The sequence below is a fragment of the Diadema setosum genome, chromosome 5 (genome assembly GCF_964275005.1).
Source record: "Diadema setosum chromosome 5, eeDiaSeto1, whole genome shotgun sequence".
NCBI lineage: Eukaryota > Metazoa > Echinodermata > Echinoidea > Diadematoida > Diadematidae > Diadema > Diadema setosum.
Genome location: NC_092689.1, coordinates 41807969 through 41929864, shown reverse-complemented (window position 1 = coordinate 41929864; position 121896 = coordinate 41807969). Strand labels below are relative to the sequence as shown.

General features: G+C 37.8%; 6 protein-coding genes across 6 annotated transcripts in view; 3 read left to right on the top strand and 3 right to left on the bottom strand.

The window, feature by feature from the left end:
* The first annotated feature begins 4806 nt into the window (after window positions 1–4806).
* Window positions 4807–15028, top strand: LOC140228302 (uncharacterized). Its single transcript, XM_072308528.1, has 5 exons — window positions 4807–5143; window positions 7426–7649; window positions 10405–10463; window positions 11930–12409; window positions 14044–15028. The coding sequence occupies exons 1-5, from the start codon at window positions 4993–4995 to the stop codon at window positions 14069–14071; spliced, it is 942 nt and encodes a 313-aa protein (XP_072164629.1). The 5' UTR covers window positions 4807–4992; the 3' UTR covers window positions 14072–15028.
* Window positions 15029–22160: 7132 nt separating this feature from the next.
* Window positions 22161–64073, bottom strand: LOC140228300 (annexin-B12-like). The gene is made up of 15 exons (XM_072308527.1): window positions 63966–64073; window positions 62883–63083; window positions 58258–58406; window positions 53984–54073; window positions 49972–49989; window positions 44425–44598; window positions 40300–40386; window positions 39521–39602; window positions 39128–39336; window positions 37902–37992; window positions 29085–29221; window positions 28152–28341; window positions 25953–26011; window positions 23862–23984; window positions 22161–22380 (listed from the first exon to the last, which is right to left on the bottom strand). The coding sequence occupies exons 2-15, from the start codon at window positions 63007–63009 to the stop codon at window positions 22324–22326; spliced, it is 1593 nt and encodes a 530-aa protein (XP_072164628.1). The 5' UTR covers window positions 63010–63083; window positions 63966–64073; the 3' UTR covers window positions 22161–22323.
* A 14806-nt stretch (window positions 64074–78879) lies between these two features.
* Window positions 78880–81182, bottom strand: LOC140228299 (uncharacterized). The gene is made up of 2 exons (XM_072308526.1): window positions 80610–81182; window positions 78880–79755 (listed from the first exon to the last, which is right to left on the bottom strand). Exons 1-2 carry the CDS (start codon window positions 80885–80887, stop codon window positions 79110–79112), a joined length of 924 nt encoding a protein of 307 aa, XP_072164627.1. The 5' UTR covers window positions 80888–81182; the 3' UTR covers window positions 78880–79109.
* Window positions 81183–86072: 4890 nt separating this feature from the next.
* On the top strand, window positions 86073–90073 carry LOC140228298 (uncharacterized). The gene is made up of 2 exons (XM_072308525.1): window positions 86073–86174; window positions 88593–90073. The coding sequence occupies exons 1-2, from the start codon at window positions 86112–86114 to the stop codon at window positions 89376–89378; spliced, it is 849 nt and encodes a 282-aa protein (XP_072164626.1). The 5' UTR covers window positions 86073–86111; the 3' UTR covers window positions 89379–90073.
* An 8375-nt stretch (window positions 90074–98448) lies between these two features.
* On the top strand, window positions 98449–116710 carry LOC140228297 (RPE-retinal G protein-coupled receptor-like). Its single transcript, XM_072308523.1, has 6 exons — window positions 98449–98576; window positions 104904–105070; window positions 111799–111912; window positions 113538–113717; window positions 114708–114973; window positions 116328–116710. The coding sequence occupies exons 2-6, from the start codon at window positions 104995–104997 to the stop codon at window positions 116541–116543; spliced, it is 852 nt and encodes a 283-aa protein (XP_072164624.1). The 5' UTR covers window positions 98449–98576; window positions 104904–104994; the 3' UTR covers window positions 116544–116710.
* Window positions 116711–121508: 4798 nt separating this feature from the next.
* Window positions 121509–121896, bottom strand: part of LOC140228926 (endosomal/lysosomal proton channel TMEM175-like) — a 25686-nt gene continuing 25298 nt past the window's right edge. The window contains exon 21 of the mRNA XM_072309192.1: window positions 121509–121651. Within this exon, the coding sequence (XP_072165293.1) occupies window positions 121509–121651 (143 nt within the window). The remainder of the gene's footprint in view (window positions 121652–121896) is intronic.

Here is a 121896-nt window from a genome sequence, read left to right as displayed (position 1 = left end):
AAAGGTCAAGGTCAACTCCTCAAAATGTTACTATTTCCCTCATATACTAGTTTATGCAATGATTGCATTATTAGTTTTAAAATTCAATATATGTACATGTATTACTTAATGGAGATTCTCTTGGAAATTTCCAGCCAGAAGGTCAAAGGTCAAAGGTTAAGGGTCAAAGGTCAGGTTTAAATTTTAAAAAAGATTTATTTTGTACTGTAATTACTCTCTTTCTTCATACCTTGGAAATTATACTCAATGCTTAAACTTGTAATAAGGTCGGTCAGAAGTCAAGTAAAAATGTTCAATTCCCCAAATATGTGTACCTGCACTCTTTAATAGACAATTATAGCAAACCCAGATCATGGAAAGTGAACATTCAAGATATTTTGACAAACCTGTCATTTCGATATTTTGCCAGTTATGTGAAACTGTCATCACACATTGTGAAGACATTGTACTATACACCTATTGGGAGAATCATGCATTATGGCGGAGGCATCAGTCGCCATAGCGACATTTCTAGTTTTTTATTATTCATTTAGAGTCAAGCAGATATTTTATCCACCCATTTTCCTTAGGGGAACTTCTTTGCTTGTTACATACTGGGTAGGTGTGCTGTAATTATCTGTGTAAGCGTATCAGGAATTTGTGTCCACTTCATGTATGGCAAGTAGCCCTGGTAGGAAAATCACACAGCTTTTTTGAATTATACACATTCCTACATTTTGTATTGCAAACAGTTAATTGTTCTTGAAATTTGATTCAATGTTCATTATCACTTTGTTTGTATAACTTGTTATTGATTGCTTCAATCAAACTTTTTTTTCTAGTGTAAAAGTACTGATATGCCTTTGCAATCACTTTTTTATTTCTTTTTTTACACTGAACAATGTGCTGTAAAGCAGATCTTTCATTTTTGTTCCCTCTTTTTGTGTGTTGAAAGTTGTTAATATGAAGAAGTTGTATATTTCTTTGTGTTTTGCATATTACAGACCACTGGTATCCAATAATTGTATCCAATGTTTTCTGTACAGTACTTGTTAAACTTGGGTTTGCTGATTTGTGTACACAGTTTATGGTAATGTGTGTATTGTGCATGTCAATGAGTTAGTGCCATCATGATCGTAGAATAGCTTTTTTACGCGATAGCAACAACAACAATGACACTCAAGAAAGGCCAATAAGGAAGTTTTATAGTGCATTCAAAGTTTATGCACACTTTCTGTGCAAGAGTTTTCATGATAGCTGCAGAGTTTTTCTTATGTTTTGTCAGAGACTTGCCCAACTCGGGCATTTTGTAATGTATTGAAGTTCATGGATGCTTCTTTCAGGTTATGCAAGTAATACCAGTTTCCTCTACTTGCTTCTTCCCATTTCATTTTGATAAAACTGAACTCCTGTATCTGATCTTATACGTTGTCATGAGTTGTAGCTAGGTAGGACATGAAAGCACAAGCCCCCATACCAAGGATAATCATTTGTTTCAGGTTTTCCATGAGATTTGAATACATAAACAGAAATATCAACAACATAACAGAAATCAAATTTTCACTTTTGTGCTTGTGATTTTTTACTCCTTCTTTGCAGGCCAGCTTTTAGCTGGTCCAGAATTTCTCTTTAAGTAGCAACAATTGGAAAATGCAAGTCAAATTTTATCCATGGCAGTGAAATTCTGAATAAGAGGCAATACAATCCCTGAGTTTCAAAGCATATTCAAATGTGTGCATACACCATCTTTATAAACTAGCCAGCTGTACTATGTAACTGCTCCAAGTTCCGTGGGAGTGCATGTTGCTTGTCATATACAATAGCTGTTGCTCGGTCAGGGCTCCATTGTATAAAATGTTGATATGATAGTAACACTTACTGGAATGGCAATTGTCATGGTAATGACAAGAATCCAGTTTCCTGATTGGCTGTTGCTATGGGAAGCTGCCATTCCAGCAAGAGTTGCTATGCTAACATCTTAATACTAGTACTGAGTATATGAAATGGGGCCCTGGTCAGCCTATAACGCATGCTGTAGGATTATCATGGGTACAGTAACCTCTCACAGAAACTGCACAAGGTTCATATATGAAGAGTTTTATCGCAAAATGAGTTAACTCCATTCTTGTTAAATTGAGATATCTGTGATTAAAGCACCAAAAAAAAAGAGAAAATAATAAGAAAATACAGGATGTTTTTAATCATAACTTCTAAGATATTTCTTGTTATGTTACAAGTGAAGTATTACTGGAGAGGTTTTGTTTTGCTCTATCTGATGATGGACTTACTTTGAAATGTTAAAAAATGGCACTCGGCTCATTTTGCAATAAAACTCTTCACATGTTATGAAAGTGTCTGACATTTCACTCTTGCCTGCCTGCCATAGCAACAATTTTCACGAAAAATGTTCATTCTACCCATTACATTGCATTTGTTAATGATGTAACATGTGACTGAAACATCTATGTCCATGCAATCAGGAGAGAACTCGCATAATAACGATGAATAAATCGGAGTACACTGTGAAACTTGCATTAGTACTGTATGAGAACTTAATCATCTTGTTTTGAGTGTGTGTGTGTGTGTGTGTGTGTGTGTGTGTGTGTGTGTGATGTGTGTGTTTTACCCTTAAGTTAAGATAACTTTACCAAGGGGTACAGGGTTTGCCTGTTTCATGTCTGTGGTAATGAGTATGTGTGTGTGTGTGTGTGTGTGTGTGTATGGGAGTGTATGTAGGGCCTATGCTTTTGCCAATACAATTCTTAAGTTTTCTAGAAAAGCAGTTAAATTTACCTCATAAGTGATTGTAATGTCAGCCCTGCCATTACGTGTGGAGATGTTCTGATGTCGGTTCCGTATGGAAGCATGAGAACATATATGTGTGAAGGTAATATTCACTCATGAATTTTCCTATCTATTAAATGAAACATACTAGAAAAATTGTTATCAATCTCCTAAATGTCACACATGTTTTTCAAAAAAGTATCCTTATAAAACAATTAAAGCAATATTTTAAATAAAGTAAGTTTCCCAATTAACAATAAATCATTATCGGACCCTGCAAACCCTTCCTCAACAAATCACTTATCTTTGGGTAATTTTACTGCAGAGAATAGCATTATCATCTTGCATGGCATTCTTGAATTGGCCACTCTGAGCTTTACCGCAGGCTCAAAATACCACCTTCTTTTTTTTTTCCACATACAGTAGTTACTTCTGAAAGGGTCTGACTGTTGTTTATGTGTTATCATTGAGGAAAACATCATTTCATTTAATGAATACAACAAGCAACATACACCTGATATTAATGTTGCAGCTAGTCCAATATAAATCTTCATCAGAGTACTCAGAAAAGTGGTGGCACCAAACCCTGATCATCAAAGGCACTGACAAAATATACACCTGGGGATTAGATGTTGGATATGTCCATGTTGCAGTATTGGAAAACTGACAGCTGTTTGATTTATGATAATCAGTTGGAACTCCTGCTTTTGAACCTCTATGTTTTACCCTGCCTTCCTGAAATGTTATCTATGTAGTCAAAATATTAAAAAAATTGTACAAAGCACCCAACCACAGAAATCTGGTTTCTGGAGCTTGGTGAGTTGATAGTGCTGTGTGTTCAAATGGTGTTGAAAACGGGGATATCATCTTTAAAAAAAAAAATAATTTATTAAAAATTGATGATTACCTGATAAATACAAAGTATCTATTTTTCTAGTTTACCCCCTCCCCTGTGTCTTATGTAATTGTTCTTTTCTATAGCACTGATGTATACCCCATTCACTCCCTTTTACTTATTTTAATTGCTTGTTTAATTGACGACATTGATGAAAGGTCATGGCTTTGCATGTGTGAGCTCTAATCTTTTCTCAATTTTCCATAAATGATATTCATTTCTGTTCATTTTTATGTTTGCTTTGGTTACATACTCAAAAAACTGCATCACTTCGGTGATCCCTCGCATTTATTCCCAAGTTGAATTATCCTTCGGGTTTATGCCAGGTTCAAGTGTGTACGTGTGTGTCACACACAAACACACTGCTATGGCTTCTGACCATTGAGAATTTAGGGTTTCTGGGACTATAACACTGAACTAGGGCTTTCTATAGATCAGTCGGTAGAGCACCGGGCTAGCAATCCGGAGGTCTCGGGTTCGAATACCGATGGAATCCCATTAGCTTTGTTCAATTTTCCACTAGTTCTATAATCTGTTTGTGCTTCACAGACAGCGGTAACTCAGCTGCCTGCCATTTTGTGGATGTACTATACTAGTAGTATAGTTATTTATTAGGTTACACATGTATTCATTTATCTCCATCCGTCATCTTTTTCACTTGAATTCAATTTTTCCCTTTCCTCCTTGCTTCAACAACGGAGCTACTACTTGTAGTTTCACGCATCAGTAGGAGACTTTTCGCATCTTGCGCGATTTATTATAGTCTTCAAAGTAAACACTTACTGTATACAAGAGGAGCACCACTTCTTAAATTCAATCAAACATGCAATTTAATTATGATTGCGTGTTGAAAATTATACATTTAAATCTAACAAAAATGCAGGTGTTGGGTTTGGTTTGCTCTCCTTTTGGCATGATAATTATGTACGTGACTGATATTGCTGAAATGAAAGACTGAGTCTGCGAGCGGTGTATGATCGAGACTACTGCACAGCCGCCTCTATTTTTGCGTGACGTAACGTAGCAACGAGACAAGCGCCCGCCCCTCCAACGCACGTTGTTGCATTGATGAAACAAGCACAGTGCATGCAGTGTACTGTAATCATGCTATTGTTATACATCTCCATTCACACTCACGCCTAGACTTTCACTGTGGGAGCCGCGAAATTGACACCTGGTAGTAGCATCATATGAACCAAAAACAGTGAATTTCTTTCCAAAATTCTGCCGGAACTGATAAGAATGAGTCGGAAATAGCGGAATCGGCGCAATACGTACGGAAATCTAGCGACTTGGATTGAAGAGATATTTTAGAAGTCATTAAATAACTGGACATGGCAGCACCTCTTTCTATTTCACGCCGAAGCTCCGAGGCGGCCCGCAGTGCGGTTGCGGAGTCGCAGCTCAGCCGCCCCTATTCCGATGCGACGTGGATGACTCGTAGCGGAACACACCCCATGGGCAAGGGCCAAATCCTTTTTACTGGTGAGTGTTCACACAAATTTCCTCATAACCATAAAAACAAACAAATAAATAGAGGGGATACGTATGGACTGCAAATTGAATTCATCCCAAAGCAGTCATGGTGTAGAGACGCTAGGATACTCGACCAGTCTTCAGTTAAAATTCTTTAGATCTAGCCTTTTTTTTTTTCTTTTTTTGTGCGGAAGCTGTCGAGGCAACATCAGTTACAAGTCTAATGTTAAACTCAGTGTTCACTGGAAACAGAAACATAGCAAATGTAATCCAGATTGAATGAATTGACCACCCCGTGGCCGTGTAGACTATACATATCATGGAAGTAGAATTTCTACTCGACACAGCTGTATAATTTGGCTTTGACCGAAAGATCGGTCTGTATCTGTCCGTCGGGGAATGTTCCGCGGAGACTGCGTCTGGCTTCACGGGAGGACAGCGTCAATGGCAAAATATAAGAGTCCTCCGGACAGACGGATCTTTCTGTCTATATTTGGCTTGAATGGCGTCATCTAATACTAATTCAGGTACCAAGTACAGTATTCATCGCATAATCGGGCATCTGATAATCGGGAACCTCGCTTAAATGACATACGCTTCCCAGAAACATTTCCAATGCACGTTATTTTCACTGGATAATCGGGCGGGGACCTCTGATAAACGGGACAATTTTTCTTCAAGCGATCTTTGATTTTGTTGACATTTTACACAAAAAATCTACCAAAATGCCACAACAATATTTCAAAGATTCCCTAACAGTTGTCGTTTACATCGAACTTACAAAGCAAGCTTCGGACTGGTGTGTTTTGACCTCCGTCCATCCAGTACATGTACATTTCAGCTCGCTGCCCGCCTTCGCTTTTCTGTACATGTGTATATATGGCGAGCTAGATCGCTACATATTGACAACACATGTACAGTGCAGTGATCGCGGCAAGTAAACAATCAAGCCGTGATGACTGAATGATTGAAGGACTTTTCATTGACATTCCCACATCAGTTCTGGGCAATCATTTCCCATGGTTGTGGATATGTATTTATACGGAACGTCCTACGTGTCCAAGAATTCTACGAATGTTTAAGAAAGTGCTAGCTTTTAATCCACATATTTTGTGTTCGAAGAGAGGTGACAGAAGAAGAACCCGGTTGCGATTACTCTACATCATTGCGAGAATGCAGGGAGAGCTAGAGGGTCGCGCCGAGGGGTAGCGCGGCTGTGTATTCATGTACATGTACAGTACGTCACTATGCATGTGTGTGTGTGTGTGTGTGTGTGTATGTGTGCACTACATGTACATGTCATATGCCGTTAGTGTATAGTGAGTGCTCATCGCGAAATCGGGCACCCCGCTTAAAGGGGCCATATTTGCTACTCCCAACCTGTCCCGATTATGCGATGAATACTGTATTACAAATTAACATTGATTAAAGTAGAATCTAGGAGTCATGTGGATAGGCTCGCGTAGGGCGCTATAGGTCTGTAAACTTTCAACGACTTAATGAAAAATCCAAGATGAATCTGTGATATGGCGATATCGTCTAATCTTGACTCACAAACTTTGCAAACATTCCTTGTTTTACAGTATGTGTTGTGCAGAGACAGGGTTGTGTATATAGTATAGTTAAGCTATTTTCAAGCGTTAATTGTCTATGTAATATACCCCTCTTGATCAAAACTATCTAAATTACATACATGTATCCAGTACAAGTTAAAACTCTCCATTCCCTAGACCTATGTAGAAATAAAATACATGGTAAGGAGAAAAAAAAAAAAACACACACACACACACACACACAAACATGCCTGTGCTCTGTGTGTAAACCCAAAACATCACTTTATCTACGTGTGTTTGTTAAAACTGCGGATATATTGCTGTAAACATATGAATTATTTAGCACACCCCACATCTGATGTTATTGATAACGATCACTCTGCACGTTTCAGCTGCATCAGGACCCAGTCAATGTTATAATGAAATGCACCTGACAGGCATTAAAACTTAATGATCTTAACAATGTGTTGAGAGACTAGCAAGGATGCAATGGTTTGTTGTTGTTGTCTTTTTTTTTGTCATTAACTACATTTGTAGTACTTCCACAGTTGCCTCCCCCTACTTTTCTCTCTGTCTGTCTGTCTCTGTCTGTCTGTCTGTCTGTCTGTCCCTCTCTGGCTTAATATGCTCCTGAGCTGTCATATATGTTTTAGGAGTGCAAGATTAATGAAACATTTGCATCAATCCATATTTGTTTTGTTTTGTGTTTTGTTTTTTTGTTTTTTGTTTTTTGTTTAGGTCCAAGTGGCATCAGGGATTACAAAGTAAATGTTGTCACCGATGATAGAATGGTTGGCATTGGCACCATGTCACCGGAGGGTACCAGTGCCCTACAGTACATATGGAGGGGGGCACCAGGATCGGCCCCGCCCCAGAGAAGAGCCACCTGGGTGGGGGAGATTGGCTGGTTCATCCCACCTTTCCATGACTACAAGAACACCACATCAGGCAATCAAATACAGGTATGTATGAATAAGATTATTCTAAAAGATTACTTAATGGTTTTGTATTTTATTAGTGTACAAATTTAAACCTCTTCAAAAAAGGCTTAGTTGGCAAAAGGGTAAAGGTTATCTTTATGTATATAACCATGACCTGCGTATACTGTGCATGGACGATGGTATGGCAAACAAAGCTGATAGATATCCTCACTCAATACTTAGTGTGTGTCAGAGGGACAGTTATCATCTATCGCTAGTTGTTGTGAGTGTTTGAAAAAGAGATACCCTCTGATAAGAGGTAAAACTCCATGTAGTACTAACTAGGCATATTAATTGTGACAGCATATAGTGGACAGCCATAGTGCAGCACAATTTATCATCAATCAGAATCATTTCTCTTTACGGTATAACTCATTGCTCAATATCTATATAGGGAAAATGGAAAAAAAAAAAGTGGCAGGTGCGCTTTGTACTTGCACACCACATTAGAATTTATTTAGAGCAACTTTCCAATACATTTGATGAACTGTGACTATAGAGTTCCAATAAATTGTAATTTTATACATTTTGCAGAGCATTCTGATATAAAAAAATTTGTACCAGAGTTTAACTAAGATATCAGGCAATAATATGGTTATTTTGTAAACTTTTTTAAAAATTTGTTTAAATGATTTCAATGAGAACCAAGTTGTCGTGGATTTAATCATATTCAGATATAACCTCCATAGTCAACTGAAATTTTTTTTTATGATAGTCGTTTTTAAATGAGAACACCCATAGTGAGATGCTACATTAAGCATGACGGTACACTGAACATACATGTAGTGGCATATTGTTGTGTTCAGAGTGTGTCCTGTTCTTTGCCGTTGCAAGCTTTAGTAGATAGCACAGCGAGGAGTGACCTTGTGCCGAAGGGTTTGTTCTTTCTCACGGATATGGCTGTTTCCATGGTATCATCCTAAACAATCCTTGACTCATTTGGATAGTAACGGCTGAATAATTTAAGGAGACCGCTTTCATGCATGCCATAGCCAAGTAGAAGGGCGCTGTATTTGCATTATTTATATGGAACATATATACACAAATTTGCTTTATCAAGCAATCTAGTATAGTAGTGGTGGTATCATTCAGTTGACTTGCTCTCTCATAGTAGGTATGTGTAGGATTTCTTCGTGTGATGTAATTCAGTTTCCATCTGGATGCAAGGGTTGTCATCACAAATTGTATTGAACATTCGTGAATGAATATCAGCCTCTTTTGTAACAATGGCAGCAACATGAATGCATTGTCCACATTGGTGTAGATCGATGACTGTTATTTAATATGATGCAGAACGTCTCCCCCCCCCCCCCCCCCCCCCCCGTCTTGTCACAGTGTTGACATGTGTTTTGTATTTAGCTGTCGACATCATTGATTGTGTTGTTTCTGTTTGAAGTGCTCGCTGCAAAACAAGCTCACGCTCTGTAATCTCAGAGAATGCCGATTCATTCCTCTGCAATCGTGCTATTGATTCTCTCTTTCTATCTCCCTCTCTTGTCTTGAGGAATAAATGAGGAACATCATTGATTTCTGGCATATTCTTGTTGCAATACTGCATCATGGTCATTAGGACATTGATTTTGTCCAAAGAGAAGTTGGGGGAGGGGGGAGGTACATGTTGCACACCCTTAACTGTCTTGGTAGGGGCCAGTAATTTAAGCATTAACTGGCAGGTAGCAGACATGCACGAATGTAAAATATCATTGTAGATCTGTACTGATAGATCCTACTTATTTCATGACTGTGACCACACATGATATCCAACCAACTATCTTTACATATGCTTTCATTGATTGTTTTTTTAATGCTAACTTGACCCCCTCCCCTCCCCAATAAAAAAAAGAAGAAAAAAAAAGAAAAAGAATAAAAAGAATGACTGAAGGCAAAATGTAAATAAATACACAGAAACAAAGTTACTTGATGAAATGAAGAATATGATACAAATATTAAAACATTTTTAAAATCAATTCATATCATATTTTGTTAGAGTTTTGTAATGTGCAAAAATGTAACAGGTTTTGTGCACAACCTGCCACAATTTAACTCCCTGTATCAAACTGTATCAAAAGGAGAATGTACCGTAAGGATGTTATTCATGTAAACGAGATAGCTGATTTAAGAGCAGTTGATCAAGCATACAAGCAAAATTGGGCCACCACTAACAAAAACAGAATGCAAGTACACAAAGCAGCTGTTAAATCTGACATAATTGTATATCGTGTGTATCATGACACATCATGACACATAACATATGACACATTCAAATTTTTCTGATATGATTGTTTGTTTGTTTTTTACTGTATTCTTGCCACATATTAATCAATATCATGCATATTTCTTCTTAGTATAAAGACAAATAAGTATGGAAAGAAGAAGCATGATTTCTGCCACATCACAGATTGATCATATTTTAGTTTGTATCAGTAGTGTTTGTGCTTGCACATAATGTGTCATCTACAGTGTGCAAGGGTTCACTGGATCAAGCTCAATATTATATTAACATACCTGTATACATTGTACATTTATTGACTAGACTAGACAGGCTTGATGGTTCAGCTGCAGTCTGCTCCCACTGGAGTCATAAACAAGTGGACTTGTGATGTACAGTATACATTACAAATATTTACAATGTATATATTTGGTACATATATTGATGTATCTCTTCTTTCCAGATTTTGTTTTTCATTGAAAAGTTAGCATCAAAATGTCTCCCTACTGTTATATCTCCTGTACACAGCTCAGAGTATTCAGAAAGGCACAAGAAGAGAAGTACACTCACAGATTCCAGGAACCATGGTGAGTTGACATTTTATCTCACATTTGTGCCTTGAGCATTTCATGAATGGAAATGACGCAATATAAATTGTAATTATTATTATTTTCAATTTGGTGACATTCAGATTGCGTTTATTGGATGCTAAAGAAGATTTACCCTAGTCATCTGATATTAAAGGACAAGTTCACCTTCATAGACACGTGGGTTGAGTGAATGCAGCGATATTAGTAGAACACATCAGTGAGAGTTTGAGCAAAATCGGACAATCTGTGAAAAAGTTATGAATTTTCTGCTCAGTCACGGCTGGATGAAAAGACTACTATAGCTTGTGATGTCACATGAGTACACCGATATAAAGAAAGAATAAAGAAAATTCAGCATATTTCCATTTTTCTCGAATAACAAAAGAACACTACTCTTCTCTCTTTCAGAAGGCAGGGGGAATAATATTACCCTTAACATACGTCAGTAGCAAGTCGAAGAACTGTGCACTTTATTCAAAAAGTAAAGTTTTGTGAAATTCTCTTTTTATTTTCCTTATATAGTTGTACGCATGTGACATCATACACTGTAGTAGTCCTCTCTTCCAGCAGTGACTGTGCAGATACTTAAAATATTCGTAACTTTTGAACGGATTGTCCAATTTTCCTCAAACTTTCACTGATGTGTTCTACTAATATTGACTGCATTCTCTCAATCCTTATGTATATAAAGGTGGACTTGTCCTTTAATATCAAAGTTAGGTCAGAGTTCCTTTAAAGCATATACAGCCTGTGTCTACCACTAGAGTACAAGGATAAATTTCAGAAGGCGCGGTCAGACTGGCAAAAGATCGCGAAGTTTAAGATCGCGATCTTTAAGATCTCGAAGTTTTGTCAGTGTGACCGCAAACTTCCCGCGAAACTTACCGCGAAACTTCTCGATCTTTTTGCTGGCGGTGCCTCCGAAGCACGAGGCCATTGTCATGTACAGATGTGCATTGTTACGTCACAATCACTAGCCATCGGACGGCGCACTCTAACTTGCGCGCATACCAATGGCCGAATCTTCGCGATCTTAAACTTCTCGATCTTTTGCCAGTCTGACCGCGCCTAGAGAGTGGTATTTAGTGATGTCCTACAATGACATCCTTGGCAACACTAAAATTTTCAGGCTTTCTCCAACTGAACAACTTGTTTTCATAAAATCTTCTGAAACTTCTGCCTGTTGTTGCATTTTAGTAAAATGCATTTTTTTTTTCTGTTGTCACATAATCTTTCAGTATATGTGCACATTAACATGTGAATCTGGCTGTTGATAATCAATGATGTCACCTTTATAAGATAATTGTGCGAACAAGTTTTGGAATGAGCTGTTTAGGACTTGTGATATTTTGCAAGTAAAGGATTCAGGTCAACTTGCTACTGGTGTTTAATCTTAACTCAGTTATGTTGCAGTCTCTAAAACTCAACTACAACTGATGCACTGTATATCTCGTCTCCTCCAGGTATCCTAACCCAAATGATTCCTCCTACAAGACGATGTTCCCATTCACTCAGGGCTCTAAGGCAACATGGCGGCCCTCTGGCACCCAGCAACCCATGTCCCGCCCCCATACTGTGGCTAGTTTCCATAGAAATAGCCAATTGCCGAACCTAGCCAACAGCAACAACAATGCCACAACAGAGCGACCCACTAGTGCACACCCCTCCTCCGCAAATAGTGACTCTGCCCCTAGCCGGCCTGTGAGTGGCCATTTACATCGGGGCTACTCTGAGCCGCAACATCGGCCACCATCCCTTTCTAGTACCAACTACACACCACCGGGCAGTCGCCCAGGCAGTGGCCAGTACAACACAGTGCAATACAATAACCGCAGTCCATCAGCACACTCAAGAACATCCGTCCATAGTAGCCAATCAAGAGGTAGTTCAACATCGCATTTCCGAAGAGCTCCAGCAGCTACGAGAGTCAGCTCGGGTTACAGGTAGGTCTTGTGCCTTTGATTGGCACTTTAATTGTTTAAAAGTTCCTTGTGAAGGTCACTTAGTTTATCTCTTGTAGAGTTCACATGCATTTAGTCTACTAGCTTACAACACTATCAGTTTCTTTCATAGTATTGAGTTACATCAGTCTATAAAAGATTATGTGTGTTTGATATAATTCTCTAAGTGAATTATCAGAGTTATAAAGGAAACATCTCATTCCCATCAAAAGGATGGGATGCAAAAATATGTATTTATGTTTTTGAGTCATAACTTTGTAGGCTGAAATTCAGCACAAGAGAGTAAAAGCATGCAGTCAATGAATTAAGACACAATTTGTGTCTATAGGTAATATCATGCAGACATCCTCAGTCAGTCCGCAGCACCCGATAATTCGCTCGTATTTATTCAACTCGTATGCAAGCCCGCTCTAGGCTTGCATACGTAATGAGCTGCGTAAGGGGATTTTGTCCTTGGGCTTTCGGCAACAAAAATACACCTTATGTTCACAAATTTGGTATCAAATTCAAGGAAAATATGTAAACTATCGTCACATGTTACTCAAATTATTGTAAATGAAAAATATCATAGCGTAATTTGAGCTTGAAAAATGATGAAAAAAGTAATTCGTGCAGTACACGTTCAAGACGTCAAAAAAATACCAAATTCACCTTGCGTCTCAATGAAAATGCTTTATTTGGTAGTCCATCTCCTAATCTTTGTATCCATGTAAATATCTTGACAATTTGTTGCTTAATCTGGTCAGGAACCAGTAAAATATACATCGATGTCAGTGCTGATCAGCTTGAAACCGTGCAATCTCAAGAGTAAGCTCTCTCATTGGACAGCGCTTGCATTCAGCACTTGCATTACGTCATTACGCTGCTACATAACGGTTTCATGCCACTTGCGGTTTCTTGGCACGCGTGTAGTTCAAGCGCTGAATGCAAGCACTGTCCAATGAGAGAGCTCTTTCGCGCTACTGTACACTTTGTGTGGAGCATACTTCCGACTTAAGAGTGAATTTTACAGACATTTCAAAACGGAAAAGCTAGTATAAATCATGCTTGCGTCTCCTTGACTCCAATATATGATGAGCATCTAAGTTTCCTCTCTACGAAAAAGCCAAAATCAGAAACAACAGTTTCTTAATCCGGTCAGGAACCAAAAAAGAACTTTAGACGACAAAATCTTCCGTGAAAAGCAGGTAAAATTTATGCAAATTCAACTGATTATATGGTCATGATAAGATCTGATGTTATACGCAAATTTAGTATCAAAATAAAGATCAAAGTCTGGAGAACAATTTACTGTGACTTGTAGCCATGACGAATGTATGTACAGGTCGCTACACTGTGAAAACCATAGCCCTATCAAAGTCTCGCAAAATCTCGCACGATGGGACACCTTTTGAACGCAAAGATCGTCAACAAGAGTGCTGAATAAATCTTGCCGGATCGGCTCATTAGCATATGTGCTGCAGACTGACTGTCCTGCTCTCTGTCATTTGCACACAAACCAAGGAGCATATCGATATAGCATTGTAAGGTCGCAATTGGTGTACATCCATATAAAGTGTCATAAGTAATATTTTGACAGTAGTTTTCCATCTTCCTTTTCTTTCTGTATCTTGCAGGGCACCTATGTCGGATCCAGAGTACTGAAGCTGAGCAAAGACCTCTGCATACTTACGTGCACATTTCAAATTGCAATATTGATTTCCATCCAATGGTCGACACACTTTACCATTGGCATTCTACTCACCTGTTTAAAATTTCAGAGAGTGTAGACTCCAGGGTGTTAAACAGCAAGGGGCACGTACAGTTCACAATGCACACAGTTCACATCACCTACACATTATTGCTTCATGTGAAATATATAATCTAGCCAGGGGTGTTATGAATGTATGCTGAATGTCTAAACTATGCAATTTTTTTAAGTCTTTCCAATCCGATAGTCATAGATTTCACACTATGAGATATGACTACAGACTGAACTGAAAAGATGTAATAGTAGTGGGAATTTTTTTCTGATGGAGTATGATTTGTATTTGTTCATGAGTAGAGTTTAGAATCACAGGATATTGGTAAAAAAGCATATAGTTTCTTTATTTTTATATTCATTAATCTCTTCCTGCATGCTAACACTGCTCACACTGTTGCCTTTTGTGCCACCTGTTTTTACTCGTCCAAACAATTTCTTAGAGTCAAATTTTGTAGCAGAGTAAGAGTATCAAGCACAAGTCCCCATGTGCGATCAGCTGAAGAGATCTAGTGTTCCATTCTACCTCAATACAATGTAACACAATGAACTGATTAAAGAACTTAATTATATACTTTAAGTCACGAAGCTAGCTAACACTAGCATCTATATTAGTTTATTCGATCCTAAATTGTAGTGAAGTCTATGGAGGATGTCTTGCATTTCTTATTCTCATACAAGATGTCATTTTCGCTGGCTACAGGAATCTGAAGTATTAAAGGCCTTGTCAAAAGTGCTGGTGCATTCTCCAGGATTATTGCACTAAAATGTGTACAGTAACAGAGTATTGCAAATCTTCACAGCACAGTTCTTCATTCTTATAGCTCTGATAAAAGCATGTGCAATGAACTCTTACCAAATATTGGGCATGGTTGTTCTTTTTCTTAATGTTTGATGTGTGCATTAATGATTGCTTCTTGTTTATTTTTGTGCTGATGCAAATAATTTTCAAGGCATTTGTCAAAAGGCTGAGTACATGAGTGTTTTAAGTGATGCAATTATGAAAAGGGGGAGATCAAGGTTTATGCAGTATGTCTTTGCAGTGCAATTAATGTTCAGTGAGCAAGCTGTATAAATCTCTATGTGCAGTGAAGAATCTTTTGAAATTTGTGACATTTTTGTTTTGAGCATTGCAAATTTAAGAATCAAAATCGTTTGTTTTCATTGCCTAATTGTTCATCATGTGATTGGCTGGCATATTTGCTGGCAAAGTTTAGAGTGTCAGGAGCATGTATAGCTTTGTGATTACATAGATTTTGAGCAGTGGTGTTTGCAGATGGCTATAAGTGTAATTTTCTTGCAAGATATGGCGCAACCAGTCAAGTGTGGGCTTTCTCTGCTTTTACTTAATCTCTCAGCATTACATGGCCCTGTTGTAAACTCACTCCTTTCTTTACACCCTTGCTTCTGACTTGCATGTGCAATCTCAATTCTATGACAGGTTTTATGCACCAACTTCACATCTGATATTTCATTATCATTCCATAGATATCTGCAATTTCTATGTGTCAAGTATGCAACTTAACACTGGTATACCTACCTACATTTTATGTATGTATGTATGTATGGGTATTCTTATTTCACTCTGCAACTCTACTTTAAGATGATTTTGTTTTTAGTCTTTAGTTTATTACTTTAATTGTGAATGACATTCACTAGTTTGAAGCTGTGAAATATCTGTTTTCCAACTCATCTGTGGAATGTTAAGTGTATTTCTGAGAAGAAGATTGGGGGAGGGGGAGGAGAGAGGGGGTGAGGGGGGGGGAGAGAGAGAGAGAGAAGAGAGAGAGACAGACAGACTGGCAGCTACTGGCAGAGAGACAAAGAGTTGTAAAGCGAATGCTTAGAACTTCCTTGATATGTCTACGTATCATTTCATGCAGAGACAAATCACGTATATGTGCCAGTCAGCTAATAAACATATAATTTGGGGGATTTACAACTTGGTGCAATGGTGCCAGCAGCAAGCTGCCAAACACTAAACTACGCAGTGCATTGTGGGAATACTTGATTACGCAAATCTGCAGCCCCTTCATAAAAACTTGTTATCAGTGACAACTGCCACATATCTATGACAAATTTGCTCTCAGCCAATCAGATGCAAGGATTTCAGTAGCTTGTCACATCTATGACAACTTGTCACTGATGTCAAGTTTTATGAAACGGTCCCTATTAGCCTGTATGATCCACCTGTCTAGCAACCATCATGTCCAAGACAGTGAATAGCTATATCTTGGGAGTTTTCATAAAGTTCATGTTTGATGCATATTCGCCTATATACTAACTGCTCATGCATGTTGATGTGCATGCGGTCACTTTGTTGTGAATCCACAGAATTATGTTAGGCTTGCAAAATCTACTCTAGTGTAAAATCTTTTCTCATACAATGGCTGTTTTGTGTGGCTGCTACAAAAAGAAATATTGTCATTTACTAACATGCATAAATGTAAGCTTTAATTGGACCTCAAATATCAAATAACTTTTCATCCTATTAAGAGTTGTTATGAAAAGAGAGAAGTTAACAGGTCCACATTAACATACACAGCCTCAGAATTTTTAGACCAATCTGCCACTAGAAATGTACAGCATAATTTCTTCTTTGTTTAACTGCTGTGTACCGTGCAAACAATTAAACTGTCTCAAACGTAACAAGTCATACACAATGATAGAACAGTGTGCTGTAGAGCTGCAAGTTTTTATTTGATGCACAGCCATTATCTGAGACTTTTTTTTCTTTCTGCTGTGTAATTTTATAATTTATTTTATTTGATCTGTTACTAAAATGGATAAAAGTTGAAGAAAGAAAAAACTTTATTATCTATCGTGTCATTGCTTTCTGTTTAGTGCATCTGAGTGGTCAAATACCATCATGATAAATTGAGATTTGTAGATCATGAACTGCAGTACTGAAGCATTTTTGTGTTAATAGAAATAACAAAGACTTTACCTTGTATGCATGTGTGTGATTGAAAGTGTGAGTGTTTGTGTGTGTGTGTGATTTACATTTTTTTTTTTTAAAGAAAACAGAGGTAACAAATTGCTAGACACTTTAAGAGGAACATATCTGACCTAATCAAGCCCACAACGCTACACGATTACCATTATACTTTAGGCACCTTCACACACACACACACACACACACTCTCTCTCTCTCTCTCTCTCTCTCTCTCTCTCTTTCACACACACTCATCATTATAATAAACATTCAATGAGAACAATGATTACATGTATCATTCTTTAAATAGTATATTTCAAAGTAATTTCGTATTCTGTATCAAATATACCAGAAATAAATGTATCCCAAAAGAGTAGAAATGTCAAAGGCCGTAGGGAAGTATGAGATGATATGAGTGAGAATCGATCCATTCATTCTCAAGGTTACATTTACAGATGATAATTATTTGTTTGACATGATTCTCTTATCAACCTACATACAATGTACTTCTAGATAACAACCTCTCTTCATGAATCCAAACTGAACTCTGTGAGAAAGATAAGCTTTGTAGTCACTTACAGTCGTGTGAACTCGTTACCTATGGCACACATGAAGCTAATGGGGAAATAAATCTCAGTATTTTGAAAACACTGCTGCGTAATCAGTAAAATGAATGACTGACTCTACCCTTAAACAATATTCGCACATGGGGACTGCATATAATAAATGAATGACAAAGATTACTGATAATCAGCGGTAGACATAATTTCATAAGCCCTGTTACACATGACATCGACTAATATATACTACATGTAGTGTTCATTCTGTACATTTCCATGGGCTCTTACCGAGTATGGTACACAATTATACTAGTTTCAACCAATGATTCTTGATGTTGCATTTGGTAAAGATACAAAGGCAGTTTACAATATTCAAACCTGAACTGATGTGATTGCAGGTGCATTATTACCAAGTTCATGAAAACATGAAAAACCATGATTAAAAAAAGGCAAAAACTTGACCACTCTGAGGAGACCAATAATTCCTTCCTGCAGGCCCCTCCTGCCTCTTCCTATTTTTCTTTTCTTCAGTATTATCAAAACTGGAACATGAAGATATGAGTCATTATCTTTCCAATCATTCATTTTCATGCTGAAATACTGAAGGAGATATGTGCACAAATGTTTGTTCTACACTCATAGTTAGTATGTCATTATATGGTATCAAAATGGATGTAACAACACCTGCAAATCCTTTTGGTCATTGGAAGCAATGTGCACAAATCATACCATACTGATAACTCGATAGGTGATTACACTTGAGTATTAAGAGCAACCATTAATTTCCCTTGATAGAACATCCACATTTTAAATATATCACATATATAATACTATCTTGAATTCTTCAATAAAGTCTCAGCATACCACAAGCTATAGGTGAATATTCAGATATACTGCTGAATGAGTACCTAGTAGAGTAACTAATGCAACATGCTTCATCTAGTGAATGGTACACATCAGCATTAAAATTGTCTCTAAGTACTATGAATTTCTGTTTAAAGCATATCATCTACTATTAACACACACACACCAGTATCACACATTTATAAATCACAATGAAAGAACCTTAACTCATGCAATGACCTCAGACTTGACTACTCTTGTCCAATTCTATGATATTCTGGCTTTTTTTCCAGCTTCTATTAAAGCCTCAGCATAACACTGTGGGATAACTATGCTACGTAATCCCAACATGACACGAAAAAATTCATCCATGCTGCATCAGATCGAGACTGAGCCGAATGCAAGGCTTATAGCACTGTTCACCACAAGAAGAAAAACATGCAGAAGAAATCCCATTGTTTAAACTAAATACACTGAAGCTTTAGGATAATAGAAATCCTTTACAGAGACTCTCTGAATTTGAGTTAGGTCCTTTTTTGAAACTAGCATATTTCGGCTCCTCGGGTACATTTGCCTGTATGCATGATACACACTGCATTCTAGCAACTGACATATACACGCTCTGAATGTCACAAGTATCCTCACTCCTACACAAAACACTCACCTGCTGATGAGCTTGAGTGGGTGGGGGGGGGGGGGAGATTTACAAATGGGACTGCGCTATTCATTTAATAGCAAAGTGCAAAAAGTAGGTATGAATTCAGCGCTACCTGAGCCTGATGAGGAATTGTCTATATCCTCACAGAGTCGCATATGACTAAAGTACTAAAACACATTGATGATATGAGTCAGAAATAAAAGTAACTAGAAATGTCGCTATGGTGACTGATGCCTCCGCCATAATGTATGATTCTCCCAATAGGTGTATAGTACAATGTCTTCACAATGTGTGATGACAGTTTCATTTAACTGGCAAAATATTGAAATGACAGGTTTGTCAGAAATATCTTGAATGTTCACTTTCCTTGAACTAGGTTTGCTGTAATTGTCTATGAAAGAGTTCAGGTACATGTATTTGGGGAATTGAGGATTTTTACTTAACTTGTAACTGACCCTTTTATAAGTTTATGCATTGAGTAATTTTAAAGGTATGAAGAAAGAGTACTAAAACACATCGATGATACGAGTCAGAAATAAAAGTAATAAAACATTAAAATAAAAATAAATCTGCAGCAAGTCATGGTATCATCCTTTGGGTATGGATGGGTGAGCAGAATGCACATACATCATGATGACGATACTAGTAATAAACTAGAAATGTCGCTTTGGCGACTGGTATGCCTCCGCCATAATGCATGATTTTCCCAATAGGTCTAGATAGTACATGTGGACACTGTGTGATTACATTTTCACAAAATTGGCAAAATATTGGAATGACAAGTTTGTCACAAATGTGTTGAATGTTCACCTTCCTTGACGTAGGTTTAATTGGATGAATAAGAGAGCATGTATCTAGGGATTTAAGGACTTTAACTTGACTTTGACCCATTCATACATTTAGGCATTGAGTAATTTTCAAGGTACAGGTGTGGAGAAAAAGTGCAATTTCTGAATTGAATAGTAAATTGTTACCATTTTCATCTGGCCCTTGACCCTAAAATTCATAAGATAATTACTTTCATGCAGGTAGAACATGCATAATATGTACTAAGTTTCAAGGTAACTTGAGCCACTTCCGAGATATGGAGGAAAAAGTTAGTTCAGCACTTTCACTTGATCTTTGACCTTTTGACCTTTGAGGCAAAAAGAAAAAAAAAAAACTTTCCAGAGAATTTTATTAGGTTACACACGCATACACCAAGTGTAAAAAAATAACCCTGCTGGCATTGCATAAATATGAGGGTAATAGTAAAATTTTGAAGTCTTGCACTTGACCTTTGACCCCTGACCTTTGACCCCATGAACCCTACATTCTCTAGATAATCACTTCCAGTCAGTACATGTATATACTATGTTCCATGAAGATACCTTGAACAATTTTCCAAGGTACGGAGAAAAAAAAAGAAGTTTTAATATTTTTACTTGACCTTTTGACCTTTGACCTTTGACCTCATGACCCAAACTTTCACCAGAGAATCGTAATTGGGTAATACATGTATACACTAAGTTTCAAGAAAATATCTTCAGGCATTCAATATATATGGTGGAAATAGTGAAATTTTATGTATTTGACCCCGACCTTTTGACCTTTGACCTTTGACCTCATGAACCAAACTTTCACCAGAGAATCTTAATTGGGTAATACATGTATACACTAAGTTTCAAGAAAACATCTTCAGGCATTCAATAGATATGTTGGAAATAGTGAAATTTTATGTATTTGACCTTGACCTTTTGACCTTTGACCTTGAGCATGTGCACTCAAAAGTTGATAGGCACAACTTCACCCCCTAATACACATACATGCCAAGTTTCATTAGGATACCTCAACAGGTTTCGATAGTTACCTTGTCCACAAAATTCATTACGGACGGACGGAAGGACGGACGGACGGACGGACGGACGGAAGGACGGACGGACGGACGGATGGACGGAAGGACGGACGGACGGACAACCCGAAAACATAATGCCTCCGGCACCACTTCGTGGCGGAGGCATAAAGATTATTCAAAATCTGACCAGAAAACAGTAACCACAATGATAGCAATGATAACAACAATAATGATAGTAAAATAATCAACACTATCATGTCAATACAAATGAAAGTGAAGAATGTGGACAAGTTTGTAACATGCTATGATTATATTACAATTCACTTTGATTGCACACAGCAAATTTCATTCAAAACACATCCACTCAGACCTTATTCTTGAGCATGTAAGGGGAAAGGTTATTGAAAAACACAGAGTAACTTAATATATAAAAAGGCTTTCAGAATTTTGCAATATCCTAGAATATGTACAGTTACAAATGGCAAAATTCCATAAACATGATAACTCTCTATAGTTTTCATCACCTGTAATGCTGGTTACTTCAAAATACTTCAAAAGGTATGGAAGGATAATTCTTTCATCGCAAGTAATATTTGTTGTTGTTGTTTTTATTTATCTTTCCATTATCACTCTGAATATTCAACAAGTCTCAAAATGGCCACATCATCTACATTGTATTGATTAATGTGCAACACCATTTTGCCTACTCTATGTGCTATGTTGTACCTCAGGCAGCTAAACATGCTTTTCTCCTAGTCTACGTAGATAATGTGTTTTTTTATTCTCTCTTTTTTGGCTCCTCATTTTTATACATACATAAATGTATACATATATTTTTTAATGCTAGCTCATTCCATTTTAGTGCTTTGACCTACACGCTTCTATTTCATTTGATCTACAAGTTGCAGAAGAAATATTCTGCCACACTGTTACACTAAAAGCCTGCAACTGATGACATAGACATGGTGTGAATAATTTCAGCTCGTTTTGACCACCTGCAAGTGACTACTAGCCGATCATGGAGACACACTCCCTTTGTGCCTATTGGACAAGGTCAGAAGAAAGCATACCAACATGGAGTCTACAAAGCCACTAATGCAGGACAAAGCTGTATGCTAAACAAGATTTGGTCATATCTACAGGAGGTAATAACACAGTGTCCACACTCAAAAAAGAAATGACTACGATGTGATAAAGTTTCTGTGATTCAGCAGACATCTTTTCATTCTAGAAATTGACACAGAATAATGAAGTCATATATACATATTCCATCAGAAAAGGAGAGAGATATAGGTTGAGCTGTTTTTGATGGGGAACAGACTTCTTTATTCCCCTCCCACCAAGGCCAGTAAGATCTTTCTGTAGTCTCCTGATGTGTCACCCTGCATGGCAAAAGAACACAAAACAAAGAAAAAAGTAAATACTGGTACTCCATTGTTAGATGAATATCAATATCATATTCAGGCTCATTCATATGTCACCAAATGTTAACATAGGATGCAAGTGTAAACGTGTTAACTTCTGACAATATACAGTGCACTATTATATAGTGCTATACGGCTGCACGAGTAAAAGATGACATTCTAGCTCCGCAAAACAGGCAAACACATAATCTGCTAATCACAACAGGCATCTGTAAACTCGAGCTGAGATACAAATGAGGATCACATATATAAATTTTTACAAGCAAAGACTAAGTTAATGTCTCTAAATATTTGAATGGTAATTTCCTGAAATTCATCAAGTGCAATATTGTGGATGCACTATAAAGTGTTACTTTAGTGGGCCCTATTCCATTTCTTGGAAAAAAAAAATTCACGTAACATTTATTGAAAAACATACAAAACATGTATTTAAGTGCCCAAGAAAGTACCTTAAAGGTAGGGGATACCTTTTACAGACCTCCCAAAATGCAGCAAAACATTAAATATGAACCTCAGGGGACTTGTTTAGGCCACTGCTGAGAAATTTGGAAGTCAACAGTTATCTACAATTCGAATAATGCACAAAACTCAACTACTCAGTAGTTCTGTTTGTCAGCCACACTTAACCCGTTGAGGACGAGTCCCGAGTATACTCGGGCAGGTGTCTATGGGAAATGCGTGTTGTAGCAAAATCAAACCGTCCTAAACGGGTTAAGCCTTTTTGTTGCAGTCTTCTGTATTTTTTTATCTATAAACACAAATCTAAAAGTATAAGAGCTGATGTAATAACATATAGAGTGTGTGGCAAGAATGTATATAGAAATGTTTGTAAGTTTTGATGAACTTTCTTCACAAAATATACATGATGGACACACATGCAGTGCATGGGTCTGCAAAGGTAGCCTAGTAGTGTACTGGAATTTACGGTGAGCCCCGAAAAAAATTCAATTCAAAATCTAACGGTCAAAAAATTTACTAAATGTTACCTTCCACTTTCAATACTTTATGGGAGTTTCTAAAATGATACTCTCTTCAACATACCACTGTATTTATACAACTCTTCATTTAAGGCATGCAAATGGGATTCCCTACCTTTAACTGTATTAATAAATAAGAAAATTTCTTCTTTAAAAATGATTAAAAGATGATAATGACTGGCATTCATAGTGAAGCTGAGCAAGTGGGATCCAGTGCAGAATATTTGATAAGCTTCCAGATAACCACTTCAGCATGCCATATCACTTCAAAGAGTTCATTTTTTATTGGCAAAATGGCCTTTGGAAAGAACGACTGAAATTTGCAGCATTACAACACATTTCATCAAAAAGATACCAACCCGCCAATACTTCAATCAATGAAATATCAAAATCTAGGCTGCAAAGCATGAAGCGACTCGCATCTTAATAGATAGGAGGTAATGTTGGAATGTCTGTGCTTACCTTGATGAACCTGCCGAGGCTCTGGTTGTACTGACGCTGGAACTCCTGCTTAATCTCCACCATGTCTACCTCACAGCGAGAGATGATGATCCTCATGAGGGTGTCGTCATCTGTTCCAAGACCCTATACAAAGGAGGGGGGGGGGGTTAAAGGGATAGTTTAGTATTGGTGGAGATGAGAATTTGGCTTTTAACTTTTTTCAAGATACCAGAAAACCACTTATCATTCTAAGAGGAATTCAAAGTTTATTTGATGAAAATCGGTTTTGGTATTGCTGAGGCACCCAAAAACAAAGTAAAACATATCGATCGTAGTAAAAGCTGGGTCCCATCTTTTCCTAGAATCGCTCTTTTCTGGATATCTCAGCCATTTCAAAACCAATTTTCATCAAATAAATGCTGAATTCCTCTTAAAATTACATGCTCTTTCATATTTCATTAAAAAGTTTCTCATTATCTCACAAAAAAATGTTAGAAATCAGAAGTTAGGTCTCCATCGAAACTGTACAATCTCTCCAAGGTTGGTGTAAGTGCATGTTGAGTTACTTCAAAGATTAAAGGAGACCTCCGGATGATTTTCAAATTTTTACATTTGAACATATATAAATTAGTTATACTGGGTACAGAGTTTGAGGATTTATAATGATTGGGATGAAAAATAAGAATGTTTTCGAAGTTTATAACAAATTGCGATGAACAAGGATGATGACATGGCAGCCTCACCATAAGAATGCATGAGATGTGGCTCAAGGAAGCAGCAAAACAGAAGAACGCATGCATAGATTACACACAGGTGAGCTTGCAAGCATGCGGTATTGTAATAGAATGACACTGCTACATTTCTGAGATATGTGAGGCTCCTATGTCATTATCTTTGTTCAGTGTAATTTGTTTAAGGTTTTTGAAAGTATTGTTTCTCTGCTCAAGAACCACAATAAATTCTACAAATCTATACATGAAGCTGTTGATTTATGTACTACATGATGTGAAATTATGAAAATCGTCCGGAATGCCCCTTTAACCCCCTCACGACTGCCATCTCAAAATGCCATTGACTTCCTGTATTAACTGGTTGCCAATGGTAATCGCAAAGTTAAAGTGCTTGTAATGTTGGTAGGATGGTGCATACAGAGGAGATGCTTGGTATGAGGTTGTGTGGTTTTGGGTCTAATTCTTCTTCCTGTGGGTTGCGGGTTCACATCCCAGCCAGTATAACACAACTTTTGGACCAATCAATCTTTCACATGACATTAATCTTCAATCAGGAATTCATGGAAGCCCCACCCTTAATATGAGACAAAACTTATAAACAGTGAATTACCTAATAAATGACTACAAACTGTAGATAAACTGACATGATTAAAATGTTGATTAGTATGCCCCTGCTCAACAGAGCAGCTGAGCAAAGTGCTATCCGAGCATGATGTGGAAACAGTAATACTTCATTAATCAACATATCATCACAAAATTGACAGTATTACTCATTGCAATTATTGAAACTTGGATATTAACAGGCAGCCTACATAGCAGCTCAGCCTAATTTCAGGAATGGTATACTGGTATCATATCACAGTCATGCAGTTAAGCACTTACTTGTACTTTCATAATTCCGGCCGAAACAGAAATTTTATGTAAGCCTTGTCAAGGCCTCATTGGTTCATCATAAGATTTTGACAGTCCTTACACATGGCACTGTCACTCTTTAATATCACAAAGCATGAATACAATTATTTGTTTCCTAAATTTAGCTCTGCACTCCACTTATGCCTCTCAGTAGCATACAAAAGCTGGGTTGAAAGTGGGAAAAGACATTGATGGAGCATTTGATTTCGGTTAAGGAGAGTAAAATGATGCAGAAGTACTCTACCAAAGACCAACCATTAATTTTCATAACAATAACGGCAATTAGGAATTAACTAACACTAAAACAGGAATATGGATTTCAAAGATTACTTTCAGCTCAAGCTATTATCATCTTCGTGGTCAACCCCCCTGTTATCCAACACACCTCAATTCTATCAGTAATTCTTATTCTCCTCTTCATAATTGTCCTGAAATTATGAATTTGCCAAAAATTGCAAAGAACTCTTACCTTCATGGACTTGTACAGTTTCTCTGCAAAGTATAATGGTGTGTTGCGCACACATCGCACTGTAAAATAAAGAATATGAATGAAAACAGATGAGTGACAGGTCACACAATAAGAAATATTGTTTGTTTTTTGTCAGTGAAGAATGCAACAAAAGCAATGAAAGGACCTCATATTTTGTGATAAAGTTTAGTAATGCTTTCAACTTTGTCTGCTGTTCTTGGGTGGTAAAATTAAAACAACAACAAAAATTAACTCTTTTTTAGTTGGGACACTCTAGTCATTTTCATAAGGTTAAGTGATGGCTACCACTGAAAGCCAGGAAAAGCAATATCCACAATAAAATGCACAATGAAAGATGTGCTTAGTATGATCTCTTGCATGCAATAGCATTAAAAAGCTACAAGAACAAACAAACAACAACTACAATGGTCCAAATATTGCATATTGTCTTAGGAAAGGATAGACAACATCTCAACTCACACTTCTGTGTGAAGAGATGAAAGTATAAAACTTGTTTGTTTGTATTTTTAAGCATAACTTCCTCAAGACACTTTTTCTAACATCCTAACTCCAACTTTCAGCAGTCCTAGGATAATACACTGATCATGCCTTGAATGCTTTGAGCCGCGTTCCTTAAAATGTCGCTAATATCAGCCATAACTGTTGTCTCTAATCATAACAATAACCTCACTACTGTGTTTCCACAAAATTGTACTTAATATGAAGGGAAATAATGGCTGACTGTTAACCCTAACTAGGCCGGGGGGGGGGGGGGCCTCCGAGGCCCCCCCCCCTCGACGTTTTGCGTGATTTATTGCTACCGCGAGAATCTATCGCCGCGACGTTTCATGACTTTTTTCTTTCGAGTCTCCCGCATCTTTTGACACCAAATTTGCGATGCCCGGGTGTGCGGTTCCGAAGTTGCGCACAAATATGCACGTGCATGTCAGACCAAAAATTGCTCAAAAACGTGAATTTGTGTACAATTTCAATGCAAACTGTGTTTACAGGCAAATTTCATAAAAGCATGATTATTTTTGGGTTTTATTGATTAAAATCAATTAATAACGCATTTTCTTGTTGAGAACAATGTCATGGACAAATTTCATTGAAAAAACAATGAAAAACATAAAGTGGAAAAAACAAAGAAATACATAAGAAATTCAAAAAAACAATAAAATACTTAGGAAATTTTTTCTGATTGCACAATTTTTTTCTCTTACATTTGCTAAGGACACTAAAAAGAATATTTACACAAAAAATGTGCCTGTTTTGAGCTTTATTTAGCGATTTATACCAAATTGTCTGATTTCATGCATCATTATGCATAAATTAGCATAATTTAGTGTAAATGATCATTTTTGAAAAAATGAACTTCATGGTACTTTAGATTACATCATAGGCAATGTGTGTGCCAATTTTCGTCGCGATCGTGCGGTCGACGGCCGAGTAGCCCGGCCTAGTTAGGGTTAAACCAACAGTGAAGTAAAAGGTATGGCAATTTTTGATGAGAAGCAGTTTACTCTGAAAGGGATTGTATAGTTTTGGTTGAGACCTAATTTCAGGTTTCTAACATTTTTTGGTGAGATAATGAAAACCCTCTTATCAAATATGAAAGAGCATGTAATTCCACAAGGAATTCAACGTTTATTTGATGAAAATTGGTTTTGAAATGGCTGAGATATCCAAAACAGAGTGATTCTTATACTTATAAAGTGTGGGACCCACATTTTACTACAATCGCTTTGTTTTACTTTGTGTTTGGATGTTTCAGTTACATACCTGCCAACATTTCAAGATGAAATATCTTACTCGTGGATTGCAAAAATCTTATTTTATATGCAAACTGAAGTTAAAAATCTTACTTTCGGTCAAATCTTCAGAAAATACACATAGCAGGTATATCTAAATATTTTTTAAAAATCTGATTTCTCTGACGGAAAATCTGATTTTGCTATTTTTAACGTAAAAAATCTTACTGAATCTGATAAAATCTTACTAGTTGGCAAGTATGCAGTTATTCAAAACCTGATTTTCATCAAATAAACTTTGAATTCCTCTTAAAATGGTATGCTCTATACTATTTCATAAGTGTTTTCTTGGTATCTCGCAAAAAGTTAAAAGCCCACTTCTCATCTCCAATACTATACCATCCCTTTAACTCCTGAAGATTAAGCCATCCACTATGTTCCCACTCACCAATGGTCAGCATGCCGTCCTCGAGATCACCGGACATCTCCCTCTTGATGGACTGCTCCATGGTGTACTTGACCATCTTGTTGTACTCTTCAAACGTCGCCCTCAGCTGGGGGTAGCTGCGGGATGCAAGCACCGAGTTGAAGGTGGATTCGTCTGTCCCCCATCGGGCCTCGCCTGCTGTCACGAGGGCCTGCCATCAACAAACATTACACCAACATCTATATCTATTTTTCAACTCACTTTGACATTTCATAAATAGAGGTTGCAATCATTAGTACCAGACTCCAACAGGTAATAGCTGTAAATTGCATGTGTATTCTACAATGGTATGGTGATAAAAATATTTTACAAAGTACTATACCCCTGTCAATGGCATCAAATTTAAACCAACAGTACTCCGTCCCTCTCCAATTGCTGGATAGGAATCTAGTCAGGCTGCCACTGTACAGTGCATATGTGCCTCAATCTAACCATGTTAAATCTTTAGCTCCCTACCACGTACCCACTCATATCAATGAGTAATACAGAAGAGCATTGTGGATAAAGTGCATTGCTCGAGACTAGTGCCATGAATTGAACTCTGAAAATCTTCTAATCAAAAGCATAGCATAAAATCCAGTAGACCAAAACATCTCCACTTCATACCGTGTTAGGGACCAGGAGAGAAATTCAAGCAGCAGAAATCAACAGTTAAAGATCTTTAACACAACATAAAACAAAAATGCTCTTTTGCTTCTGGTGTCTTTGCTCTCTCAGTTTTCAAAAGTAATGACATCCAAGATTAACTTCACAGCTATCAAAACTCACTCTTCAGAGAAAAACTGAGCAGTGAAAGTCCGGGTTATTTTGCAGGGTCTATTGAAATGAATGACAGGTTGGCTGTCTTAATGCAAGTCATGAATGTCTGAATGGCAACAAGATGACATCACTTACCTTAGCATCAGCCTTGGCCTTTGCATGGTCTACGCTCTGAACCTCTGAGCGCGCCCCTTGGAGCATGGACACAAGGAGTCGTTTGAAGTGACCCGACGTCTCCGAAACGACATCCTTCTCCAGGTCACGAGAGAACTCTGGCAGAGGGAAAAGATATGGAATGTGCATGAAAATCTCCAAATACCACTGCAGGTATGGGATGAATTAGAGCACTGTTCTACAAAAAGAACAAACAAACTAGAAATGTCCCTACGGCGACTGGTGTATGCCTCCGCCATAATGCATGGTTCTCCTAATAGGTCTATAGTACAATGTCTTGACAATGTGTGATGACAGTTTCACACAATTGGCAAAATATCAAAATGACAGGTTTGCCACAAATGTGCTGAATGTTCACTTTCCTAGAACTAGGTTCAATTGGATGAATGATTAAAAATGTCAGAGTGCAGGTATTTGGGGAACTGATGATTTTTACTGGACTTTTGACCCTTTTATAAGTTTATGCATTGAGTAATTTTCAAGGTATTGAGAAAAAGTATAATTTCAATATCAAATGGGAAAATAGCATTATCTAAACCTGGCCTTTGACCTTTGACCTCACAGTTCCAAAGAGAATCACTGTTAGGTTGAACATGCATAAATATGTAAGTTTCATGATGATACCTTGAGTTACTTTTGAGATATGGAGGAAAAAGTGCAATTCAACACTTTCACTTGACCTTTGACCTTTTGGCAAGAAACTTACCACAGAATATATGTGACCCTGCACCTCAAAACAAACAAAAAGTTGCCAGACATGAATTTTTAGCTAAGACCATATTCTGAAAGAGCAGACTTTAAGCTTTAAAATGATGTATAACTCACATCAAATGGACTCTCCTTACCTATCTAAATATTGGAAAGAAAGCACAAACTCAGGAAAAGTGTGAACTGAGAAAAGAGGCTCTGAAGTACAGTGTCTATTCAAGCGCTTAATCTTTACCAAACCGTGCTGGCTGTGCGATGAATGGGACAATAAACAGGAAGTAAACCACCAGAGTAACAACAATGAAGGGATTATCAGATTAAATTGAAATTAAGCATGCCTCATTAACACATTCTGTCCATAATTAATGCCAACTTTCAAAGCAGTGGCACTATCCTTTCAAAAGTTATTAGAGTGGAAAGTGAAGAGTGTGGACAAGGTTTTTCAGAAATGAAAAATGGATTCTAAAGACACACCTAATCACACTATTCTACCAAAAATGTTCGAGATAAACTGCTAAAAAAACACACTTTCCTGCCCGTTTTATGATACCAAATTTTAGCATAATGTAAAAGAAGACCCGCTCTTTTAGAAAATATGAAAAAGTCAAATTCGGCTGGGTTGACCCATTTCACTTATTTTCAGTCCTCACGCAAAATCAGTGTGTGCGACTTTATGTTCGTTTTGAGGTGCACAGTCACATGTATCGGGTAATACATGCATACATCAAGTTAAAAAAAACAAACCTTCAGGCATTGCATAAATATAAGGAAAGTAGTGATATTTTGAGGAGTTGACCTTGACCTTTGACCCCCTGACCTTTGAACCATGACCCCCAACTTCCCTAGATAATCACTGCCCATTGGAACAAGCATATATACTAAGTTCCATGAAGATACCTTGAACCATTTGCGAGATATGGAGAAAAACGTGAATTTTCAACCTTTTTTTCACAAAATAACCTGTGACCTTTGACCTTCGACCCCGTGACCCTAAAATCCAAATAAAGTATTATCCCCCCAGGATATACCCTCATACCAAGTTTGATGTAAAACCATCACACGGTTCTTGAGATATCGACAAAAACAAAATGGGACTGACGTACGTACGGACGGACGGACGACCCGAAAACATAATGCCTCCGGCCACTTCGTTGGCGGAGGCATAAAAAAAAATTGGTCACGAAGCAAGGCCAGCGTCGCACACACAAACAGTCCCTTTTAAATTTACTTTTTCATGTATAAAGACGGAACAAGCGAGGGCACCATCACCAAAAACAATAGGCGTCTTCGTTTTACCATAACACACCTTCATGCCAAATTTGAAGATGATCTAAGAAGAACTGCAGCCAGTAGAGTGCTCACAAGAAAATCTCTGCGGCGGACGCGGCGCAACGAGGCCAAATCCATAGTATCCTCCGAACTCTGTTCGGGGGATACAATGAGCGGATGACCTATATGTCAACACTCAGCATACTTTCACACCCCATGATAGGCAATACTATGCAAATGATATGCAAATGAGTCCATTATGCCCATTGCATATGGATATGAAAGATTGAAAATACTGAAAAATGTGAAATACATACACTTTGTATGACTACGTTCCTCTTTAACTGGAACATTTTCTCTGTGTGTACAGCTATAATTGTCATCTACAGAAACATTCAAATCCAAACTTCAAAACTTTACCTATTCCTCTCACACTGAGGACTATAATTGCAGTCTATAATGTTCGGAACAATTGTATTCTTTATCTGGTATGTGTTTGTTGTTGTTTGCCATTTTCTTCTCTGCTGTCATGTTTGAACATGTGTTATATCTATCTTTTCATTTATGAAGCGCCATGAGCACTAAAAAGCGGACCTGTGCGCTATACAAGTAGCCACTATTATCATTATTATTATCATTGCTACTTCTACTACTATTACTACTACTACTACTTCTACTACTACTACTACTACTACTACTAATACTACTACTAATTGAACTCTGCAATACATCTTGTAAAATTATGTCTGCTGATTCTTTAACTCCTTTACATGTATCAGTGTTTTTTTTTTGTGAGTGGATATATGCTACTGTCATACTGTACATTGTATAGTACATGTGTGAATAATGTGCCCAGCTATTAATATTTACCAGGTACCATATTTTTTCCTTTCATTGACTTCACATTTTTCACAGAGGAAGACATTCAAAACTACAGAAGCACTCTGAGAGCGCAGACCTCCACCAAGCATGCAGCTCATTTCCACCACTGATCCTGTTCTTCCATAGAAGTGATTTCCACCCATACATACTTATAGCATTGTGTGCTGAAAGTCGCCCAATTTCCCAATATAGAAGCCTTTGTTAGGTCATAAACCCTCAGCTGCATGGCGCGCCTCGCCCTAGCAGAAACTAGAGCACGCACTTTAGTGCGCGCATGCAAACCTCAAATACGCGCAGCCTGAACTCCCAAATTCATTGACCCTACCTGCCAAAATATCAAAAATCCTTCATAAATTCCTCCAAAATTCTCAGATCACTACCAAAATTTGATCATCTGTTACTTGTATCAATCTAAACCTTTCCTGCAAGTTTCATCCAAATTCATTACCTACTTTTTGAGTTATTTTGCACACAGACAAACTAACTAACTAACAAACAAACAAACAAACAAACCAACGGTCACGAAAACATAACCTTCCCCCTTGGCGGAGGTAATAACACAGTAACAGCAGATTTGTGACAGAAAAAATCTACTTTGTCTGCAGATTATCCAGTCATTGTTTTGATAGCAGAAATTCTAAAGAATTTGATAGGGTTGGGGTTTTAGGCGGTATGGAATTGTTAAATGGTATTGTTAAATTCAAGTATCAGAATGGCTAATCACTTTCAACATCCAGCTGAATCCCTGCTTGGCAAACTGCTTGGCACACTCTTATTGCCACAAACTAGCATTAGACTAACATGAAAACATGTGAGTGGGACTGCAAGGACAGCAGCAATTCTGCTTAACCCACCACCTAGGCTTCAGTTTCTGTACCCGTTCACATGGGTGAACCAACATTTAAGAATTTTTAGCTGGCAGAAATGTATCAATACATTGCTTTGAAAGTGATTGCTATACAGAATCAGAGCATATGTGAGTTTTGTCCTGGCAGCTCATATTACAGGATATAACAGTAGTTGTTGAATTCATGTTCATGGAATACAGCAGTGAACACAGAAATGTACACATGCACGTTACATGATCAGGAGTTGATATTTTCACATGTTGTTAGATTTGCGAATAGTACCCAGATCGCAGAATTCCCACAAATAACCCCAGGAAAACAGGTACGGTATGAAGTCTCATTAATAAAGATTGTCTTTGATGCGTTTGAGGTGACAAAAAATGATGTCAAGTATCAAAACTAAATGCAATCGTAAAATTTGCTTTGTGTTTGCTCTGTGTTGTGGGCTGCTCAGGTACAGCCCTGTCGCGATTTATACAGCGACAGGGCTGTGTACAGTTAGTGTACAGTGTATTTACATAATATGTGTATGCACAGGCCTGTCACATCATTATCACAGCAAGTCATCACTGTGTATAGTTAGTGTACAGTGTATTTACATAATATGCACAGCCCTGTACAGTGTATTTACATAATATGTGTATGCACAGGCCTGTCACATCATTATCACAGCAAGTCATGACTGGTACTCTTAGTGGTCTCAGTCTGGTGGCCCCTGGCTGGGCCCCCTGCCTTGGGCCAGCACTTAGGCTCCTGGCCTCGGCCCGGCCTTGGGCCCCGTGAGCCCCTGGGCCCCTGGGCCACTGGGGCCCCTGGGCCTGGCCCTGAGCCCCTGGGCCTGGGCCCACTTGGGCTCTGGGCCCCTGGTTCCGGGCTAAGGCCCGTGGCCTTGGGTCCGGCCTTAGGCCCCGCCTTTGGCTCGGCTGTATTTTGTACATGGTCTATGTGAAATCAGGCTTGTCTGTAACTGTATAATTACAAATAATTACAAATAATCACAAATGATCATCAGGTCCATACTACATATTATAGGACTATATGAATATATGAATATATGATTATATGAATATATGAATATATGAATATATACAATGTATGTGATTATATATATTATTATATATGAATATATAAATGTGATCAGCCATTCTGTTACAGTGTCAGATCTGCAGTCATTCATATATAGCAAATTTTATGCATATGTATAAATGGCATACATTCTTGTGTACAGTATGCTACTTGATTGAACCAGCCAATGGAGAAAGAGCACACCATTGAACAATACTTGAAAGACATGTACAGTTCAATGACTCAATGCTTGTTATTATGAACTCTGTAGAGGTATGCAGCCCTCTTCAGATGGAAAACATACAGTTGGCTATCAAACAGAGCTTGCAAAACCATCAACAATTTATTGAGTTGGATTTGTGTGTGTGTGTGTGTGATAGAGCTATTTGGCTTGTTTCCTTTGCATGCATCATCACAAATTCCCGAAGTCTGAATAAAGTGAAACCAAGACCTTCATATAGATGTGCTGCATTGTAAGGTGCTGGATCAGATGGATCAGATGAATACAAATGAATACAAAAGAACAGTTCAATCTTCACCCAATGTTATTCATGTTGTAACATTCTATCTTGTTTATCTAACAAAAGTAATACTTTCAGGGAAAACATCAGAGGTGTAAAGAGCTGGCATGGTTCTACAGTTCATAAGAGATCACCTGGTCAAAATCCTCACATTGAATTTAACATATTACTGTGGAATACATTACATTAGTAAACACCCATCACCACTGATCCAGAAAAACCATCACAAACATCATTATGTGAAAGTTGAAAAAAATTTTTGGTTGGTTTTATACAACTTGTAGACATGTTGATTACTGGCAACTTTCCCACAATGATAATATCAACAAAAAAAAATCTTAAACACAGACATTGCAGAGAATCAGGTGCAAACACAAACACAGACACAGACACAGACACTGACAGAGACACAGACACAAATGCACACACACACATGCATGCACACATGCACATACATACACACACATTGCCATCAAACACTTTCCTTACATACACTTCAAAGTAGCCTGATATTCAGCTGAATTGCCACTTCCTCAACTAATGTGCATCTTCGGTAATACATTAATTCGTGGTACATGAGGCTAGACTAGCCTTAACCTAAGGCTACATTCTAACCCCAATTATAACACTGCTTCCCACCATGAAAACCTCAATACAGTTGCTGAAAATTGATACATACAGGTTTTGATATCATTAGATCTGCCAGACTCCATGGAAACCATCCAATGATACATAATTTGTCACAACACATTGGGATCAAAATCTGCCACGAAAATGATACCTAAGCTAACAAACATATAAACACAATTTCCAGAAAATTAGCTTTGAGGTTTACATACATTCAAACATGCAGGATATTGTGTAATTGAATGTAATAGGCCAATGTAAGTCACCATGATAACATGCTTCTTTAAAAAAAAATGCAAGTGTTGATTTCAACATATTCTTGGACTTGACATTCAGGACAGTAGCATTTAACATAATTATAAAACTTACTTGATTTTTGAATGGATATGAGATTAGTTTTATTGTCACCCAGACCACCTTCATTTGCCTTTTCTGGGGTTTAACCCTAACTTACCTGGGGGGGGGGGGGCCATAATGGCCCCCCCCTCGACAAATTCCGCGACCATTCCGCCGCGCAAAATTTTTTGACCGCGCCGCTCACTGACTTTTTACTTTCAAGTCTCGCGCAACTTTTGAGACCAAATTTGTCGCGACCGGGCATACCGTTCCGAAGCCACGCCCCTTCAAAAAATGTTCGTCCACCCCAAAATTGCTCAAAAACGTGATTTTGTGTACAAAGTCAATACAAATTGTGTTTTTTCAATTAATTCATATAAAGATTCATATTTTTAATTTTAATGGCTGAAATAAATGTATTTTAGTATAGCTATGCTTCTAAAGATGTGTATGACAAATTCTGCTGAAAAAAACAACAAAAACAAAAGTTTGAAAAAACAAAGAAATACATTAAAAAATGATAAAACAATAGAAAACATAGGAAATTAATTTTGATACTGATTTTCTTTTTACGTACAAATGTTCGGAATGTCACTAGGAAAATTTAAAACAAAAATCAGCATTCCATAAGCTTTTATAAGCCAATTATAGACGAAAATGAGTTTTTTTGCATATATTTGCATAATTAATTAATTTAAAATAAAAACTGCAAATTTTTTGAAAATTGAACTTAACAGTCTTGTAGATTACATCCGGCTTTATGTTCATGCAAAATTTTGCGGCGATCGCGCGATCAACGGCCGAGATCTGAAGGGGGGGCCATAATGGCCCCCCCCCCAGGAATTCAAGCTTGCTAAATAGCCCAGGTAAGTTAGGGTTAATGTCTCTATACCTTTATCAAGACATAGTCACACTTGAAATCAAAGACTAAGTGCGCAACTAGAAATGTCGCTATGGCGACTGGTATGCCTCCGCCATAATGCATGATTCTCCTAATAGGTCTAAATAGTACATGTGGACAATGTGTGATTACATTTTCACAAAATTGGCAAAATGTTAAAATGACAAGTTTGTCACTAATGTGATGAATGCTCACCTTCCTTGACCTAGGTTTAACTGGTTAAATAGGAGAGCATGTATTTGGGATTTACAGACTTTAACTTGACTTTGACCCATTCATATGTTTATGCATTGAGAAATTTTCAAGGTATGGAGAAAAAGTGCAATTTCTGTATTGAATAGTAAATTGTTACCATTTTCATCTGGCCTTTGACCCTAAAATTCATAAGCTAATCACTGTCATTTTCATTTTTTTTTTCATTCATTTATTTTTCATTTCCAACAAAAACATATAAATATATTACACAAATTGAATACAGTACGTGTACTTACATAAATTTCAGTATACAAAGTAAAGGATAAGTTTACAGAAAACTTGTAAGTATACGAAAATGTTGGAAATGGGGAGGAATGCTAAAAAGCAGAAGCAGGCAGAAGATGCATAAATATGTAGTACGTTTCAAGATAACTTGAGCCACTTCCTAGATATGGAGGAAAAACTTAGTTCAGCACTTTCACTTGATCTTTGACCTTTTGACCTTTGAGGCAAAAACAAAAGAAAAAAAAAACTTCCCAGAGAATCTCTATTAGGTTAAACATGCATACACCTAGTGTAAAAAAAAAAATAATAATAATCCTGCTGGTATGGCATAAACATGAGGGAAATATTTAGTAAAATTTTGAAGTGTTGCCCTTGACCTTTGACCCCTGACCTTTGACCCCATGAACCATAAATTCTCTAGATAATCACTGCCAGTCAGTACATGTATGTTCCATGAAGAGACCTTGAACAATTTCCAAGGTACAGAGAAAAAAGGTGAAGTTTTAATATTTTTACTTGACCTTTTGACCTTTGACCTTTGACCTCATGACTCAAACTTTCACCAGAGAATCTTAATTGAGTAATACATGTATACACTAAGTTTCAAGAAAATATCTTCAGGCATTCCATTGATATGATGGAAATAGTAAAATCTTATGTATTTGATCTTGACCTTTTGACCTTTGACCTTGAGCATGTGCGCCCAAAAGTTGACAGGCACAACTTCACCCCCTAATACACATACATGCCAAGTTTCATTAGGATACCTCAAAAGGTTTTGATAGTTACTTTGTCCACAAAATTCATTACGGACGGAAGGACGGACGGAAGGACGGATGGACGGACGGACGGACGGACAACCCGAAAACATAATGCCTCCGGCACCACTTCGTGGCGGAGGCATAAAAAGTGAGGATAATTCTGTTATTAATTCGATGACATGAATACCAGGTAAGTCTCAACTGTCATAAAACATGCATTATACCCTTAACTGATCACCAGTTATCTACAACATGGCGTGCATTGATTATTTCCCACTATTTTTTTTTTTAATCAATGGTACTGTCATATAAGAAGGGACATCAGTTTTCCACAATAAACATTGCGCTGGCAATCTATGGTATCTTCAAAGAGCACCCACCTTTCTTGTAAGCCTCCTTGATAGCCCTGATCTCGTCATTTGTCCTGGTGCACAGAATTTCAATCAGTACAGACTCATCGGTTCCTAGTCCCTGAGGACAAAACCATATTGTCAGCAAGTTAATCTTCCATGGATGCTTTAGTGTACCAAAGGAGCCATCAATTACTAGTATCTGACGTATCCATTTACGAGTTAAATTAGTGAAACTGCACAGGTGACTATTTGCTATTACACACACTTGATGTAAAAACAAGGGACATATGTGGTGGATGTTGACAGTCATATTCCACTCATATCATACGCAGAGAATGGAAAACTTTGATAAGAATGAGTATCAACAAAACATTATGGTTGTGTTGGACTGAAAAGTTGAATGGCTAAAGACAACCTGAGAAATAAAAGAAGGTTGTTTTTTGTTTTACACTTCTGACAAAGCTTCACATTGAAATTTGCTTTAGCTCTAGACAGTCACTTTACATACCGTCATTGTTGTAAGATTATAATTATCTTGTAAAGGTAAGGTGCAGTGGGCAAGGAAGCATTTTTCTACATTGCGAGCAGTATTTGCATGAAACTTAAATCATATTCTCATACATTGAGACAGCCACAAAAATACTGGCAGATATATTAATTGCTTTGAAGTCGCCCTGTACGATATAATAAGCCATTTAGGAGGAAAAAGATAAATTTGTTTACACTTGCAGTCAACATTTTGATTGAGAGTTTGATAAAATCTTCACATGATGCGGCCATGTGAGGGCTGTGGGCAGCATTATGTTTCGAGTGAGAGTTTGATATTAAATGCCATTTGGGATCAACAAGGTGGCTAAAGTCGTTAGCACACTTGCCTTTCAATCGAATGGCTCAGGTTCCGATGCGGGTTCGAACCAAAGTGATTCTCATTGAGCGATGTTGTGTGTTTTGATGTTGTCCCCTCTAGTTCAAGCAAAACACTATGATAGGACATAATATGGAGAAACTGTGCGTGAGAGTGTCACAACCCACACACGTAGAATGATCTCGCTTCATTCATTCATCACTTCGAGCAGGGTCCATACACCTGGTGAGTGATCCACTCCAAGTACTCACAACTGGACCCCATGGAAGATCAGTTAATAAATGCAGCTGAATATGGGCAATCCAACAATCTTGTGAGATGGAAAATGAAAACAAGCAAACAAACAAACAAACAAACAAACAGGTCACGATGCGATCACTCCACCCACCTTCATCGCCTTTCGGAGCATGTGAGCGTCAAATTCAGCCGGAAGCATGAAAAGGTGGAGGACAATGGTCTCCAGCTTTCCCTTCAGCTCTCCCTTCAGGTTCTTCTCCAGGTCCTTGCCGTACATCGTCTTGAAGTCCTTGGAGATCTGTCGCCTCTGGACCGCATTGCATGTCGTTGCCACGGAGATCACCGCCGTTTCGTCGCATCCTTGATAACAGGAGGGGCAGAAAGGATTGATAATTTTCACATCTCATGTCAACTTTCTGATAATACATCTACTACTCACTTGTCTGCTTTTACTTTATATGTGCAAGTCAATTGGACACAGTAAACATTCACATTCTTAACTGACATACAAAAATGTTTTGAAAAATGGATCATGCATATTTACCAAGTCCCTTCATTGCTTTACGCAAGATTTCTGCTTCTTTCTGTCCATTGAAGTTTGCCTTTGGCTTTACCGTCCCTGTACCCTGCAGGAAACAGACAATGAAATAAAACATGAAGAAAGTGAATGTACAATTGTACATGCCTCCCTCTAAATGATTCAGTCATTAATTTCCATTTGGCGACATATTGTTTATCTGACGGTTGCACACTTGTGCATCATGAGAATGCGTACGAAAAGGATGCTACAGTTTCAATTGGGATGGGGCTTCAGGTTTCCAGTGTTTTTTGATGATGATTTTTCCAGATAATGAGAAACCTCTCATGAAATATGAAAGAGCATAAGTTTATAATTCGTAGAGGAATTCATAGTTTATTTGATGAAAATTGGTTTTGAAATGGCTGATATATCCAAAACAAAGTGATCCCAATAAAAGGTGGGACCTACCTTATGTTAGGATCACTTTGTTTAATTTTGTTTTTAGACATCTTGGCCATTTCAAAAACGATTTTCTTCAAATGAACCTTGAATTCCTCTTAGAACTGTATGCTCCTCAACATTTCATGAAGTGGTTTTTAAGTATCTCTCAAAGTTTAAAGCTGAATCCTCATCTCAACCAACACTATGCCATCCCTTTAAAAGAAGCTCATTACAAACATAAAATGCATCTCTGCCAAGCTTCATGAAAAAAAAAAAAAAGAAGAAGAAGAAGAAAACGAGACAGCAGCAGGAGAGTAACTTTATCAAATTCTCCCTGACATGGTGTGAATGTAATTACCTACCCTAACAATGGCTCCTGCTGCGAGAGACATGCCTGCCATTTGCTGGGTGGGAGGAGTGGCTGTCTTGGTGACTGCTGGTTGCTGAACCTGAACCAAATGAGAAGAAAAAGCAAGCAATGCACAAAATATATTCATATCATTATTGACTGCAGCAGAAATAAAATGCACAATACGTAATTTTTGCTCATGAAAATTTCAAACCTGACACAAAATCTCAAAGTTATGAACATATGGACAGTAATGATACCATGTGCCACTGATGACACAGTGATGACACAAGAGTAACACTACACTAACAACGTTCACTGAATTATATGACAGGCTAATTATTACATCTAATACCTGTGGAGGCCTGATCCATTAGGACAGTAATACACTGCTACACCAGGTGTGATTTGCAGTACAGACAGAAGATGAACTTGTGACCAAACCAAAATGTCACAGAAAGTTGACTGGAAATGTCAAAATCTTGTCTTTTCTTTTTCTTTTTTTCTTTTTTTTTTGGGGGGGATGGCCGTACTGTTTGCAGTATCCATAGAGCACTGCTACAGTCATTACAAGCCACTGTCAGACATGTACATGCATGAAACCATTCTCAAAACCATGACAATTTTTCTAACAATATGAGCTATTTGTTTCACTGCTGAAATCCTCAAAAACAAAACTTTTGAGTCAAATAATCCCACTGACAAGACAGCTGAAAGTCTGATTAAAAATTCAAAGCTAAAACCATTCCCAACTAGTGGACTGATATACAATGTATGTACAATCTCTCATTAATCTTTTTGACTGGCTGACAGAAATTCCAAAATATTCTCAAATGATATTGCAAACAATCAATCCAGTTAAGAAAATGCATATTTGTTTGTTTGTTTTTTTAAGACAAAACACATAACAATGAAAAGTAATGCTGTAAGGCACATCTTCTTTTTTTTTTCAGGTTTGGAAAATGCTTGGAAAAGTAAGATCATCAACATTCTAAAACCTTCACACAGCAGCATGTGTACTACATTGTATACCACCACCAAACTGTACTCCTATTCTACCTGATATCTGAATGTGCACCAGCCACAATACACACAGACATCAAAATATTGTGTACAGGGCAAGCCACTCTTGTTATAATGAAGTCCTCGGGTCCAGCACTTTTCTTCGGTTAAATCGAAATTTCATTATATCCAAACAGTCAAGTACATAAAGATGTATCCCAATGATAATTTTGGGACCTGACTTTTTACTTCCTTGTAACAAAAATTTTGTTGTAACTGTGTTCGCTATAATGGGAGTGCACTATTGTATCCAATGTGTGGAAAATGTTTTTTTTTTTTTAATTATTATTATTATTATGAAACTCTATATACAGTATGTTCACTCACCTCTGAACTTTCAGGTTCCATTAGGACTATGTGTTTATATTTGCACAAACTTGACTTGACAATTAATCAGATCACTGATGTTCACAAGCTCTTTCCTTCAGACAGCAAGGCAGTCATTAGAAATAAAAACCCAATGCAAATATATCCTCTGACACCTCACACGAACAAGAGTTTTGCTGATAAGCAACTTCCCGATCACATTAAAGGTCAAAAAGTTGACAAAATTTCTCCACTTAAATCTCCAGAGAGTGGTGGCTGATGCAAACAAACTCTATCGTCGGAACTCTCCAAGAATCAGGATACAAACTTTCTTGACTGAAACACAGTAGAACGATATGTCAACAACAAATGGAATTAATCAGGCTGGCAAGTTCCAGCAGAGCTCCCCATCAAGACTGCACACGGCAGCATGCAGGATCAGACTTATAACTTTGGACATCTGGACTAGCCAAAATCCTTGAGTAGCCGATTGCGTCAAGTCCCAGAGAGGAGCAGAATTTGCGTCAGCTGCTCGACGTCTTCGTCAGAGCGTTGCGCACGGGCCGTCCGGAGAGGACGAATTTGATTTCCTACCCTTGGTGGGTGACTCACTGTACCCAGTGAGGCACCAAAACAAGGGGGATACCCTTTCACTGAAACATGACATCACTTTCCCTGAAAGCCTCGCACCACGACATCATGACGTCACGTAAAGCTTTCCACACTTAATTGAGGGACAATCGGTCATAACCTCATGCACCTGTGGCAAATTGGCTGGCTTCCTGGGATCATGGTGATCGACATTTGCATTACCCACAGGGCTTTGAACTAAAGTCACTATTTGAATCATTCTGGCATCAGAACAGTTGTTTGGCATTGAGTGCAGTAATTAATTGGAAAGGAGAGGGTTATTTCAAAATCCACACATGCATCACAGCCAAGAATGTATTTCTGATTTGTAGGTGACACTATCTTCCCCAGAAACTGCCCATGTGATTATTTTTCCAAGTCATTCCCCCTCTTCAGCAGAAAACACTGGAAATACTCTCATTGAGCATCACATTGGCTATGCCAATGAAATGTCACTGGAGAAGCTGGCATCGGGAGGGAAACATTTTCCACACAACATTACATCCAAAACTTTGTGACCCTAGTTTGATCGTTACAATGTCACTGCTTTATTTGCATGTTTCTACTATATGTACATGTACATGATATATAAAAGTGTACATATGAGTTTGCATTGCCAGTATGTGCACTCTGTGTAATCTACTTACTTATCTTTTGCATGTTAATGTGTTTCTATGAGTCTAGTTTATGGTTGATTACACATAATGAATATTGCAGTAATTTTGACAGGTCAAAACTGAAGTGAATGTTCACATCCATGCATAAATTTGAGAAATTTTCCAGGAAAAGATTAAACATTCTTGATACACTTGAAATACAGCATAATTTCTGTTTTGAATTTTTTTTTTTGCATTACTCTCAAGAAAAATATCACATATCCTGCTTGCTCAAAAAGCTTCAACTACACAAATTCCACATACTTACGATCTTATGACCAAACAATATTGAAAACTGAACAAACACAAACAAAAAATCTGCTTGAGAATATTAAACAGATATGTGTTGACACAGACATGCTTATGTAAGACTTGTATAATCAGTCATTCAGCAGACACAATGCTGTCTTGGTTGGATTTTCTTATTTGAAGTTTACCTGCTTGCATGATATTTGATGTCCTTTCTTTTTTGTATAATTGTGAATGACAGGCAAAGCACAGTCAAACCTGTTGCAATGGTGATGACCACCTGCTTTATACACCTGCTACTACCCCCCCCCCCCAAAGAAATTTTGTGCTAAAGACCTTGTCTAATACTGGTGCACCTGTTTCACACGGCCAGCAGGAACTTAATTTGACTTCCCTGAGCAATACTTCACGAGGTGTTGTGGCCACATTCTCCATATTGAACCTATTCTGTCATTATTCTTTCTGCCAAAGTTTCTGCAAAGGGGTAATGCCCCAGTCACATATAAACACGGATGCTCAAGGATCTACACGGTGATCCAGGGATGTCCGGGGATATCCGGGGAGATCCGGGATTTTGGTATGACTGTACACACGGTACACAACACGGTATCAACACGGCAGCTACACGGATAAGGCCGGAAGAGCGCGACGTCTACACGGACAAACACGGAATCTACACGGATCAACACAGCAGCTACACGGCAGCCACACGGACCACCCCCATGGACCAACACGGCAATCCCCGGACGACGCCCGATGTTTTTGACCTCCAAAAGTTGCCGTGTTGGCCTCCCGGCGTCAACACGGATCTCTCCCCGGATCAGATCCGGGGTGGTCCGGGGTGATCCGGGATGTCTATGTGACTGGGGCATAAAGCCAGTTTCTGCACCCCGCATAACGGATTTTCAGTACACAATCCAAATGAAGAGCAAAAATTATTGGAAACTAGACATGATACACTATTTTCTTCTTCTCTTTGCCAATTATCACTTCTGATACAAGAAACTACATATAAGTAATGCCCTGTGACCACTTAATACATGTACGCATGCATATGCCTATTGGGGAAATATTTGTGATATGTAGCATAGATATTATGTGATATCAAATGTCATGTTGGCTGTCAACCTGCCTAACCTAGCAATCCATCTGTTGGACCATTTTTCAGATATTTCTCCATGTGGCCCACTATAGACAGTTTTGACTGTATCATGATCACTTTTATTGTTACTTACAGGTGCCGGCCTTGGCTGCTGCTGCTGCTGCTGAGGTGGAGGGGCTTGTGCAGGAGCTGCAGCCATCGGAGCTGGGGCAGCCTGGGGCATGGGCATGCCTGGGCCCCCGGGAACGGGAGCTGGGCCAGGGGCTGGAGCAGGTGCCCGGAAAGCTGTTGCTGCCATGGCCGCTCCCTGCAAAGCAAGCAACAAGATGGTACAATGTTACAGAACCCGAACAGTGATGCATGATGCTATTTGCAGAATATTAAATAATTTCACTCTTTTTCCCCTCTTCCTCCATATTAAGTGGTCTTGGTCTGCACCAAGTTCAGATACTCAGTAATAACAAGTTTTAGATCTGCCATGTGAACGCTAAGACGACGCTTCCTCCTGGGTTGGGCAATGGAAACAGCAGTGTCGCGCATGTGCAGAACACCGTTTTTGGCCTACATGATTAGCATCATCTTAGCATTCACATTGCAGGTGCTATCTAAAGCTTTATTTTCAAACAAGGCTTCTGCATGCACAAACATCCTGTACACACAAATGCAGCAGGTAAAATGAAGGAGGAACTTTTTTTTTTTTAACATACAGTGTGCATACATAATATGTACCCCCCTCCCCCCCCCCCCCCCCCCAATCTCATGACCAAGCATGGCATGTTCTTCTCATGTAACTGTTTGGATTACATCATACAACTTGAAGTTTCTGCATGGGTAGAAAGAAAGAAGTTTTCCTTTTATGGCCTTGCTCAGCAGCAATGCAGTGTTTTACAGTTTGTTGGTTTGTTGTGGTGTATTTCAGCCTTTATGCACATGTTTACTGACATTTTGGGAGTCAATGCATCGGGATAGTCATTTTCATCAAAATGGACATCACACATGCATGAAGAAAAGAGCAATACTGCCACAGTGATAGTTACTACACCTTGCCTAAATTTTACCAATGATGGAAGTCACTGTCAATATGCTATATGATTCTGTTTACTGGTAATCACAGCCATACTCTGCCACATCAGTATTTCTTTCTCATCTCGGCTGCCTACAGCTAATATTCTTGTTGATCTGTTCTGCGTCGGCTTTGAAGTACAGTGTCAACATATTCCTGTCGGTACTTGTTACGATATGGGGGATAAACACAACCAATAATTGTCTTGTGTCTCATGCAGCCATAAAACGATCACTACTTATCACCAAAGCCTAATGATGACTGCCCAAAAGACCAAAAAATGACAATAAAACAATCATCGATGTCCTCACATAAAATAATAATGCCTCCAGCTTCCTCTAAGTAGCCTGTGCATAAAAATGCACTAACTATGTATCCAGTAATAACATAAAGTAACTTCATGTTTCATAAAATGTTTACTCCTACAGCTTCTCACTGCACAGAGATAATGGCAAAATTGAGCCTGCCAATAAATTAAAAGCCTGCCACAAAATTTAAAAAAAAAATACCTAAGTGTGTGAAACAATAATTTTCTTGAGGCAACCCTTGCAGTCCTGACTACCTCTATTGTATACATTTGTAAACAAAGAAGGAAATCAACTATACTCCTTATGTCTTGACAGCTAGAGCAAATCACCACGATAAATCAAGACATGGTGATGTACATTCCATTTGGATATTTGTCTCCTATAAAAGGTCCTTAGATGTGTATTTGAAATATGGCATTTGGCAGTATGATTCTTGGTTTTAGAAATAATCTTGACTCTTTATTTTTGCTACTTTTGCATGTCTTAACATATAGCAGATGTTACCATAGATACTTTCCAATCCTAATCAAAAGCAAAACTTTTGACATACACACTTGTAGTAAAACAACTACCATGAAACTGAAACTTGGGTGACAGAATTGGTGTGCAACTTGCTACCTTCAAATCATTAAAAAAAAAATAATAATCCATATCTTTCAAACAAAACATAACAAGATCCATGTGTGTCAAGAAAATTCAACTCGTTTCTGTACAAAGACCAAGCTGTTTTTAAGTTGGGAGTAAAAACAATTTCCAAATCAAACACTGCATGTTATTAAACGATTAAACAACAAAATGTGTGAGTATGAAAATCAGCAGGGTGCCATTAACTCCTTGCACATTGTATAGCAATAATGGCCTTCTTCCTCTCTTAAGATGATTAAGATAAACATCTACACAAACATGTCACTGCATGCACATCCATGGTGAAAGGGGCCATTCTCATGTACAGATACCACATTCTCATGTGCAGATACCACAAAAACTATAGTTGCATAAATGAATTCACATTCACTGTGGTAATCAAGTATGTCACATGAAAATTAATTCCATTTTTTTTTCAGCCATGCACAGCATTTATGAAAGTACCTCATTTTTGCCTTTCCAGGCCACGTGTGTGGTACAAAACTTATACAGCCTGCTTCAGAACTTGGGAGTAGAATTTGTGGCCAAGTACAGGCATGTGTGCACCTCAATAGTTACGTTCAGACGGCAGGCCCTAACCTCGAGGTTAGGAAACCTCGAGGTTTAGCTCTTGCCCCCTAACTACGACATGTGTCCACACGACCTTAAACCTCGAGGTTTCGTAACCTCGAGGTTAAGCTCCTGCCCCCTCCCCCGTAACTACGAGTGGGTCCCACTCGATGTTAAAACCACAAAACCGGAAGTTTCAGCCCACACTGCTAACAATTAAAGGCGTCTATTTATTCTTTAGTCCAACCCTGTCGGACTCGCTTACAGGTACTCTTTTTCTCTGTCATGGTATGCAGAGATAGCACTGCACTGATGACTTTATGCCTTTATGAAGACATTCGTCGAAAACATTTTTTTAGCGTCGGAGAAGAATATAGAATACAGTAGCGAGTTCGACGTGTTCAGTTTCAGAGATCAAGCGTATGGGAAGAAAAGATGATGTTGTTGTGTCGTGCGTCATAGGTTTTTCACGTGTAGTGTATTTGTGGTGTACGTTTGGGAGGTTGACCTGGAAGCAGAGGGAAATTATTGTGGGGGATGGAGTTTACGGCGAGGTCACTCTTAACTTCAAGTTCGTTGTTTTTTGTGTCCACACGGTGCTTAACTACGAGTGGGGACCCCCCGCGGCTCGTGGTTAGAGCGCTAACCATAAGATTTCTCATGGCTCGAAACATCGAGCAAACCTCGAGGTTTGCTAAATACGAGTGCGTCTTCACGGTCCCTAACTACAAGCTCTAACCTCAAAGTTTCCTAACTTTGAGGTTAAGGGCTCCCGTCTGAACGTAACTATTATATGCAGATTACATAAGGAAGTGCTGGGTTGTCTCATGATGCAAACAGCTAAATATTTTGTTTCACTCCCAAACTCATAGTTCAAATTTCACCATGAGTTCAGTCACATAAACTGAACAAATTACACGATGTTGCTACTTTACATTTATGTACCCACACTGGTTTGAGTCTCCACTGAAAAAAAATCTTGTATCATTTTGCTTCCAGTGAGAATGGCCCTGGAGATTAGATTCACCAAACAGAGGCAGGGTATACACAGGGATGCAAACAAGAGGAAACAGGCATTTCGGGCAACGGTGAGTATTTGGGGAAAATAATCCACACACCTCAGTGCAAAAACAGAGAAGGGTAAAAAAATAAAACATCACATCCAAGTAACACATATCAAATAACTGACGTGAAATGCAAAGACAAAAAAATGCTGTGTAAAATGATATACTGTATATGCCATATATCTCGTAAGTCTTATCTTTCAGCAAAGCAGGACTTCCCCGACAATTTTGCTCGTGGTCAAATTTGCGATTGAGGAGTACAGTAATAAAAATGTAAAATGTATACATACAACATGCATTCATTTCAAGATTAGTGTTCATCATTTTGTGTGCTGCTAAATTTGCACAATTCAAGGAAATAAAAACCTCACAAAATATATGGCATATACAGTACTTCTCAAAGATTCAGCGTGCACATATTTACACATGACTTCTGTATAACAGATTTTGTAAGAAGGTGTACTCATATTACATGATATGTGATTGCTCAGATTGTTGTCATGTGATCTGTTTTCGTCATCGTGCATGGTCATGGAATATTTATGAACATAACAAGGTATCAATGCTATGGATACTTCAGTATATTTCATTTCCTTTGGAATAAATACTTCAGTATATTTCATTTTCTTTGGATAGCCAGTAGTACATGCTCTATAATTCATATCTCATATATTCCAAATGCACAAAATCTAAAGCCTTCATATAGTTCTACAGGCAACTCTGCATGTAAAGTAATCTTGAAGGGGCTGAGGAAAACGCATCTACTTTATACGCAACATTTGATTTCTGTGTGTACAGAGGAATGAGGAATAACACAAGTAATGCTATGAATGTAAATTAGGACTTTTTATTTTCATCCACTAAGCCGATTACTTGTCAGAGATATGCGCCGTCGACTTATGCGGAGTTGACTGCATTTGGGCTAATCATGCATAATTATGTTGAGCATGTAATCTAGGACCCCGTTTACAGTGCCGGGCTGTGCCGAGCCGCGGCCGAGCCCAGCCTCAATTGCGGGGCCGAGCCCCGCAGTTTTGTCAGTTTACACTGCCGGGCTCAGCCGCGCTTTTAATTAAAACCTTTCAATATTTTGTTGTAGTGGCGCTCTGCTTGTAAACAAACACAATTTGGTATAGTCTGGTTTTCAGACCCTTTGCCAACTGGATTCCGTGGCGACAAAGTCGCCGTTCGGGCAAAGACCTTTGCCGAAGGAAAAATCCTTTGCAGGACAAAACCACCTTAAACTGTACTAGTTTTCGACGTTGAGGGGGTCAATATCCTGAATAGCGAAATAGTACGGGCAGAGGGTTTGGAAGCCAGACTAAAATTGGCCGCGCATTTGGCCAAGTTTGCATTTACACTGAGAAAAGGCCGGGCTCGGCCACGGCCGAGAACACCTCCAGAGCGTGGCCAAATGCGTGGCCAATTTTGGCCCCGCATTTGGCCTTTTGCGTGTTTACACTGAAATGAAGGCGCGGCCAAGCCTCGCACTGTAAACGGGGTCCAATAGAGTGTGCCATTGAGATTGTCTACTTTTACTGTGTGTGTATGTGTGTGTGTATGGGTGTGTGTGTGTGTATGCAACAAGGCAAAGCAGAGTGGGGCATAGGGGAGGGGCATAGGAGAGGGGCAGAGGGGAGGGTCAAAGGGGAAGGCAGAGGGGAGGGGCAGAGGGGAGGGCAGAGGAGAAGGGCAAAAGGGGAGGGGCAGAGGGGGAGGGGCAGAGGGGAAGGGGCAGAGGGGAGGGGCAGAGGGGAGGGGCAGAGGGGAGGGGCAGACAAGAAGGGGCAGAGGGGAGGGGCAGAGGGGAGGAGGAAGAAGAGGAAAGGGGTCCAATATTTGCTGGTGATACTATAGTGCTTTTGCTTGCACATGTGTGTTTGTATGTGTGTGTCTCTGAATCTGTGTGTATGATACACTGTTTATGGGTATACAATATATGTGTGTGTGTGTAATTGATTAGAACTCTGTTGTTAGTCTGAAATGCAGACACACAAATCACACTGCATGCAAACCATGACAGCTGCATCAGGAGAAGAATGGATACAAACCGTTGGATATGGCGCATCCTAGATTGGTGGAAAAGAGGTGAAAGAAGAAAAGAACTCTACCATGAACACTGGTGCAAAGTCACTCATATTTACAGCTAATACAAGGTCTATAGGGAGGAAATGGTGACACATATCTCTGACTACACAGCCATGCAGGGATTGCCAATGTTGAATGGAAATACAATGACATATGGCACGAATCTTTCTGCTCATCCATGTACATAATATGTTGAAGTCACGGGATAAGGAAAAACTTCCATTAGATTTGAATAGAGAATGACAAAGTGTATGAGTTGTCCACAAGGCACATGAAAGGGCAAGAAATAGAGTACTGCAAAACGAGGAATGTTCGTGTGCATTGTAATTTCACGAATTTCGCGAGTGCCAAGATTCGCGAAATTAAAATGCACATGAAATTTCTTGTTGACACTATAAGTAATTGAATGCCAGTGGCAATTTGTGAAAATTTCACGCCTCGTAAAAGGCCGTCGGCTCCAATTCGCGAAAATATATGTTTTACAGTATAAAGTGAACACAGAAACACAGACTGACACTAGACATTTCAAAAGTAATGGTGTGTATTACACATCTGATACGAGTATAATACTGTTCATGCATGCAAGGCAAACCACACTAACCACAAACCAATAACTTCTATCATTATCATTTACAATTTCAAGTACATGAACCAGAAAGGATCCAGAGGGTAATCAGTGATTTTTTTTTTTTTCAAAACGGCAGTTTTACCACGAACCTATGCATGTAACTATGGTTGTGTACACATAACTTGATAGCAGCAACAAGAGGCAAATTTTCTTATTGCAAATATATGTTCTTATTGCAAATATTCCATACTGATTTCAATTTTTGATTTATCTCTCTTCTTACTTTAGCACATTATCTCCTACAAAATGTACAACGTAAATTACCTTACATATAGAAGTCAATCTGAATGAGAGCAACGACTTGTTAATTTTCATGATTACATGGAGGTCTAGACAATAAATTACTTAGCAGGAAAACAATGACATAACCCACTACTTGCAGAAAATGAGAAGTTCCTGTACATTTCAAGCCATCAATCAGGGAAGAATAGAGGTAATATTAGAAAGAGTAAACAATACAGAATTGCATTTAAGTCCTATAGTACGTAATAAGTAATACTGTAACAAAACAAAACAAAAATAGGCCCTCCACACAGCCTTGGTATGTTAATAAAGAAGTGCTCATCTATTCTTGTTATCTTACATTTTCCGGTAGTGCCCTATTCCAGTACTGAAAGCTACATGTGTTCACATATGAAAATAACATAGAATCCTTTGAACTTTGTCTTCTACAATATAAACCTATGTCTTCCTGCAACTCGTATCCTCAAAAAGAAGAAGCACTAACTCACAAAACAGTGGAACATTGCGGTTGCAAGGGAAGGAAGTCTTTTTGTTTTTGTTTTTTTTTTTCATCACCACCGAGGTGGTCTTGTTTTACAGCTCTGTTGTGGACATATATTTTCTTCGTCCTTCCTCCTAAATGTGTACAAAGATGAACCAGCTCTTCATAGCACTACAAATTTCCCTCCCTCCCTCCACAGTATTTCTATATAACACTCGTTCATGGTGTGGGGACTGCCAGTGAATGGCTATTTAAACACAGTTCAAGCGATGTGCTCATAAGATACCAAATATCGTTACCTGAAACAATACTATCAAACATTTGCTTTTATGCATTTATAATAGATTTACATCAACAACTTATATCAATGATAGAAATACAACAATGTTGTGGGCTACAGATTGGATGAAATTATTAATTTTCTGGTAATTTGAAGGGGAAAAAAGGAGAGAGTAAGGTAGCAAACACTAATAGCAAGGGATTATACAATGTACATCAATTTGGATCAGATTAACACCAAGTTACATTATGTCCTAAAAACACTAGTTTTACCAATACACAAACCCCATCAATAGCTATCAAGTATGAACAGAGTACAGCTTTAATACTTGCCTCACACATATCCACATCACATTTCATTTTCACAAGCCCTGTCATAGCTAGCAGTTACAATGGATGTGGCCCCTTTCTCCATGTATTGTTACCATGATGATCATAATGAGCTAAGATGCTCAACTGTGTATGTTCACAAAGCATGCTGGAAAATTAATTGCGAGCTATGTTCAATTAAATGGATGATTACCACTGCAAGGACACAATGGCACAAAACTTTGCAATTCCCTGTTAAATAGCATGGGGCAGTTGAGTATGCCTTTTTATGAGGCACCAGTATTACAGTGAAATGCACACTTCTATTCAAACAGATTTCTGTGACAGATTCATAGCTTCTTCCTGGTTTCTCACAGGCTTGCCTGGTATAGTGACAATTGATATGCACTGTGCATTCTTCACACATACACTTGCTATTGCTGGTTAGATTGCATTGTAAAACATCTAAACAGAAGAGCAATATTGGACTAAGAAGGAAAGAAGAAACATTTGAGCAGTGACTGCTTCGTTACTAGTACCGTTGATGAAATTTTTGACTATTTAAAAAAATTTCTTCCATGCTATTTAACCATTTTTTCTAAATTATCTCCCAAACTAATGACACATCATTTATGTATACATTTAGGTACAAAAATTGCTCCGTGTTGTCAAAAAGAACAGGCATTATCCTCATACATAAGCCTGTGTTTGCAATGCAGGCACAGGTTTAAGATATTGAAAATTCAACTTCAAAAAAATAGAAATTGGATTTCATATCTAAAAATTAAGATACTAACATATACAGCTTCTACATTCTACATATTTTCATGAAATCAAGGCTTTTATAGGATAAATAATTTTGTGGCAGAATTCTCAGCTCTTTAAATTCTTGAGAGAGTGACATATATTTTGCAATCCATCAAAAAGTGAATCTTAACCTTGCCACTCTTCTCAAACTCGAGATCCTAAGCAACTTTCTCAACAATGAATATGATAAAGAACAAGGATAACTAAAACAACAACAAAAAAAGAGAGTTCAAGTTCATATATAATATGTGTAAAGAGAAGCATAATCATCTTTGAGTTTCTGTGATTTCCAAAGCTCAATAGTGCTCAGTTAACTTCCAGGAATACATCACGAATACCAGGTATGTGCAGTCACGGGGCAAGGTAGTGATTATATTGGCCACACTGAAAGATGTACATGGGCCTGTGCTAATTATGCGAGCAGGTAGCTGTGAACACCACAGAAGCATGCGGTGCGATGACAGCACTGCATCTGGGAAGGTCATTTCAGTGAAAAACCTTTACTGTATCCTCTATGCAGCACACAGAAGCTCAATGGAGTTACTCTGGTATTCTTGGGATCAGTAGACAGTTGTGAATACAAAAGACTAAGTTTGTCTAAATGTTCTTGTCTTTTTTGTACAAATTCCAACAACGAACACACAAGTGCTTGTTGTTATTAATTAATTTCTGTAACATTTCACATAAATTTCTAGTTGCAAGAATGAAAATGAAATAATATGCTAATTGAGGATTTTCAATTTTCCTTTTATACTCACTGTGCCTTCCATTTTTGTGAGAATAGAAAAGAGGATTTATTAGTAATGGCACCTGGTAACCTTCAACAAACATACACACACACACACAAACAAATTAGTTTGGAGAAATAAGAGCACTTAAAGACAAAGTAAGATATTGTAGTGACAACAACAACAAACTCCTACACAAGTTTTAAAATACAATTTTTTCTCTTTGTGGCATGCTTGATTCTATTCGCATGTCTCTCTCTCTCTCTCTCACAGACACACACACACACACACACACACACACACACACATACACATAAACACTGAATGCATTATTACATACCATACACACAAATTGCATGATACCCATTGTGAATCCACTTGCCATATCAATATGCTTCCTCATGCATATCATGAGGATTGATTCTTGTAGCTCCAACTGTCTAACACTTTACATACACAGAGGAGAGGTAAGCCTGCTATAACGTGTTTCAGTTACTCACTGCAAAGCCAACATTTGGCTGGGGTGCATAGGGCAAACCTCCTGCCGCTGGCATGGACCCATAGTCGGCACTCGGCATGGGCATTTGTCCCTGCAGACAAAAAATGAAAGGAATGAACCAATGAATGAATTTTTGTCCTTTTTTGTTCTCATTCCATGACATTCTTGGCATTCCAAGCTATGCATCCATTCTGGAAAGCTGCAAACACATAATAAAATCTCTGTCTTGGAAATTCAATGTTCTCCTTGCATAATGTCATAGAACATAATCATGTCTACATGTGCATATTAATAAAGATTGGAAGACATACAGTATGGGGAAATGTTTTGATTTTTTAGCAAAATGTGTTAAAAATGCAAGCTTTTGAAAAGTTGTTAAATTTTCACTGAAAAAAAATAAACACAGACCACAACAAATTAACAAATTAACAAAAGTGAAAGAAACACACACACACACGCACACACACACACACACACACACACACACACTTTTTTCTTGCCAGCGGCTGAGACTTTGATCCAAGTAATGCATAATTCGTGTTTGTGCATAAACAGAGGACAGGTATTGTATTATGCCAACATCACATACTGCAGCTAGTGCACACAATCGTAGGAACTAGAGGCTAATAGCAGAATGATGGTTGCAATTATCCGAGGTGAAACGACTGCAAGTGTTACCATATCAACAACTATCATACTCATAACTGATTTGTTGTTTCTTGGCTGCTGCATTACGATAACTGAAAACCTCTGCACAATATGGGATTCACAAGTCTTCATCTATCTATTTATCTTTTTAGTTGTAATTTGAAGATCCCCCTTCCCCCGGTAAAACTTGCTTCACGGAATTATATCTAAAGGCAGTGAAATAAAACTACTGGGTCAGCATCAAGCAGAGCAATGTTAGACAAATGATATCATTATAAGAATATAAATGTTTGGAGAGAAATGTCTGATGGGACTTCCAGTGGACATCTTCCATGGCAGCCTCTGAAGAACAACCATGGTATGCTGTGATTTATAGGACAATTCCTTTGATTCACATGGCCACAGTGGTCAAACTTGTAAAACACATTTGAATTTCCCCTCTAGTTTGCTGCTTCTGTTTTACTGCTTGTATTTGCAAGAATGATGACAAATTATCCTGTCAGTCTTGAGCAAGTGTGTGCATGTTGAACTGCAGTATAGTGTACCATTCCTTGGGCATACAGCGTATGCTTACAAAAATGCTCCAAGACCTCATGCATTGCATTCATTGTGCTGGTGCGTATACACATTTTTATCACAAATCTTTCAAGATCAGTTGCTATTAGAACAATGTACATGCTGAATGTATGTGTGTATGTATGTATGCATGTATGTATAAATACTATGTATATGGGCATGTGTTTGTATTATGCATAAGTGTGTGCATAAGTTTAAGTGCTCGTATGCACAAAGCTTACGCACATTGTTGAGTCACACTGTTCAAACATAAAGGAAAGCGAGCAATAGTCATTAGTGGAAACTCACAGTGCAGCATTTATCAATGTTTGTCTTCAATATGACACTATCATGTTTAAATTATAGTAAATGTGTAATTGTTTGCCATCTTTGGAGATGCAAATTAGCCCCTTCTAAAATTCAACAATCAATGCCACACAGTGACAAAAATCAGGAAATGATTAATCATACACTGTACCTTGTCCATTCCAATTAAAATTTTAGCAAGAAAACCTACTAAGTAATTGTACAGTGTGTGAGTATGGTTGGGTGTTCATAATACCGGCCATCTAATGTTTTTCTATCAATAGAAACGTGAAAAATCTCACAATTTACCTGAAATTTTACTCACGTGTGGAGAAAATACTCCGGATTCACAAGCGCGCACTGAAAATGCGATCTGAGGTACACGCTCTAGATGGCGGCTTCGAACGCGTTGGGTGTCATTTTTCCGCACTCAGTTGCCCTGTTCATTTCAACCGACCACCCTGGCAACACGTACTATAAAGGGCACTTAAATGCGTTTTTTCGACTGGCCGCTGTTTTTTTCCAGCCTCATTTTTTCCCCAATAATATTTGAATATATTTTGAATCCTTCGATACAGTATTCACCGCATAATCGGGCATCTGATAATCGGGAACCTCGCTTAAATGACATACGCTTCCCAGAAACATTTCCAATGCACGTTATTTTCACTGGATAATCGGGCGGGGACCTCTGATAAACGGGACAATTTTTCTTCAAGCGACCTTTGATTTTGTTGATATTTTACACAAAAAATCTACCAAAATACCACAACAATATTTCAAAGATTCCCTGTCAGTTGTCGTTTACATCAAACTTACAAAGCAAGCTTCGGACTGGTGTGTTTTGACCTCCGTCCATCCAGTACACATACATTTCAGCTCGCTGCCCGCCTTCGCTTTTCTGTACATGTGTATATATGGCGAGCTAGATCGCTATACAACAACACATGTACAGTGCAGTGATCGCGGCAAGTAAACAATCAAGCCGTGATGATTGAATGATTGTAGGACTTTTCATTGACGTTCCCACATCAGTTCTGGGTAATCATTTCCCATGGTTGTGGATATGTATTTATACAGAACGCCCTACGTGTCCAAGAATTCTACGAATGTTCAAGAAAGTGCTAGCTTTTAATCCACATATTTTGTGTTCGAAGAGAGGTGACAGAAGAAGAACCCGGTTGCGATGACTGCATCATTGCGAGAATGCAGGGACAGCTAGAGGGTCGCGCCGAGGGGTAGCGTGGTTGTGTATTCATGTACATGTACAGTACGTCAGTATGCATGTGTGTGTGTGTGTGTGTGTGTGTGTGTGTGTGCACTGTACATAATGTACATGTCGTATGCCGTTAGTGTATGGTGAGTGCTCATCGCGAAATCGGGCACCCCGCTTAAAGGGGCCATGTTTGCTACTCCCAACCTGTCCCGATTATGCGATGAATACTGTATTACTTTTGAAAGACTGTTTGATGAATTTGAATTGATTTTCATTGGGAAACTTTTCATTGTAATTGAAATAAATTAGATGAGTCGGTTTGTTTTTTCACATTCATTTCTCGTTTCTGCTTCAACTCGTACTGTCGTAGCGGGCGACAAAATAATTCTGTCATGTGTATGTGTAACGTGTGTGCATGATCGTACAAGCGGCGGTGACAATTTTGCGGTCAAAATCGTCAAATTTATTACGGAAGGATACTCTACATCTAACAACGAGTCAGCAAAGGTAGGCCTAGTTATATGTAGTTACACGATAAATCTTATTCGATTTTGCTAAATTTCGTTAATTTAGAGTGAATACTTATTTGTTTTCGCCTCATTTTACTTGGTAGCGTAGCCCAGTGAAGAATCGAACACCGTTGCGCGTAGTCCCATGCGTACATTTTCTTTCTGTACGCGCAATGCCATTATAGCGCGCAGTCGGTTGATATGGACCCGGTCGGTGTGTTGAACACCTACCATACTACTGGGTACTTGGATTTGGAATGATGTATTGCCATTCTGGGTTTTTACTAGGATCAGGGATGCCAACCGGGTAAATAGCAGTGCAATATTTTGAGGATTGAAAAGGTGAATCTCTGATGGTCAAATGGTACAATCATGATAATAATAATAATAATAATAATAATAATAATAATAATAATAATAATAATAATAATAATAATAATAATAATAATAATAATAATAATAATAATAATAATAATAATAATAATAATAATATTAATAATAATCGGGGAAATCAAAAGTTACTCTTGGTGACAGGGCATATTTGTACGCTGCACCAAAATTATGGAATAATCTCCCTTTGTTTGTAAGACAAGCAGTTACAATTAATGAGTCTAAGGCCAGGTTAAAAAGTCATCTCTTGAAGTAGTGTATTTTCTGTTTGAATTTCTTGTATGCATGTCATTTTGTAATGCACAGTAGAGTATATCATTATAGTAGCTGCGCAATATAAATGTCCTTTTATTATTATTATTATTATTATTATTATTATTATTATTAATAATAACAATAATAATAATAATAATAATAATAATAATAATAATAATAATAATAATAATAATAATAATAATAATAATAATAATAATAATAATATATTTACCTCTCCTGCCATACACACGTGTAATCACACAATTTGGAAAGGCAGTATTTCAATTAAACCTGTAGTATATAAGGAAAAAAAAGTATAAAAATATTGGAAAAAAGTAACAGCTGACATCTCTGCAGGATGGTTGAAATTAAAAACACTAGGCCAAAAACTCTTACCTGAGGTGGGTATCCGGGCTGAGGTGGGTAACCAGGCTGGGCTGGGGGATATGATGGCTGCTGAGGTGCTGGGTAGCCCCCAGGGCCTGGTGGGTACTGCCCTGCTGGCTGGGGTTGAGGGTAGCCACCAACTTGGGGAGGGTATCCTCCTTGAAAGTTTCATGTTTTGGGAAAGATTTCACAATGAGTCATCTTAAATGGCCAACATCTCCACAGTTTACTTGTTCATGAGTCATGACATTTGAAAACATTCATGTGTGTTTTAATTTGTACATGTATAATATGTAATAATGCATGCATGTACATTGTATGTTTGTATGTGTGTACATCTACAGTACATGTATCTATCTATCTATTTACCTACCAACCGAACCTACCCATCTACATGTATCTACCTATACATCGTATGTATGAAGTCTAAGAGTTACAAGAGGAGCACTTCTACGCAAGGATAAAAATACACTTAGCTGGAGTTGCTCTTTTTTAGGACTAGCCATGATATAATACTGAAAAATGCCTTTATTGAAGAAAAAAAATCATATGGGATACATATTCATTATGTCAGTGCCAAAAAGTACTGACACCAAAACTATAGACTAGCATAGAGTTTGCCATCATTCTGGATTAACTGTTTCACTGAAAGATTACTACTGGTAGTTTAATTTCCAGTTCATCTGGAGTTCATTAAGTTTACGATGCCATGTTATTGACTGAGGTAAAAAAAAATCAAAACAACAAACTCTGGCAGTACCATACACACAATAATGTTGATATTTTGGTTACACACTGTTGAATACTCCGTATATACATGTGCACTTATCACTCAATATATGGTTAACAAGCATTGCTCTGTATAAACACAGTCTGTTCTTCCTGTTGATCAAATGCATTAAAGGGACTGTACAGTACTGGTTGAGGTGAGGATTCAGGTTTATAACATTTATAAGTGAGGTAAAGAGAAACCTTTTATGAAATATGAGAGAGCATGTAATTTTAAGAAGGATTCAACGTTTATTTGATGAAAATCGGTTTTCAAATGGCTGAGATATCAAAAAAAAAAAATGATAATAGTAAAAGGCGACAAGCCACGCATTTTATTAGGATCTCTTTGTGATACCTTGTTTTTGAATATCTCAGCCATTCCACAACCGATTTTCATCAAATTAACTTTTGATACCCCTTAGAATTTTATGCTCTTTGACATCTCATAGAGTGGTTTCTGAATATCTCGCAAAACATTAAAAGCTAAATCCTCACCTCAACCAGAACTGTACACCCCTTTTAATGTAAAACCAGAAATTTTCCTGTGATGAAACTTTCATGAAATGCGAGGAGCAAAGATTTGCAAAAGCAAAGTGCACAAAGGTTAGACAATGCACTGAATGCCACTGGCAATTTGCAAAAGTTTCATGCCGTGAATGTTTTTGGTTTTACAGTAACACCCCTTGGCTTACACAGTATAACATGTTCATATTCATGTTGTTGATCTGCATTTTACTGTTCCCTTTTATCACATACATGTATCATATCGAATCATGTCATATATGACCTTGCATCACATAACCACCGAAAAGTCACCAGATGTTAATTCTCAGTACGGTAAAAGAGTAGACTCTAAGCTTTGAAACAAATTATGTACATGTATAACTCAATCTAAATAATGGGGAGAAGGACATATTGAAAAGTATTTATCTACTGAGAAAAGAAGCTTTGAAGTTTAGGGTCTGTTTAAGTGCTTAATCTCACCAAGCTGTGCTCTGTGCAATGAATGGGACAAAAAGGGGTATAACTCTACAGAACTCAAAATGAAGGAAATATACAATTAAGCTGAATTTTGAATACTCTATTAGCACATTCTATTCAAGACTAAAAAACAATATTGCAATTGCTTTATGATACAAAACTTTAGAATTATGTAAAAGAAAAATTGCACTTTCAGAAAATGCAAATAAAATAATAATAATAATAACATTAATAATAATAATGATGATGATGATACTACTACTACTACTACTACTACTACTACTACTACTAATAATAATAATAATAATAATAATAAAGATTGACTAAACAGACCCATTTCACCTACTTCGAGTCCTCACATAAAATGAGGCCGTGAGAATATTTGCTGGTTTTGTAAAGCACAGTGACATATGTGCAGACATGTAATCATGATCATGCAGATTATGAAAAGTGCATTCACCTTCAACCCATGTATCATTACATGTATTACTTTTCAAATTATTAAAAAACAACAACAAAACACAGCCAATTTTCATGAGATATTCTGAGGTCAGATACAAGGTCTAAGGTCATTGTGGTTTATCCAATACCCACATATGAAAACCAGTAATAAGCCATCGCAGTGTTTGTTATACCATAATCCATTCTACCTTAGTCTTCCTTCCAGACACTAGCTCTTTTTACTACTGGGAACATTTGACAACATGGAATATGGCATCTGGATTTTCCATTTACTACAAGAGGAGAGATTCTGAAAACCATTTTGTCATATTCATTTCTTACTTATGTTGGTAGGGTAAATTCATTTCATGTTGGTGGGATTAAACCAGGTTAAAGAACAAGTCCACCTTCATACATGTGTAGACATATGGATTGAGTGAACGCAGCAATATTAGTAGAACACACCAGTGAGTGTTTGAGGAAAATTGGACAACCCATTCAAAAGTTATGAATTTTTGAAGTTTCTGCTCAGTCTCTGCTGGATGAGAAGACTACTACAGCTTGTGATGTCACATGTGTACAACGATAATAAAGAAAACATAAAGACAATTCAACATATTTTCACTTTTCTTGCATAATAAAAAAACGCTTGGCTTGCCTCTTTCAGAAGGCAGGGGGAATGATATTACCCTTAACTTGCGTCAGGGACAAGTTGAGGAAATGTGCACTTTTGTCAAAAAATAAAAGTTTGTGAAATTCTCTATATATTTTTCTTATATTGTTGTACGCACGTGACATCATACACTCTAGCAGTCTTCTCATCCAGTAGTCACTGTGCAGACACTTAAAAAATTCAAAACTTTTGAATGGATGGTCCGATTTTCTCCAAACTTTCACTGAAATATCGCGGCATTCACTCATTCCACATGTATATGAAGGTGAACTTGTCCTTTAAGTCAGTATGATGTTGAAATTTATTTCTACAGTGCCCACATGAATCCCATGGCAAGTGAGAAAAAACAAAGCAACAGTCTTTTACTAAATCATACTGCTTTCAGTTTGAATGACTGTACAAGATTCACAGGGGAGTGACATGGAACATTTCATGCACGTACATGGAAATTTCAATCTTGTTTGGCACACTAACAAATCAAGAATCATTTTTTCCCCCCTTTTTTTGAAAGATATTTGGCATTGAAGTGGCACACAACATGTTTTGATGCGAAACATAAGAAAAGTTTTGGTCTGCCACAAAATTCCTTCATACGCTACATTTCATGTTGCTTACAAACTATAGTCTTGTTTTATTTTTCTTCTCATTTCTATGTCTTTCTTCATTCTCTTTCCTTCCATTTTTCACTTTCTTCCTGCACAGCAGGATATATATATCAATGACTCAGAATTAAAAAACAATCCTCATGCACATTTGAAGAGTAAAACTAAAACAGCTTCAGTCATTGGTGTGCATGATAGTACAGATCAAGCATACAATCTTATTCATAGAGAGTCACAGTGTAAACAAATTCCTACCTATGTTTTGAATTATATTATTCTACAAAACATGACATATAACTGCATGCTTATAGCACAAAGAAATTAAAAGAAAAGAAAAAAAAAACATTAAAATAGAAGATGGCTTATCCATAACGACTTATTTCTGAATACTAAAACTGCTTAGAGGAAAACCAAAAATCTGAAACCAAAATCCAGAAATAAAACATGTAGGATATGCCAATGAACTAAAAAGTTACCAATAATTTCAGAGAAGACTACAGATCCAATGGAATCAAGAAAATAATTATCAGACGCAGTGCAATGTATTCCTAAATCTGGACACACACAATGAATGTTACTTATCACAACATATGCCTGATACCACTCATCAATTTTCTGATTTTGGATTATCTAATTCCTTACACTCTCAGGTTTCAAATGATGTGCATTCCTCCTCCCTCCCCCCCCCCCCCCTCAATTTGATTTCCAAAGAGAATACCACCTATTCGACAACAAAGGCAGCTACAATGCAGCACAGTTTTTATGCAATCTGCTTTGAAGTTTACATACAGTTACGGATGAAGAAGATTAGACATTACTGTTTTGATAAAAACACAACATGTGATTTCAAGACACTAGATATAATATAACTTCATTATACTGAACATCATTTTTTTTCTTACTTCAGAATACAGTCAGAAGGTAGTTAAGTCACTAAATATTTGGATTTTTGAAATTCTTGAATTTCAGTGTTTTGCAGCCAGAATTATAACACCTTACTTTGTAGTTTTTTTCTTTGCCGTTTTGTTGTTGGCGGTGTTTTCTTCTTCTTCTTCTTCTTCTTTTTTTTTTTTTTTTGTCTTTTAATAGTGTTTGCAGCAGAAAGTGTCTGTGATATTATCATGGTCACTACATAATGGTAATGGTCACATGATACAATAGAGTACCTGGGGCTGGTGGGTAGCCTCCGCCTTGCGGCGGATAACCTCCTGGTGCTGGCGGGTATCCACTCTGCTGTGGATACGGGGCTCCTGCATTCGGATACCCTCCACCAGATGGGTATGGATAGCTCATCTTCTTTCTTAAGTGTTCTGGCTGCTTCTTCTTTCTCACACTGGCTGGTAAAATCAGATGACCAGACCTTCACTCTGTCAGAATGAAATTAATAAAGGTAATCGATAAAACACTGCACTGAACCATGACGAAAGTCATCATACACTTGTACTAATCATGTTTATTTAATTAGGAACAACAAAATAAGCTTTCTATTTAATTCTGCATGTACAATGTATTTTTAATGGTATTTGCATTGATCATGTATGGCTGACTGTTATTACTGTGGTTTCTTTTTGGCTCTTTTACAATTGAAAAATGAATACCACTGCTCAGTGCTAGATAGTAGATGCACACTGCTGCAATCTATTTTATTATGTATAATTTTCCACGAATAGAATCAATGTTTAGTTAATTGCATATTTTGTGATTAAGTTTCCTTCGGAATATAATTTGTTTTCAGTACTTTATCACAAATTGAATATCAAGGTTATCATATTGCAATTTGCACATCGAATCAGATTTTGTTTTTGTTGTTTTAAGAATGCTATATGCGATGATATCAACAATATTTCATACATTCTTCTGGTGATACCGGTAAACAATTGGTAAAGTTTAATTCAAATCTTCAAACATGAACATGACAACACTAATCTGAATTAAATTCGGCAAACATTTCAACAAGTATTGGACAAATGTTTGACAATTACATAATTATCATGTATGGAAATGGGAAAATACAAAACACCTCTAAAACAACAAACAAACATCACGAAAAGTGGAACATGCACAATTTCACATCAGAAGTGGCGCGGCGCGTAGCGCAGCTGCAGGGTAGGGTCTATCTTACACTAAACCTTACAAGTGGGACTACACATAATTTCCTATAAAACAGAAAACGGAATCAAACTCTGGTCTTATGCATGAAACCACCGACAATATGAAACCTCTTCAAGAAGTCACACTCTACTACTTACATTATCTTATGTTGCTTACAACTTGCAATGAAATCAAAAGAAACACCAGTTTATTGAGGTGGGTCTTGCACGGCACACGCCCTGCCCTGCCTGCCTGGTTGGTTCGCAAGGCGTAGAAACGGTGTTGCGATCTGCAGTTTATGCCTCCCTGTATTGTGTGTTACAGATAGGGCTAGAGGTACGGGGTTGACTGACGGCCAAGCTATTCGCTCAAATTATTTCCACTGTCAAGTTTGTCAGCTGTAATGTTTGTTTGAGAAGCGGCTTAGAATTAATATGGAGCTCTTATACGGGTTATACAATACTGCCAAGTTTAAAATGACCTGCTAGATGATTTCGGTTGCGACATGATATTGCTTCTATATTTTATCACACGCCATCATATCATGGATAAAAGTAGCCATAATGACTCATTTCTACCACTTAGAGTTATGGGACTTCATTGATTCCAGTTTGACGTCACAGGTTGTGTGTATTATGTTAGGAGGACAGGAACAGCCTTCACAGGGTAAATTGACGTCATCCATGGCCAGGGTGCACTCAGCAGGTCAAACAAAAATCTCTGTGGAGTGAAAATGACGTACAGGTTCGGATCATGATATGATTTATTTGTTAAAAGATTGACCTAGGCGATTCAGACATCAGAGTTATGTTGCAATATGATCTACGTAAGGAAGGAAATGTGACATGCTATACGTGCGTATTCAGCAAGTTGTTTGTTTTCGCGATTCTTCCTAAAAGTAACGAGAGCTCGAGAGTGGAGAGAAGAGATGGGGGGGGGGGGACATATTCAGGTATCATAATTTATTTCACGTCGGAAAATGCTATAACAGTGATTTAAGTATTTCCATTTTGCAAGTATCCAGGTTAATGACGAACAAAAGGACGCGATGAGTACCGACTTTGACAAAGTAAACAGGTTAGGATTCAATTTAAATTTCTTCATTTTCTTTTTTACGAAGAATATGATATATATAAAAAAATCACAAATTATCGAAATTGCTGTATTATAGAACCTTAAAGGGTGTGTACAGTTCTGGTCGAGGTGTAGATTTAGCTTTTAGCGTTTTGCGAGATATTCAGAAACCACTTTATGAGATGTCAAAGAGCATGCAGTTCTAAGGGGTATTAAAAGTTTATTCGATGAAAATCGGTTTTGAAATGGCTGAGATATCCAAAAACAAGGTGAAACAAGGAAATCCTAATAAAGTTGTGGCATGTCGCCTTTTATCATTATCACTTTTTTTGGATATCTCAGCCATTTGAAAACCAATTTTCATTAAAAAAAAAACAACAACGTTGAATCCTTCTTAAAATTACATGCTCTTTCATATTTCATAATGAGGCATTTCATTATCTCACTTAGGAATGTTCAAAACATGAATCCCTACCTCAACCAGTACTGTACAATCCCTTTAACATATATAGCGGTCACCTGCCTAACGCAGCTACCAGCCATTCATTTTGTATCCCGTTGTGAATATCTTATAACTGCGTATAAACATATAGGGCCTAATTATGTAATAGCGGCCACAAAAGTTGAGCTCAACTGTTGAAATCAGCCATGAATACGTTATCTTTTACGTTCACTGCGTAAATTCTACTATATATGTCCTATCAAAAGAACAGAAGTAGGCTAAAAGAAACTTTAAAATGAAGTAAATTGTACACACACACAAAAAAAACCCCCCAAAAAAACATGTTATAGCTGCTCAGGCAAACTAATTTGCTGGTTTTTGTGTTTGTTTGTTTTTTTAAAGAATAACATGCGGTAACATTTTATGCTATCATACATTGCAAGTGTTGACCTTCAAAATGTCCACCGACCTGTCTATAGTGGCCACTTTTGTCGTTTCCATTGGGTGGCCGCTATAGACAAGTTTGACTGTACTTATAAATCAACCGTGTTACATGTTGCGGATCTAACTTTTTGTTGCTAAGGGGGGGGGGGGGGGGGGGAGGCAATCCAATGACGATGCAAGAGCCGCGTAGCGGCGAGTGCACTAGTGGGTCGACAATGCTTGTTTTGTTTGTTTGTTTGTTTGTTTGTTTGTTTGTTTGTTTACTTGCTTGTTTGCTATTTTGACCCAAGTAAGTGATGTTTTCCTGACATCTACTAACACAATGGAGACCATATAAAGCAATGCATGATAAACAGTTTAATACAATGTATATAGGCCCTATATCCAACCGTGATGGCGTTTTTCTATGCACATCACGTACTTTATCTGGCGGGGGGGGGGGGGGGTGGTTAAATTCCCTAAAGGCCCGCAGATCTGCCTCTGATACATATTCCATGCTCTGAGATAATGGATTGACTGCCTATTACAAGATAATTCAACATTAATGATGATTGACAATGACAGTGACAATAGTAGACCTTATGATTGTTGTTTGTTTGTTTGTTCATTTCCATCTGAGAAGATGGCTGGATAGCCCATATTCAGCTACATTAAAGGCATAATTTACCATTTGCAGATGAAACAAAAACCACCATTAGTGCTTTGAAATAGTGCTAAAATGTGAGTTAGGGAGAGAAACAACCATTGTAAAAATTTGAATCCATATAATTGCTGTTAAGTATTGTTAGATACACAAAATGTGAACAATAATTATAATAAGAATGCTTCCAGACTGAACCGTCTACAGTTATGGTTTATTGAGGAAAATACCGGATATCTCCTCATATTTTATGCTTTATTGCGAAAATTTTACATGGAAAGATGTTTTGTGATACAACAGACCTACACGTATGCATCAAATGTGATATCTTGAACATTTTTAAAATCACTGCTCCCAAAGGTAAACTGGACCTTTAAGCTGGTCTTCCATGGGGTCCAGTTGGATGTGAGGTGCGACCACTTCACCGGGTTAAACACCCTGCACTTTGCGATGAATGAATGAAGCGGGATCTTTTACGTGCATGAGTTGTTACTCTCTCACACACGGGACCTCCATTTTATGTCCTATCCGAGGGACAGAGTGTTTTGCCTCTTGCTAGAGGGGACGGTATGCTTACACACAACATTTCTCAGTCCAGACTCGGGTTCGAACCACAGAACTTTTACACAGAGTTCTGTGGTTCGAACCCGGGCCGCGTGATCGTGAGGCAGACGCGCTACCGACTGAGCCAACTCATCGCCCTGATGATGACAATAAACAATTATATCTCTTATTAAAGATTGTACAATGTATTATTCTGTCATCCAACAATTTGACTACTCATATCTTTTAAAAAGATTTAAAAATTAAGGAAAATATATATATTTTTTAAAAGTAAGTACGGGGTAAACTCTTTCGGGAATCTGTTCTTATATTGCAAATAGAACACTTGTAAGTCAAACTGGTGATGCACTGGCGTGGAATGCATTATATATATTCCTTCCAATAAATACAATGGAAAACAAAATGTATTTGAAAAAAAAATGGAATCACACAACACCTGAACATAACTATTTACAACATGCACGCTTACATGTCAGGTTAACATGCTATATCATATACGGAGAGTTCAGGATATCACAGTTTGTGTGTGACAACTCAATTCATGCCGGAAATACTGACACTTAGCTTGTGGTTTTTGATGAGAATGGAAACTAATAATTGCCACTTAAAGCAATCCACAATGCCAGTATAGAAATCTGCCAACCCGAATGGCCTTAAAGTGTAAACCAGGAAAACCCCAACTGTATTGTTGTTAAGATGAAGACTTCAAACACATATTTTGTTTCATTTAACTGTTCACCTTTGTCAAACATGATACTTATCAGGAGCTCTTGCCATGTTAAAGAACAAAAATATGTACATTGGTGCTGCGCCTTTTACATTGATTCCTACACGTGTATTATCATCATTGTCGTTAACAGTGGCGTACCGTGGGTCAAGACATTGGGGGGGCACCTCATGGCAGCAACATCAGAATTGCATAACGGTATAAATAAATGCGAGCGAGCGGAGCGAGCGAGCTTGAAAATTTTAACATTTTACAGTCCCCAAACTGCCGTTTGTAGCTATATATAATAATATAGATTATTTGCTTTTGAAATTAAGGGCGTTGCACTGGGCGCAACTGCTGGCAGTTGCTGGCAGTAACATGAATGGCATAACGATTAAATGCGAGCGAGCGAAGCGAGCGAGCTTGAAAATTTTGTCATTTTACAGTCCCCAAACTGCCGTTTGTAGCTATATATTTTCGCTTTGGAAATTATTGGGAGGGGGCGCACCGGGCGCAACTGCTGGCAATTACTAGTACTGACAGCAACATCAGGAGAATTGCATAACGATTAAATGCGAGCGAGCTTGAAAAATTTGACATTTTACAATCCAAAAACTGCCGTTTGTAGCTATATATTTTTGCTTTGGAAGTTATGGGGAGGGGGCGCACCGGGTGCAACTGCTGGCAATTACTGACAGCAACATCAGGAGAATTGCATAACGATTAAATGCGAGCGAGCGAAGCGAGCGAGCTTGAAAATTTTGACATTTTACGCTACAGTCCCCAAACTGCCGTTTGTATCTATATTTTTTCGCTTTGGAAATTCGGGGCAGGGGGGGGGGGGGGCGCACCGGGCGCAACTGCTGGCAATTACTGGCAGTAACATCAGGAGAATGGCAAATAACGGTTGAATGCGAGCGAGCGAAGCGAGCGAGCTTGAAATTTTTGACATTTTACAGTCCCAAAAATGGCGTTTGTAGCTATATTTTTTCGCTTTGGAAATTAAGGGGAGGGGGTGCACCGGGCGCAACTGCTGGCAATTACTGACAGCAACATCAGGAGAACTGCATAACGATTAAATGCGAGCGAGCGAAGCGAGCGAGCTTGAAGATTTTGATATTTTACAGTCCCAAAACTGCCGTTTGTAGCTTTATTTTTTCGCTTTGGAAATTAAGGAGAAGGGGCGCATCGGGCGCAACTACTGGCAATTGCTGGCAGTAACATCAGGATAATGGCATAACGATTAAATGCGAGCGAGCGAAGCGAGCGAGCTTGAAAATTTTGACATTTTACAGTCCCAAAACTGCCGTTTGTAGCTATATTTTTTTCGCTTTGGAAATTCGGGGGGGGGGGGGGCGCACCGGGCGCAACTGCTGGCAATTACTAGCAGTAACATCAGGAGAATGGCATATAACGGTTGAATGCGAGCGAGCGAAGTGAGCGAGCTTGAAATTTTTGACATTATACAGTCCCAAAAATGCCGTTTGTAGCTATATTTTTTCGCTTTGGAAATTAAGGAGAAGGGGCGCACCGGGCGCAACTGCTGGCAATTGCTGGCAGTAACATCAGGAGAATGGCATAACGATTAAATGCGAGCGAGCGAAGCGAGCGAGCTTGAAGATTTTGACATTAATATGTTTTACACTCCCAAAACTGCCGTTTGTAGCTATATTTTTTCGCTTTCGAAATTAAGGAGAAGGGGCGCACCGGGCGCAACTGCTGGCAATTGCTGGCAGTAACATCAGGAGAATGGCATAACGATTAAATGCGAGCGAGCGAAGCGAGCGAGTTTGAAAATTTTGACATTTTACAGTCCCAAAACTGCCGTTTGTAGCTATATTTTTCGCTTTGGAAACTCAGGAGGGGGGGGGGGGGGCGCACCGGGCGCAACTGCTGGCAATTATTGGCAGTAACATTAGGAGAATGGCATATAACGGTTAAATGCGAGCGAGCGAAGCGAGCGAGCTTGAAAATGTTGACATTTTACAGTCCAAAAACTGTCGTTTGTAGCTACATGTATTTTTTTTTTTCGCTTTGAAGGGAGGGGGCGCCCGGTGCTCCCCCTGGATCCGCCACTGGTAGTCAAGGGTGTTGGTTTATGTTCATGATTGGGGGAGTATGACCAGCGAGGGGGCGTCGAAGTGACCAAGCGGGAGAAGGAATGTCCAAAATCTGCACTTTATATAGAGCATCCCCTAATTTGTTTGCGTTTGTGAGTGTGTCTTTTTCATATAGATGGAAAAGTTAGGAAATAGCCAAGGTCAAGTCTTATTATTGGCAATGCAAGGCATTTTAATATAGACTAGTATGTAAAGCAACACTGCAAAATCAATGATCAAGCTTTGATAGCAAATGCGCACAACCTATCGAACATCACATTGCGTAACATTGCAGCGACTCTTTTTGCCATTCCGATGTTCTGAGTACACTGCGCACATCCTGCTTATATTCAAAATGCCAACCAGGAATCACGCTGAATCACAATCTTTTGTCGTCTCCGGGCTTTTTGAACAATGTTTCACTATAATACCTCTTTAGTTATATGGTTAAAAGAAATCTTAGAAAAATATCTTTTTTTCTTGATCATCCTTTCATGTCGATTTCAAAATCAGTTTACTAACCCTTGAATTACCATTTTGGTAGTTTTTTTTTTCCTTTTTTTTCTTTTTTTTTTACCAGCGGATTGGGGGGGCACGTGCCCCCCCATGCCCCCCCCCCCCCCGTAGTTACGCCACTGGTCGTTAAAGTGCAATAATCGCATTGTAACAATGTTAGATTCTAATGATTTGACTGAGTAAGATGTGACATACGGAATGAAAGAAATTTACATGTTTTGTATGTGTGAAACTAAGAATCATGACTTCAGTCTTTCAGTTCTGATTCTTATGAAACTTCAAACATTATGGTGCTGGTTGGTCTCACTTTACTCTGTTTAAAGTCTACTTGAACATGATGTGTAATTCCACTTTAAGTCCTTACTAAATGACTATTATGGGCAATGACAATAATGTGAAGTGTCTATTGTGTGATTGTCTAATGTATATACCACTCCTGCTAAAGCACTCGAGATTGAAAGTCTGCAGTCGTATTCTCTAAACTGCAACAGCCCGCATCATAGTTAATTTTCAAAGACAGATTTTCTTCGACAAGGGGTATTAGAGCGATCCGTGCTCTCCGCTTGCTGAATTATTGTCGTTCGCAAGTGTAAAAGAGCCAAAAACTTCCGAACTTCATAACACTCTGTATAGTGTCGACCAAGAGAATGTCATCTTTCAAAATCTAAACTTGAAGCCAATCAAGACAAGAAAGACAGACAGACGGGAGAGAGAGTCAGAGAGGAAGAGACATAGGAATGTATTAGAGATATGCTCGTTGTTTCTAATATCATACATTGCGCTGTATAACCACAAATTTTAATTGTTTTTATTTTCATCATAATCTACCGCAATATATGGTTCAACGTTTAAAGGGTATGTACAGTTCTGGTCGAGGTGCTGGATTTAGCTTTTAACGTTTTGCGAGAAATTCAGAAACCACTCTATGAAATGTCAAAGAGCATGCAATTCTAAGGGTATCAAAAGTTTACTTGATGAAAATCGGTTTTGAAATGGCTGAGATATCCAAAAACAACGTGAAACAAAGAGATCCTAATAAAAGGCGTGGCCTGTAGTCTTTTATTATATCACTTTTTTTTGGATATCTCGGTCATTTGAAAACCAATTTTCATCAAATGAAGAGCTTGCTTCCAAAAGGCACTAAATCCATTATTTTTCAATGGATTTAGTGCCTTTTGGAAGCAAGCTCTTCAAATAAACGTTGAATCCTTTTTAAAATTACATGCTCTTTCATATTTCATTTTATCTCACTTATCAGGAATGTTCAAAACATGAATCCCCACCTCAGCCAGTACTGTACAGTCCCTTTAAAGGAAGAGTAAGGCATAAACCTTCCTAATGCTGCATTGATCATTGTTTATTGCTTTTCTTTTCATTGATTTTAAGATTTATTTATCTTATTAGCATATCTGTGTCGTGATTCATTTTTACTAATAAAGGTGAATAACCCATGAAAGAGTGTAATCTGGTGGAGCTCCTGTCATTCCTAGCTCATTAATTATTCTCTATAAGAGAAAGTTACTGCTGCCTTAAGTTACATGAAATTAATTGATCAAAACGTATAGGAAATAAATCATTCCATCGGAAAAAAATGTGAGGTGGTTATTATAACGCAGCGCATTACTTTGCTTCTCAGTATAAAGGGCGAGACCAAGTTTAGATTACTATAAAACAGATAATGAACATCCACTCAGCGCTCAATTCTGGGCTTCGGTTAAATGAAGGAATCATCCTGGAAACTGAAAGAAACCAATTTCAATGTGCGTGTCATTATCTTTTGATCAACATCTACTTCTACTTGGCTATTTAATCCCGGTGCACGAATAGAAACGGAAAGAAGAATTAATGTTTTATGTACCTGATAAAATGCGGGAAAAACAACCATTGTCACAGGGCACCCACACTATGGTTTAGACACCAAAACAAGATAAACGTTTATTACAACACGTACGAATTAATGTCAATAAATATGGCGCCAAGAGTAGAATGCGTATGATCTGTACAAAATGTTCGAAGAAAAAAACAAAACACATGACATATTTAAATGAGTGATGCTTAATTTTGTGTAACACGAAGTCAAAACTGTCGATATTCACAGAATATATTTTCGTGACAGAAATGGAGAGACAGTGTCAGTTGTAACGTCATGCTTTTGATATCAATATGATTTGCATAAGAAAATAATGGAGAGCATCCCTGACATGTCCTATAAGCACCTGATAAACTTTTACAGGACATACTAAGTGTTGAAAAGAAAATGAAATTTGATTTTCGTCTATTCATCATCAGCATTAATGTTATCATCGTTGACATTGTCGTTACAGTCAGTCTCGTTCTTGGTATTATATTGTTTTGGGAAACATGGAAACTTTAGAATTTCATAACTTTCTTATCTTCTTATTTTTATCCAATTTGATGAAAACTTGAACGTTCAGGATATTATTAATATACATGCATGTTTTTCGAGTGAAACTGTGTTATCACATGGTGGCAAATTATCCGTACTCAGGGGCCACGAAATGTTTTTTTTTTTTTCATTTTTTTTTACGTATTGGTGCATGAGCTGCAGACTGATGAAGGGGGGGGGGGTCAACTTCCACACGAAAGACTTCACATAAGTTTATTATGTATACAGAACTAAGTTCTTGATTCCTTGCATATTGGATAAACCCATATTATGCAAAGTCGTCATTGCACACATCATATGCGCACCAAACCAGAAAGTGTCTGTCATCATTTTAAACAACTGCAAATAGTCGAAGAAGTGCATTTAAAACTGAAAGTCTCAAGCTTTAAGATAAAGAAAGACAAAAAACAACACAATTTTACAGCGAAAAATTCGCTGGACACCCGATGAAAGCATGTCCACGCGGTCATCAAACAAGAGAGTGAAGAATAGGTATTGATCATTGACACAACAAGAACGTAGAAGATCCTTAAGGCATCTATTGAGCCTCCGAGAGGATCATTAATGAGTTTGTATATTATGATGGGTACAATTGAGATGAGTTACAAAACATTGCATAATATTATTATTGAGCAAGACTTGTGGTTATAATCTCCATTCAAATCTGGTAGCACATAGCCATTCTTTGCTTGTTAGGAGACTCTCACCTATGTTTATACTCTGAATGAGGAACTTGGACAACCTTCACCCGTGTTTGGGATATCATGTGAGAAAGTCTCAGTGTCCCCAAATACTTTAAATAGTTTTTCTGACCCGTTGACTTGTCAGTGTATATTCCAGGAACCACCGCAAAGTTTGGGGGAAAAGGGAGAGTAAAGCAAGGAAGATGCCGGAAGGCGCCCTCTATCACTGTTATGCAGATTAATGGCCAGTGGAACGACAGTAAGAATGTTAGGAGAGTTCAGACTTGGACGAAAGCTGCGTATGTAATAGGGGTTGCCTTTGGCCCTCGTTTGGTCATCATGATCTTTATTCCTCCCTTCGCCCTTCTGTGACTATAGTCTTGCTTGTCATTTCAGAATTATTTGTGATAATGAGAACTAAAAGAAAATACATATCAATGAACAGAAAACTACATATACTTGTAGTTAAGAAAATACATAGATTACTATGCCGTTCTAATTACTTTGTTACAAATGATAACACTGGGGTTTTTTCTGTGGTAATTTTGACGCAATATTAACAAATAATGTCTGAGCACAGTTGCCTTTAATAAAAAAAATCATGCATAACATTGAAAAGTTTCTTGAAATAATATCCAAGTTTTTCTTACGTGCAAGGTTCATGACAATAATGCGCAGTTTTCATGGTCGGGATCTAAGTTATCAACGTTAATTATGGCTTTATTTTCTGACATTGAACTGACAATGTGTAAGATCATCTGATGAAATGCGCCAAACCATGATGGATGCACCTGCATACTGCAAAGTCTGGGCTTATAGCCTCCTCCCACCCCACTTCCAAGAGAAAGAGGCGGTGATCTTCTTGGAGATGTAAGGGAGCGTGTGACGAGTCTCGCCTCCTTGGGATGCATGTTCGGCATCCCGGTCGTCATGGTAATGGAAAATGTTCACTTTGATCTTTTTCCTACAGGTCAGATATGTTCTAAAATCATAATGGTCTTGCGACGGAGCTCTAGAAGTCCGTGGCCTAAATGAGAGGTACTGTTTAAAGTTGATAATACACTGCTCTTGACTATTGAGAATGACGAAACTTTCCATAGCCCTTTTCGTATCTCCAAGCCTGTCGTGCAACCGCACGTCAAACATAATTAGCACATTCAATTTCTTATTGCAGCATACAGACTTTTGTCAGCATTCGTTTAGCCCATCGAAATCAGACAGCGGCTCAGAATTTGTGGAAGATCTGAATAACGATGGAGAAACATTAGATTTGGCTTGTCTCTCTGTTTATCATTTTTTTTTAATGAATTCTTTAAAAATGCATTTATGAATGAAGAGGATCAAGATGCATTTTGTTGTCATTGTTTATTGATAGTAGCTGGTGAGAGAGTCTGTAGAAATATGTAGGCCCTATATCAAACTGTGTTTCCCTTTTACATGTGCATTGTGGAAAGTGACATCATACATGTACGTCGTTCTATTGTTTGCATTACGTATACATGTAGTACCATAAGTGCGCTTTTGTCTTGTCCCGAGAGATGTGGAGTGCACTGATGATGTATTTCGTCACATAGTCGGTGGAAGCCATTGAGGATAAACCAGTGATGAGCATCTTTAAACGAACTTACTCTAATTCATGTTAAGGAGTCCTTTTATGAATTTTCAGACTCCGTGTGTAAGAGAGAGAGAGAGAGAGAGAGGGTAGGATATACTTCCGGAGACAAATGTACATTTCGTGTGGGGTTCATAATCACGACATAAAGTAATTTGTTACGATAAACACGGACAAGCAAGATGAATTTCCTCACCGAGAATGAGGCTGAAATCACTATTACATATCTGGCATACTAGTAAAGGCCCTTAGAACTGTGCGTGTGTGTCTCTGTGTGTGTGGAGTGGGGGGGGGGGGGGGAGGGGGGAGCTGTTCTAGTTACTTGTACCCCTCTGTGTAGTATAATGCTATGTCTGCGGCTCCGTCGATTGACTCTTCCGGAGCGGCCCATCACCACTCGCCCTTCGTGAGCTCTTCCAGTTGAGATTCCTTTGTTTTTTAGTTACTCGCACTTTAGTTTTTTTTTTTTAGTTCTTTTTATACCCAATGGCATGTACTCTCGTGGTTGCGACCTCGTCAATTCATGTACGACAATACTCTACAAACAGGACTGTAATTAACGGATACGGGAAGAAGAAGTAAGAAGACGTCTGTTTGTACCCATTAGGCGGTTATGTCACTGTACCACAAGTCTTGTTCTATTGGACAAAAATATACACAGGCGTCATTAACCACAACAAGTGAATCTACGAGACTCTGCCAAGTTTCGCGTTGTTGTTTTTGTTGTTTTTAATGATAACTTACAAGCGCAGTCGGTAATATTCACAATACACACTCTTCCGACACAGAATGTTCTTGTGAAAACTATTACTTTTAGTGTCTTTTTTTTTACCTACTATTAATTCTAGGCATTTCTTTCTGTTCTTGTTTGTTTGTTTGTTTGTTTTTTGTTAGTGTGTATGTATTTGTATGTTTGTATGTATGTATGTATATATATATATATATATATATATATATATATATATATATATGTGTGTGTGTGTGTGTGTGTGTGTGTGTCTGCGCGCACGCTCTGTCAGTACAATGTATTCGAATGTAATCACAATGTATAGGTTGAGTTTTCCGGTGCAGGAATGCAAATAGAAACTACATGTATGAGTGAAATGCATCTATATAAACTATGAATGCCAGACATAATCTGACTTAATGTTGGCAAACATTTCGGTTTTTCATATAAATTTGTTAACAGATCAGTCTAACAGCCGTAGTAAACTCATGTAAGCACGTGCATTTTAGGAGTGTTTGTGGCATTACTTGCGTCGCAATTATTCGGTAATAGACCTTTACATTAACAGGTTTTTATTGTTCTGAGAAATTTGTTTTGTCAAAAAATTATCTATTTGCCCCGACCTTTAAACAATCTTTTCAAATTCCCGCATTGTTATTTTCTGGTCCAAAACAATGAGAGAAAAAGTCTGTAGAACTGGGAAATTGAGTTGTGGACTAAATTCATGAACGTTCCTTGATAAAAGATAACCAAATCATACAGATATTGACCACGGCAACATATAATATGAGCGATAATCTTTGTGTGTGTTTGTACGTTTGTGTTTGGTGTGTGGCACTGGTCTCACGGAGCCCCTAAACTTTGTGTTTGACTCATACTCTGTTTGACTTACATTATCTGTTTTCAGCACTTACACCGTAGAGGGAGGGTTTTTAAGTTAGCACATCTTGCAAATGTTTGTTAAAAGTACATGCTCAAGCTTTGTAAATAAATACAGCAATTTTAACAGGTCAAATCTCGTAGTAAGTCATGTCATTAGGCATAACTAAAACACATTATTTGTGACGTGATGGCCGCATGTCCTAAATAAAGTACACATCCTCTCAGGATAATTAATACAATGTGGGGGATAATGTCTTATCCAATATATAGTTCACGACAAGGTTTAATTCATATAATTAGGCACGTTGATAGAGCACTTCTGCAAGTTAATTGGCATTCATCATGCCTGGGATATGCGAGTTAGCAATCGACTTCTGCAGGTGTCTGTTTCAGCTATTTTAGTAGAGTCTTTGTAGCAATTTGCAACACTGGACCGGAAAAGGAATAAATGAGAACACTTCAACGTTTATTAGGCGCGACGTGCCCTCAATAAAGAAAGAGTGCATGGGATTTGTAACTCGCTTGGATTGAAGCTCTGATAATGCGTGATTGTTTCATAGGAGATACATCACACCCCGACTCAGGAAGTTCCTATGAGAAGACCCGAGGCTGCAAATTTGGCCAAGTTTCCCAACTACATTTACTCAATCGTTTGTAAAAAAAAAAAAAAAAAAAAAACAACAACAACAACAACAACAACAAAACAAAATAAAACAAAAAACAAAAAAAAAGAAAAAAAAAGAAGAAATACGCAGTTGGAAACTGCTTGAAAACGCATGCACGGATTATATTATGTTGAAAGCAAAGTACATTAACTCCCGTGGTTGAAAGTACATGCGGTATATACAAAGAAGGTGATATACCTTTCAGTTTGTATGTCATATTTATTAAGACAATGTGGTGAAATATACAGACATCATATAAAAAAAAAATCCTAACGACTTCAGTGCAAAGCCACGATAAAATAGCATTTGATGAGTCTTAATGACCTGAATAGATATATCTCCAGGTTTCTCTTTATTTCTATATATGGCATCATCTCATGCTTCATTCTTTCCTTTTCTCCAGCTTTTTGATTTGATTTGATTTGATTTTGATTTCATCTTATTTCTGCATTCCATTTTCGTACAAGAATATAAGAGACAGCCAATTGAACAAAGGGTCCTGAGTAATATTTCAACCGTGAATTACATGAATATTTGGTTGGTGGTTAACACAAATGAATAACAGTGTTTTTCTTAATACATGTAACACAAAATGATTTAGAATAGGTGTGTCTATGCGTTAAATGAAAAAAAGAAGAGAAGAGATTCCACGTGCCTGCTGTTCAAAGTACAAATTAAACAAATTTAGGAGCAATAGGAAATCAAGAGATCGTTTTCGTAAGCACATGCTTGACGATGTTCTCTAGTGCTCTATAATCAGAAGAAGAGTAAATATATGTACATGTATGCACATGTCTTGAGATCATTTGCATAGAAACGGGCTAAATATTTCTTTAATCAAGGAAAAATTATGAACATTTCAAAAATGCCAAGGTACAAAAAGAAATGGAGCATCATGATAGTGGATTCTGATGAAATCATTGATAAGAACACAAATTGTACGAAAATGAGAGTAAGAAATATATGATTATCATACTGATACATGAATTACGCCTTACACAGACCACCAAAAATCATGTAAACATTCTTGATCTCTCTCAGTCTAAACATTAATATTTCAGATGACATTTTTCTTTCAGAGAAAAAAAAAAACGCTTATTCTTTCAATCAGGCCGTTTGCATATTTCTTGACAATTAAGCAAGCGTCATGAGTAGGTAACCTTTTTTCTGAATTAATTACACACTCTAAATTCGTTGGATTAAAAATGAATCTAATAAGACCATGAGGAGGGACTTTTAACTATAATTCATTATCATATTCTTTTGAAGGCAATGACTGCAGTACTCATTCTTTTAAAGAATAATTTTGCGGTACTCGTATAAATATACTTATTAAAAATATATTATGAAAGATATTTTATACATGTACATGACGATTACAGTGTAATCTTGACGAAAGATAGCAAAAAATAACAATTACCAAGATTGCAATATCACGATAATTTTCCTGCCAATCTTGGTATCTTGACCTGACACAATGCAGCACTTAACAGGTTGGCACATTTTTGTAGTTATTGCTCACACAAAATAACACTCAATCATGATCAATTAAGTTATTCGAATTCATAAGACTCAATCAATACAGAAGTCTCGAGGAATACAAAATATGTACACATTGTACAAGTGAGATAAAACAGTGTCGAATTATGATTTGAATGCTGTGCTAAGATATAAACAATATATTTCGTTCGATTAGATAACATAACGTGTTCAGCATAGTTTTTACCCTATTATACAGCTTCTGAGTATATGAAATCAGATGGAAGAAATACATTGATCGAAGACACACTGGGGGTAACGTAAAGGTTACATGTGAATCAAGAGGCCATTTGTCGGCATTACATAATCCTTGTGGCGTACATCTCTTCATAAGCTGACATGACTGAGTCGGAAACAGCCGCCACATCATCGGTCAGTTCGTCGCGCAAAGGCAATTCCGACGGCGGCGAGAATCCCGTCGACTTTATCAGAGTCCCGACGAAGTTCTTGGCTTGCTCCATGATGCGATCTCCGGCGAGTATCCAAGAACGATAGGATTCTGGAGAGGAGTCCCACGACAGCAACGAGTCCGAGTACGGGAGACCGACAGCGTCGCAGAACTTGGGGAGGATCTTCGCCGGATTCGCCAAGAGGTCGCTGGAATCCACCACCACAGGATTCGGATCGACGTTGTCCCGAATGTACTTCCACAGCTCGTGATTCTTGAGGAAGAAGTCCGCCACTTTGGGTCCTTTCTCTAAGTAGCGGATATCGAACTTCGAGTCCGCGTCGGCCTGGCTGATTTCTCCCACCGCAGTCAGTTGGCGACACAAGAGATTACGAAACGATCGGTAGGCCAGCGTTGGGTGGCGAATGAGGAAGGCATGTTTAAAACCAGCTGGTATATACTCGCGAAGAGAGTCTGAGTGCATCGCAATACCCATGTCCTTCACGAATACATATTTGCTGGAAGATTTTTCCAACGAGCGTTTCACGGCGTCATACCTGAAGAGAAGAGTCCGAAATGCGTTAGACTTAAAAACTTTTGGCTTTGTATATAAAAATCAGCGTATTTACAAATACCAATTCAGACTGAATCGTAAGTTTAGCAAGGGGCAGAGAACCATGAGCTTGCATGAGTAAACGTACACTATGTAGTTGGACACTTTCTCCAGAAACAAAAAAAAAAAAAAGAATAAACCCAACAAAAACAAAACAAAATATTTTCTTCAATTCACATAACATTCTTTACCGTACACTCATGAATGCAGTGAAGAAGAGAGAGAGAGGGAAAAGGAGAAAGAATAAGAGAGGAGAGGAAAAGAGATATCGAAAGACATGGAGGGTGAGAAGAGGCATTTTGTTATTTGTTCCATGCTTATAATTATCAAAGCACTGTAATGAGCTGGTACCATCAGTGCCATGATGATTCATGGATAAAGTGTCAAACCCGAATTTAGTACAGATATGTAGTCAAAGGGATGTGCTGCCAGTAATCAGGAGAATTGATTCCAATTTCCAAGCAATTGTCGACACCGAGACTGCATCGACCGGCATCGACGTTTTCCTGCCACCAAATTTGACGAGCTATAATCATGATAATGAAGCGTCTAGGATCGGACGTGAAATCGTCCTTGGAATTTAAATCAGTAAGTACAGATGCAATGATTTGATTTTATGAGCTTTTTTTGTTATCTTGATGAATCAGAACTTGGAATACAAACATAATTGTGGTCATACCTTTCTTTTCTATCTTTTTTAGACAACTATAGAGGATAAAATAAAATAAAACAACAATGTCCTTATCTCATTTCATGACTATATTAACATTTTTTTTTTCACAAATTCGAGGTTCTTACGGTAATCTTTCCGGAATGATCTCTGACCCGAAGAAACGGCTCATTCCACTTGCTGCCTTTTGGAACAACGCCTCATTGCCTCTGTATTGTATCGGCCTGTCTGTAGAACCTTCGCCAGTCTCCTGGATCTCGGTGAGTGCATGCTGGGCGAATTGAAAGGGTTCGATCCACACTTCGATGCCGGGTATGGCCGTAAGACTCTTGGCGAACACGTTGGAAGTCGTGCGCGGAGCACACCACAGGAAAATCCTAGCAGACGACATCTCAGTGACCTCCATGTCAGTACAGTGTGCTTTCTTCCGTCGCCTGTAAGTCCACTCTTCCGTGAGAATATGACGCTTTTAAGTTCATACGAGGTAGGTGATGGAAGAGGAAAAAACAAACAAACAAACAAGGAGTCCTGAGAAAAATAGCAACGTAACGTATAAGCTGAGAAATCATTCAATCATCATTCATCGCCACCAAATGTTTTCAGACGTTATACGGAGTCAGGTTCACGTATAAACGTAAATACGACGTACAGTCGTAGGTTCGCTATTCAACAGCTAGCCGCTACTAGTAGTAAGTACATTCCGTGGTCCCCTCCCAAGAGCAGTGGTTGCTCCTACCAGTCCTCCACTAGCTACTCCACCTCATAGTATCATACACACACTGTAGGATCTCCAATGGTTCCCCACAACATGCATGTCCTTTATCGAGCATGGTATCCTCAGGTTGGGGTGTTGACACCCCAAAAGACAAACGTGCAGGTATCGTGGGTATTGTTCGCGAACGTCAGTGAGGCCGTTGGATCGGTGGGAGAATCACAAAGCTAGCGAACAGCGCACCTTTCACCTAGAAATGCGGCTTTTGTCCCAAGGGCACTCTCCTGTCCTCCCGAAACATGGATAATGGCAGGTCACTGCCCTCACGCGGTAGGGTTCACACCCGCTAGTCTACAAAGTTCAGTCCCCCTTAGTATACTCGCTCTACGACTTTTCTTCGTGGTACGTGCAATAATAATTGTGCAGTATCTGTTACCGTTATCACAATACAAATAATGTGTAAATACACAAGTACATGCAGGTGTGTGTACATGAAGTTACAGTTATAGTCAAGCAAATTTCTATTTAGCGCTCTTCACGAGTGAGACTTTGGAAACATGAAGAAAAGTTGAAATCATTTAACATGACAAAATAAAACTACCTAACTTACAGTACAGAAGTATAGGGCCTATGTGATATATAGTTATCTGTCTGGAAGGGTTATGGCACAACGATGAGACATGTTTTTCACATTCAGTCCAAAGTAATCATTTCACTTGCACTTTATGGATTACACTTTTTTTTCTATATAAGGAATAGATCGTATGATTTCACTTGAAATGTAGGCCTACAATATTATTATTTTTTAACATCTAGACAGACAGGTGGTACATTGGGAAGGTCTTTAATCTTTTGCAAATGTCTGTGGGTGTTTGTGTTTGTGTGTGTGTGTGTGTGTTTGTGTGGTAGGTGTTAGAGGTAGCGTTTGAAAATTTCATTTTGTTGCATTTTATTTTTCTTGGGTTCTATTCATGTATTTCCATTATGTACTTTTGTTTTGCTGATGTTTCTGTCAATGTGTATAATCGCGAAGTTTGGTTTTAAAAAAAGTCTATTGTAAGACCCCTCCCCCCCCCCCCCCATAAAGTTCAAAAAGCTTGCCAGAATCGAACAAGCATTTTGAGGTGACCAAAAAAAAAAAAAATGAATGGCACTGAAATACACACGAAATGAATGTGGGGTTCCTTTCATTCACATAAATTCAGACGTTTTGAGACTGAGATTCAGAAAAAGAGCGCCGTCACAGGAAAAGAGAGGGAAATGATTTTCTGGCCACGCTGTAGTTTTCTCTGAGAATTATGCATACACGGAAAATTTCAACAATGAAGCACCACTAGAAGGTCTGAATATCAGACAACACGCTCACCAGTCCCTTGACTTCAGTATTATCATTGTATTATTTACAAATGTTTTGTTTACATCGATATCCTGAGACGAACGTGATCTAAAAGGAAATTTTCGGCCATCGGATTAGCTAGGTCCGTTGGTCAAAAGCAGATTTTGTTCTCTTCATCGTAGCAATTTTGTCATTTCCGCACGGGTTTTCTTTGAATATTGGTTGTTTTGTTCTCACTTCTTTGACAAAAAGTCAGAGTTAGTGTCCACACAGTGCATGAGAACCAACTAATAAAACAATTTTGCTCTGAGCATTTCTCTCACCCCCCGAAAGTATTGTTGCATTCACGTGAAATGTAGATAAACGCTGTTGGTAAGATGGTTAAATTTTGAGGAAATGCTTAAAAGGAGGCTAGTCTAGTTTGCATGGTGATCGCATAATCAGACCAGTATATCTCGAATGATCAGATGAAATAAATGGAAACTTTCGAAACTTTCAGACAAGTAGCACGAGTGGGATGACGTGCTTTCTTGTCTGTCTGTTTCTCATTCTATTATATATATATGTATATATATATATATATATATATATATATATATACATATATACATATATACCATATGTATATGATATGTATAATTATATATATTATTCATATATACCATATGTATAATATATGTTTAAATAATATACATATATTAATTAATATTAATTTATTTGTAATTATGTTTGTGTGTGAATGTATGTATGTGTGTGTTTGTGTGTGTGTGTAACAGCTATCCCGCTTTCATGTCGCATAATAGCAGCTTAAGTAAAGACCCTATGCCTTTTGTATAGTACAGTAGATGCGCCAATTAGGCCTGTACCATATTGTACTAGGTAGTTAACCGGGTTCCTGTTTAACAAATGTTTAAGATTTATACTGGGCTTTCATGTACCGGGTTCACGTATTATGTGCAGAGTAGTTCTTACCTTTCTCTATTCATTGAAAAGAGCAGAACGTTTTATATAATACTATGCCCTTTGTTGGCAGTAATCCTTACCCTTCCCTACTCACTGAAAAGGCAGGGTAGGAATCATTTATGCGTGTAAAGATGATAATAGAACAAAAGGTTGGTCTCATGTCTTGGATGGCCATGAGTAGCTTGGTCCGTGGGAAAAATCTTCTATATTCTCCTGTATATACTGTGAGGAGAGATTGGTTGCAAACCAGTCTGATATCTTGTGTGTTGCTTGTTACTCTGGCATGAGGAGTTTGATGTGTCCTGTGATGTGTACAGCTTTCTCTAAGGGTAAGTCTCTTCATTTCTCGAGAAGGAATAATATGTTACTGGTCAGAAAAAGTGTAGGATCTACGATGTCTTATCAGACTTCCACATGATTGACACGGTTTTGGTTTATACAGTCCACCTTCGATAAAACTGCGCATTCATTATTAAGCCTACGATTTACAAAAATGTCTCAGTTGATGTTTCTCGTTATTGTGTGTGTTGGGCGTGGAGTGTATGCACAAAAGTGTCTCTTGTGATGATATTACATCTGTTTGATTCTATTCTGATATCATATTATTCTATTCCATCTCATTCATCGCTGTTACGTTCCTCTCTCCGCGAACTTTCATAGTGTGATAGCACTGAGATGTGTCTGGTATACATTATTGTATTTGATGAGTTTCATTTCAGACTTATGATTATTATCTACCTGTATTATCCAGTTCAGTTGTAAGTTATAGGCAAACGAGGATCAATGATAGTGTGTGTGAATGTGCACTACAAAGCACTACTTGTCATTAGCACCATGATAATTGAATGTCAACACATGCAAAATGAAGATCTATTCACCGAGAAGCTCGTTAACACAATTACAGATGGTGTGAGATATGGACTATAATATGCTTTCATTCAGAGTTATTCTGCGTGCAAGGCGATATGAAATGTTCATGATATTTGATAACTAATGGATTGTGTAGGTTTTAGTCTGTTTGTATTTCAAGGATTTCCTTTACTGGGCTTCGTCAGTTATATACTCACAAAATGCACACACACGATTAGACTAAAACATTATTCTTTTATACAAGTAGGTATGTGGTTTTGAATAAGTCTATCGGAAAATGTGTGATGCTTGTAACCACTTAGCTTAAAAAATGAATACACTTATACAATATGTACGTCACAATGACTATGACAAGTACTTCATCGTCAACTTAGACTACTTAGGCTAAATCAGTACTATCGTTCTTACAATAATTTTGCAGCAATTTATTTTTGGCAAATACCACTAGAGGGCGTACTCATGTAATCCTCCGAGAGTACGACTCGAATCATCTCCGCAGCATTCTTTCATTGAATTCGTGCACGTCACGAATCCGTATTATTTTCTGGAAAAAGTGCAATTTGTCATTGTTGTCTATAAAGTTCATATGTGCTCAGTCATGGCATGACATTCGTCAACATAATAAGATACCAATGGAAAGAGGAAAAGTTGTTCTTTCCTCACAACCAACGTTCTGCTCTCCATAGCTGACAATTTTGAAATAGTAACTCTCCAAAGTTGGATTACCTCTTTTTTTCTTTATACGCACTGCATCAAATACATGAACGGTATTGTCGTTCAGGTAAGATCAAAATGGAGATTTTGGCTGTAGCTGATGTAGCAGAAATTGTACATTATTAATTGTACATGCTTCCATGCATATTATGAGGTCGGAGAGAGGCAAACATTTGGGTCAAAAAAGGGTTTTAAAAATTCCCTCATCTTTATCATCCGAAACGTGATATCACCCGTGCACTGGGACGTGCCATTTCACACAAACAATCAGTTCTCCCCAAGCCACTGCGTGTATAGGGTCAGTTGATTACGAACAATTGCGACTTATTCCACCGGCTCGAAGTCAAATACAATTCTCCAAGTTTTGCAAGTAATTAACGCCATTTTCACACGAAATCGTAATCAGGCTGCCTATCATTCATTGACTGATTTGCTTAATTTCCTTGAGAGCACTGATGAGACGCAAAATGCTGCATTCCATCTGGAATCACATTTCATGCCTTGACAATATGTAATGATTCTAAATTGAATATAGGTCTATACCCCCGCATCTTGTTCACCCACTCTAGAGCAGTGCATTGTACCAATGTCTGTATAGCGTGGATAGTTGAAATGGCACAAAAACCACAGTGGTTTGACCCATAGGAATTCATGTTGAAAGGAAAAAGAAGTCGGCCTCTTCAACAAATATTACCTGAGCGAAAAGAATCATACCACAGGTATTCACTGTTTTGTTAGCCTATGGAGAGATACATATTTTTTCCCTCAAATTTCATCAATGGGAGTCACCAATCCGTGAAGGTCATGAGTGGGCTGTCTCGGGCAGAATTTCTATAAAGTTTGGTGGTGATGATTATTGAACGTCACGAGAGCAGTGCGACAACGCTTTGACAAACAAGCTCCATTTTGGAGTTTGAAAGAGCTCTCGAATGGTCTCCATACTCAGTCGACGCCGTGTTATTCAAGTTCACGTTACTTTCCGCGTTTGCAGGCTTTTCTTTTCCTGAGGACGCGAGAAGACAGAACGAAGGCAAAATGAAGCTTTTTCTTGTCACCGTTGTCTGCTTGACGCTTGTTGCTGTCTCGGAAAGTGCCCCAGTAAGTTTTTCCTCCTTATCATTTATGATATCATATATGCATTACATTACAAGTTAATGCTTGCTATGTATTATAATAATTACTAATATATGACTTATATTGCGCCAAATCCACTCTGTAGAGTGCTTAAGGCGTAAATACAATTTATTTGTATATGAATGATGACAATATAAACATTATACATAAAGCGCAAAACCTATAGGTACATAATTGTGGATATTCTTCTGCACTTCAAGAGCTCATGAATAGCTTAAAATGTAGTAAACATTAACAGAAATTTAAATGAGGCTTCAGTCAGGGCTTAAGTCATTACACAGTTTGAGGGCTACATAGGGGAATACGATCTCTTGGTCTCTTGTATTATTTTTTGTTTTGTTTTACATCATGTGATTTGTTGAAGGATATCTTGAGAACTATTAGTACACTGTGTTTTTGAGATTTGAGTTGTAATAGTTCTACCTTGGGACTTGACAATATACATAATATATATATATATATATATATATATATATATATATATAAACAATATTTATGTATTTTAAACCCTCTTTTTTTTTTGGGGGGGGATAGGGTATGACTGTCTTACCAAGGTTAGTATGCGAAATATGAATGTGAGTGCAGTCATATAAGAACTGTTCGAATTTCAGACCGAGCTTTCCCTTCTCTGGTATGAAATTTAGCACTGCTCATGCAAACTATATAAACAATTGCAGTGAGTAAAGTTAAGATATTGACGAAAATTAAGAAAAAAAATCCATCTGGAGAAAACACTACCAGTATGAATCAGCAGTTTATTCGTTGGCATGAGAATTTCTATAATACTATGCTAAGAGAATGAATGAAAAATAAAGCTTCACGCCAGAATGTTATACCTCTACTAAATATATATATATATATATATATATATATATATATATATATATATATATGTATATATATATATATATATATATATATATATATTCATTAAATTTAAAAAGAGATGAAGTATTTGGGTATTCAACGATTATGAAAGGTTTTCTCGCTTACTGTTTTGAAAGCCATTTGAAGGTAGAATGAAAATCTCTAGCATGATTGTCAGTGACATTTGAATACGATATTTGAACTGTGCATATACTTCCGTGGCTCTTTATTCAACTCAATTCAATTCAATTCAATTCAATTCGATTCAATTCAATTCAATTCAATTCAATTCAATTCAATTCGATTCGATTCAATTCAATTCAATTCGATTCAATTCAATTCGATCCAATTCAATTCAATTCGATTCAATTCAATTCAATTCAATTCAATTCGATTCAATTCAATTCAATTCGATCCAATTCAATTCAATTCAATTCATATAAAAAAGACAGTTACATTGTACATCGCAGCATACATCATAAAGGCAAATGAAAAATATACAAAACATAGGCTTTATATCAAGAGAAGGGGATGAATCAACATGGGCTTGTACCAGCCTTTCGAGGTTAATCCCCAAGAAATATATCCGATTACACATGGGCAAGACAAAACACACTTCACAAAATCTTAAACAAAAGACACTACAAAACAGTACAAAAAAGTACAAAACTAACAAGAGGCAAAACAACAAAGCAAGTTAGCATAATGTGTTAATACTTAATAACTTAATAGATGTATTTTATATCTTTTCTTGAATAGATTGGTACACTTTTAGTAATTGGCAAATCATTCCATAGAAATGGACCAGCATAACATATAGTTCGTCTGGAATGATGATATCTATAATTTGGAATATACAAATTATAAAATTGCCTATAGTCATGATAGTATTATATGTATTTCTAACCTGAGTAAGAGTGAAACAGTTGTCGAGAAATTTGGGCAAGATATTATTAAGATACGAGTACATAAAAATTCAAAAATGCAAACAGCAAATTTGTTAATATCATGCACCGTCAGTAGCCCAAACTTTTTCAAATTTAATTCTGTGTATGAGTGGAGGGTTGAGATTTTGTGACAATTCTGATTGTCACATCTCGGGCATTGCCCGTATCTATTGATATTGGTATTGTTATCCCGAAATATGTTCTGTCTGAAGTCTGTACTCCGCCATATTAAGCTCTGACATCAAGTTTCACCACTTCTAAGTGTTCCTCTGTGGCATCTTCATCCCCGACCCCAAAAATGTTCGTCATCGCTGTCATTGTTACCCCGCAAATGTTAAGACCATTGTAAGAATGGAGAGGACTGCCACCTTATAGGTATAAGGACATAGGGGCCTACTTAGCTCCACGCTGGTTTGGTAGAAGTACCAATATGGCAAGACTTCATTGCCATGTTCGTAATGATGCTGTGTACTCCATGAATTATACGAACTTGCAAGGTGATTGCAAGTAATATCACTTTTCTCTGTATTTCTCTCCTTCTCACCTTCTCCCTTAACTCATGAATCAGATCGAGAACGAAAGAGAAGTCGATCTCGAGAGACTTTCATTTGCCCTGCGAGTACTAAAAGCCTTGACCGAGGAGAACTCAGCAGCTACCACTACGAAGGCTGCACCAACACCTGCGAAGCCCGCTACCACGCAACCACCTCCAAAGCCAAGCACAGCCAAGCCAGAAACTCCACAACCAGCTCTTAATCAGCTGACTTCGCTGCACCTTTGCTCCTATGCGATGGACCTTTACCCTCCCGTGGACAGTCCACAGACCAAGCGGGATTTGGTGGTTAACATGATCAACTACATTTGCCTGCCATCCGCTGGTGTCGACGACCTCTACGCAGCAGCAGTCTTGCTGCACTTGATGGGCCAGTTGCCTGGATACGAGGGTTCATTCTCCCAGTATGTGCAGGCCGAGGGTGCCGGAGAGGCCGATCAGAACACCGACCAGGGCATGGCTCAAGCCCTCGAAGAGGCCCTGGCAGAAGCCGAGGAAGCGTTTTCTCCTGGCGAAGGAGGCGAAGAAGGTGGAGATCATAATGAGCCGGCACAACAGGAAGATGACACTCCTACAGTACAGCCTGAAGAAGCGAACGACCCACAAGATGCAGATGCAACAGAAGTGGCAGAAAACAACCCAGAGGAAAACGTGGAAGACACTAATGACGACGACGACGACGACGATGATGACGATGAAGACAAAGAAGAGGAAGAAGCGGGAGAACAAGATGCGAATGTCAGACGAGCTGAACAAGAACTGAAGGAGCTTCTCCTTCAGCTGGAAACCAGGAGGGGTTAAAAAAAAAAAAGACGTTGCATCTGGATCTACTAAAACACGGAGTAAAACGCCACGAATATCATTATTGGGGTAGGGCATAAGCGATCATTTCTTCTTGTCCTTGTAGTCATAGAGATAGCCAAGAAGAAACAAAAGAAAGCTCCATATCAATGTGATAATATTTTTAATTTTATGAAATCGTTAATCTTCTTTCGAGACATTTGGGTCCCTTATATCAGCCTTAGCCATATCCTTGTGAACATGGGACATAAGAATGCGGTTATTTTCGTCATGTTTGAAAATCATTAAAGCTATATTGTTTAGAATGTTTTCTTTAAAAACTGTAACACCGCGATTGAAATGTTAAAAGCCATATGCACCGAGTTTTTCCTTAACACAGTGCACGCTCGTGGCCACAGGAACACTTTAAAATCGTCAGAGCTATGAGCAGAGTCCAATTGTGCACGTAAATATCGTGTCGTTAAGATTTATTTGAAATGTCTTACGGTTATTGGGATATAAATAGTCTGTCATTATTTTTTCTCAACTGTTTTCTGTTACACACATGGGCAGAGAGATCTTTACTACTCATTTCAATCATTATTATTGGTGTTCTGTTTGTTATAAGTGAAATGATACCTTTACGCTGAGGTTGTTGGTGAAGGTGAACAATTTAGTGTTTCTTCACATGTGATTTATCCATTTTAAATTATAGTAGAGGATCATGGCAAGAGTGTGGGGTAACAAAACTGATTTTTTTTTCATTCATCGGTGGGAAAATGTAGTTCTATAATGTAATGTGAGAGTAAGAGTGAGAAATGATAACTCTAGATTTGCCACTGGCTATTTTTTTTTTTCAATTTGATCAAGAATCATGCATATAGTAAAATGTTGCACAATAATTATTCAAATGCAAACTTTTCCAGCTCTTAAAGATTTATAAGGAGACACAAATGTAAGCATATCGTCTTGAAATCGAAGATTTTGTTTGACAAAACAGCGAAGCTGGGTTTAAATGCGTTACCTGTTTGCAACGATTTTGATTCACAAGATGGCAGGAGTTGACAGTAAAAAAAAAAATCAACAAACTCTAGGCCTAAATCAGGCAAAATTTGTGTGTGAGAACACGGGACTATATCTCGTTGCAAAAGGACGGTGTAAAAGTCACATCTTGACCATGGTTACTATGTATTAAGATTCTGTTGGAAAGCTCTTTCAAATCATTAAAACTGTACTTACAGTACTCACGGGTTGCTTTGCCCGAAAATGATTAATTGTGTTTTCCAGTCGTTATCATCTTGATATAAATCCGGAGTCAAAACTTTATATTTTATTTATTTATTTATTTTGGGTTAAATGGACAAAGTTGACACATATGATTACATATCTATACATATACAGGATATATATATATATATGTATATATATATATATATATATATATATGATATTATGTATACATATACATTTACATAACACACACACACACACATATATATATATATATATATATACAATATGGTATGTATCTTTTTGTTTTACATAATTTATGAGGAGCTTGATAGGAAAACGGTCTAGGAGTCAGTTCAGTTGTAAACATTTTAAAAGAGATGAAGCAAAATCAAACATTTCGAGTGATATCTCATTTCGACACAAGGAATATTCTTGGAGTTATGATTAAAATATCCAGTCTTCCTTTTTTTTTCTTTGCTTTTATTTACTTTAACCGCTCATAATCTCAAATTGATAAGAATGGAGTTAACTCGTTTTGCGATCAAACTCTTTATGTATATATATATATATATATATATATATATATATATATATATTATATACATGTATATATATATATAATATACATGTATATATATATATATATATATATATATATTTATATGTATATACGTGTGTGTGTGTGTGTTTGTGTCTGTGTGTTCCGTTATGTAGACTTCTGTGTCAGTTACAACGATTGCGTTAGATGTAGGTTCCTCCATCATTTATCTTTAATCGGCAGATGTGAATCAATAAATGAAGAGCTTACTTCCAAAAGGAGCTAAATCCATCATTTTTCAGTGGATTTAGCGCCCTTTGAATGGAAGCTCTTCAAATATAAATCAATGAATTAATAAAGATATTGATTCTCGTCACAGAAGGTATCATTTTCTCAGCCAAGAATTTGATGACTAAATTTTTATTTTCGTAAGAAAAAACTCAATAGCCAACATAGTTTCACAAGTGCACGCCGTTACACTCCATATACGATTTGATTATGGTCAAGTTTGGTATTCAACGAGGCAGATTTATCAAGTTCTCAGTTCTTTAACTCAAATGAAAGAAAAAATAGATACACAGACATTAAAGAATATGATCATTTATGTGTGCATGATTTATATGCACATACGAATAATTATGTATACATAACACGCATGTACATTTATAATGTTATAAAAGTTATATATTATGTAACGCACGTCTCAGCATATAACAGCGTAATTATGTACATTGTTGAGTGTATACAAAAATTACTGAAAGAGAACAGAAAATTGATTTCACAATCTATAGGCCCTATAGTATAGAGTCATTTTCTCGTCATCTCCTTTAAAGCAATAACCTAAAAATTCACATTCATAATACATATATGCACCCATATTTATGCAACGACCATGAAATCAAAACAATTACTAAGGGTTTGTGTATATTATGTAAACATAATATAATTATGTTATGTAAACATAAACATTATGCCGACATAATTACATGTCACTGCACTGTTTACGAACCCGGCGTGACTAAAAGTACCCAAGTTATCTACCAAGGCTCAAAAACATCTTAATTGAGAAGCACTCAGTTGCTTCATTGATGACAGGCCTCCACCCGCAAAGCAAGAAGAACGCAACGGGGTTCGACTCGACTCGGTGTTCATGAAAGCTGACTCCTTTACTTAATCGTGAAAAGCGTCAACTTTACATTCGCAATCATCGCATATTTGACGTGAGTTGATAACGTGCCTTGTCAAACTAGTCGATGGACAGTGTTTTTCTTTGGAGAACTAGAATTTCTGAGCTTGAACATTGCACGAGCAACTTTCCCGATGAGGTCATCTTCATTGGAGAGAGGTATTGCCTGCATCCTGCCGTCACAGTGCCTTCCTTGTCCCCTTCAGTAGCTTCATCAAGTTTACAACTAGGATTTGAGCGGGAAACACAACCTTTATCACTGCCTCCTTTTTGCTCAAGGTTGTCTTTCCATCTCCTGTTGTCTGCTTCCTCATCCCCTCCTTGTTGTGTGGACGATTCTTTGCCAAAATCTTTTGTTTTCTCTTCACCATAGAACTGGTTTTCACCGTCGCATTCTTTCGTAACAGAGCTGCCGTCCTTTTCTTCGTCGTCGTAGATGTCGTGAATATCGAAATAGGTTATTTCTGCAATATTTCTACCAATCAAGACACCGTCCTTGGACAAGCGATTGATGACCAAAGGGTCGTACTTCTCGTCGCACTGCAGAACGAAGATATCTTCAGTAAGTGGGTCAACAGCGCAGTTGCAGATCTCTGGCTGCAACGAGAGTATCTCCCGAGCTCCGTCTTCGCCGACGAAAGACAGTTTGGCGGGAATGCTGCCCAGTTCTGCCACGATATTTCCCGATGAGTGGACACCACGCATTACCAGCCACGCATCGTCATGGCAACCTCTTATTGTCCTGATAATCTTGCCTCTGGTCGGATTGATGATATGGATCCCAGTGTAGCCATACTGGGCTGCTACGACGGTCCCGTCCCTGCCGATGTCTACCAACACGTCGGTTGCTTTGGACGTTCTCGACACCTTCGGAATATCCACTGTATTAATGAGTTCCCAGCTTCTGCTGTAGAGTCGCACTTGGAGGTGGTCACTTACATCATTGTGATACATTCCGCAGACAATTTTATTCCTGTCGAGAGATACACACGATATGACACCTGATGCACCGTCCCCGCGGAGTACTTTCTCTGCCTGTTTACTCTTCAAGTTGAAGAGGTAAAGATCTCCCGTGGTTAGATCAGTAACCGCGAGTTCAACATCACTGAGACATCCTACGAAAAGAGGGGTTTTGACCCGTCCGGATATATTGATTTTATCACCCACTTCCCATGTCTCACCAAAGCCAACAATTCGACCATCCATCCACACTGCATTGTCTCTTCTGGAGAACTGAAGGTGTTCAATTATTTCCGTAATATCGTCCACAATATTACTTTGCAAACTTTTTTCTAGAAGTTCTTTTAGAGATCTTAAGTCGTTCAGTGCATTGTTCACAACATCCATATCAGTCAGAGTCACAGATTTTAACTTTGCAAGTTCTCTTTCAATAGAGGGAGACACAATCTTAGTAGTAGCCAGGAGTTCGTCAAGTTTGGCGTGAATGTCGTCATTAACTCGCTGCAGTTCACCAAGGAGCTCTGCACGTTCTCCTTCGAAGATCGCTCGAATTCTGTTTGCTGTCTCGTGGTTCTGTAGAAGCTGCGCCTCCGTCCTCTCACAGATGCTTCGTACTTCAGCTTCGGCCTCGTGCTCAATTCGTGCTGCGTCTATCTTTTCTATCCTGTTTGCTTGTCTTATTTCTGCATCAACTGCAGAATGTATTGAACGGACGATGGTTGCGCAATTGTCATCGATGAGTTTGTGGCAAACTTCGAGTTTATTCTCATGGCTGCGCCACTCTTCCAGCCGCTGTTTTCCACATTGCAGCGTTGTATTTAGTTGTTCCCTAAGTTCGACCATCCCTTCCTTGATGTGCAAAATTTTGCAAGGTCTATGGGAAACTAATGCGCACGACAGACAGGCGAGTCGACCGTGATCAGTGCAGAGATACTTGATAATTTCGTCGTGTTTGTCACAGAACCACTCCGCGCGTGCTTCTGCATCAGAGTTGCTGATTGGCCGGTTGAAACACTTTTCACATAGTTTCTGATGGCAATGCGCGCAGACGTGCGAAGCCGAGAACTCATTGTGGAGAGGAATGGCTGGCGAGATCCGGTCATTCCTGTCACGATCTTTGGACGCCTTGGCGTCAGAATGTGCACGGCTACATCCAGTCGACATCATCACCATCCGTACCTCTGAGAGGAGCTGCCAAATGGAGCACATAATCAAATGTGAGACCATTAGTCCTCATGATCGGAATGTTTCCCCGAAGCTGCAGTTTCATAATCATTAACATGCTTTAAAATGCAAAAGATACTGAAAATAAGCAATTATCCGCTATGTCTTATAAAACGTGTGCACACACCCGCCCTCACACACATGGTATACATGTATAATGATAAAGACAAAAACATAAGATCTTCAATAAATGCAGAATACAAATTGCGATAATAGGCAAAACAAAAGGCCTCATATCTATGATATTCGAAAGAATGAAAATGATAATGATTAAATCAGCACTACATCATAGTTTGCGAATGATTCATATCGTGTGTTTTTTTTTGTTTCTTTGTTTTCTTTTGCTTGTTTTCTTTATGTTATTTAATCAGTGGAACAAATGTCCTCGGTCAGCCAAATAAGACTGTTCTTTTTTCAGAGAAGCTGTGAAAAACACAATGTTACAACAACGAAAAATTCAACGAAATAAGGAACAAATCGATCAAATTATTCACAACGAAACAGAAATAGCGTAATAAGACATTGATATGTACATAGGAATGAATAAATACAAAAGACACAAACAACTATAAACAGAATACAAAGTGGAACACAGTAACCCCTCATCTATTACACTAGTTTTGCACTAAATTCAAATCACTCTGAGTTCATGCAAACGCCCCTGATCTAATAATCTTTTGAAAAAAAAAAACTTTAAAATCATTAATGACTATAACATTTTCAAGGAGATTATCATAATCTGAGCACTGAAGTAAATACATCCATTATCATATACACATGAAATCCAGTTTATTTTCATTTTTTTTTTTCAGTTGTACGATATTGCGTAAATTTTGTAAATTATGTTGAATTGTTGTTAGTGTTGGGAAATCACATTTTGATACCAGGCGTCAGGTTGTCTGGCTCTAGTCTAACATTTGTTGTCAATTATAACCTCGGTTTTGTTTGAACGATCATGATCCAATTGTTTATCTCCTCCACATGATTAAAATTGCCCACGCATGATTATCATGAACCACGAAGTCTTTTTTAGCGCAATGCATGCGGAACGCGACATAAATCCCTTATACGCAAAAAGGGTCAAACTTTCGACGATTTCGGAAAGCGAAGTATAAGGTTGGATATGATGAAACTGTAAGAATGATTGTAAACATAACAATTATCATTTTATTACGTTCCATAATGATGATAATGATGATGCCTAACCAAGAAATCAGGAATGACGAACAAGAATGCTAACCACAGGAGTTCGCACTTTGTAACTAAAAAGATTAAAAAAGAAAACTGCTATGTAAACCATCGTTCCAGACCCAAAGACTGTGCTGTGCATGTAGACAGCTACAGTATATAATGGACCCTTTCCTACAGAAGCGAAGACTATAACTATGCCTACCATTGCAAATAAGGGCTAGCACCCTTTCTTACAGACCCGACGACTATGTTCTGCAAAATAAGATTAGGATATCGCCCTTTCTTGCACAACCTGAACTAAACGCTCTGCAAAATAAGGGCTATCATCCTTTCTTAAAGGGGGTATCTCACTGAGCGGCAAATGTTTGCGAACGTAGCGAATTCTAGGGAATTTTATGTTTCGCCAGGGTTCGTTAACAGTTGTAATCAAATTCGTTAAAAATTGCAATCGAATTCGCAAACATTTTTCACTGTCGTAAGTTCAAAATTTCTTTGCGACAAGAAAAATTGTTTACGACAATGAAAACTGTTTGCGAATTTGATTACAATTATTGTTAACGAATTTGATTACAACTGTTAACCAACCCTGAAATTCCCTAGAATTCGCTGCGCTCGAAAACATTCGCAGCTCAGTGAGATACCCCCTTAAACGACGCCCCTTACCTCAGTGTTGTACGACTGGGAGAACGTCAATGTCGTGGTCTGTGGAGAGGCTGGAAAATGAGGAGGTGCAACCTTGGATCGGGGATGAGATGGAGACCTGGGATGTGGCGGCAGAAATAAGTCATATGCGTCCACTTTCTACATGCAATGGGACATTTTTTGAAAGGCATCTTTTCAATCGCTTGTTTGTACATCACTATATTATCGGACGATCGGCAGAATATCTTGCCAGCGAGAATCAGAATTTTTATTGATACGAAAAGTAGGGATACGCCCACCAAAAATTATAATTTGACCCGCCGAATTAACTTGTACAGACTGGAGAATATACTAGAATTAACATAATAGCCTCGTTCAGATTTTCAAGATTTGATTTGCAAAGATCAGATTTGCAAGGATGGCTGTTTCCACTCAACGTGATAAATCTTATATAACGTGATAAATCTTATAAACATGCATAAGCGGATTATGACAGCAATCTTGCGTTTCTTGAGTCATAATTTTTAGGAATGTATTCAAAGTCATGCAAGCAGTGTTGTAAGACATAGACCAGTGTTACAATATTGTTATCATTGCTATACGAGTATTTTATATTGATCATGGAGTATTCTATATTGATCATGAAGTATGATCAAACATATTGATACCTCTTTAATTTCCAATTTTAGTTGTGTTATACACTACCATATTCGTGGATGTTCTGTTTACTTTCATAAACTTTAACCTGCCGTGAAAACAAATTATTTCACTGCGCAGATCTTGCAGACATTTCTGAAGATTAACCAGCGCAAGTATAGCTACATGTTTGTCAGACATGATATTTTCTTATCTATTCGAATGTTAGTGAGATTTTTTCATTATAGATTTTAACAAGTCATAGGAATTAGTTCTTTTTCTCTGTTTTCCTTCCTTTTCTCTTTTTCTATGTTTCTTCTTTCCACCTTTCCTTGTTGTCTTCTCTTGGTGTCACGTGACGACCGCGCTCAAGTTCCTGAATCGGAACTTTGATGATCTTTCATAACGTCACGATGTCTCAAAATATTCACCTGGGAGGGTTCAGTTTCTTATTTCATTTCCAACAATGCAAAACATGTACATACACAAAATAACACAATATCAATACAATTAACAAGTACAAAAAACAAAGAAAAATACGTGAAATTAACAATTCTGCGCAGCACAAAAGCAGATGAAATTGAATAACAACTGAATTGCAGGAAATGGAGGAGATGTGCTGAAAAGCCAAGCTTGTATTTTGCAGTCTCTTCGTGGACAAAAACAAAACTATGCTAAACTAAATAACATCAAAGAAGCAAGTTGTTTATATATATATATATATATATATATATATATATATATATATATATAAAGTACACACACATACAGATTTATACAAACAAACAAAGAAACAAACGAACAGACGGACAGACAAACACAAGTAAGCTTTCTTGTTAAAGAGAAAGAGAGAGAAAAAAACAGAGTGAAGGAAAAGAAGGATTTTCCTCTCCCCATTCCATCCTTCCATCACAGTCTATTTTCCACTCTCCTGCGGTTCCATGTTCCTTGGCAAACGTGCCTATAAATTCCCTTAAATTGCCTTACCTCAACTCGTCATCATCATCAAACCCTTTCTTCTTAAGAGTGTAGGGTAATAACAATAGCAATGCCACCTGGGAGAATCCACCAAGAATTGTAACCCAAATGATGAAGATAATGAGGCTGATAATTTCGTACGAGAGTGTGTCCAATTTTACCCATTTCACCACCCCCCCCCCAAAAAAAAATGTGAACTAAGGTATCGTGATCTTGTAAGATCATTTGTTCCACCCATTGCGGTCATCCAGTGACTCGTCACTGATTTTCCGGTTACGGCCCATGACATTCGCTCCCACGAAATATCTGCATACTAAACCAAACACAAATTCTACCCACAAACATAACCCTAACCCTAACCCTAACCCTCACATCAAACTAAACCTAAAACCCTATCACAACCGTAACCCTAACTATAGTAACTATTCTCCTGGGAGGAAATAGGACAGGAACGGTTGTAGCAGGAGCAAATGTCTTGTCACCGATTTTCCGTTGCGAGACACACCGCGGGCACAGCGTGAAGTCGTAGCACTTGTATTCCGCTAATCTCTCTTATTTATTATAATATGCCCTGTCTGAATGCTAGCACCTGACTACGTAGGCCTACTGCCTAAGTTCTTGAGGCCGATACGTGAGTATTTGCTGCACAAGAACCGAGTTTCTCGTATGGCGAGTCTTTAATGTTTGAGCAAATTCATGTTTTTGTCACCAGAGCATCTCACTTATATTCTTTTAATATATACGTCCTTATTTGTTGTAATCGTGGTGGCATTGTATGTGCTGTAGCAGGCGAGATGTATCTAGGCGATTAACTTCTATGCGGTGCAAGGAGCTGCATCCCTCGATCTCATGCATGCGACCAGTGGAATACGGCTGGATCGCGTCAGCATGACGTTTGAGGATGCTAACAAAGGTCACATCGTAATGGTTTCCCCTAGCTGCGATCTTGGGAGATGGTTTAGGGTTTGCATTATCGCTGAACCTTGCTGTTCGCCATTAAAACATTTATGCATGGTGCTATAGCGCTACAAGGCTTCAGTTAATGACCTCGCTGGTATGTGAGCTCATTGTGGATTCGGTTTTCCATCGAGTGTGAAATTAAAACACACACACATACACACACACACACACACACACACACACACGCACGCACAAAACAAACGTGTTTTTCTATCTCGCAATTCAATGCCGTATATTCGTCCTCAACAGACGAGATGCTTTTGATTCGCAGTTTCCTATGTTTATGCCGTCGTGATATATAGGAACCGCCCGAACCCCGTAACTGGTATTTTTCCCCCAATGTTCCCGTGGTTACGTGTTCAATTATGTTTGGTCAAAGAGGCTATAATGATATCATAAACATCCTCATGTGTTTGTGTTTGGCAGACATTTAGTTTATTAACAGGCGTAACGTCTGGCGAGTTAGTGCCCTTTATGTTGTAACACATTGAAACATCCTTGCAATATGTAGTCATGTGTTTCTCGTAAAAGGATCGACTTTCCATTTGCAGGCCACATACGTCTGGCTTCATATCAAATTCATGTCTAGCTAACAATGCCTTGTCTGCCATATTTACAACTTTTGCGTGAAGTGCGTGAAGACGTTGTTTCATATCGTGGTGTGTTTGTATGTGTGTACGTGCGTTTACACTGTTGAACCTTCCCTACTGAACTGTATGATTGATTGAGTATTATAATTATAATGATACTAGAATGGATGTAAAAATTACATTCAAGTTTACATTGGATTAGGGAAAAGTGCAGCTTGTTTTTTTTTTTTCAAACTGAAAACATGAGACAATGTCTTATAAGACTGTAATCTTTCACGCCAAGTTTAAACCTCTGCTTAATGTCGCCAATGTATTAATTGTTCAATCACCACAGACATTTTGCCAGTCTTTCTCATGACAGTTTTGGATCTTCTTCTTTGATGAAATTTTGCCCAGACAGCTCGCTGAAATTAAAGGCCCATAAAGGAGTCATGACAATTTTACTCCTTTATCTGTCATGAACTATATAATGCTCGTGTCTCTGCGGTAATTATGTTTTTTCTAAGTATAGACAAATAAACAAGGCAAGGTATTGCAGAGAATGTTAATTTTAATTCCTTTTAAGCAGATGTGTAATGAGAGTGAGCCTAAAAATGTACTTTAGGATTCTATATTCATGTGTTATCTATCAATATTTTAGAAACACATGAATATATATATATATATATATATATATATATATATATATACACTCAACCAAAAAAAGTAAGTTCCCCCTAACATTTTTGGATATACATGTATCTCGAAAAGTATTTTACCGATTTTCATAATTCAAACTGGAATGGATAGGGAATTTTATTACTCATAACATGAATTGCATATCATTGCCACCAGATATCATTATTGGTGTGAAAATGCATTTTATGTCAAAATGCATGGAAAAAAGTTGCACTTTAGTGATTTGCATTGACTTTTACAAAAAAATCAAACAATCACTCATGATTCTGAAGTTTTAAGCATGGTATATTGCATATTTCTCTATCTCTTTCTTTTCATGAGCATACAATGAAGTATTTAATAATTGATATGTCAACCATCCGCTTCAATGACCTCATACTGTTAACTTAAGTTTGTACTTGGCGCTGCTCAATGTTGGCTCATGCGCTAAAATTCTTGCAGTGAAGTGTCATCTTTCACTTTCTTGCTCGCTTTCCGCTTAAAGGCACAATTTACCATTTGCAGATGAAACAAAAACCCAGCATTAGTGCTTTAAAATAGTTCTAAAATGTAAGTCAGGGATAGAAACAACCACTGTAAAAATTTGAATCCGTATAATCGATGTTAAGTGTTGTTAAATACACAAAATGTGAACAATAGTTATAATAAGAATGTTTCCCGACTAAACCGTCTACAGTTACGGTTTATTGAGAAAAACACTGATATCTCCTTATATTTTAAGCTTTATTGCGAAAATTTTATATGGCAGGATGTTTTGTGACACAACAGACCTACACATTGTATGCATCAAAAGTATATCTTGAACATTTTTGAAATCACTGCTCCCAAAGGTAAACAGGACCTTTAAGTTTCCTTATGTCATTGGGCGAAACCCCTAGTCTCCTGGCCACCTCCTTAACCGGAACCCCAGATTCAAGAAAAGCTGTAGCTCTCCCTCTTTCAAAAAATTGCAGACGCGGCATGATGCAAAATGGCCATAAGCAAATTAATGTGATCAACCCAAACTGGAATTAAAAAGCACATGGCTTCGACCAACATTTTCATATTGAAAAGGCTTATTGTTTAAAAAGTATAGTATGCATAACATCTGTTTGATAGGGAAGCACATTATACCTGAAGAAATTCCTGAGAATTACATAACAATCTAAAAAGTTCATTTGCTAACTTGCATTGGAAATGTACACAATATGCTTCATATAACCTTAAGTGCAACTTTTTTCCCAATACATTTTGACATAAAATGCATTTTTTTCACACCAATAATGATATCTGGTGGCAATGATATGCCATTCATGTTATGAGTAATAAAATTCCCTATCCATTTCCGTTTGAATTATGAAAATCCGTAAAATACTTTTTGAGATATATCCAAAAATTCTAGGGGAACTTACTTTTTTGGTTGAGTGTATTATATATATATATATATATATATATATTATATATATATGTATATATATATATATATATATATATATATATATATATATATATATGCACACATTGGCAAATGAAGTAAACAGATACAGACCAGCTGATCTGAGTTAAAGGGAAAAGATGAACTGAACCTTACTATTGCTAGGTCGTTAATGGACATAATTGGAATTCATTCATTCATTCATTCATTTTTTTTTTTTCATTTCCAACAGAAACATAAATATATTACATAAATTGACTACATAAATGTCATCATAATACCAAATAAAGGATAAGTTTATAAAAAAAAATTGTAAGTATCGAAATGTTGAAAATGGGGAGGAATGCTAAAAAGCTGGGTTTGTAGGGTGCATTATCCCCACACATGATACAAGAAATTATGTGATCGATTGACTGATATGCATAAAAAGTGGAAGAAACAAAGAAACTAAGACATAAAGGCCTATAACTAATCTAACTAATCCGAAACAAAAACCCTGAACAAATCCCTGCACTAAGTCGCTGTCATGCCGGGATAGTCATCTTTGGTCATGTGAATATGATATTATACCCATTACTTTTTCTGACTTATGTTTTATACTCTTTCCATGATCTGTTTCTTTTGTGCTTCTGCATTAAGTCCAGCAAATACTTTTATTTCTTTCATGTCTCAGAAGACTGGTAAAGTTTATTCTTGTATTCGGGTCATAGCTCATTTTAGTCAATAGCTCATATTTCGCGACCCTTTGCATTCAAAACTTTTACAGTAGTTTCCAAGATATATGCAAACGTCAAATACGCGCAGCCTGAACTCCCAAGTTCATCGACCCTACCTGCCAAAATATCAAAAATCCTTCATAAATTCCCCCAAAATTCTCGGATCACTACCAAAATTTAATAATCTGTTACCTTTATCATTCTTAGAATTTCCTGCAAGTTTCATCCAAATCCGTTTACTACTTTTTGAGTTATTTTGCAGACGGACAAACTAACTAACAAACGAACAAACCAACGGTAATGAAAACATAACCTCCTCCCTTGGCGGAGATGAAGATAGTTTAAAACAGGGCGGAACAAAACCGGAGAAACACAACAGCTTGACATAACTTGACTGAAGGGTATATAAAATACCACTGAAAGAAATAAGGCACAGCAGAATGAATTGAAAGAAAGGGAAAAAACACGTTGAACACGGAAAGCGGAAGAGAGAATCGAAGTGCTTCGGACAGCTTGTGGCTGCACGCAGCTGAGCAAGGATTATGCAAATAAGCATTGTATTACATTACGCAATGATGAATTCAATGATTGATGATGAACCCTGAGGTTGCTGAGACCAGCTGGCTTATGAATAATGAATATATCAGTAGGAATTTCATAGAAATAATTTCAACTTGCGCTTAAAAGGAAACAAAGATGGATTTTTTTTTTTTATCACAGCTTAAAGGAAACCCAAACCAAAAGAGAAATGTGAATTATTGTGAAAGCAGCAACATCAGTAGAACACAACAGTGTCGGTTTGAGGAAAATCGTTTTGGTGTTGGAACCGCTGGATGAGGAGACTACTAGAGGTTATGACGTTATGTGTGGACAACAGTGTAAAAAAAGTATAAAGGGAATTCCACAAAAGTTAATTTTTCATGAAAAGTACACATTCCATCAACTTGATACTGACATAATAAAAAATGTTAAGGGTATAGTGTATGCCCATACTTTCTGAAAGCGGTTAGTGAAGTGCTCTTTCATTATGTTAGAAAAGTGGAAGTATGTTGAATTTTCTTTATATTTCCTTTATAATTGTTGTCCACATGTGATGTCATAAACTGAAGTAGTCTCCTCACCCAGAGGTTCCAGCACCAAAACTTAAAAAATTCAAAACTTTTGCATCGATTGTCCAATTTTCCTCAAACTTTCACTAATGTGTTCTACTAAATGTTGCTGCTTCCACTTAATCCACATTTCTCTTTAGGTCTTGTTTTCCTTTAAAGAATTCCAAAATCTAGGGCCGGTGCATATAAATGTATTCTCACCCAATTAAGTTCTAAGGAGGGGTAAATGAAACTCATTAGATCGCTTAGTAGGCTAATTATGAAAAGATTTTTTTCGTGGGAACATTGGATTGAAAATACTGGGAAGTGTATTTGCATTGTAATTAAACATAAACTGACCCAGTTGAAAGAAACACAAATCTTCAATTTTTAAAATCTGACGTTTAGTAAATAATGGATCTGAATAAGAACGTGGCGAGACGCCACAAATAATACAAAGTGCCTTTCTTTGTAATAGCAATAGTTTATCTAATAAAGTTTGATGGGCGCCACCCCATGCTAAAATTCCGTAATTAAGATAAAGTAATATTAAAGAAAAAACAGCGTCAACAATGAGGACAATGGAATGAGAAACTTAAGTCTGTTAATGACACCAATATTACATGAAATTATTTTACTAATGTTAATGATAACATGACACCTCCACGAAAATTTATCGTCCACTGTAATACCGAGAAATTGTATGTGAGATACACGTTCTCACCTGATTTTTCAACTGTGTGCTTATGGTATAGTATCATTAGTACATCCATACGTCTATTTTTCAATGTATATATATATATATATATATATATATATATATACATATATGTATATATATATATACATATATATATGTATATATGTATATATATATGTATATATACATATATACATATATTTATTTATATCTATATAATGTAAAGAAATTAAGACCTACGATTTATAGCTAGAAAGATTGCCTTAGCCTTGCCCAATTTAGCATCAACTGATCCATGCAAACTGCCTATAGTGTATTCTACGTGCTTGTATTCACTTGATAGAGACATATAAAAGTAGGGTTAGGGCCTAATCGTTTTTGGATCCGCATAATAGCGAAAATTTTGAAGGCATAAATTTGAATACATAGAGAGAAGTGTTCAGTTACATTGATAACATCTTGAGAGGCTCTCGGAAGTTAATCTCTATCATCACCACATCTGAAATTCTGATTTTTTTTTTTTTTGAGTGGTCGACTTCTAGGACAATGGATGTACACTTTCATATCTTCATCTGTTGTATAGCGACAACGCCCACCCGTGGCGCGAGCAATCAAGAAAACTCACGAAAAAAACAGCAACAGCGATACACCAGCACAGGAGCACGCACGTGAACACACACACGCACACACACACACACACACACACACACGCTAAATCATGTACAATATATATGTCGTTTCAAACTACCCCTCCTGCACACGAAGCGGTATACGTGGGTTTGTTTTTTTTTTCCTGTCTTCGCTTTTGACAGCTGCTTGGCGAAAGTCCGTGAGAACACAATACTCGGCTGGCAGCCATCTCTTGAACGCACTTCAACACATTCGGACATCTACACCTCCAAGATGGCTGAGTCTCGGGCGTCAGAGGGACTTTCCTCTTTCGAGCACAAGGCGACAGGAGTGATTCTGTCTATTGAAGGTACGTTATAGATATCAAACAAACTATTCATCTTATATGTTAGCTCCTCCTTTCCAATGAATGTGCTATTATAGAAATCAAGACATTGATTGTGTCCCTTTGTGTTACACGTGAAACAGCATGTCAGGAAATTGTTTCAAAAGAAAGCGGGGACGTGAAGAGTGTTCACAGCTTTATAATTCATCTCTCGTTCCACAGCACTATTTTCAAGAAGTTGTTTGTAGTATGTCTGGTGTCTTCAATATTTTTGGCAGTCTCTATTAAGATCGTGATTTACACAGGAGCTTTATAATTATAATACATCTCTCGTTCCACCACAACATTTTCAAGAAGTTGTTTGTAATATGACCAGTGTCTTGAATATTTTGGCACTTTGTGAAGATCATGATGTAGGCTCATATCTATAAGCTTTATACATGTATAATTCATCTCTCTTTCCATCACGACATTTTCAAGACATTGTTTGTGATATGTCTGGTGTCTTGAATATTTTAGGCATTTTCTAAAGATAACAGCTTTGTAGTACACATCTTTCGTTCCAACACAACATTTTCAAGAGGTCGTTTGTGATGTGTTTGGAGTCTTGAATATTTATAACATTTTCCATAGATCATTATTCATATGAGAGCTTTATACAGTTTATCTCTCGTTCCACCACGACATTATTTTCAAACAGTTGTTTGTGGAAAGTCTGGTGTTTTGAATGTTTTTGGCAGTTTCTAATGATCACGATTAACATATCATATGATTGTATGTTACTCTTTGATTTGATTTGATTTTATTTGATTTGATTTGATTAGATGTGTTTCTGCATTTTTCACAAAGTATTTGCAACGTAACAAACAATATTTCAATACTCATGATCTAATCACATTATATCCAACACAAAATAAATATAAATATAATTATGCTGAAATATACACGTGCATAAAAAGATAATGGCTGTTGTCGAGGAGGGAAAACTGATGTACATTTTTGGCTTGTACATACAGAGAAATGTAGAAGTATTTTGTTTTCTTGTGCATAAGTGAACGCTGACGTCTTCTGCCGCCATGCTGACTTATTTTGTTCAAAATGTTTACGACGAGACGTGGTTTATTGCGATGAGATCATTCAAGGAAGCGTGACATAACCGTAGCTACCCGCAAATCTCAGGTGCAATTAAGGACTATACCCTATTTTTGGTGGCACGTGTCGGTGGTTGTAATAACCACGTTCACATCTATGCCGTCAAGATATGGTTTCCTTCTTCATCAGAATTCCTTAAAATAGCGGAAAGATTTCTGCCTGGCTTGACTGGCCTAACAAAAAAGGTGTGAGGAAAGTTAGACACAGCTGTAGAAATATGTATCTGCCAAAGACTAGCAGGTCTGTACAGAAATAAGGGATAGCAGAACGTGTTTTTTTTTCTTTGTATGTGTGTGTGTGGGGGGGGGGGGGGTGGGGGTAGTGTAGGGGCTCTTGGACTCGCCTTGCTGCACCTGGTGGGAAACTGGGGGAAGCAGAAATCTTCGGTGCTATATGGCACGGAGCCACGTATCAATGGTGCTGGCGGGGATTTCAGATCTTACTTCCTATGTGTGGCCATGTGTTTAACATTGTGTATATTATTATTATTATTATTATTATTATATATATATATATATATACATATATATATATATATATATATATATATACTTTTGCTTACATAGGTTTTTATACAAGTCTTTTTTATTTGTATGGATCTTTCTCTTCATGTTAAAAAAAAAATGTGATTAGGCAGCATAAGTGAATGAATATATATAGGTGCGTTGTTTCGTTTTATTGAGAATACGATGCAGGTATCAAACGAAATTCAAATATAGAATATCTGTAACAAAAATGTTGAGTAAATGTGTTTAGAAGTATCCCCGACTTGGAACAGTTTGGTCTTTTGACGTTTAAAAGAAGTCAGCAAGAGAGTGAAAAAAGAAGTTTAACCATATTGATTACATAATCATTACATCATCATTTTCGAGAAATGGCGTCTTACAAACTCATCACAAGCCGTCTGAAGCGCCCTCGCTCTTTTTCTCACTTCTTCCTTTGCTCATCATCCTGTGTGAATGGCTGGCCTGGGAAACTGGCCTGGGCGTTGACCTGGGACTGTCCGCGGCGTACTATACAGAAAACAGAGATTACAATCGTCTGTTCGCCTTTCGAAATGCATAAGCCGACGATAATAAAAATTTTACATGAATATGGAACGTAAAAGTGTAAGCATAATTATAGTCACAGCGAATTAAGGATTATTTTTTCCTCTCTTTATTTTTTCCCGCTCTCCTTCTCTGTCCTCCTGGGGGTATAAGGCAGACTAAAATCATCGGGATGAGCGCAGGTGGCATGTTGATAAGATGAGATGAGGTTCACTGCTAGACTCGAAATTACGAGACTTTGTCTTTCGATCTGTAGGTAAAGGGGGCGGAAATAGTGACAGAGGCGGTAAAATTAGTGTACGCCCCCTGAAATTGATGATTGATGAGCGTTCTTATCGCAATCAAAGATGGTTCTGACGCGTCCTAAAAACTGAAGTCATTCCACATTTCGACATAGATAGTGGAGAAGCTCTGTCGATATTGCTGATGAATGATTATTGTAGAGATGACAATGAATGCGTAAAGCAAACAAATGTCACAGTCGTAAGTCGTTATTTCTGTCATGCTTGCATATCCTGTTTGAGATCATGCGATTTATCCGTCAATTATTGCTCATTCAAGCGCGGCGCACGACACAATGAGATGTACCGTATGTCCTCCCCCCCCCCCAAAAAAAAGGAAAAAAATACAACGGGACCCTAGTCCGCAATGATATCTTTAAAAATAGTGAATCAATCTAAATACAAATTCAGGGTATGAAACATTAACTCATTGCCCACATTTTACAGAAAACCCCATTCGATTTGCTTCATTGGTCAAAGAGAAATGAGGAATTTTGTAGAGGATGCCGGGAATCTCTTCCCTCCAAGTTCTGTCCATTGTGTTCACAGTCCAAGAGCATCCAAGTGCTAAACTTGGAAGAATCAGACTCATGACATGCTTTACAACAAGCCATATTTCTCTGTGACCGCGTAAACAAATTGAATGGGGTTTTCTGCAAAATAGAGCTAAGACGTTATATTTTTTTACGACCCTGAAGTAGCACTTAGACAGGTCAATCATATTGGGTGTTATCAATTCGAAAATCTGATTGTAATTTTTTTGGGGACATACTGCAGTATGTCCCCCAAAAAGAGTCTGATTCTTCCATAAGCAATTCAATGCCCTTGTGTGTGAATACAATAGACAGAACTTGGAGGGAAGTGATTCCCGACATCCTCTACAAAATTCCTCATTTCTCTTTGACCACTGAAGCAAATCGAATGGGGTTTTCTGTAAAATGTGGGCAATGAGTTAATGTTTCATACCCTGAATTTGTATTTAGATTGATTCACTATTTTTAAAGATATCATTGCGGACAATAGGGTTGTATTTTTTTTGTCATACTGTATATTGTCGCAATATGTGTGTGTGTGTGTGTGTGTGTGTGTGTGTGTGTGCAGTTATGTGTTTACATCATTCTTTAGATATTCGTATGGTATACGACTCCAAAGATATCTATAAGAAAGCATGTTCCTGAACAGATTCGATGAACAGGAAAATCCGTCGATTTAAAAACAGACAAACAAACAAACATTTAAACAAACCACAGACATAACAACAAATAGATTGAATGTGAAGAAATAACACGGCATGAAAAATGACTGGACTGTTGGCAAAGCAGCAGGAACTAGATTATAATTCAATGATCCAGCTGTATACTTTTAGATGGATCCATTATTTGAAATTGGGTGTCTCTATATATACCTTTTGTATCTCATGGTTCGCCAAAATGCATTTTTTCCAGTTTTTCATTTCATTTATTTATGTTTTTTTTTTTTCATTTCCAACAGAAACATATAGATATTTTGCAGAAATTGAATACATATATCATATCACAATATATAATAAAAGACAAATTTACAGAATATTTTAAGTATACGGGATTTATTTCTCGACAGAAGCATCCCCTCCCATTTGCGGAAGAGAAACTTTGTCCTTATCTACCTTCAAGATTGGGAAGCTCCATCATTTCACGAGTATAAGGAAGATAATAGTGATATCGCAGATTACAGTATACATTTTTGGATACACTATGAATTACGAGTACTGCACCCGTGATGTTTCGATCACTGAACTGAGGCTTCGTTAATCGTTTTACAGTATAACCCTTCAGAAGCCGTGTTTTTGGTGTATTGATATGGATGAGATCGGTGACTTAATTCATCTTCTTCACTCATTCTTCGAGCTTGCTCATAGATATCACCGCCTATAAATTCTAAATCAAAGTCACTCTTCGTGGCTTGATAGATTATATGCAGAAGCATAAGAGGGGATGGGGGAGCGGTCTGGGAATGAATTTCTTTATTCCTTTTAGCCCTTGGTACTTTATGCTTTTTATGCCACTGGTAGTCCATTTCGGTAGAAAAGGAATAAGCATTACATGTATCACTAATTTTCTGTGTATAATCTGTGGGCGTCAACTCCGCTTTGCATTGTGGTATCTGTTCTTCTCCATTTACTTTACATGGACTCTACAGGGGCCAGTCCACCACCATAGAAGAACACCACGCACGTGCATGTGTCTCGACTATTATGTCTGACTCGCTTGTGCACGGATGCAGTCTGTCACGACAATAAAACACGTTTTTCTTTCATACCCCACCGCACCCTATTCTTACCTCATTGTGTATGATTCAAAGCATGTCGAGATTGTGATTTGAAAACTGAAGGCTGCCTACAGTTATGAGTATAGAGCTTGAGATTGTGAGTTGTTGACGCCACGCTGTGCGAAATCTGATTACCAGTCTTTCAACAACCAAAACTCATGGAAACAGTACAATATTGGTTCTACCTACACAAGCAAAAAGGAGAAAAAAGGTGAAAGAAAAATAATGATTTCTCTTCAATCCCCCAATCACTTCAATGCCTTTGTCGAAAATTTTTTGGTCTCTGAAATAGAATTTGAACCATAACGTCATTGTTGATATGAGGTATTTTTCTCAGATTGATACCTTTTTTTTCCGTGATTTTTTTTTTCTATTTTCACAGACTCTTTGATCGTCAAGCAAATGCAATTATTTTCTTGCCACGGGATGTCGAATCTATTCAGTTCAGTTCTACGAGGTGAACACGAACACCTAGAATGTAACCAAATAAACAGGTCGTGCACAGTCACTGCCACGCAAACAGGAAATGATATGTATGGATGGATGTTATAGTCTCTTTTCTTTTTTTAATAAATTAAAGTATTACCCCTTCCAACTTTTCGAAATAATTATTGCTCATAACTCATCATTGTGGTATAACACACGGTGCAAGACAAACGAAATATTTTGCTGCTTATGAATTTCACGAAGGAAGCACATCTAAGTATATTTCTGAGCGTCGCCGTAGCGATTTCTATGTAAGCAAACACCGTCGCTGTCACGTACAGAGTTTGACGTATCCCCATTGTCTGTTTCCATGTCTTTGAAATGCACCATGTTAGTTGATTTATTGGCATTGAAACAGTGATATGACGACAGTCTGATTCTTGTTTGGTAATTTTAACTTCTTGTCATCCATAGGATGCTCATTTAGAGCAACGTTCTCAGACAAGACGTTCCTCAGTCTGTGCTTGGTAATGATAAAGAATAGGAGAACAAGAAAAACAATTCACATATAAGGATATGCTTTTTCTTCTTTTTCTCTAATTCTTGTCAGACAAAAAAATTGAATGCTCTTTGTATTATTGTTTGTTTGTTTGTTTGTTTCTGTGTTTGTTTGTTTGTTTGTTTGTTTTTTGGTGGGGGGAGGAGGCAAGCGATTGTGACATTTATGAGACCACTAGCTTACCATGTATCTCTAGTATACCGATAGCAAAGTTCTGGGAGCAATTATGCCAACATTTAATTTTGTGTGAGTGTGTGTGTGTGTGTGTGTGTGTGTGTGTGTGTGTGTGTGTGAGGGTGTGTGTGTGTGTGTGTTTGTGTGTGTGTGTGCGTGTGTGTGTGTGTATGTGTGTAAGTGTGAGTTATTTTTCTACATGAACGAATGCATTACATTATGTATAGTTAAAATCTTCCTTGAGTATTACATACCCTTATTACAGCTTATCATATTCCAACGTAGATCCCATTGGTCTACATCAAGCTATATGTTGGGAATTATAAAGGCTTGACCTGTATATTGAAAGATGTATCTGCTATCTTGTAGTCAGTTGATGGAACAGGAGCGATCAAGATGAGATTAAGAGTATTGGTCGTTTGATTTGTCTGTTTTTTTCTTCCTCGAATGACATGGAATGACGCAAATTGATGTGAATAAACGTAATTTTACAGTGATGATTACCTGCACTTACACTTTGTAGCTTCTTTGGTCTAAGGCTAATGTACCTTATCCAATACCATAACAAAGTTGTGACGTTTTAAAAAAAACATCGAAAATAACATTATTGGTCGCTCTTTCCACTTTGTTAACACTATTATCATCGTTACTGTAATCGTTGCTACTATAATCATCCTATATTTCATCATCATTGTCATTGATATCTTTGTCAGGATTAGTAGCTCATGACTGTTATTATCGACACTGTCTTTTTGCACATGATCGTCGAGTTGTTGTTTTTGTTTTTCTCAACATTCGTTGCAGGTCTCCTTGGAATCGCTGCTTCCGGTTTTCTCTTAATCTCCTTGCTCAACTCCAAAGGGGGAAGAGACTCTTCACAGCACGCCCTCAGGGTCAGTTTAGCAATAGGCGATCTGGGTGAGTCCCTGAGACTACTGAGACTGGGATACGAGTGTTTTGGTTGCACTGCCCTTGGCAGCATTCATGAAACTTGTTAGTCACTAACGAGTGTTTTTAAGCTATTGGAATCCTTGCATCTGATTGGCTGAGAGCAAATTTGTCAGTGAAAATCGCTGACAAAGCACTTGCTGAAATGGCCCCTGGTTTCATTTGTTTTGGTTTAATGCGTGTGTCTGGAGCGGTGCCTGGAATCCCACGCTGTTCGAAAAAAAAAATGGTACAAAAGGATAAGGCAAAAACCCAGACGATATCAAACGCTTTGGAAAATCATTGAATTTTATCCCCCGGCCCACCAGACAATACCACTTGCCCCTATATTAATTACTACTATCGTTCTATCATTGCTATGTCTTCGTTTCTACACAACAGAGCAAAACTTTTTGTTCGAATGAGAATGGTATGGCTCCCATGCACATGATGGAATTTCCAGACAAGGCATGTTTCCAGAAAATAGCCTTGAGATGTAGGCAATATTTAACATAATATTCCGACACGCACGATTAGCCAGGATGGGGCTTTTGCCGCTTCCCCTTAATTTAGGACACAAAAGAAAGCGTTTTATTTCAATTTTCTTCGTCGTATCTGACAATCTGAAGACAGGAAATACTGTTATTTGTAAATGAAGAACAAGGAAGACCATGATTTTAGTTTGTGGTTATGGTACACTGCTTGTGGCTCTTTTGTGGTAGTTCTAGATTTTTTTTTTTTGAATCAGTAGTAAAAGTTAATGAGTTTCATTGATTTCGTAAAGAAATTCCAAAGTTGTTTATGAACTTCGGGCACGCGTTGGAATAGTCAACTGCATGCGAACTATATAGAACATGACGAACATAAATAAACAGGATTCGATGAACGTGGTTTGAAACAGTTATAAGCATGTTTGTCAACTTTCGAGAGGAATCACAGTATGGGGATTAACTTTAATTCTTTAATATTTTTCGTGTTCGTTGTTTCGAGTGATCTGCAATCCCATAATTAGATTTGAACCAAATCAAATATGAGTGCTTGAAAAAAAAAATCTACCAATATATTGGGATTCATCATTTAAACGTTCCAAGTGGCCACTGAGCACGTACACGGGCAAGAATTCTGATCCCGAATTGCTGATGTTGAGTCACACTGTTAAAGAAGCATTTATGAGGAATGTTAAAGTTGGTCATAACAGTGACAGCGATTGCTCTGTCGGGTCCCAAATGGGTGGATTTTTTAGATTATTTTGTGATGGACAAATGAATTGAAATTTCATCATATTCAACATTTTATTCATAATCGTGTCTAATGTATTGATTTTGTAGTTGTGAAATACATCCTTCCTTGTGTGTATATTCCCATCACCCCCCCCCCCAAAAAAAAAAAAAATGGCAAGTGCAATGTTAGATAGTAATACTATATCAGTATTGTATAAGAATAACTTAAGTGTGTGCGTATGTGTCATAAAGTACTCTTACATGCACATACGCTACATGTAAGTAAGCATCGTTTCCTCCTATATTCGTATTTTATGCTCCAATAATACTGAACGACATCTTGAATTACTGTTGATAGAATTAAACTGAATTGTGTAAACCGCTCCCTCTCTGCAGCCATTGGTCTCATGTGTCCGGTAGTGGCCATTGCCAGTTTCTCCGAGGGCTGGCCATACGGTTCCACCGGCTGTCAGGCCTATGCCTTCGTGGCCAACTTTTTCGGACTGATTAGCATCTGGAGCCTCGTTGCGCTGGTCATCTACCGCCACCAGACATCAAAAGTAGACACAAAGAAAGGTTTGTAGTAACATTTCTGACCTTCAAACTCCCCGAAATATTAGTTCTAATATCGCATCCTTAGCACTAAATACAGAAGGACAAAATAATTATTCCTTCTGCAGGAGAAGGTATACCAAGGAGGAAACTTGAGGAGTTTATCCCACATCGGTATCAGTCATTTTGTACACTGTCTCATTTCTTACCAAAGTAAACATCGAGTAACTACTCAGATTCTCGTATTTGACACTAGAATGTCTATTCTAGATTTTTTTTATATATATAGCGACACCACATGACGAAAAAATTGTCCATATAGCAACAAAAACTAAGGCGGATGTGGAACCAGTTTACAGTGGTCACGCAAAGTTTTGATATAATTATACCTTAATTTCCCCAAGGGACTGCTTTCACGAAAAGAAATTGATCTCAGTGCAGGAATCACAGTTTGAGAAACACAAGCTGATCAAAATGAATAGACATAAACCGACAGAATGGAAATGTCACATGACTTTACGAATTGTAATTTCATCACGGTCAGTAATATGCAAATTAGATGATGTAGTGATGTTTCTACTTCACAAGTCTCCCTCTATAACATACAGCAGCAACACCAACAATCAGAAGGTCGTAGGTTCGAATCCTGCTTGAGTATGTACGCCCGTGATTTCTTTATCATGGCTACTACTAAAACACTGATCAATTCATTGCTTATTTACGTGGATGTAGGGCAGTTTGTCAATCAGTTGCAATGAAAACACCTCGACGGAAGAATTTCATGAATTTGAAAAACATTTTTGTTGGTTTGTTATTGGTTGATTAATTGCTTGGTTTGTTTTCAATCAGAAAAAAAAAAATGCATGGTATCGTAACAAAAATCCGCAGAGGATATCCGCAATCTCTAATTGAATCCAAGTTCTTCCGTTCTTTGGTTGGTTTGTTATTGATTGATTGCTTGGTTTGATTTCAATAAAAAACAAATATGCATGGTATCATGACAAAACCCCGCAGAGGATATCCGCAGTCGCTACTCCCTGATTTTGGCCGCCATCTGGGCTGGCGCCTTTTTCTGGTCGGTCACACCGCTTCCCGCCATCGGATGGGGTCGCTACTGCGTGGAGCCCTTTGGCACCGGATGTCTGCTGGACTTCAGCGACAGAGAACCCAGCTACTTCCTCTATCTCGTCGGCTTCTCCGGCATCGGTCTCGTCATCCCCCTCCTCCTCCTCCTCACACGGGGCCTTGAAGGCGAGGGAGTGTCCGCTGGAGCTGTCACGGTACGTCAATCACTTGACATTTTTTTCCTTTAAATGGTGTACATGTTTAAAGGGAAATCAAATTCTAATGAATCAAAACTTTCATTAGAATTCGAATTAGACAAAAATCAGAGTAACAAGGTTCTCGGGACAGTGATATCGATCAAAGTCTTATAATCAAATAAATATATTGTGCCAATTAGGCAAAGCGATAATGACTTGTAATCGTCTCACATTTCCCCAGTACTGTTTGCATGAAAACACTGTAAAATCATTCTTTTCCCCCAGTGATTATCATTTAAATCATGAATTTCTTGGATCACACTCTTTAAAGGGACTGTACAGTACTGGTTGCGGTGGGGATTCATGTTTTGAACATTCCTAAGTGAGATAATGAAAAGCCTCTTATGAAATATGAAAGAGCATGTAATTTTAAGAAGGATTCAACGTTTATTTGATGAAAATTGGTTTTCAAATGACTGAGATATCCAAAAAAGTGCTAATAATAAAAGGCGACATGCCACAACTTTATTAGGAACTCTTTGTTTCACCTTGTTTTTGGATATCTCAGCCATTTCAAAATCGATTTTCATCGAATAAAATTTTGATACCCCTTAGAACTGCATGCTCTTTGACATCTCATAGAGTGGTTTCTGAATATCTCGCAAAATGTTAAAAGCTAAATCCTCACCTCGACCAGAACTGTACACACCCTTTAACAGAAGGCAGGCAATGCCTGTGATCCGTAACAATCGTTTTGCAGTTATGTTCATGATTCACTGTACTGGTATATCTGTCTATTTGTTTGTTTTGGCGAATGCACAAATCTATACTGCATTTAAAGATGTCTGCCGTACATGCCGTCATCAATCAACTGCAACATACATTACGATTAAAAAAGAAAAAAAAAATGTTTGAGAGAATTCTTCATTAGGACATTATTGGGCCAAGAAAATTATTCTTTGTATCATTTTAGCTAACATGAAAGTGCAGGAACAAAAGATATAATAATAATGTCATATTTACCCAGGGTAGCCTCTTCAGTGTTGCCACTGCTCTACCAGAGGGCCCTGCTATTATCATTACCCTAGCGTTGCCACGTACCCATTTATACACCTGGGTCGAGAGGGACACAGTGGGTAAAAACATCTTGTCCAAGGACGTAAGCACTGGGAGGGATTCGAACTCGGGTGCTCCGATCGGGAGTCGGGAGTGTTATCCACTATGCCACAGCGCCCCCACTTTGATATGATGATGAATTGTCATATTCCCTATTGTAATCTTACTACGTGTAGATATCATGACTACTTTCATAATTATCGTTATTATTATCAGTTACTACAATTACTGTAAGTATCTTTATTATAATGCCCAGGCCTGCTGGAAAGCGATGCTTGTTCTGTGCCTCTACTGGGGATGCTACGGATTCGTTGCCCTGGGTTCGGCCATTGGAGGACCGGACACCGTGCCGGTCCGGATCTACGCCCTGGCCCCACTTCTGGCCAAGCTTTGCCCCACTGTCAACCCGCTCGTCTTCGGAAAGGACTCCTCCTTCGAGGCCGCGGACGTCAAAGAGCAGAAGAAGCACTAAGGTTGTAGTCATGGCAACGCGTAGAAGATGATGTTTCTTCTTCCCGTAAGATCGTGACGGAGAGTTTCAATATTTCATCCCAGTAACGAAAATGCCTGTCGCGGAAACTTTCTACAAGTGGTAAAGCAACATCCAGTGTAATTATTACGTAGTCAGTGGTATTTCGTCCTCGCCATTGTGTTTTCACTTTTTAAAGCAAAAAACCAACCCCCCCCCAAAAAAAAAAAAAACAAAAAAAAACAACAACAAAAAAAAAACCCAACAACAACTAAAAAAAAAAAAAAAAATTCATACGTTTGCTACAAAATGTATCAAAATCTTTTCATTTAGTAACAGAAAACTGTAGAATAATGTTGCTAAATAGCCATTATTACCATTATTGTTTGTTTGTTTGTTTGTTTGTTTGTTTTTGTTGTTGAAATATCATGCCCTGGCAATTCGATAATCTCTACCAACTTGCATCTGTTTTCTCACGGCAAGTTAATTGATACAGCGCCATTTTATATCTATACCCGCATCTGAAAGCAGCATATGGATCGCAGTGTGATGCAACAAGTTCTGGAACGTAATCATGGAGTCTGGATATCAAAACTATCCAAACTATACATGGTAATGGACGTCATCTGTTAGAACATTCCATCCTATATCTGAAAAGATAGTTACTGATAAAATGTGAAGACATTCAAAGTGAATGTGTACATTCTAAGAATCCGTTTTACTGAAATTGTAGAGTTTAGAGAGCTTAGCTCTGGTATAGTACTGTTGGCTATGCATGGAAAGGCCATGCAAGCCCTGTATAGTGTAGTCTGCCACACCTGTGTAAGAATTCAATGTATTGCGCGTGCGTATTTTGTATTTGTTCATGTGTTTGCGTTTTTGTGTATTTGTGTGTGTGTGTGTGACGTTACAGCTTATATATCTCTTGGAAGCTGAGATGTCAAAAAACAGTATTTATTAGACACTCCTTACAGGGTTAAAAACATCATTACTGTAAGCATCATGTTGTTGTTTGTTTGTTTGTTTGTTTGTTTGTTTGTTTGTTGCTTTTTTTTTGGGGGGGGGGTCTGTTATTGTCATTATGATGATATTGTTTTGTGTCATGATATCGATAGTATACCTAATCACAACTCCACCACACGTTTCATAGATGTGAGGGAAATGGTACATTGCATGATATTCTTTATGATTTTAGCATTACAGCATTCTGACGGCAAAGCTGAAAATTCCTTTTTTTTTTCCACGCGCAATGATAATACTCAGTTTGCACCTTTCGGTATTGATTGTATTAGGTAAGGATATCTTTAGACGACACGCAGGTATATAAGACAGACGTGAATCAATATTGTATGATGTCAGGTCAGTTTTTCTTTGTAATGCCTTTACATCGCGTTGATACTCAGAGTGTGTCAGAAAATGATTGTGAATTTACACATTTTTATACAGCTTCATAAACAACGAAATTGGCTTTGTAATCATGTACATCTTTCGTATGAATTGTGTGTATAAAGAAGCATGCTCACGAATCAAGTCTACCACTGTGTTGTGTTGGCGATGTGGATTTCAAAAAGCTCTTGTCGTCTTTTTCCATTCCCGTCTATACATGTATCTTACACTTTGTGCCTTTGGACAGCACGTTAGTTGAGTAACACTCGGCGTTATTTAATTGGTTGTGATTACACAACTTCTTCTCAAGATAAACCTCAGACTGTGACAAACATCCTCGGTTTGTCTCTGCCGTAAAGAAAATGTATGTTGATAATCACAGAGCTATTATTCTACACGAAACATGTACGTGAAACTTTGAATGTCTGACATTCTTTTTTTAGTCTGGAGTTCTGTTAAATGAGCAGTGAAGTTAAACATCGGGCATATGAGTTTAGAAAAAAACAACCCAAACGCAGCCAATTTAAAGATTATATCACATACAATTCTGAGGGAAGTTAAGAATAAGCCAGAAAGGGCAGAATTGTGACTGTAAATAACTGCGGTGAAGTCAATAACTTGATGAAGTTTAGAGAAAGATTTATATGAAAATTGTTGCATGAAAGTAGAATCATCATCATTATGGCTATTATTGTGATAGATAAAATGTCGTTGAAGAATAACAAACAGTCAGGAATTTGTGGCGCTTAAATGGGCGTATATCATGTCCAACACGCTGTCCCTCCGTCCTTTTTAAATAACCTTCTTGTTATTGTAATTACGTTAATCCTTTCGTTTACGCGAATAATAAAAAATGTCAGAATAGAACAGAATATGTTTCTCTTAAATGACTACATTGGCATTCCTATAGGAAAATGTACATAATATTATTAGTGAATATGATTACAGTTACTTGAGTTACGTTATGACAAAAAAAAAAGTTTGTTCTTGAGAAAAAAGAAAGAATTTAATAAAGTTCCACTTTATCAATCACGATATGACTGAGGAGTACAACGATACAATAATGTGACTGAAATTGTTAGACTAGCATACCCTCTGGACGTCATGTTATTAATTCAACCAATATTCACAGCTGTTTGAATGTTCCCTGCATTTGCCTGATGGCGTTTTTTTTTTTTTTTCTGAGCTAAAATATTTTGATTGCTATTTTTTATTCCACATGAATCTCTTCTTTTTCTGGGTATATCCAACAAGAAAATATACGATATTTGTAAAGACAATCAACAGTTGCATACTGTATTATATAGGCAAATCATCAAACACGTTATACATGTTTATCAGGTATGCTCTAAGTGTTTATTTCCGAACCTTAAATGCATCAATTAAACCTTATATAGGACTAAGATATTTACATCAAGTTTGTTTGGTAAGGATTATGTACATACGCAGCAAGTATTATGTACAATATGTATATACAGCCGTGTCTGAAGTAAGAGTCTTGCTATAGTCCACAGACTCTGAAATTCATATCATGGCAATACCAACTAAAAATGAAACGTGTTAGGATAAGTTCCAACTACCATCATACAGATGACATCAACAAAGTCTTCTTCTTTGGTTACGTATGCTTATTATACAATAAATATCGATATGAAATATGAATTATGGTAAAGGTTTGACACCACGGTAAAGGTTGGACAACGTGGGAAAACATTTTTTCCCAATAATTTCTTAAAACCATTACAAAGCCCATGTCAAAAATCTTCTAAAAAATATGCTTATACGAGGAGAGTATATTCATTGTGTTATGATAACTTTCAGCTTGAGCGTGATAGATGCAAATAAACTCACAATTCATACTGCCGTGTAAACTCTGTGCTACAAAAAGTCTGTGTTTTCTGTTGTAGCTGTTGTTATATCAAATTGGTATACTGGAAGCACGCATGACCACGGAAAACGGACTTGTGGAGGCAATGCGTTGTTATGGCTACGGTCAGGAGGCAATGCAAGAGATGATAATCTATTAAGTGAATACATTGCTCTTTGTCACCATCATGCGTTAATCTTACGCGTAAAAATCCCATCTCCTACTGGACGATGAACCTGATCTGCAAATTCCCCACTTTTGGGGCATTGTATCACTTTGAATTTGCTTGTGTCTGTGTGTGTATCCGCGTGCGTATGAGATTGTGTATACGTGTGTGTGTGTTTGTGTGTGTGAAAGTGTGATTATCAGAAATAGTCATCTTTTATTCACACATATTTCTTGACACATCAAATATTCATTGTATTTCGATATTCCTGTTCAGACTGTTTTTACTGCTGGCGCTGTTTCTCATTAAGGTAAACAAAATAATATCATAACGATTCTTAAGAGCAGACACTTTTCTCTTCCATTGTCCTTCATCTTCTGGTCTGTCTCTCCCTCTTCTGTGCAACTAGCATAATGAACCGCTTTGAATAGCACGGCCAAGTCAAGATAGTTGTCACGTCATTCCTCTGAGATAATAGGGAGCTTTAGATTTTAGACGCGCGGACGTTCAAAGAGAAAAAAACATGATCTGAGCGTGCGCAGTAGCGCGGATCAAGTTACTGCGCACGCTCAGATCATGTTTTTTTCTCTTTGAACGTCCGCGCGTCTAAAATCTAAAGTTCCCTATTATACACGTGCCGCCATGACGCATGTCCACAAGCAGTATCCGTACATGGAAAAATGCAATCGTCAACAGGTAATTTTTACTTCATCGTTCTCCATGTTTGTCGCCTGACGTACAACGTGTAATTCACTTCACTGAAAATCTCAAATCGGCCATAGAGATATGATTTGTACGAGAAGACCCATCACGAATTAAAGATACTAAATAGTTCCTCCATTTTCCCCCTTAAAAAAAAATAATAACCCTGTCCCCTAGCAAGGTAACCGTCTCTGTGCGATAACAAAACATCAACATGATGACCAAGCGCGGGAAATATCACTTCACGTAATGTAAAACGATACATTGGTAGCATCAGCGAACCGCTCGTTTCAATGTTCATGCGCCCTCAATTAAACATTCATAGATTTAACAAAGTCGGACCGTAGGGGGCGTTATCGCTTTCATGCATAGTTGAGAAAGAGCCACAAAATACAACATTTCGCATGCTATGGAATAGTAGTCAGAGGCAGACCAATGACACCGGCGAACACATGAAGAATGAGTCAAAATGCATGATGTTCCAAAAAGATCGTTCTATCTCAGCGACGCAACAAAAGGCGACGCAAGAGTATTGATTGCCACCAGGATTTCTATTCCTTGCGTCAGTGCATCTCTTTCGTCAACGCGACAATTATCCTTCGCCGATAGTAAATGTTCTTTGAGTCATCATTCGTAAATCACTCATAAATCCTTCAGCGACCACAACAAAGTTAACCAGGGAAGTAAGCTCCCTGTAATTTCCTAATCACCCATGCCAGCGATGTCAGAAGTCAATATTGAGTTGCCCTCTCCTGTCTTCTAGGCTGACATCCAAAATCTCTCCGTTATTAATATTTGCGTCGTCATTGCATCGAGGAACGCGTTACATGACTGTGTGGCTGATCTGTCACACCCGTCCTCCGAGAGGACTAGCGTTCCTGTTGTCCTCGAACACGACGGCGATCCCCGCCGTCCGCGTGACGTCACGGATGCTCTCCTTTACTTTGCTCATAGCCACTCGGTCACAGGTGCACGTCTTTTGGTGGTTGGCTGCAGCTAGATATAAAATGGCGACACAAAGAATTATTTTCTAAATGCACATAATGACAGACAATACCATCCTATATAGAAGGGGCTCTGATTTTTAAAAACAAAAGAGTTCCTCATGGGAATAACACCTGCTTCACTCGTTTCCTCTGGACCTGATATAATTGATTGCATACATACAGTATCTATGCACACACACAAACACGTGAACAATAAAGTATTACTATGAACATCTAAACTGAAAAAAG

Bases quoted from the DNA above. Each gene is read 5' to 3' on its own strand.
- LOC140228297 (XM_072308523.1), top strand. From the start codon at position 104,995: ATGGCTGAGTCTCGGGCGTCAGAGGGACTTTCCTCTTTCGAGCACAAG. The intron at 105,071-111,798 runs GTACGTTATAGA...CATTCGTTGCAG, and splicing joins AGTGATTCTGTCTATTGAAG to GTCTCCTTGGAATCGCTGCT. The intron at 113,718-114,707 runs GTTTGTAGTAAC...AAAACCCCGCAG, and splicing joins AAAAGTAGACACAAAGAAAG to AGGATATCCGCAGTCGCTAC.
- LOC140228300 (XM_072308527.1), bottom strand. From the start codon at position 63,009: ATGAGCTATCCATACCCATCTGGTGGAGGGTATCCGAATGCAGGAGCC. The intron at 39,337-39,520 runs GTAAATATGCAT...CCTGTTATCAAG, and splicing joins TAAAGCAATGAAGGGACTTG to GATGCGACGAAACGGCGGTG. The intron at 28,342-29,084 runs GTAAGTGATGTC...TGTTGATGGCAG, and splicing joins AGGCCAAGGCTGATGCTAAG to GCCCTCGTGACAGCAGGCGA.
- LOC140228299 (XM_072308526.1), bottom strand. From the start codon at position 80,887: ATGGAGGTCACTGAGATGTCGTCTGCTAGGATTTTCCTGTGGTGTGCT. The intron at 79,756-80,609 runs GTAAGAACCTCG...TCTTCTCTTCAG, and splicing joins ATCATTCCGGAAAGATTACC to GTATGACGCCGTGAAACGCT.
- LOC140228298 (XM_072308525.1), top strand. From the start codon at position 86,112: ATGAAGCTTTTTCTTGTCACCGTTGTCTGCTTGACGCTTGTTGCTGTC. The intron at 86,175-88,592 runs GTAAGTTTTTCC...CTCATGAATCAG, and splicing joins CTGTCTCGGAAAGTGCCCCA to ATCGAGAACGAAAGAGAAGT.
- LOC140228302 (XM_072308528.1), top strand. From the start codon at position 4,993: ATGGCAGCACCTCTTTCTATTTCACGCCGAAGCTCCGAGGCGGCCCGC. The intron at 5,144-7,425 runs GTGAGTGTTCAC...TTTTTTGTTTAG, and splicing joins GGGCCAAATCCTTTTTACTG to GTCCAAGTGGCATCAGGGAT. The intron at 12,410-14,043 runs GTAGGTCTTGTG...TGTATCTTGCAG, and splicing joins AGAGTCAGCTCGGGTTACAG to GGCACCTATGTCGGATCCAG.